Below are 102,393 nucleotides of genomic sequence, written 5' to 3' on the forward strand. Positions count from 1 at the left end.
AGCAGTGCTTACACACAGTCAAGGCCTTTTCTGCTCCTCACCCCACCCCACCAGCGAGGAGGCTGGGGGTGCACAAGGAGTTGGGAGGGGACAGGGCTGGGACAGCTGACCCCAACTGACCAATGGGATATCCCACAGGATATCCCATACCATATGACGTCATGCTCAGCATATAAAGCTGGGAGAAGAAGAAGGAAGGGGGGGACGTTCGGAGTGATGGCGTTTGTCTTCCCAAGTAACCGCTACGCGTGATGGAGCCCTGCTTTCCTGGAGATGGCTGAACATCTGCCTGCCCATGGGAAGCAGTGAATTAATTCCTTGGTTTGCTTTGCTTGCATGTGCGGTTTTTTCTTTCCCTATTAAACTGACTTTACCTCAACCCACGAGTTTTTTACCCTTCTGATTCTCTCCCCCATCCCACCGGGGGGGAGTGAGTGAGCGGCTGGGTGGGGCTTAGTTGCCAGCTGGGGTTAAACCACAACAATACCCTTGACCGAAACACAGTACCTGCACAAAAATACTGTTATGCTCCCAACTCTACTAAGAATGCAAGACAAAAATGTTAGTGTCAGGTAACATTTTCAAAGGAAGTGAAATCCGCTCTCTGCTTTACAGGATGATCAACCACATATTGTTACAGCTCTAGGTCTCCTTCAAAATACTTTAACAGAGAACTCAAAATACTCTTGGTAGTTTCTCTGTAATCGAAGGCCAAGCAAACTCTGCAAAATTATTTTTTCCCTCCTGAGTCTCGAATCACAACTTCGTTTCTGTTATTTATACTTGACTTATGAGAAACCCAATTTTACACTTAAAGCATCAACTTCACATACTGTTTAAAATATAACTTATTTGACAATCACTGGAATGCCATCTCTATTCCAAAGCACTCATGGATTGTCACAGCTGAGCCTGGGGTTTTTTTTTTTGCCTAGAGGCAGTGCTTGTAGTGGAAAAAGCAAGTCCTTTGCATCATACATCTGAAATGCTTCATTCAACTTCTGCACTTGTATTTCTTCCAGCTTTCTCTGAGAGAATAAAGAAGAAATCTTCAAAATTGATGACAACAAAAACATGTTCCTCTAGTGGAAAATTACCAAGAAGTTTGCAGGAAGATAAACTGTTCAAAACCATTCCAATTTGAACAGCAATTAACAGCATTTCCTCTATTACCATACTATCACAAAGTGTTAAGTGCAAAGTTATTTGTGTATAATGCAAGTAGTTCAATCATTAATATAATTTACTTAATAAACATGGCAAGTAAAATTTGTAGTGGAATGTGTAGTATTCTTAACTTAAATAGTAATTGTAACAGAAGTAATCTGAAACATAGAAAAACATTAATATTAAAAGGTTATATTCTTCCATATAGAACATAGCTAAACTTACTAAATTCTTTATTAAATAAAGCAGTAAGTTAGGTAAGATCCTAGAATAAATCAGAATTTCTCATGGTAAAGTTAAGATGCAAGTTGTCAGGATTCGTCAATAACAACTATGAATTTTGGAGAGGTGGCACAAAGACACACTTTAATCAGTATTTCTCACCTGCGGCTGCTCAGGCTGCACTTTGAAATACTTTTCTTCTAGTGGCAGTAATGGGGACTGGCACTCTCAGTAGGACATCAAACTATGCCTTCAGCGTATGGCAGGGCAGGCAATTCTGTATAGTGGGAGATGCTTTTTACTCTAATAGCATATCTTACCAACAGAGATTCATTATGTGAGCTTTCCCCTTTTAAAGAAAGAGAAGGACGTACATTGGACTTCAAATGAGAATTCTCAGCTGCTAAAGAAAAAGTTACTAGTAATATTTTAGTTAAATCAAGATTCAGATAACTTGACACCATAAAATACTTTTTGTTGGTTGGTTGGGGTTTTTTTGTTTTGTTTTGGGTTTTTTTGGGGTTTGAGTTTTTTGGGGTTTTTTTTTTTGGTTTTGTTTCTGTTTTTTTTTTTTTTTTTTTTTTTTAAACAGAAGCATTCAACTAAAAGGAGAAAAAGCTTTATTTATGTGCCTGGTTTCCACATAAAAAGACTATTAGAATTCATTTTAGAAGGAAAATAGGTGCTTTTTCTAATCAATGCTAATTGAATCCGTTACGCTGAATAATGAAGAAAACTTTTGTATGATGACAAGGTAAACATCTCAGAAGAAAAATTACTTCAGAAAGACTAAGGATAAAAATATAGCCTTCTAAAAAAAGCAATGATGAAGTTTAATATTCTTTACCTAAAAGTTGAAGCTCAGTTCAAAAATTTGGACTTGCACAAATAATTTTGATTACCACTCACAGTGGTAACCAGTCACGTTTACCTTGGAGGTTACTGAAACTGCCTGTGAAAGTATAAATTGTGCCATTGTTGGCATAAGCTGAATCATTGTGGAGTAACTTAAGGGATTATGTTTTAAGCAAACATGGAGAATTTTGCATGTACCTACACACAAAACAGCGATGTGCTACGCTGAGACACCCAAGACAGCCCTGCGATGACAGCTCTGTATCCTTACTTGTTACCCAAGTCATCTTAGGAAGAACCGCAGTGGTCGACTGTGCCACATTCTCGCCGTAGCCTAGATAACAGAGGACAGGTAATTGCGTTTGTTCAAATGGCCTGCGTCACTTGTTATAAAGTAACTTACCCTGACATCATCTGTTTCTGGAGTTCAGTGCGTCCGAAGTCAAACTCATCGAGCAGCATATCAGCAGTCCTACATATCTTTGCAAACATCTATAAACATATTAAACCCCATGAACTACCCATACAGATTATTCTTAGATACCGCTTCTCCCGTAACAAATGCAAGCAATGTTCCTGTTGTATGTGGTCATTATAAGCCTACACTTCTTGACAGGAAAAAAAGAAAAAAAAAAAAAAGACAGTTTTCGATGGTAGGTGGAAAAAGAAACCAAATCTCTTAGAAACCATGAAGCCCATCTTCATTACCGCAGGATCAACTCTTTTTCCCACCGAGTATCGGTTCTGACAGTCTGTGTAAAGGCAGCCATTTCTCAGGTAGGCACGTTATAAGCTATTCGGAGCTCTAAGTTATTTGAAAGTGTCAAAATGGAAAAATAACTAAGTTAGTGGAGATCAGAGCAAGACTGCAATATGATGCTCCCCAAAAAGGTGTCCAAAAGGACAGCAGTATATTTTACACTAGACTGATGGACAGTGCTGGCAAAAATACCTTTCTCAAAGGAGAGAAGCAAAGGCAGCCGTTGTGAACATACACAAGAAAAAAAAACAAATACAAGCCACACAGACACATTCTGTATAAGTAACAACTTTATTGTAACTTGATGTGCTGAAACGCAAAAATATTTTCAGCAACAAGGTACAAAAAGTATTTCACCATTAACATCAGCTGATAAAAAAAGGCTGGATGGTTTGATACAACTGTTTACATATCTGAATTCTCTTAATCATTTCCACCCCAAAACAGGTCTAAGTCATTTCACTGGTTTAATTTCTAAAATAGGACTCACTGATCTTAAGCCTTCAAAAAACAGGTTACAAATACGGTGAAGTTCCTTGCCAAACACTTGAAATAGTGAATTCCCTTTACAAACGTAGTCCATTTACTGTAAGCAGAAGCCAAGTTATCAGACTAAGTCAGTGTCTTGCTAGCTAAGGAGCTAAGCTCTGCACTAAATATACTATCAACACCAGACGAAGAGGACAGTTAACATTCCATTTGTCAATTACAAAAAAATAAATCAGTTAAGCTTAGGAATTTTAACCGACTGTTAAATTCAACAAAATTCAACAATATTTCAGGTAGCAATACCTCACAATTGCAATTCACTGTCTTTTATGAAACACAGTTTCAAATACTGCACATCGCTTTATTCTCCCAAGGGAGAAACCTTTCCATGAGGATTTAAAAGGAACATAATCTCCGTGTAGGTCTTCTACTGACCTTCTGTGCAAAGGTGAATTTTATACTAAATACTCAATGTTTAGAAAAACATCAGAACAAGAGAAACTTGTAAAAGTAACTTTGTGTCCATGATTATCACATTTTGACATACATTTATCTTGTAACAGCAAATATTTTCACATTTTCACAAAAATATACCATTACTCAACTTGTATCTGTAAAACATTCCACTTTTTTGTGTTCTTTCTACCTCAGTGAAACTGAATTTAGGAAGCAAGAATCAACATGCAACAGAGCTCAAATGGGTAATTTGTAACTTTTCTGTCTCAATTGTGTATCAAACAGCATTCTCCTTCACCTTTAAAAATACCTTTTAAAAAGATCTTGTATCCTGTTAAATCTTCCCTTCATTACAACAGTTTCCTAGAAAAGGCACAATGTGTTCATACTTCTGCATGCAGTAAATGGACTAGGAAATAAGGATTATTTATTGAAGCATCTTCCACCCAAAGCATCTCCTTAGGAGAGGTTCAAATGGAAAAAAAAAAAATATATATAATACATAACAGCATTTTAACAGCAAATTGAGTCCTTATTTTTAGAAAGTCATTCTTGACAAAAAACACCGCACAGTCATACACACACGCGCACGCACACACAGGACACATGCAGGGTTCTCCCCAGAAAAGTATGGAAGCGATGGTTCACATATGTCTGAGGGAGTAGTGTTGGCAAGCCAAAACATGGCACCTTCATACATTATGTTCCTAATCTGTATATAAAACTAAGAAAAAACCCCTAAGATTTCAGCCTGAAAAAACTGTCCATTGTATTAGATAGTTTTATATCTGCTGCACTTAGAACTGACAACTGAGGTTTTGAAGGGCAAGCTCTTGAGATGTGGGGAATAAAAACAAGCTACTGAATCCGAAGAAGGTTGTAATTACCAGCTATCCTGTTCCAGTGAGAACACTGCATGTAGTTAATTGAATAGAAGAGGTGAATAATTAGTGCACTCACTTAAGAATACAGCAACTGGTTTACCTTTTTCTTAAGAGCTGACAGAATTTGAAAACATACATAATAAATAAAGTCAAATCTGAATAGATCAATTATCACGGGGTTTTTTTTTCCTGTTAGTGTAATGTATGGTATACACTGCCTGACTTGAAAAGTGGACACTCTACGATGTAGATAGTATTACAGCACAGTGTCTGACATTTTTTGGTACAAAGTGTATTAAGCTTCTAAAAAAAAAAAGTCTTCATAAAAGTCCTTAAGCTTTCCATTAGATCACTGTATGTTGTTACTTTAGAACAAGCTGAACCGGACAATCATTATAGCATTAAATATTCAAGTCACTTTGTATGTTAGAGCTGCAAGTTTTACCAGTGATGAATATGAGGATATATAGTCTAACGCATTACGCAGTGCAGCAAAAACATCAGTATTTTGGAGGGAACAATTACCTTTATGTCTTATTGTGAAGAATGCTTATGAGACCTCATTTGAGATAAATATTTAAAAATTGATAAAAGGATAAATCTCTAAATATATAATTTGATGCCTTACGTACTATTAAAGTTTCTGATTTTACACTTTATCCATCATAAAGATTTAATTAGAAGGTAAGAAGAAAATGTATGTTTAGAGGTTATTTTATTCTTCAAAATTGGACTGGGCATTTTTTCCAATTTACCTTTGCTAATGGTTTACTAGATGCCAAAGTATAAAACTATATACTCTTTCCTCTAAAAATTTTGTTCAGAGCAATTCAGATGAATCTTAATGAAATGAGGATGGAGATAGATTTTAAGATAGTAAACAACCTGAAATTCTTCCTCTCTCCTCCCTGCATAACTTTTTTTCAATAGGCAAACTAGAACCCTTATGCAAAGATGTTTATAAATTACGTGAGATCTCCTCCCATTCCCCACTTCTAAACCCAAGTCTTCCCAAAAAAGAAATATAGCATATTATCACTATTACAGTAAACTCAATGCAATAACTCAGGAAACATTTAGAGTGTGCACTACTGCAGACTTTTCCTCCCAATTGTAAACAAAGCTATCAAACACTGAGGATGTTGATATTAAAGCTAAGGTTCATATAAGAAAGAACTGGCCCATGACAAGCAGTTTACAAATGTTTCATCCTTTTCACATTATGCAGAATTTCAATACCATCCACAATGCTAGTACAATAACTGAAATGCAAGACTGAGCAAGTCTCTGCTTGCAAATACCATCTGACATTTCAGGGAAATATTCCTCTCGATGTGTACATAACCTCCTTAGGTGTTAATGGAAGCTGTGCACGTATGTCAAGATGGGAAAAATCCCTTCAAAATTTTACCATTCACATGCCTTTTTCAAATAAGCGAAAATATTCTGTTACTTAAATATGAAAGCTTGCAATAGCCACCTTCAATTGAGTCTTAAAAAGACATGTCTTTCTTTTCTAACAAAACTAAATCCCATGTGGCTGTGGGCATCTTAAAATGTATCTAAAAAGTTAAGCCACAATTACCTGTACCTCATTAATTCATCAAAAGCAAAATATATATGTACCACACAACATACAAAAGTTACACATTAAAAGTGCATATTCAGAATCCATTTGGCCCATTTCTTCAATTTACATTTGGTCATTCTATGCATCCTTTACTTTTCCATGTAACCATACATGTGGGATATATTTTTTCCATATACAATACTATTCTGTTTTCACATTGAACTTTTTACCTCTCGTTCAGTTCTGCATTAAATGTAAACTAATGATGGACCGTAAAGAAACACAAGCAAGAGGTTTATTCTGTGTTTCTTTTTACCATTTGGACAGCTTTGACACACACACAGTAAGCATTACAAACTGTAATGAAAATACATTTTTGGGCCAAACCATTGCATATTTGCCCCCACAATGAAAAATAAATTATGTTCAAAGCAGTATATTGCCATAAATAGCCTGTAGGCATTTGCTGAAGGTAAACAGGCTCTCCCTATATTTAGCACTTGTTTAGGGTACATTATGTGCCTCTGGTTCAAGCGCTTTTAATGAGAGGCTAGTTAAAACCTTCCAGTTAGCACAGGACCAAACTATAATCATTTTTTTCTTCTGAAAATAATGGAAGATCCCTTTCAAAAATTAATCTTCAGTTATCAACTTTACTGCATTATGGAGCTAGTGCAATCCTGCAGAGCCTAGTCAAAAAGACAAGGCACATTAAAAAATAATAATAAAAAATCAAGATACATTAGACTATATGGACTAGAGAGTCATTGAAGATAATTTAAGGCCTTTCAGTGAATTAGAGTAATCAGTCTAATTTAAAGCTGAGGATTAAACCATAAATTATCCATCTGAAAAGCAAACAATAGGCTTTTTCAGCTTCTGTTCTGTGGACAAGGATAACAAAAATTCTTGTTATGGTTTGTGAAAACACCTCTGGACATGGAGGAGTAGAGTCAATTCAATTTCTCTAAAGTTCATGGAAGATTTCATGACTGTTTTAGCCGTTTGCGTGGAATGCCAAACTGTGGACACTGTGCAGATGCTAGTGCGCGAAAGGCCTCTGCTACTAAGTGAGGGTGGGAGTGGATCATGGACTTCCAGCCTGCTGTTTCCATTATGTCTGTTGCTTGGCTGAAAACAGAAGTATTAAGAATAGTCACACAATTTTACAAACCAAATGCACAAATGCACAGTGGAGAAGAGCAGGCAAGGCAGAACTACTGCAGGAGAGCAGTTGAGCATTATGAGACAAATTTTATGAATGCCAGTAACGATGCCATTGGAAAGCAGCAGCAAGTTGTAATTCAGGTATATTAATATCATCACATGTAGGTTCTACTCAGTACCAGCAAGACTCAGCTAGAGAACTGTGTCCAATACTGGGCACCATGTAAGATAACCACCTTGAAATTGCTCAGAAAAACAATAAAAATGATGAGAGGAAAACTAGAAGAAAATGAGGTCTAGTGTAGAGAAGAAATGCAAGGGAAGACATGATAATCTCATTACATAGAAGGGCATGCTCAATTTAGGGAGAGAGAAGGATGACAAGACGAATCAGCTGAAACTGCAACAAAAATTATGTCGTTCATATACTAGAAAAAGCCATGAAGATAGATTAGCTGGCTGACTACAGAACCCTTTACTGGGAGCTCACAGCTTGAGTACCAGTGGAGCATACTTGTGAATATTCACTCTTTCTTCAGAACAAGATCATGGACTACATTCAGAATGGCTTTCAATGGCCACTGTCGATTTTTAACTAATACAGAAGCAACAACAGATTTCAGCAAGTATCACATTGAATCCAGGAGATTAAAACCAACGTATTTACTCAATGTATATATTTACTTTTTTGTGAAATAATATAAAACAAAAGCATAAAATTCACTCTGCACATGAAGAATATTACACTGGTTGGGATGCATGCCGCATTGACACAGGATAAATTTGTAATTTGGAACCAACAACTTAGGCATCAATCCCAAGTTTCCTTTGCCCTGCATTTTCAAAAGCCTTTCATAAGCACCCTCATACTGTTTCAGAAACACTGTCAAGCATAAAGTTAGCAGCTGACCTCTACACTATAGGATCTCTCAAAAACCTTTTGCAGATTTCTAATGCAAGCCTTTAATCTTCTGCTCCGAGTCAGTAAAGGTAGGTGCCTTGAGAAACAATACCAAAGTTCAGACTCCCTGGTGCCCAGAGTCAGTAAATTAAGCCAGGCCCTCTCACATTATTTCCCTGATTTATTGTAGATGCTTTAGCTGAAGCAAAGATGACCAGCATCTTTACCGGCAGTTATCCAAGACAGAAGTCAGCTCAGTAAGTTCCAAATCACTTGAGAAGGAACACATCAACTAGTTTACGTTGTTATGTATTCTGACTTTATTAGTTTTTCTACAGGTATTTTACTATTTCCCTTCTACCATCCCCTTCCATTTCCACATCAGGCTCAATCATTAGGCTGTGAAGACTTTTTTTTTTTAAAAAAGGAGAAACACTAATTTTAAAGTAACTGGTACAACACAGCTTTTAACTTCTCTGGAGATTCTGACAGTAAGAAATAAGTGCTCTGCTGTCCTTTTACTGTTTCAGCCTACCACTGGCTATTCTGAAGCTGGCTGTCTTCTATTCCAAGTATATGCTGCAATCAGTCCTACAGCCTGAGCCACATCTTCTCAACCTACTTCCAGTGTAGGCATGAGCACATACAGAGTCAGCCAGATCAGAGGGACCTGACTGACTAGTTGTGTGGCCTCAAGAGTACTAGTGCTGGCACGTGGGAAGGTGCACAAACATGTCGCCGAAGGCAAAAAGAGCAACTGCCCTCCTTTCTTTGGAAATACTGCAGGGTCAGGCAACACTGCAGGCTCAGATTGACCTAAGCAAGTCTTGAAACCACACTGGGGTTGCTACTCCTCCAGGCACAAAGCTGGTTAGTCAAGAGAATGGTTTCCTTTCTCTTGTGGTGGCTGCTGCCACCATCTCACAGCACTGATATGTCCCTAGGAGAGGAATGAAAACCAGCTATTGTTACGATCTCACACTGGAGGGCAGTTAACTCTCCCTATCATTGACAGGGGAAGTCACATCATAACTGGGGTAGCATTTGCTGAATCCTACTTTACTTACAGTCAGTGACTGGCCTCAGTAGTGTGGAAATGAAGCAACAGTTCTTAAGATCTGCAGTCTATTTAGCAGTGTTTGTACAGAACATCGTGAGGCAGGGAAACTTACTTGCTATTCCAGTTTTTCCCATCTTTACACCCAAGTTGTCTAAGAACACTGCACCTGTAAGAAAGAACTGTGTTACTATTGAAAAGGTACACAAAGCATAAATATAAATATATTTAGGGTCTCATAAATATTACTTGCCTGTTAATAAAGTCTATTGCTTGTGCTTTTAACTGTTCAGCGCTGTGCAAATCTGCGAGGATAAGAATGTCAGCAACATTTTCTACCGAGAGGTTACTACAGAGTGCTTCCTCACACATGACCTTCAGCCGTTCCAGTGCATACTGATAAAAGAAAAAACTACACTAATCATTCTTCAAACTCATTCTTTCTATCGTTATCTCTACAGTTTTTAAGACAGTTCCAGTCATGAAAATGCTTGGTGCCTCCCAAGCCTAAGATCAAACCGCTTCCAAACAGGTAATTCAAAATTCAGTATGTTGCATTGAAGAGTCCTCAAATGGCAAGACATGCATTAGGTTTGACACAAACTGATCAAATGCTTTACTGGAAGAACTTTTATTAAAATAAAAATAACTCATTCAGAAGTTTTCAGTTTCCTTCAAGTTTGGTAAGGGAGGAAGAGCAAGGAACAGACACGGGCTCTTTATCAAAGTCATCATTAGACAGGTTTACACCTCAAAGCAAGGGGCAAGAAATTATACAATGGAAAATTTCATGAAACTGTCCAAGGGAAAATACATCAGCCTCTTTGAAACTAGCTTGTTCCAAGTTTACCCCCACCCCCATCTCTGAATGTCTTAATTTCTTCCATACCTTTGACACAGCCTACCAGAAAACTGATGTAAAATAATTACATTCCCATATTATATATTGCATGAATAAACTGTGCTTCTTTTTTGAAGGATGTCATAGTCTGAACAGGTTTCATTCAGCTGTATACATTTCTACTGAGATCTTACCCATCCCATTTAGTTTAGCACCCTTCAGATACAGTTTTCAAGTCTCAAAAGAATTTTAGATGTATAAGTGGCATATATTCAAGTTGCCACTCATACATTCATATTAGCAACTGTTCTATACAATGAAAAAATGCCACTGAAGAAAAGTCAAATTATTGGGCTAACTTCTAGGCTTCTAGACCTATGCATTTTTACTTCCATTTTATTACTATACTACCCCTCAGGATACCTCTATTTATAGTAAATAAATATCAATTATAACAAATCTGTACCTACCAGGTAATACAGCAGTGTAATGCCTTTGATAATATGCAGAACACTCATTTTTAGATTATTTCACATTCAGAAGGAACAGCAGAAAGTTTCTAGCAGTTTTTAACTGTTACAAAAAGCTATAGGGACCGCCTAGCTCACCATTTTTATTTTCTGCTATTGCAGGCAATCTTACAGCTGTACCTTATAATATTCTCTACATTTATCAATTATGCCCTAAATAAAAGCCAGCATTCATAAAATAACACCATTTCACCTTCCCGCTTGGGTGCGCTGAAACTTGACAAAACACAATCAGTTTTGGAAGATGAGATGCTGGCAAGGAGAGGTGAAAAGAGTAAGAGTGGTAAGTCACCAAAGCCAGGGCAGTGCCAGGTCAAGAGATCTTAAAAAACAGAACACATTAAAGTTGCCAGAAAAAAAGTTATAATTGTTTCTTGAAATTAACTACTGGGATGACTTTTATTATCTTAAATGACTTGTATTAGGATTGATTACAAGAACAGGCAGTTTTCACCACTAATGCTTTTTACGGATATGATTGCACAACCAATTCAGAAATTGCTAAGGTAGTTTAAGGAATTGCCATACTCTCAGCTGAGAGTGAAAAAGTTTCAGATTACACACACTAAAGTGAGTATTTTCTGGATTCTAAACTACTTATGGCTCCTCAGGGAAAGACAACTGTGTGTCCTTTGAGGATAGCTAACTAAAATTTCAACTCAAGCTGTAAAGCAGTGAAAAAAACCAAGGTATTGGGTCAAGTTTTTAAAAAGTTAGTAAACTCTAAATTATGATATGAAAGGGAATAATCTCACCTCAATTGCTGAGCTGTTATAAATCCCCTCATCTCAGAAATCATAGTGGAAAAAGTATTTCACAGAGCAACAATTTAAAGAGAATTTAAAGAACTTAAAGATCCCAATACAGAAGAGATGAATGATTAGAACTATTATGTTTGTAGGGAAAAAAAAGATGGAAGTTCTGAAGTAGCAGTACTTTAGGGAGTACAGTTAATTCAAACACTTGTATAAATCCTCTTCAAGAATACAAAACTCTAGGATACATTTTATTCAAGACTGATTTTCCAAATCATATTAATGGACCCCAATTTCTAAAAAAATTTGGAGAGTAAATATAATTAATATCTGAAACACTTCTAGTCAAGAAAGATTTATCAGCCTTCTACTGCTAAAAAAGTCTATTCTTTCCCATCTTTCTTCATTTCTGATGAGATCTGTTTCTCATATCTAAAAAAAAAATCGAAATATGTATCAATCTGGAAAAAAAAGATTTTTTTTTTTTTAGAAGAACATTCCACAAGCAAACATCAGGTTTGAGAACTTAGAAGACAATTACTTACTTTGTCTGCAGCTGCCAACAAATTGTCAGCCATTTTTTCAAGGTTTGGTGCTTTTCCTGTGTAAATGAATCTCATCATTTCTTTAAAAACTTCAGGGTCTACATCGTTTATTTCTACACGATTCTGGTAAAGAAGAAGAATCAATAAAAGCCTCTGGAATTTAGCTACAACTTTAAAGTGAACATATCAAATATCATCTGCATGCATGCTACAAGTTTTCATTTGCCATCCATCATACAAAATCCTTACAGATTTAAGTTAATATTCAACAATATTAAGCGGAAAGTAATCAAAATCAGTAGCTCTTAAAGTCAGTTAGAAATCAGTTGGAAAAGCTTAGGCAATAAAAAATAATTGCAACTTTTTTCTACAAATGTCTAACTGGACTCTATTGCACAGGCTGTACATAAAAATCAAGGCACAGTTTCAGGAATATTTAAAAGTGCTGCTGAGTTTCCAACCCTACAATGATGTGCTTGGAATATCAGAAGTCAGAACAAAATGACCCATTTTTGGCTCGACTAAAATTGAGTCAACACAGCCTACGTTTTGTTTTCAGAATCCAAAAAGCAAACAAAGCAAATCTAACTGACATCACATAGCTAAAGGCCTTCCTAATAAATCTGTGGTATTGCGTGCTTCACCCCATCCTCTAATAGTATCCCCTATAAGCAACTAACAAAGTAGGAAATTACGTCAAAGATGTAGAAGCAAGCACCGGACTTTTGAATGGGGTACAAAAACCCCAGGCTATGAGCACAGGAGATGTACATGTTCTGGTTTCCTACCTACTGAACCACATACAGTATTTAGAAGTAGGGCTGCACTGGAGATTTATTGCTAAAATGAAGGCGAAGGCCCCCATCATGGCACGTTACTGAAGCTGGGACATGCCTGGGTTTCTTTCAGACCAGAAATCCCAACAAAATGCTTCCGATATTCTAATTCTACCTGTGAAAGTTTCCAGATTGAAGAAGTGCAGGGAAGAAAAACACCATGTTTATGAAACTCAACTGTACTACAGCACCATATTCATCTGATCTATTCGTTCTCACAAGTGGCACCATTGCAGCCTCCAAGACTAAGTGATGATCGTCTATTACAACCCTTCAGTGAGCTGATCAGTTCCTTGCCTTTTCATGGATACTGCCCACAACCAACCCATTTTAGATATTCTTCTTCATGAAGGACACGAACAGCTCGTCACTGTGGGAGATATCAAGTGCATGAGAGCAGAAGCAGCTCTCTGTGCTGATTAAGTAACTATCCATCCAAAACACTTATACAGGTCAAGTGCCTGCAGCGACTGTGAATGAAAAGGGAGTGCTCCACTGCCTCAGGGCTTAATTTGAGTCATAATTCACCTGTTGTTTCTTTGTGTCCTAGCTACCATACAAAATGTTTTAATACACTATAGCAAAACCTTAGTGAAGCCAATCGGCTTATGTGAAGGTATAAACTAAAGCAAAATGGGGCAGAGATTACTAGGTCAATTACATCAGTAGCTAATGTTAAAAAAAAAAAACTGATGGAGGGCAGATACAAGTGCTTGAAAGGACAAATCCTCCAGAACCTCTCCACAGTCAGCCCTATCTGCTCATTCTATACAAAGAAACTCCTGCAGAATTCACCGGGAAAGCGTTCAGGAGCAGTACCTTCTCCACTCATGCAGCATCATGCAGTACTCATCTTCCTCAACTTGCAATACTTCAAGTTTTCTGTAACTTTCCCTTTTTCACAAGGTACAAATATTTACACGTAAAGTTTTCAGTAAGGCTTACCTTTTTGCTTTCCTCCATTTCATGTTCAAACATTGCATTAAAAACTGGAGATCGTGCTGTGGCAAGAAAAGTAAATATTAAATATAATCAAATTTTAAACTTTTAGCAATTTTAATTACAAAATAATAGCAATACAAAAGTAGAAAGTACCTGCAAGGACAGATTTATGAGCTTTGAATTCTTGTCCTCCTACATAAAAACTGCAATCTGTAAATCTTGTTGTTTCCCAGAGATTCCCTAAATCTTCTGCTAGTCGACATTCAGGTACCTTCAAAGTGTTTGTATTAGACTGTCCTGATATATTTACTGAGTCTTGGACCACGCTTACCTAACAGAAAATCACAGCAAGACAACTCCTTCATAACTGAAAGCCAATAATAATTAAATTACAGTTCCTATTGCTAGAATTTCAGCAATTCCAAAGCAAAGCAAAAAACAGTGGTGTTTCTGGCATTAGGCCAGAACCGTAAACCAATGCTTTACAGTTTACTTTTAAGTAACATAAAACAAATAGGGCTTTACTTAGAGACTCTATATTGTGTATTTATCCAACCAAAACAAAAAAAAAGAGCACAATACCACATGCCATCTAACAAATGCCAAAGTAAATAAGTCAAGGACAGATACGGTCCTTGGGATACCAGTGGGATCAAAAAAAGTTAATGCTATTTCAGAAATAAATTAACAATTCAACACTCTTCAGACATTTAAGTAAAATATATACAATATAAAATCCTAAACAGATCATCAGCTTCACAAGGTCACAGAAAAGTTTCATAGGAATAATCCACAGAAATTTTGAATAGTATGATATTCCGAATTTTAATTACAGTAAGTTCATACTTAAACCTGCAATGTGATAATGCAAACCAAGTGCAAGTAACATAGCTCCTTCATTATTTCATTTTACTGTATCCAGCTTAGGCAGGAATCACAAGCAATTTTCTTCCAAACAAGATTAAAAGCCATTATTTTAGAAATACAAGTCAATGAAATATAAGATGCAGTAGGTAAGTAACTTCCAATAATGAAATGCATGCTCGCAGGATGCAATTTTTGTACAGAACTAGTTAAGAAAACTGTGAAATATGTGCATCTGCAGTGAACATATTGCCATTATTCCCCATGTTTAAGTCTTTCATATAAGAAGTAAGGACAGTAGCATTCTTACTTGCTTTTTTCCAGATATCTTTATATACTAAGTCCTTTTAATCAGTATGTTGGGAAAACAGAAGAGCTCAGCAGGTTTTACATCTGTGTTTGAAAGCACACGCCTCAATAAACCCTTCGTAAAGAAGAAGAGAGCCATACTACAAGATCTTGATCACTGCACCTCCCAAATACAGAAAATTAGGATTATATATTAAGAGAAAATACTGATACTGTTAAGATCAGTGCTTTGTTTGATTTCCAGAGGCACAGCATCTGGAATAAATCTGACATAAAGCAAAAATAGCACAGCTAAGCTTCACAGAAAGTAGGAGCACTGCAAACCGAACTCCAGACTAGAAGAGGAGGATGATCCAATTAAGACAGCAGCTTGGGGATTTGAATCATTGCCTAATTCCCTGTTTCAGCCCATACCCCCTCGTGATTATAAGAAATTCCTTCATATTCTTCCACCTTTTAAAAGGAAAAGAAAAAGCACTGCAAAATTCCACTTTCACAGTAAGACTATACATTTATAACACTGAAAGATCTATAGAGCTATTGTGTATTCTATTTCACAGTTTTCATACAGACAGAGTGATTTCAGAAGATATTTATACATGCAAACGGAGCTTTAGCTTAGCAAAGCTAGTGTTCTGTTGCCAAAGGAGAGTTCTGCTTCTCCAGAGATTTGACTCAAAGTTCATGATCCAAGTTGTCTGCACAGCATCCTCTTGCTATAGACAGTGCCTAGGAAGGCCATCTACACGTTCTTTATGCATACTTAAACCGTTCTCTGATGTTCCAAGCTTCTGCTATTTTAGAATGGTTTTTAATATATATTGATAGTTGTGCAACACAGTTTGCGACGACCCGTCCTTTTAAGATATATCCTGAGCAAAATTTTAATTCAAGTCTCCTACATCTGAATGGCCTGGCATGTATTGTCTATAGGTTGTAACAACTTCTAAAGATCCTAAACACAAACACTTACAGGGGTCTGATATTTCATATCTCATTTGTCCAGGTGGTATGCTTAACGTCAAGTGCATTCTTTTTTTAAATTTAAATCAAGCTGAAATCCAATTAAGTCAATCCCACATAACTATTGAAAACTCATGTTAGGTAAAAGTGACTGTTTTATGACTATCTCAACACCTGATACCAAGTGCTTACCTCAGGCACCTTAGAGTTGTGTTTATAAAAACCACTCGCAAGAGTGAAGACATTGCTTCACTAAACTGCAGGATGATGAGGAGATGCTATAACTAATATCGAACAACCTATTTTAAAGAGTAGTAGCAATCCAGCTGGGATTTCCAGGTACTCCACAAGCTCCGACCTACTTTACTTCTTAAGAAGCTATCCAACGTGCAGCTTTTGCATGGCATGCATACTTTAGGGGCACAGCTCCTATTTGCATTGCATACTCTCATGTGTAAGGGTATATAAACTAGGACTTGAACAAGTTCTCTGTGTGATGACAGTTAACATGGATAGTGTATATCATTTTCTTGGCTTTGAATCTGTGGTGGTCTAATAGTAAAGATGAGGTAAGTGATACTCTAGACTACTCTCTCAACCTAAGCTAGGCAAGAGATCTGTGAAAGCACTCACTAGGAAAAACACCTCTGCAGAAAATTTACTATTCTATTAGCAAATGAAAATACTTGCAAGGCTTCAGTAATTTCAGATTATATAGAAAGTGAGAACCGAGTGAAACAGTATAAAAAATAAAATTATGAGGTTGTATTTAATCAATAGGTCATTTGTCGGTGGCAACACCAGACTTTGCAAAGTATTTAACTTAACAACCTTTCAGTTCCCAATCCAAGGACATATCCAACTGATCTTAAGAATATTCAGCAACATAGAAGGAGTATCTTTGCTGCCAAGGAAGACCAAATAATCCTTCTGCAACCCAACAGGGAGAAAAGAAAAGCCAACCTGCACAGTTGGTACTCAGTGACCTTTACTAAACACCTGCTATGTCTGGTAAGGTTTATCAAACCAAGTGCAATATAGTTTTAAGAAGTGGTAAGTCAGTCTTCCAACTAGGATACAAATATGAAGGCAAATACAGAAATTAGAACTTACAGTTAAGTTTTAAAAGAACAAAAACTTTAAACTTGTCTGTAGAAACAGGTCCTTCAAACAACACCTGTTATTTCTAATGACAGCTGAAGAGCTAGAAGAACACATCTGAATAAACAAATTTTAAAAATATTTGGATTTCCAATTTTTTGCTTTAGCCTGAAACAAGCCAGAAGTTATTTTAACATGCTCGCTGTGCACAACTGAGTGTTGTACCTCCTTCAGCATTTATTAATCAGGGTAGGTCAAACACTTCACAAAAGCCACTCATATTAAAACATCGAGAAGTTTTGTAGGGAACAGTTATATTTAAAGATGAGCATCAAAATCAAAATAACAGTATTTATCTCTGGAAAATTCAGTATTTGCTCAACTTTTTTTTTTTTTAAAGAAATTTTATCTCTAAAATTAGATAGTGACCTATTTCCAAAACCAAACACTATTTTTAAGAGCTGTTAATTTAAATCAAAGTATTCATTACCAGGAAAACTTAAAATGAGAAAATACTCAAAAGTATCTTTACAGAACCATAAAACACTTGTTACATTTGCTTTTATCACCCAAATAATTGCATTCATAACAAATTTATCATGCAGCTAATTTAACTTGTCTAAGTGAAAATAAGATGCGCTATATTTGCAATATCTAATCTCAGGGGCCACATTTCAATTATTCTTCCTACACAGCATAATGATGTATAATTAAATTGTAATCTTGCCAAGACAATTTTACACATTTCCTGTAAAAATACACAGATCAAAGCAAACTTATTAGCAGTTAGAGCATCTATCATCCTCCTAAGCCACTAATCACTTTATGGCAGCAAAGATAACTGGCCAATGTATATTTAACATACACTGTCCTTATATTGCAACTTTCTCTAGTTTCCATTTTTAACATGGAGTAAGCATTTTACTACATTTTAATATGACAATTTAGGTTACCAACATAACTGATGTTATAAAAGTGACCCATAATACACCATGAAGTTAAATTTATACCACAGCCCTCAATATTAATTCTCAGTATTAAGCAGTACTTCTACAGGATACTTACATGTTGTTTTCTGAACAAGCGCAACAATTACTACAAAAATAAAGTGTTTAATTTACTTGAAAGACCTGACCATTGGTTAAAGCCATCAATTATGGTATTACAGAATACAGATTCTGACAATTAGTTGATTTTTTTTTTATAATGCGAACCAGCATGCAGACATTTCCTTTTGCTTATCCAATGAAAAACAATCCTATAATTCCAAACACAACTTCTTAAAATAAAAGTGACCTCAGTAAAATACTACTGCTATAGACAGCACATATCAGTTACCTTTTGCACAAATAATTCTACAGTCGATTCTAATGTAATCCAGGCAGATTCATGGAGAAGACCAACAGTTTACAAGTGATAATTCAGACTCATTCTACACTTCAGTGTACTTGTATTAAAAAACAAAATACAATGCAGACAAAGCAAGTAAATGTGTATCTTACCATATTTATAGTTTACAGAAGACAACTTTTATAGCATATTACTGTTTAAATCAACATAAACCTCTATTTATTAGAGCAGAAAATATTTTATTTAAAAGCTTGCCACTTAAACTATACCCACCTCACAAAATAATGTAAGCTTGTCATCGGGTAGAAGACCATTAGCTTCATCTAGTAAAAAATCTCTTCGGATAAATTTCTTAAAACCCCAGTCCTTGCCTTGCACAAATCGATACGCTCTTTGGCTTTCTGATAAAAAGTTATGTACAAATAAAGCAAGTTAATTAAATAATAACAAATAATAACACATAAAAATTCTATATTAAGGCTAAGTGTTAATCCAAAAATGAATCAATTTAACACATTTGGATCATAGGTGTCACATTTTTAGGAAACCCACAACTGATTAAAACTTTTTTTAATGTTGTAATAGTGTTATTTTATAAAACACTTGATAGCATTTAGTAGAGCACAATTTGCAATTCAAACCATATCATCTCCTTAGATGTTATCTTAGGCACCATCCAGCAAGAGAGGAGTTTTTCAGTTAATGTTTAAGAATGCCAATGTGTCAAAACAGAAACTGTTCACAGGGAAGTACCATTACAATGAATTTGTCATCACAAATGCATTCTGACAACACTTCTGCAGTTGTCATAATCTGTTTTGACTTCTTCCTGAAATGAAAAATCTTGTTTCACAGGTTGAAATTATTTTGAAATATAGTAAAAGCATTAAAAAAGCAAAACAAAAATACAAGCTTTCAAGTAACAAACTATTTCTTTGGTCATAAAAAGATACTATTTATATTTACCTTTTAGCCATAGCTATGAGAGTTATTTTTTTTAATCCATCAGGTTTGTTAATTATATATATAGATAGCATTCTTCTACAACATCCAAAATAAAGACATCAGGAAAGTGACTTCTCTACACTACAGTTAACCTGGTAGCTTTTACTGTTATCAGCAAGAATCAGTGTTAATCCTCTGAAATTAAGTTATCAGTAGCAATTTAAGTACACAAAACTATAAAGCATCATAAAAGTGTAAATGTATTTTTTTTCTTTCCAATAAAGTTAAAATGTTAGTTCGTTACCTATTTTATACACAGCTTCATCACTTGAAGCAGCAGTCTATGCATGAATTATCAATTTACAAAGGACATCTACAGTCAGGCATCATTTTACTGTATAAATAAAAACAGAACATCTCCAGAAGCAGATGGTAAATGGCTGGAAAGTCCAAGAAATAAGATTTCTGTTGGTAATTTTCCAAAAATAAAAGATGTTTATAATTCCTGTAGTGTCAAATACAGGATAGCTACTATTGCAGAAACTGAAGACACATCTACTCATAGGATTTTTGGGTTTTAGCACCTTGTGATTTTTAGCATTTAAAGTACCACTTGGCACATAATCTTCAGATTCTCAAAATCCTTCCATCCTACGTTGCGTGTCCCTCATTTAGCACAGCATTACGAAGAAAGCTCTCATACATATTCTGGGAAATCAGCATAACTGTGTTCCTCTCTGAAATGCTCGAAAACTCATGTACACAGCATGGGGAAGAAAGAGAATGAATTAGAGATCTGTGCGCAGTCTTGGCCTCACAGAGACGTGGTGGGATAGCTCACGCGACTGGCGTGCTGCAGTGGACAGGCAGAGGCTCTTTAGGGAGGCCAGGCAAGGGAACTGCCCTTTACGTGAGAACCGCAGGAAGGCGTGGAGCTCTGCCTTGCGATGGATGATGCGCCAGCTGAGAGTTTATGGGTCGGGATTAGAGAGCAGGCCAATGTGAGCAGTGTTGTGCTCAGTGTCTGCTACGAACCTACTGATCAGGAAGAAACAGGTGACTGGTGATTGGTGTCCTGGTGGGCAACAAATGAACAAGGCAAAGAAGAACCAGCAGCATCTAATTAAAGACGAGAACGGGTTGCCCAAATAAGTTTGGAGTCTCCATCCTTGCAGATATTCAAAGCACAACAGGTCCCAAGCAAACTCCTCTAGTTGACCCTGCTTTCAGCAGGGGGTTTGGACTAGACAACCTGCAGAGGTCCCTTGCACCCTCAACAATTCTGTGATTCCATGTTTATCTCAAAATATTTTTTGATGCAAACACTGCAGTTTCATTTAGTTACATACACCGATCCACTACTGGACTGGAAGACTGTCTCAAGCCAAAAGCCATGATCCACCAAACGTATAAAAGCGTAGCTTTGTTCATATGAGCTCCAGAACCAGGAGGCATGCAGGGATTGAAGCAACCAACTCCATCAGTGGAAGAGGATAAATAGAGCGAAATACATACATTTACTTTCCTTCCAAAAAGTCCAACCATTTAATTTTTAGATTTGAACTCAGTTTTGTGGATTTACTTTAAAGAATACAAGGGAGCCTAGCTACATAAGGAGAAAGTAGCATGAACTTTGGCTACGAGTACTGGAGAACTATAGATTTTTCCAAGAAATTCAGAACTTGCAACAGAACAGATCCTGCAAGATCTCTTAAGTCCTGGAGTAGGAGGAGGGAAGAAAAGTAGACAGATCTTTCATATACAGGACTAGCAACAGCACAAACTCAGTGCAGACCAGCATTAAATTACACATTTTCATGAGAATTCCAGCTTTCCCAAAAAGTGCTTCCAGTGAAGGTTGTGCTTCTAAGTTTGAAACTAAAAGTCATAGATTTTTCATATCAAGAGGGCAATTAAATCAAATCACCAATTATTTCAAACTCTTCTAATTCCTTGGGTACATGGCTCATGTTTTTAAACTGATTACAGTGTAAATCTGATGAAATAGACCACAACATTGTAAAGGAGTGTCTAAAAAACAACCATGCATGTTTCTCCTAATTAACAATGGAAATCAAGCACGTGCTTCCACTGTAGCTAGAAATGAGCAAATACACCTCTACTAACAGGAAGCAAGAATAATCTGCTGGAAAAGCTAAGTTACAAGAATCCAGAGTGACGGCAGTTTGTAATGCGCTGTAATTTATACTGCTCAGGATAGAATTAACATAGCTCAGTGACCAGAAATGTGTGAAACATGAACAAGATTTTTAATTAAGTTTCTAAAAGGATATTAAAAAAAGATATTCTAAAGTTTATCTCAATATTAAATTCTGTTCTCAACTGAAAAAAATTACAACACTGATTTTCTTTGTGATGTTCTTACAAATCCACATGCAATACATTAAGATTCCCTTACCCATTGCTTTTGTTTCTTCTCTTTTAGCATTCAGCAGGGAAAATTTGAATTTTGCTCTGACTTCACTTTTTGGACAACTGACTAAAAGCAAATATAATGACAGGTAGTCTTTGCTTTCATCGTCTAATCCCTTTGGATTCACTCTCAGGCACCTGAAAGAAATGCAGGAATTGTACATTTTTAAATTGTACCCAAAATAAATTCAGAAATATTTTTATAATATAAGTATACAATGATACATGCTACCAAAAGAAATATTTCCCTTATGACTGTTGAAACTTTGAAATTAGAACCAATCCAAACCTATAATAAAACTTAAAGAAATGTCCGAGTTTTAATATTTATTTGCAGTTTAACTTTGCAACTTTTGTGAGTGAGGAAAAAAAAAAAACCCAAAACAAAAAAACAAAGCAGTTGCTAGAATAAAGACCTTACCACTTCATTTTGTCATTTGGCCCTGATGAAAAGGTAGAACTCTTTAAAACTTCACCCATTTCTTCTCGGCAAAAACTGAAGTTATTAATGGTCCACATGTAGGAAAATTTTACTACTTTAACCTGAACAAAAGATGTAGAAAATGTCAATAAAATTTAACTTGCATATCAAGCATTAACTATGAGAACTAGTTAGACTGTCGGCACAACTCAGTATTTTTAGGTTGTTTTGTTTTTTTTTTTAAATTATGACTAGAAGATAAAGCCATTGGAATTTATGTAGATTACCTGTGTGTAACACCAGCTTTCAGCCACAGGTCCACTGGACATCTCCCCAGGAGGAGGTGGGGTGGGAACCCTTGACATTGCCACTTATTGCAGGTTTATAGTATCAAGATAGCAATCCAAACTTCAGTAATTCTCCTAAAAAAAGTAATTCATATATTTTGTTCACCCTTTTTAAGTGTGAAGAAAAAAAAAAATCTTGATATCCATATTACTGTGCTTACTAAACAATGCATCTGAAAATTAGACTTGAAAAGAGGACAATGGCTTTGGTGTTTAGACGAGCTAGGTGTCACACACTAATGACCACTTATACTCAACAGCTGCAGGCTGAATCCTCATGCAATACTTTTATATAAAAGCAAGTGCCTATGCATCATACAATAACACTAACAACATTATTTCAACATCACCTTTGCAAATTACCACCTTGATCACTCCAGTCATGTTCTAACTTTCTTCAGGATCTTCTCCTTTGATTTGGAGAATAACTAGGGCCCTCTGAGCACTCAGTTATTAGTACCAATGCGTTAGTCGTCCACACAGGCATAATTCAGTCCCAAAAGAGCACCTAGCCACCTAGGAGTGGAATAGGTTCAAACAATCCTGGGATTTCTCAAGGGAGGGTAAGAAACTAAACTTGCATTTAAAGTAGTATTTTCTTCACATGGTTGTCTTGTATCTTTACTACCCACAGATTCAACTGAAGAACTACAATCACCACAACCATGTGCTTGTTCCCTATCGAAGCACAAAGCTGAAAAACAGTTTAAGTCAACTCACCAACTCTGAAGAATTTTCTAATAGCAAATAAAGCAATTTTGTTATGGATTATCACCTAACAGAGCACTGCAATTTCTCCTGCCCATCAGAAATTGAGTCACATGCCCAGATTCATCACATCTGGCTACAGACACGTAATTAGTCAGCTTACTCGCACTAGCCTTTGTACATAGCTAATGAACGAAGGCGGGCCTGTCAGAGGGTAGCTCTGGGTTACTGGGCTGACTCTCATTTAGGTAGGGTTTGCTGTCATCTTTAGATAGGTTCCTGCCAGAAGCACAGCTTCTCACTTAAGCAGCTCCAATAAGTTGCTAAAAAGAAGTGAAAGGAACCCTGACCAAACCAGATGAAAGTCACAATTGTTTCTGCCACACAACAGTTTCTTAGTACAGAAAGCTTCTTTAAACATACCCTGCTATCGCTAAAGCAACATCAGAAGTCTACAATCTTCTTGCAAGGTTTGAGTGCTTCATCATATAGGTCTTTTTACTTGTGACAGAACAGCATTAATTGTCTTACTGAAAAGATGGGATTGCACACCACTAGTCATGTTGGAACTCTTCCTCCAGGGACGGGCAACACACTTAGAAACAAGTTTTCCGCAAACATTGGTAAGACGACACTGCAAGACCACATACAATTCAGTCACGATGTGAGCAAGTTTATTATTCCTACGGGAAGAAGAATTCGCTGTGAATCGCTATGATCCTCAGTGGATTCTTTCCCTCCTGCCTTTCTGGTACCTTTTCTCACTCACTTGCGATTTCAATTAGCTCTTCTACATTAAAGCCTGCTGACATGGGAATCGCTCTGAATCACAAATGTATAAAACCTTGAAAACAAAACAAATTCTCGGTTTTTATAGGATGAGGAAGCAGATGCTATATAATCAGATCCCTTAACAGATCTCTACTAACAGATCTACTATGACAAGATGAAAAAAATCATTGAACGGCTCTCCTGCAAGATATGGATCATTGAGACATTCCAGTGTAATCACAAACACAATTCTGCTGTCTCTCATAAGTGACTTTTCTTTCCAAATAAAACTTGTATTTATTTATTTATGACAATTTTCAGTACTTAATTAGTACTTTCCATAAATGAAAACTAGTAACAAACAGCCACCCTAAATTTAAGATAATTGAACTTGTTTGCCCTATATTTTTTTTAAGCAGGAATCATATGTATTGCGGAAGCCGTGTTTACATAGATTTTGTTACCAGGTTTACAATTTGTTTTGATCCTCTGTACGGAACCACCCAGAGTAAAATTCCTGGGAGGGACACGTGTGAACACCCCTCTTTCATAAAGCAAGTATTAGTAGTTATATTACCATTATTTCTGGTAGCACATCCTATTCAATGGTAACAGCTTCAGCTGTTAGCCAAATACATGATGGATTTTATATAGGACCATATCCTGAAAGTTAGAAAGTTCCTGTTAGAACAGCTTACCTCAGCCTTACTGAACCTGTTTGCTCTTCTTCAATTCTCCAAAGCTAAAACCAAGAAGAAATACAGGCCATTCCTTATTTTGTCATTTGCATGAGATGCACAGGGCTGTCTCATCTCTGATCTGTTCCTCAATTATTTCAGTCCATTAGACCAGTCAGCTCCTAATAACCACGAAGGAGCAGCAGATCCGAGCCAAGTTTGCTCTGAAGGGGTCTCTAAATTGAAAAAGGCTGAAAATAACTGCTGTATAGTATCCTCTTTAGAAAGTGTCCAGTGACCTTATACCAGCTACCAGTACTTATCTGCCCCCTCCTGTCTCACAGCTAGATCAGCTTGATTCACTGAGAATTTAACTCTAAACAAAGGTGGTTATTTTCAATTATTTTCAGGTTGGTCTGCTGCCTTGTCTCTGTACCTGTTCTACCCAGGGCATTCGTACTTCAGAGGCTGCTTCCATCTGCTGCATGGCATTTATTATTTATTTCAGGTTCTCACAGAAGCCATGATTTTCCATAAGTACGCTTTTCAGATCCTTCTGAATAGCTTCAGCTTTTTGTAAAGTTTCTCATTATAGCATTAGGACCAGACAACTGATTTTCCTGAGCTCCTGATACGTCTCTGAGGAACAGATTTGCACCTCACTTTTTTTGGCACTAATTTACTACGCCAATCAAATTTTTAGATTGAGAAAACTGGGAGAAAGCAAGAACTTTGCACAGTTTGATATCATACTGGGAGCCTGTGTTCCTTGAGGAGCAATCTTTTTTATTTTTTAATATGCCTGGACACATAATTTTTAAAAAAGTAAAATCATCCAACAGCAAACTGAACAATGGAGAACAAATAAACAGAGCATCAGATGCTCTGTTAAGATGTACCAAAAGACTGCCAGAGAACAGCAGCAAACAGTGTAGCAGCACTGCTGATCTGCCCCTCACTTTACTTCATCCATTAATCAGGATTTGGGTGGGGACATGGGGATATTTACCCAACCTACAAGGTGAAAGAACACAAGCTTCAAAGATGTTATCGTGGGGCGTAGAAGTGTTTGGGGAAGGAAGGACTTTTTCAGTCCCCAGGCTGACACCCAGACGGAGTGGGCCACCACATGCACTACCTGCTTCATGCGGCCACCGATGGTTACCACGGCAAAGTGGACCTTGCACGGGCAGACTGAAGGCAAGAAGAAAGATGCACCTACACACTCCCCCTTTGTTCTACGTACTGTACTCTGCTTGGGGAGAAGACTAAATACTACTTTGAAGAAAGTGTTTATGAACCATTGATGAACCACTGTCATAAGCTCCAACAAGAAGGTTTTTCAAGTACCAAACCCTCATCACAGCCTATTAGATCAAATGGTTGGGAACAGACAGAGCCGCAGCTCAGAAAACCAGTCGGAGAATGACTGAGCAGAATTAAATCAATGAAGTGCAGGAAGACAGGCCTGTTATCTGCAGGATGGAACAACTTAGAGGGACAATTTTCATGCTAGAACCTGCATTTACTCCTCTGCAGGCTATCATGAACAAAGCATCAGAGGTGACAGGACATTATCAGGTAATACCTCCGAGAGTTTTCAGGCAATGCCGTGCCTGTCTGGACATGGCTTAACAAACCAGTCAGTGTGGCCATTTTGCCAGGCAGGAGTCTCTGAGGAAACATGCACTGGGAACACTAAAACAAGTTTTAATGGATGAGCACAAAAGAAGTTTCTAGCTTCCAAAATGGAAATTAGAGATGTATTTTTGAAGTGTGTCAAGTACCTTTGTTGTTTATTTGGGATTTTTAATGAAGTGATAAACCCATACCGAATGCGGTGCAGAAGTTGGTGTGATTTTATGCTGAGAGTTTGCTTTCATTGTCTTACTTCAAAAGAGGAAAGAAAAGCTCAAAGGTATTTTACTTAACCTGTACTCCCAAACCCCAAACATGATGGGCTTATCACTTTTTACTGGTCTCTTAAGGTAGGTATTGGTTTCAGCTGCTAATCACTCTGCCAAATAGACTAGTCTCTGTTAAATCAGGACCTTCACAGAGCTGAGTACTACTTGCAGAGCAGTAGTGGGCAAGTAGGTAGAGATAACACAAAAAAAAAGTGATTTTGCAACGCACATTTTATTTAGGAATCGACTGAAGTACTTTCTTATTCAAACAAATACTTGTGTTAAACTTCAAGCCATCTGAAGTTGATTATCTCTAATTACCAGTACATAGAGTGTAAAGAAAGCATGGGCTACCCTCCATAAAACATATTTACACTAAATTCCATCAACAGCTTTTCCTAACTTTTAAGAGATCTTAAGATTCAAAGCTACTTCATATACCAATACAACATGAATTTAATCAGACAAACATATCATCTTGTTTCCCTTCCCAGAAATTGCATATTTGTCAATATTATTCTAAATAAAGTTACTTTTCAACCTCTTAGAGCTAGACAAGAACACATTCACAGTCTCTTACATCTTGCATTGGAATCATCTCAACAACTTTTTCACTGAAAAAATGACTAGCTCATTAAGAAAGTACCACATGCATATATACACACAAAGGAATTCTCTATTCCTCCAATAATAAACCCACAAAACACTTCATAAACCTATCTGAAGAATTGCCCTACGTGTTAACGTGATCTTTTGCCAGCTCTCATGTCTAAGAGTGGAAGCTCAGTATAACAACTATATCCTAACAGTTCTTTCAGCATAACAACGGTGCAGCAGGTGCGTACAAGCAGGTGTGCATGTTCACCAGAGACCACAGCAACGTTTTATCTTTGTATTTCAATAAGGTATTACAGTCAACAAACCACTGGCAGGAATAGCTAGATAAACTGCCTTCTGCAGGGTATGCAACACACCCCGAAAGTCAAATCCAGCCTGCCAGAACCTAACCCACAGATCAGCTCACCAAGCAAATCAGTGACGCCGTCCTGCTCCCTCAGAAGCGAGAAGGAAAGCGCTTTGAGAACAGATGATCAGATCCTGCTGACCCTCTTCTCTCTGCTATCCCTTCTTTCCAGGGCTTCAGCCTCCAGGATCAAAGCGTTTCCCTCCCAGCCTGTCCGTATTTTGGCACATCATAGGACTTCCAACATCTCATCATACGATATAACTCACCATGAGTGAGTCTGGCACAGTGTGGGCTTATTCTCGAGCCCTGTCCAGAAACAGTAACAAAGCAGCAGGTAACAGCGATGTGGCAGTGCGCTTCCAAACCAGGACGGCACAGAGTCCCCACAATGCCCCTGGAAGAGGCTATGGAGCCCCTCCTGCCTGAAACATCAAACATCGCTACCCAACAAACTACTTCAAGCATTTAACAGCTAAAGTAAAAATTAAAGTAACTCACTGTCTAAGAGTGACTGGTAACAACACCATTTAGCAGTCTCTAAGGAAAGCCTAATAAATGACCATACCAACAAATCCCACGTGCATGTATTGCACATTCCATTTGAATGGTGATGGCCTTTTCCTGAACAGGGCTGAACATTTCAAGAAATGCAAAGCTGTTACGAATTAACTTTTTTCCCCTTTGAAAATATTGATATTTCATCACTGGCTGAAATAAAAGATCATCTTCTGAAGGTTAACTGGCAAATAACGCCCTGTTCCTCTAACTTTTTATTCCTAGTAAATCCATAATTCAGAAACCAAATATAGTTTGTCTAATTGTACAGCCAAAACTTCGGGTTTTTAAAAAAATCTAAAGTGAATAAGCCTTCAATTTCAATAAGCCTTATTTCAATAAAATCAGCTTCCAAAAACCCGTTCAAAATAAACATGCTTTAGCTACAGAGATACTGATTTCATTTCCCCTCATTAAACGATCACCAGTGAATAAAGTATTATATAGTAGTATATGTTATAAGTCATATAGGTAGTATTACATATAATATAATACATACATCAGTTATATACTTTGTTATTCAAGAAATCCATTTTGTTTTTTAAATTACTGAGGAGGCAAATTCTTGGGCAAAATATTGAATTGCTTTAAGGTTCGCTATCTTACCAGTTCTTGGGTGAGAAAGAACACATATATGAAGCTAAAGATGGACAAAACAAACCAACCAGATCAAAAAGATTAAGTCTGAACCGAAAGACATTTTAAGGTCCAAGACTAAGTTACCCTTGCACCCCTCCACCTGAAGCAATGCTCCAGTTGACTTGTGCCGTTCTAGGTAGCATCAACTTCTGAAGGCCAAACTGTTTAAGAGCCAAGAAAGCCATGCCCCTTTCTCCTTGGTCACAGAAGGACTAGTGTAACAGCCACCCATCACCTGGGTGATGCTTACCTAGTAGCATGAAAATCCTGTGGCTGATTAAACTGGCTTGAATGCTGCTCAAATCCACACAGGAGACATTATCTTTCTCTCCAAGTCTCAGAGATTTAAAAAATATCCAGTTGAAGGAGAAATTTACCATTTTTTTCTGTTTAAGAGTTTGTCTGGTAAGCCGATTATGCTTTCAAAAATTCATAACACATTACCAGTAGAAAAAAAGTCTGAATTTTGTAAAAGATAGGAATGTTTGTTAATTAGCAGGATTTGCATCTCTTCACAATTGATCTTTTTGAAGGAATTGCTGCGCATTTCCTATATAGCTAACTATTAAACTAAATTTTCTGCTGGATGATACACAACACAATAACAGACATTTGAAAGGTCTATTAAGCGCAGGCAGTTTTCCAATTTGTTCAGTATCATCATTTGCTTCTCTAAAAACAGACTCAAGATATACCTAGAAAATTTAAATACAGTGTTTAGTATTTGTTGAATTTAATCCCTATCACTGCAACATTTGAGTGAACAGTATTACTAACACTTAAACAATTGCAGTCATATATCGACCCCACTAAGTTAGAAAAACTGTAAGTTGAGGATATACTACATTTTACATTATTCGTAGTACTTCTAACGTACAAAATGTTTCCTTTTCAGGGCAAGGGGAAGTGAATAGCAGTTGAGCTACGCTCAGGAAAACCCTATGACACTTACTAAAGAAGTGAGAGGTCTATAATAGTTAAAAGGAAGGTGTTTTGTTTTGTTTTTTTAACATATTAAAAAATGCATATCTAAGAATATGTTTGCTTTGGAACCACACAATAGCAACCAAGTTTACACAAACCTAAACCAGCTTTGGAGCTTAAATCACAAGCCCTGGCTGCTCCTACATGCTTCAAGCTTAAGATCTTACCCTTGCCATCCACCAGCTCCGCTGGAAGCTACTGCCCAGCCAGAAGAAACACACACACTTCAGCACCCACACCACGGGCCGATTCATAACCCTCTCCACAGTTCTCCAGTGAGAAAAAAATACTACCCCGGACTGGACCATGACAGCGGAGAAACTACATATACATTCCCTGCCACCCCTGCTCCAGAGACAGTAAACTCCAGCAGAGATAGGGCAGGCAGCTGGGGTCGGAGACATCTTAAAATAGCCGCAACTAAGACTCCAGAATTTAAAAGCACATCCTCGAGGTGGTTCCAGCAGGAGAGCCCCAGCAAGGAAAACCCAGCACGTGTGAAATGCCCAACTTTCCAGGAGGATGGTGGTGTAGCTATAGCTGATAACACTGAAGTCAGCAGCTCAAAATTAGCAAGATTATACTATTAGTTGTAAAAACTGTAAAGCTGTACATGTAATTTTCAGGCTTTTCTCTGAATTTTCTTTCCTATCTTAAGCCTTTGAAAAATAAAGTTGAATTTTACCTCAGCTGAGAGAAAACCTAGTGCCCAGCAGAGCTTGAACTGTAACTGTCTAGTTTACATCATCCAAGCTTATTAATAAAAATCCCTCAGCATTAGCCTTGCATTATTGTTCTGTAATATAAGAAACCCATTGCACTCCTTTATTGGATAACCTAGACCATTCCCTACAGGAGTCATCTACGCGTTTCCCTGGAGAAGAAATGCAAGATTATTTCTTACAGCATATTTCAATTTCATTGCCCAGTCTAGTTTTATGGGACTCAAAAGATGGGTATTTCTACCACGATTCCTCTGGGGAAGCTATTCTATTCGAATAATCTATTGCTATTGGTTCTTTTTCCTGGTATACAGCCAAAGTGATCTTTTTCCCTCCTTAGTTTCACTCCATTACTCTTACTCAAACAAATCATTGGCATGTGAAAGTATATTAAATGAAGACATTTTTTCCCTAAATACTTCAGTTACACACAATCAAGAGTTCATCAAATTGAAAACGCGAATCTTGACTTTTATTTTTGCACGTGAAACAAATATCCGTATTAGCCAACAGAAAGTTGACTTCAATTTTAACAAAAAATATCTTTCTCCAGTAGATTCACAGTTAGTTTGGGGTGTTTTGTTTTCCTTCTCTCTTCTTTTCAAATTCATGGGATTTGTGAAAAGCACCAGACTATACTCAAGACAGGTGCTTTCATTTGCTGCAGAGAAGTTGTACAGAGCAACAGCAGCATAATGCTCTCCTCATTAACCTCTGCAGATTGTTGTCACCTGGAAAGTTCACACTGAAATAGTACAACTGCTTTCAGCAGCCAGAAGTTCATAGTCACAGATGTTATTCATTTGTTGCCTTACTACCCATCACAGCAAACAGTGGACAAATTTGTGGACACAGCTGCACATTCATGGAAACGTTGAGAGGTACAGCCCACCTCAGGCCTGTTCTATGCCTCTTACCAAACCAGTCACAAAGAGTAGTATTACACTTATGCAAAAAACAACTGATACTTACATGCTAGGAAACAGAAAAAAAAACCTACACATGATTTCCAAACCCCAAAACTCAACTCTGCCGGAGGACCAAACTGCACTTGATGCTAGTTCTCCCAAACGGACTTGAAATTAAACTAATTTCAATGGACTCGGTATTAAGTTTCATCCACAACAGTTGATTAAGCAACATCCTAGGAAAGACAGGTAGGTCAGGAAGTAGAGCTGCAAACTCACTCGCTTTGGTGAATATGAAGTGGGAATCTCTGAAAGCGTAACTATATGAAGACCTGGTAAAAGCAATCAAGACAAGCAAAACTTGACATCTCAGTTTTGGACTGCAACTAAACAGGTTCACACACACAGAGGTCAAAAAGAAAATCCTAAAAGTTCAGTCTAATACAGACTGGTTTATAGAATCATAGCATTGTTTAGGTTGGAAAAGACCTTTAAGATGGATCAAGTCCAACTTGTGAAGTTCAAAGACAAGTACACAATTTCTCCTGTTCTACTGTTTCAAAAACATCCAGGTATTAGTTTTGCTTATACTTTTGGATTTAAGAACAATTCCAAAATAATCTGCTTAAGCTCCATTTTTCCACAACAAAAGTGATTCAAACCTTTGCAGTTTCCTACAAGTTTTCCCCCTTAGAGCAGAGTCTTACTTGCTGAAGACAGAAGAAAATTTTCATAGTATCTCTTAACACTCTAGACAGACAAGCTGAGCAAACTCAGCAGCCATAAGCTTTTAAAATTATTGTTTCGAAAGAGTAAGTCCAGAGACCAAAAGTAGTATTCACATTTTCTCCTCACAAAGGTTGTTTCTTTAAAATTAGTTTGAGTGTTAAAAGATTTCTGTAGCTTTCAATTTCCATGGAACCATTTGATGCCTCTCAAGAAAAGACTACTCGGCAACAACCACTTCTTGCTTTGCAACATCAAGCCCCGCTGCTTCGCCAGCAGCTGAGACTGCAGAACTCCCTGCTCCCATTTGCAACCTCGGACTGCTTACGCAGGGTGAGAGGGAAAGGGAGCAGGGGATGGTGCAGTTTACTCCACATCAGGCTCCTCTGCTACAGGTCTTTCTCCAAAAGGCTAACATGTCATCTGCTCACTTGACAAAACCTGTGCAAACTCTTTAAGGGTTAAATCGAGGCTTGATAATCTTAATATGACTAATCATAGCATTTAATTCTGGTTACAAAGTTTACCACATACAAATTTTCAGCAGGCTACTACCTATGTAAGCTTTTCTTCCACCTCTACTTATGCTTTCTTCCCCCCCCCCCCCCCCTTTTTTTTTTTTAACAGAACAACCACACTTTAGGAGAACATTATTGATAACAGGCATCTTTTGCCATAAGCAAGACAGGAACTCCCCTAATCAGAAGCCTCTTATGGCATATAAGAGTATTAATTCAAGTCTTCCAAATGTATTTACTGTATTTTTTTTCCCCTCTGATCAACCACTTGCCCAGTGTATTTTGCAAAACTTGCAAAAATGTATTTATGCAAACTTCCTCAGTGTAAGAAGTTTCAGTTTCTTATAAACTGTATCACCCATTGCAACACAAATATTCTTCTGCTGCCATTTTTAATTTTAAAAGTTTTTGCTATATGCACATAAGTAACAAGCTAAATCTACCTTGACATATTCTGCAGGGAGATAAAAAAAACAAAACTAGATTTCATACATTCTATTCCTCTGAAACCACCATATGCCAAATGCAGTGTCAGACCTAAGAGTAAGATCGTACCAACTTCAACAGTCAGTATAGCAATGTATTATATTAATCTACAACTACCCAAAGAAGCTAGAGATTTCAGACAGTTTGTTTCCTAGTATGACATTTCCAAAACTGAAATAGTATGACTCAGGTCTTTAAATGAGTTCATACAGACCGTAAGCAGAACTTTCCAAATGCATGAAAAAACACCTAAAAATAGGTACAAACCCAGATGTATGCAAATAATTGCTTCAATTAACGTCGCACAGATCACAAGCACAACACATTAGTTGAAATGACTGTGTTTTGTCCACTGTTACAAGAACAGTTATTCAATTCGGTACGTAAATATCAGCATGACCACTGGTACATACGATGTTCATAAAAAGGAGTTAAACATTATCATTATATATTGCTCCATCCCAGAAGCTGAAGCAAGCTATATTAAGCACTTGTTATCTAAATTCATTACAAAACAGTTCTGATTTTATCTTCAAGAGTTTCGATTACAAACAAGTGACTTTGAAATTAAACTCAGTTAACAAGGAATCCATCTGTTTTAAAATTTAAGAAAAATTGCCATCAAAGAGTGCTGTTTTGTTGCTGAGGTAACGTCTACAGATTAAGTAATTCAGAGCCCTATTGTGTTAAATGCTGCAGAGAGTAAACAAGTGCCCCCTCTAAAGAATTTTAAGAAATTATTAGCTAACTAATCTGAATCTAACCTGAATACGTTATGCACTCAAAGCAACAAGTGACTTGTATTTAGATTTTATTTCAACTTAAACCAGTGATTTTTTACTTAAACTCCGTATATTGAAAATGGCTGTCCTTCACAGGCTACAGGCCATGCTGATGGAGAAAACAGATCCATCAATTAGAAACTGAATATGAATAAAGCAAGCCAGGAAAATTAAAACTTTTGGAAGAAGTAGTTTTCCAAAGAAAAAGTCAACATGGAACAGAGAACTAGAAAGTATGACACCAGAGGAGAAAGTTATACCAGCTATTCCTCAGGCCAGAATGAGTTCTGCACCTACACTTAATTTCAGTTGTTCAGGAAGCAACAGCTGATGCAACTAACCTCAAACCCTTTTAGAGACACCCAAGTATAATTAATTTTCCAAATGTATAACACATAAGAAAATAAGCCATTTGAAAGAAGTCAAGTGCAAGTCATCGCTCCCCCCGCCCCCCATTCCCTTCATCTCCATTCGTAACCCTACTTATGAATTGATTTTGCAAGTGTCTTGACCAACTGGTAAGTGAGCTCTTGGGAGGGGATAAACATTAAAGGAACAATCAGGAAGGAGGCCGAGAGAAAGCTTGGCTCCCAAGTTTCACCCAGTGATCCTCTCCACGGCACAACAGAGGCAGGTACCACAGCAAGAGGTTCCCACCCCGTGAACTTTGGAAGTTTCCCAACTGCTGGAGACATTTACTCCATGAGCACAGCTCTGCCTACGCCAAGAGCTACTCTGTTGCATTCTCCCTGGCACACAATTGCTTTGCCTTCCTATAAAGCAGCCAGTTAAACTACACGTCAAACGATAATTCACCTTTGAACTACTTAAGAAGTCAAGTCACAATATAGTGCAAAGAGCAAATGTAACACCAAGGAAGGTGGATGGAACTGACACAGACTGTTCGCTACTCAACTGCTGAAGTACCACTAATTAACGGCTAAGCAGCTGTCTATTCTAAAGCAATCCTACAGCAAGAGTACAATCCAACTACAGCTTCAAATAACGCTGATCAGCTAAGCGAGCTGAGATCTAAAGTTGGTTTTTTTGAGACAATTGTTTTTAATTAAACATTCACAGACACACAAGTAGTAAATTACTATCTTGCAAGTGCTCACAAAACCCACCAGCTTCATTCCATATATTTAGCAATGAAATCAAGGGAGAGCACACTAGACATTTTGAATGCTTAAAAGAAGAAAAGGTTACAAGTATGTACAGCAGCCTTTTTTATAGAGGTGAGAAGTCAAGACAGAAGTTCTTCTCTCCGTTCAACTAGCATTCAACTTTACGTGAAGTTCACTTTGAAATCACTTAGTCCATCTTTAATCTCTGAACAAGCACCATGGAAAAGAAACTAGCTTTTTTCTAAACTAAAGCAACTGTCAAATTCTGGAAATAACGCATTACAATTGTTTTATGTCACCTATTTTTGATGATTTCGACTGAAAGAAATGGACAAGTAAGCAATCAAAAGTGGCAAGTGTAATATTTTTTACAAAAATCAAATGATAAACGGCTTTTGGGAAATACCAGGCATTATCAAGGATAAGTAATCTAATTCAGGGAATTTGTACATATGAGCTCTCTAGATTATTCCATGCCAATGAGTTTCTGAATCAGCTGAAAGAGTATCTCACTTTCCACTACACTTCCTAAATGCTATATGCAAACACTGATCACAAGAACATTGACAGATATATGCATGCTTGCAAAGTGATTCCTTGTAAAGAACATAAAAAACCCTTTATAGTTGACAAGAATAATTTTAAACCAGGTTACCAAAAACCACATCGGAAAGCTATTAAACTTGGGTAAAAAGGAATCAAGAGAGTTGAGGGTTTTTTCTGTTTAAGCTCGCTCCAATACTGAACATGTACTCCTGCCAAAATTCAGCCCCATCACACAAGTTGAACAGCTAAAACATTACCAAAAAAATGAAACGTTTATGCAACACCATACACACTCTATAACATAGTATATGCACTACTTAAGAAACCCACTGAACTAGGGCAAGTGACCATCTTCTCTCAGTAACAACTACTACAACATCTAAATTGCCACTATTAAAATACCTCCACCCCTCACACAGTTGCAACAATTCTCCCCTAAGCACCAAGCACAAACTGAAGGAGAGATTTCCTACTTCCTTTTGAAGGGACAGTTCCAACAGGAGTCCTTTTGATACGGGTGGGACAAGAAGAAACAGAAACAAAGTGCCATAAGTACATAAACTGGAAAGTTTCTCAAGGAATCAAAGCAAAGAAGAAGTCTCTTGTGAATATACGTGCATTTTGCAGAGGGAGGAGAGGGAACCAAGAGCTAAGGTATGAAAGCCTCTTGGAGAGGACATCTCTGACGTGATGGAGCAGGCATTAGACAACCACTGAGGCAAGGGCCTTCTATTTTATCCGAAAAACGTGGGGCCCGGGACACACATGACAAAACACAGAGCCTGTTTGGCTACCCAACTGTTCTTCGTCCTCAGTTTGATGACCTCTGCAGAGTCAGGAGAGGGCTGTGTGTCCCTCCAACTTCACTATGCTGATAGACTTCCGAAACCACGTAATTCACACAAGTTAATATATCATCAGTACATTGTTTTGCTGCCCTATCATTAGTTGACTATGTGACATATTAGCTGATTTGATGGAGATGGTTAAGGAAGCACTAACTGTGACTCTTCAGAAGGCAAACTGTTTTAACATAAGTAGTGAGGGAAGACCCAAAAAAAAAAGTGGGAAGGGAACGATGCTGACGCTTTTGAAAGCATTAATGTTTTGATCCCAGGCACCGTATTTTGAAGATCAGAGGATTTTACAATTACAAGTATCAGGTTACTGCTTTTAATGAGCGTAACAATCTCATTTAGATTTCCTTACTCTTAACCATGCTTTGCCAAAGCAAAAGGGGAGCATTTTGTAGACTGCTTTTTACAAAGAGACAGAAATGCCTATAAGGAGCATATGAGCCTGTCACAAAAAACTGTCAGAAAAAAATACCACAAACATCCACCTGTCATCAACAGAAAGAAAAAACCAAAACAAAGTGGGATGGGGTAGCTTTGTAATGCACAACACACAGAAGCTTACTTCTGAGCACATCCCAGAACCTCGAAACAAATTCAACATGACAAATTTCTAACTACAATAATTTCTACAAGGCATAAGATGTAAAGAGAAAAAAGTGAACAGTTAAGGTAGAGATGCAAAGAGACTGTATATAAAAGAGTGGGAAAACCACAATGCAGTCAGAAAATCAAGGAAGAATGAATAAAAGGAGAAGTCAATGAGATCTACGTGCAAGTCGTAAGTACGCTACCCATTAATGCCGCAGCTATTTCTTTTCCACTTTAAGTTGTGCTGTTAACAACAACTGGTTTCATTATCTCTCCTGCGTATTTATGTTTAGGTGCTTTCAAAGGCACAAAAATTAACAGATAAACACAACATATAGAAAAAAGAAAAAAAAGTAGTTTTATAATATGTGATTTCAACTGAACATCCAAGAACTGTAAGCAGTATGCATTGACAGTTAAAATCAGTGATTAGGCCAGAAAAAACCTGGTGGCTTTTCAAATTCATTTTATATTTGTCTGTAGCATATACAAGTTTTTAATAGCAACAAGTAGCTCACAACGCCTATGCAAGTTCAGAATGTAATTCTTTATTTTCACTGACAGTTTAAAAGCAGACTGCAAAGTACCGAAGCTAGAAGTTTGGCAGAAAGCTGTTTCAAGGCAATGTAACACCAAGAATATTTCTGGATATTTAAAATCTCAGGTTTCCAGAAAAGAGCTAAAAGTAGTTCCTGGTGATGTACTAAACCCTGCCATGTTTGCAGCTTCATATACAAAAGGCATATTGTTTAAAAATTATTTTCCCTTTCCTGAGCAAATATCCACTTACGGAGTGGGGGGGAAAATACTATGCAGTAGACACACACTGGAAATCCTTCCCAAACATTTATGTTTGTCCTAGTCACACATCTCAGAAGACCCAGATAGAGAAGCCAGGTAAAATACTTTCAGAAGTCACCGTGACTGCTAAGTGTCCCTCTAAGAAGGGATTTTTATTTCCAGAAATAATAAAGTTTTTAGTAAAAACAGAAAAAGGAACAAAACTTTTTTTTTTTAAAAACAGTTAAAGAAAATGCCTTGGCAGTCACACAAATGGCTCAGCTTCAGCAGCACTGAAGCACTTTGTGGTACGAATTCCTCTAACCATATGGGATATCTATCAAAATAATGCATTCTGCAGAACTGATAAGAATAAGGAATGACCCAGCTTGACTCTCACAGATTGTTCTTCCTGGCAGGAGGTTAGAAACAATCCTTTTTGTTCAAATACTATTTTTAAAACTCTTAACACCATTTTAGGAAAAAAAGTTAAGAATATCTTCAAAAAGCAAAGCTACATTTTAAAATAAGCTGTTGATTTTAGTTTTTTGCAGTTAAAAAAAAATTGCGAACTCATCAATAGTGCTCATGTTGTTTTTTTTGTTTTGCCTTTTTCCATTCTTCACGCTCCTTCTCAACCACTACTGCCCTCAAACAGTCTTAATATGATGCAAATTTCACCGGACCCCAGTGAATTTCAGTAATGACATCATCAGGTGAAAACCAGTGTTAGTCAACCCCACTTCCTGACCACGTATAAAATGGTGCACGCAGCACAGATGAATCAAGCATGAGCTTTTCAGCATTATTCACTTGCTGCTACAGCCTCCCCGAAAGTTTGCCACGGCCCCAAGAAGGGAGCCAAAACCCCAGGGTTTTTTTTGCTACAAGCCGAGAACTTCCCAGAACAAACTGTCACGTCGCAGTTGAGGAAAACACGAGCACAGGCGGCACATAAAATGCGAAGGACTGTTTCGCAGGAATGCCTTCCGCAGCCGTGCAGCTGAAAGCACTCATGCCAGGGCCTGCAGGAGCCCATTACGAAGCGCGTCCTGCCCAAGGTATGGATTACATACGTGCAACAACATCAGTCACAAGCCTCTTCGGCGGGCGGGTGCCGGGCCAGCACCGGCTCCGAGGGCGAGGAGGCTTCGCCTGAGCAAAGGCGAGGCGCGGAGCGGGCGCGGCAGCGGCCCTCCCGCCAGCAGCGCGGCCCGCCGCCTGCAGCCGGCTTCCCCGCCGCCCGAGGGAAGGGCCCCGCAGGCCGCTGCCCCGGGCAGGGGGACCCGGGCCCGCCCCGCCCCGCCAGCACGGGCGACGGGCAGGGGAGAGCGCAACAAAGGCCTCCCCCCCCCGACACACACACACCCCGCCGGCCGGCAGCGGCCCCCCCCGGCCCGGGGCGGTACGTACCGGAGCGCGGCGCTGGCTGGGCGGCGCGGCGGGTCTCATACTGCCGGGGCGGGGGAAGGTGTGACGGTCACCGGTGCCCGGCGGGAGGCGGAAGCGGCGAGGCCGGGCGGTGGCGGAGCCGCATCGCTGCCGGCGCCGAGACCCGCTGCTGCCGCCCCTCCCCCGCGCTCGGCACCTCGCGGCTCCCGTACGGCCCCGCCGCCGCTCCTGCCGCCGCCGCACTTCCGGGCAGGGAGGGGTCACGCCGCCTCGCGCAGCGCCGCTTCCATCCGGGCCCTCGCGCGCGGCCCCGCCCCGTCCCCCGCGGCGCTCGGGGCGGGGCGCGAGGCCGGCCGTTGGGCGAGGGCGGGGCGCGAGGCCGGCCGCTGGGCGGGGGCGGGCGGGGCCCGGGCGGCTGAGGGGGTGAGGCGATGGCGGGGACGCGGGGGTGGGCGCCCGCCGCCCCGTCGCTGGTTGGGGACCGGGGCGGGGGGAAGAGGGCTGGGGGCAGGCGCGTGGTGTCCGGAGGAGGCGGCGGAGCGGCTCTGGGAGGGCTCCGGGTGAGGAAGGGGCCAGGCGGTGCCGGGGCGGGGAGCCAGGGTTTGCTGTCTGAGCTTTCGGTGGGGTCGGGCGGCAGTAGCTTCCCTGAAGAAAGTGCCTGGTCGTCACCCCCGCTTACCGACTGGTTCACGCTGCGGGGCGGACTTGGGGCTTCTGAGGACTCCTTTTTTATTTTCTGGTTTTTTTTCAGATGAAGTTAACCTGAAAATGACACTCGTGAGCTCCATCTGCTACCAGGTATTAGGACCTGACAGGAACCAGCCCTGCGTAACTGCTCCCCCACGTACAGTGCTGATGTTGGGTTCTCAGCATCTTACCTGATGCACAGATCTTCTCTACGCTCCTCGCTGGCACAGGCGTGAGCTTCGAGGCCTTCACTGAACAGCTCCCTGACTGGGGCACTTCTCTTCCCTCCCACATGTGTTCACCACCCAACAGTTTTTGAGAGTTGTCGGTCAGATCTGTTTGCTTTAGCCCAGGTGGAATGAATTTCTCTAAACCGTTGACGTATCTTCCTAGTTGCTGCTGAAAATAAATGATGTTAAAATTGTAAATTCCATATACAGTACTGCAAACTTCTTTGTGGAGGGTTGGAAATAAGCAACTTGTTTTGTTTTGTTTTTCTAAGGGCCAGGGCTTTAAGGAAAGTGTTGTCTATGGAGACAATTAAGACTCAGTGACACCTTAATTGCCTCCCTTGAGAATGAGTGCTAAGAATACATATACACAGCATTGTGCTGTGTTAGGATACCCAAGCTAGCAAGGTCACAAAATCAATACAACTGCATTAGTGAGGCACAGTGCCCTGGATAATTCATCCTGCAGAGAGAAAGGGCCATACTGCTTTTTGTATTACTAGTTCACTCAGAACTATTTCAGGAACTTGTCCAACATTGCACTGTATTTTCAGATGGCTCAGCGTTTTTCCTTTGTGTGGAGTGTTTTTCATACCAGTCCTTGTATGAAATAGCTTTACGGCCACAGGCAGGACTTACTCTATTTAGCTGAACAGGATGCTTGGAGGAGGACCAGGCTGTTAGGTTTATATGGCCCATTACTTAGAAGAAAAGGCAGTGTGTCTTTGTCACTTGTATGATGCACGAGTATAACACAGACTATCGGGACTCTTGGTATTGCGAACTGAGTAGTTCAGTGGTTGGAGATGCTGTTCCAAATGGCAAGTGAAAAATACCCACTTTTTCACAAGGCAGAATTCAGTCTCTGCTACTGGAAATCAGGGGTGCGCTCCTAACGGAAGAGTCTGTAATGGGAATCTTACCATTCACAAAGAATAACTTAGCATATAGGAAAAGCAGTGAGCCAAGTGAATCTTTGTATATCGTAACTAACTACCATCTCCCTTAAATCCCGTTCTAGAGAAAATCTGCAAAGATCGATCATTAACAGAAGTTGTGAAAAAGACATGCATATTTGTCAGCAGACAAAAGGTGAGATTACAGCTCATGCATCCCTTGGGCTGAAAAGTTCTTTGTGTGTGTGGGCAAATGCCAGAAGGGCGTGTAAATGGTTGCCAAGCAAAGCAACTAGCACTTTCCAGATCTGGAGTCCCCAGTTGGTTTTAACAGAAGTTTAATTTATTTTCCTGTACTTTTCATCCACTGCTCAGTCCTATTCCCTGCTATTCCCCTTTAGATTCCCATTTTCGTACCCCAAGTTTGTTTCTCCTCTCATCGCTAAATTAAAGTGCACCATATAGGTTCACATTAAGGTGAAATACTGTCACGTCAGGATGCATCAGTATTATTTGCATTATGGCAGTACTTAGTGGGTCAATTGAGATAAGTGGCCCTTTATGCCAGACATTTTACAAAACGAGACAAACACAGTTTGTAATCTAATTAGACAGGACAGAAAATGGTAGAGAAAAACAAGACAGGGTAAAATGATTAAGCACACTTACAGAACAAAGATTCTGCCAGAGACCAGCGGGAGGACCAAACTTTGCTGGGTCCAGACTGAATGCCCTCGATCGTACTTTCTCAAACCAGGCAGGAGGCCCCACAGGAATATGCGCTTACAAGATACACTACTTTCTGGCAGAAACTTGGGGGTATTTACACTTTTCAAAGCTTTTCAGGGAAAGATGCTATGTTACTTTATTGTCTAAAAAGAGATTAAAGCCAAAAGAAGAAAAACATATTTGGCTGATATGCAGTAGGAATCTTTCCTGTTCTTTCCTGTTTATGCTGTGTATAAACAAACATTAATTTTAGCAGAGACTTGAACTTGGGACTTCCAATCTTTGCTTGAGCTCAGCAGCTGTTCTGTGTGAGCTTCCTTTTCTTCTTTCATTAAAAACAAATAAATAAACACTTAACAGATTTTCATGCAAAATGTGAAATGTGAAAACATTTGAGTTTTCTAACTTTCACAAGACAGGCAAATGTTTCCCACACAGTTTTAGTCAGCTTTGCAACACATTTTAGTTCAAGAGAAGCTTATATGTTAATAGCGTTAAAAAAGAATTACTAAATAGAATTTGCTTTGTATTGTCATGTTCCTTTCCCTCGGGTTCTCCTTCTGTGTTCTGTTTATTGTTACATCTTAAAATAGGTAGTAAGAACTTCAGAGCAGATATCATACCTTCCTATGGATCTTTCTTTAATGCATAGTGGCAGAAAACTCACTGGAGACTGGTTGCAGCACTACATGACATTAATTTTTCTGCAGAATGGCCTGCTGCAAATTGCTGACCATCTTTGGTTAGTTCCTCCTCAGTGTTCTCTAACACGTTATCACCAGTTCCTTGTCCAAAAATTTCCCAGATTCCTCTCAGTCATCCACCTCTACAAATGGTCCACTTTTTTCCTTAATTTTCCTTCATGCACATATAAGTTGTTGAGTTCATTCATATTTGCTAGAACTCCACAACTGTGTGCTGTGTCCCAGGTTCTTTCTACTTTACTCTCCCTTCACTGCCATTGCAGTGTCATTGAGGATCACAAATAAGACGGCAAACAGTGTCAATAAGACACATACCTGACAGCTACTACTGCTTCCAAGTTCATGTTCCCTGCTGCGATCATGACATGTTTACAGGTCTTTCAAATTAAACAACCCTTTCCCCCCCCACGCACATGTGTACAATGAGATTTTTTTTCGTAATGAGAAGTGATAGGCAGTCCAAATAGAGGAATCAATACTGCTGGCTGTGTATACAATTCAAAACAAGAACTACAACAGCCATTGTGCTTTGTTCAGATTTCTTTAGAAATATAGTTTCCCAGGCTGTAACTTGGAGACTAAATACATTCCTGGATGTGGTAAAATTTTTATAATAGTCTCTAGTAGGAAAGATGGGGTTTTTTGGTGAATTTAATAGATTCTTTTCAGATCATGCTCAAGGGGATGAGAAAGCCTCTGTTAAGTTCTTTGCAAATCAGCATTCCTCTCCTCTCCCAAAGAAACGTAAAATCAAACCCTATATTTTTAAATGTAATGCCAAATCTTTCCTCCTCTACTCCCTTCTGCTGTCCAAAAAGCAATGAAACACAAAGGGGTATACTCTTCCACAGACTTTTTGTTTCAGAGAGTGTGGAAACTTCTTTTTATATCAGAAAGCAACAATAAAGAGCAAGTTTTGCTTCGTGGCTTATACTCATAAATTTGATAATGAAGCCAAATGCATAGTCTTTTCCTCATTTCAATAAAATGCCCTTAAAAGCCACTTTCATAGAGGGAAGAACAAGCATGAAGTTCTGAATTTGATGAGGGCCCCAAACATCATCATTTATAAATTCAGATAAAAACAGCATCTGAACGTAATTCAGCTGGCGCAGAGAGCATACAAATAGATTCACAGAAGAATCAATAGATTCTTCACTGAACGAAGATCAAGTTGCTAAGGCACATTTAGAGGGGAGAAACCACACCTTAATTCAGAATGTAAGGAAGACAAGTTGTTTTGAACTTTATTACCCTTTTCATTTTTGAGATTTCTGTGGTGTTGCCTCTTGAAATGGCCTCCTGCTTCCTAGCCAATAAACAAAATCCTTAATTGTACTGCTCAAAAGAGTAATTTTCAACATCAATGTTCCCCAAATTCTCTTGGGTTTCATGACAGGGCTTGGCTCGGTTGTCTCTATGCATAGAAAAACCCAATATTCCTTCTAACGTAGCATTTTATAGGACTGAGCTCTTCTATCATATTTTGCAAACCTAACATCTTTAGCATGGAGCACTAAATATATAACTTTTAATAATGACTAAAGTAAACCAACACTGTCGTTTCAGTAAATGCCTATTTTTACACTTGCCAAATACACGGGACCAGTAACTGGGTATTTACTGATTTTTGCACAATTGGTATAATTTACCCATGGATTTATGAGGTATACATGCAATTGCCTTTTTTTTTCAATTCTGCATATTTCACCAAAAAAACTCTTGTATTTTTCTTATTTTCTTTTTTTTCCCTATTGTGCAAATTTTTGTAGGAAATAATACATATGGAAAAAATGGATTTGGGGAGAAACATTAAATTGAAAGCTCATGCTTTCATGTTTTATACCTAAGTTAACCTGTTATTTATTCAGAAGGTTAATTAACCCCTAAATGAAACATGGTTTTACTGTGTATCAAACAGCATTTTTGTTTGACCATAAATTACTTTTTTTTTTTATTTTTTTTTCTGAGAAATGCAAGCATTCTACTGGCTGTTTTCACCATCCTCCAAAATCATAATTTACACAACTTTATCACCACCATTAGCTATAATTGATCTGGTGTCTAAAGTTTGAGTAGTAAAAATGTAAGGGTGCAGCTATCCTCCAAATAAAGTTAATTTAAAAGTGTGCTGGACCATGTACACTAGATAATAAGCAATACTTACATATATATGTATATAATATGTGTATAATAGTACTCAAAATAACATAACCTGTGCAGTAAGTATGAGTTTCTATTGGAAAATCTTCTAAGCAGAATGGTTCCTGAGTTTTGCTGAAAAGATACGGGTTCACTGAATTTAATCTCTAAGAAATATTAGAGATTTGTTTAATAAGTGATTCACTGTTCATTATGAATAGAAGTAACGATATATAGCGTATCCTGAATACCAGAAAAAAGACAAAAATCAAACCCTTTTCAGGATTATTGGAAGGATACCAATACAAATGCTAAATACCAAGCTGAGAACACAGAACAGCCCCATGATGATTTCGAATAGAGTTATGATTGATATTTGAAATTTTGACGTAGCCAACTTTTTCACTTCAAGACAATACAGGGGTTTCTTATCTATTTTTATTTATTTTGGCATCTATTTAGATTTAACACCTTTTTATATATCAGTGTGTGCTTTAAGTACTGTAGTTCTCATTAGCACAGATTTTGCACTGTTGATGTTTTCATCTAGTTCATTTCTCCTTGCTGGCAAGCATTTTGTGTCTCAAGACATATTATGATTCATAAGCTGAATAGCTTCTTTTGCTCTGGGATTTGAGAGACCATCATGGAAGTATCCTATTCCTAGATTAAAAGCTCAGATGAATAATGTAGTATGACTAGAGTGTATCACTCGGTGATGAAGATATTCTGTCTGTGTAGACAGCTTAAAACTGCTGGTCAGGAAAAGGTAGATTAAGGCAGATAATGGTCTTCTGAGTCAGATTTTCTCTGGCGTAAGAAATATATAGTGATAAAACAGTGTTAGAATGATTTTGCAATACTGTAATTGGAGGCAAACTTCGTTTGAGATTTTAGCTTTCAACTGCTTTTCCAAATTTACATAACACATGCTAATTGGTGAAGAAAATTATACAGTAAACTCTTATGCACATTATGCTTAGACAAGGTCAAAATCCCACTTTTATCAAAAGGTGAAAGTAGCTTCTCTTAAAACAGTCTATTGACACTATTGATTTGGAAAGATGTGAGGTTTCCGGTAATTATAGATCATGATACAGCATATTTGCATACAGGTTTCATTCTGTATCTATTTATTAAAAAAGAATTTTCCATAGTTTTCCCATACATACATTAAAAGCCCAATTTTCTTGCAACTCGAGTTGAGTTGCTTAATTTCTTTTGACGCTTTCTTGTTTTATACTTTGACTACTTTACATTAAATACTTGAAGTTTAGAATCTGATCTGTTTTATGCCTGAGTATCTCTATGGATTTCAACAGAATTATCCATAGGGGTATAGAAACTGGTTCAGTAATGGTCATATCCAAAAAGCAGGAATTCACTGTGGAACAATGGCAACATATTGTATGTAAATTCAGAAAATATAAATAATAGTTCCCTAGTGAGTCCTGGTGAAAAAGACCAGATAGCTACCAGACCGGACAGATATCTTGCACTTCAGTTGTTGCATAATTAAGAACTGCAATGTTATATGTCCTTTGAATTTTAGTATTTCAAGGTGTTTTTACAAGCGTATAAGGTAGTTAATTAAAAAGAAAAGTTAAATATGTTCTCCCGGATAACTACCTTGAATTGCCTTTAAGTGCCAACAAAAACTTGAAGATGAAGTGTGTTATCTCAAAGTCATTGGCAATCATGGTTGAAACTCTAAAAAAAGTCTTCTAAGAACACAGTCAAGCATCAGATTTGTCATCTAAAATACCTGTTTGGTCCTGCAAGTTTTAAGATAACAGAAGACGACAGCAGCATCTCCTCAAAATGAAGAGATTCAAAGGAAACCATGATCTCATAAACATAGAATAACTTGAGGCTATCCAAGGTTCTCTGAATCATATCTCCCTAATGATAATTTTAAGGTCACTGCTGAATACGGTCAGTTTATTTTGAGAGGCAAGAAACAATACTTGGCAAGAAAGAAACAGAGATCAATTGGCACAATACATAACTTTAGTTCAGTTAGTCAAAGTGCCTTTGAAATACTTTTGATTTGTAGCTTTGGTATTCTGTTGTTCTAGAAATCTGTTCTAATTTTTCATCCAGTACTCTGTGAAGGAGTCTATGAATTCCATAACGTCTGGATAGAGAATGATTTAGTTTTAGTACTTTGATCAGTCTTTGTTGACAAAGCTTCATCAACCACTACTGAGATTAATTTTTTCTACATACTAACATCAGTGTGGCTTCTCTGAAACCTCTTTTGAGCACCTGCACGCAAGTGGTTAGTTTGCATCAACAGAGGAAAAAAACCAAAACAAAAAGCTCAAAACGCACTGGAGGAACACCGCCCATCTACAATTTAAAAGAGAACATGTCTCTTTTATGAAAGAAACCTATGCTGAAAAGGGTTTATGGTGGCATGTTTTGATTAATACAAAGAAACCTATAAAAGTAGATGTTTTCCAAGGTGTTAATTCTGGTCCTGAGAAAAGAACTTGTCTATCCAAGTTAGGAAAAGAAGAAATAAATTAGCCTGCAGAATGCAGGCTACAGAATTTCATTAGGTAATTCTCATGACAAGCCTAGTAACATTTCACCAAAATCATGTATTGATAATAAGTGCATCAGTTTTTATTTCAAAGATTTTATGCAAGGAAAAGACCTTTCACATATGTTAATACCTTGGAGTTACAGGCTAACTCAAAGCCTAGAACAGTGGAGGAAATTTTGTGTTGGTATGAAATCTTTGTCAGAACAGCTGCATAGAAAGTGAGGAAAATAAATCTCTGTCTATAGAAATAACTTCCATAGATGTATATGAGAAAGCAGAAAGCCTAAAGAAAACCTAAAGCTAATGACACAAAACTATACATGTACACATGTGCAAATAAAGAACATTTTTAGGCAGTGAAGGCAAACCATTGATATAGGAGGAAGTTCAATATCAAGAGAAATTTGAGCTGGTGCCAGAATTAATACTGTCATGCTTTTTAATATGTTTTAAATAAAGGTTTGTCCGCACTGTTTTAAGAAATGTGTACGTATCCATCTGCAAAAAGCTAGGTCTCTAGGAAGCAGTTCTATTGTAAAGAATCTACTCCTGCCTTTAATGGAAATAGGTAAGTTCTTGCCTTCTGGTGCGGAACAGAAGGATCCACACCCTCTGAATACTTCCAACTACTAGTTTTCTAGATGTGTGGTCCTATCTAAACTCACTGTATGGCATCCCTAGCTTCTACCCATGTGAGCTCAGAACTGCCTTCCTTCAGTCCAAAGAAGAACTGTTAACACTAAGCCCTGAAGTTAACAGAGACCTGTGCTTTTACTCCATGAGTACTATTTGCTTCAGATAAATTGACTTTCAAAATGTCTGACATGAAAGCTTATTCTAGGCAAACTTTAAATAACCATCCAAGATATGATGAAGATAAATAATTTCGAAGACTTGTTTTCATTAGCGAATCTGAGCTAACAGCATGATCTCTTTTCCAGTGAAGGGAAAGAATTCCCTTGTGCTTGCCAACTGTTTATTTCAGTTAATATTACCTTTCACTTGCTTCTAGTTCCTTGACTACTCATGTGCATAGAGATGCATAGGTCTTACCTCACCACTGTGTGCACCTTGTCTCAAATGCTTTCACCCAAGCTTGGGAATTTGGCTCTTCTACCTAAATGAACAATCACAAGAGGAACTTAAAAAACAACTAGTTCATGGGAGTTGCCTCATCAGGCAAATATATTTGCTTATGGAAAATGTGGATGGTGACGTTGTGTTTCTGTTGGCTTATTTAAAAAGATAAGTCTATCTATTTTTCTTTGAAATAAATAGAAAACAGTTTTACATTCAGTTAGCCACTTTATCAGAGTATTTCAGTTATTGAATAGTCAATATTACTTGTTCTTTCTGTGCACTGAATAATAGAGTCCAGATATGCAACAGGACTTTCAGAAAACATATACAAGGAGAGTGGAGGTTTGTGCAAACACATTTCTACAGATAAGGGATGCCTCTGAGGACTTGACCCCAGGACTTCAGAGCATAGAACTGCCAGAACGGTTCCTGGGAGCAGTTAGGGACAATGCTGAAAGAGAAAAATCTGTGCTGCCAATAGTACAACATTTTAGTTTATAACAAAGTTGCAGTTATATAGTACAGCATGCTGGTTAATAAAGCCTTAATTAGATCTTTTTAGACCCAGGCAACCTTAGAAGTGTAGAGCCTGTTTGTGTGCTATTGCTGACCGTTGTGTCTTACCTGAAAGAAAGCAAATTAAGAATGGTGTTATTGCTAGCCATGAAGATAAGGCTTAAGCTGAGCAGCAATAATGGCTGAAAATCTGCAGCATTCAAAGCTTTTCCAATTCATATGCTATAAGGAGTCTTTCAAACAAGTAATAAATTGGGTGGCACTTAGATGAGAAGTACAAGTTGCAAGAGAGAAGAGCGTAGATGAGACAGCACAAATCTATATGCACGTGACTTAGACATTTGCCACAGTTCTAGGATTTCTGCAAGTAGTATATAAAGAACAATTTGATTGTAAAGCTTGAGCTGTTACTATTCAGCACTCCCGAGATGAAATCTGATGTCATTGAGCAGATTCATGACACCCACAAAATGGCAGGAAATGCAGTTAACAAGACAAAAATGCAACACCTACAGACAGGCCATCTGGTCACCTGGATATCCAGGCCAAAAAGAACCTGCATGATATCCGAAACAAGAATTAAATCTTACCATAAACTGACCTGACCATGAAAACGATAATGAAAAAATGAAGATAAAATTGGGGGTTTCTTTTTTCTTTTTTTCTTTTTTCTTTCTGTACTTTCCCATTGGGAAGCAAGGACATAAAATCATTGACGCTGTTACTAGGAATAACTCCTGAAATACTGGAATGGGTAGTGAGTGTCTGATGAGAACTGTGACCTAAGACAGAATAAGGCTGTAGAGTGAAAAGGATCAAAACATTAATAGCCATTAGTGCAGAACAAATACAAAAAGTTCAAGGTAAAGGAACTGGGAAGCAGAATAGACAGACACTATCTGAGAAAGCAGGCATTGCGGTTCAATGCAGAGAAAACAGACAAAAGGCAGGAAGTAAAATGCTTAGCCTAAAATACTACCGAGAGTTGTATAGGCAAAAAAAGTATCCCAGTGTTTCTTCCCTAAGGGAAATGAAAGTTGAAACACGTGTGAGCACATATAGAGACTACCAAGAAAGAACACAATGGTGTGACAAGACTGTCTCCAAGGTTCTCCATATGCACACTTACTATCCAGAAAAAGCTGACTGCTATTTTTGCCAGTCTGCTGTAAGACCAATAACAACTTGGATTCTGGCTGACTGGCAGAGCTGCAATCTTATTCCAGCATCACTGATAAGCAGCTGCTATGTGACCATGAGAAGAGTACTTCAGCGTTGCGAGGCCAGTGGACTGGCTATCAAAAAAATTCCTCACAAGATGATATATTGTTGCCTGAATTTTTTAACAACTGGCACAGAAATACCCTACCTTCCAAGAAAACTGCTTCCCAAAATAGCTGAGTAAATCTCAGATGAGCCATCAGCTTGACCCACCATAGATATTTCACTTTTTTCTAAAATCAAGTTACATGATTTCATCTTTTTTTTCTTTTTTTTTTTTTTATTTTAAAGTGGCTTCTAAAATGTTTCCTAATGAAAAGCCAAAACTAAACAATTGTATAACATAGATACAGAATGTTTCTACTATTCAAAAATGTGTTAACATCTCTCATTACCTGCCATTTTTTTAGACATACCTCGGCAAAATTTGACTTGAAATCACAAATAACTTTGGTTCTGTTCAGTATTTTGGCAAATAAATAAGCATTTGGTCAAGGGAATCAAGGAACCTGTGCCATAATAATGAAAAAATGTGCCTTGATAGTGAGTAGCGGGCAGAATTCACTGCTCTGGAATAAGGAACTGATTCCACTTTCCACATGAGAGACAGGACAAAGCCTGAGTTTACAAAGCTGTCTAGGAGAACCAGAGAGTTTTCAAGTCCTCTGTTTTTGAATGTTTATGAAAACAAAGCTCTCTGTGAATTACTGTGTTAGTTTCACACTTCACATTTTTACAAACCCCAGTCTCTCTTCTAAGAAAATCTCACAAGTGACACAATTATAAAAGTAGACTGACAAACATTAAAACTGACAGGATATAAAATGTTCTCAGTTCAGTAGCTTGGATATAAACTAAAAGCTAAGAAGACAGCACATGTTTCTGCACTTGAAAAACTTCCCCCAGAATCTTCTTTCAGGGACAGCTTGAAAAGACAAATTGTACTGGAGTTTTTCAATCTGTCACAGTAGAGGACAGCTTCTGAGCTGTAGAGAGATGCCTTCAAATGAATCATATATCATTTTATCTGAGAATTTATAAACCTTTCTATTTCAGTTGGGTTTTTTTCTCTCTCTTTGAATATCAGAAATACTCCATCCACCTCTAATCCAAGTACATACTACCAAAGCAATTATATTAATCCAAACCAAGTGTTGGAATACTTCATTACTTGAATTTTGTATATTCTTTTATACTAGTTCTCTCTTCAAAATTAAAATGTCAATGTAGAGTAAAGTGAGGAAGCATCCATGCTTTAATGGGAACTCCAGATGATAGCCCATACTGTATGAAGCTGGCATCCAGGCTCAGTGGATCTCATTAGAAAAAAAATACAGTACAGGTGAGAGGTTATTGTCTCTCTCACGAGAAGAGAGAATATGTATAAGACCCTACTCAACAGGTTAGTTTTAAGGCTAATGAAAAACTCTATCAACCTCTGACTTAAAATATGTGGATTTAACCTGGGAGTTTTTCCTGTTTATGAGAAATCTGCATCAGTGCACAAGAACTGATAGAATCTCATCATGCTCTGACACAATGCATATAAAATTGAAAAAGAACAGCTGTCATGGGTGATAGCCTTTACAGTGTGGCAAAGTTCTTAAAAATGACCATTTTACAACTCATTTTCTTCTTGTTGTGATTCCTTTTATCAGGAACTATGCTAACTGCAGGTTTTATTTTCTTTTCCTTGAGGAAGGTTCATATATATTATTTTTCAGTTAAGCATTTTGATTAACTGAATCCCTAAGGCTTTCTGTGAAGTAAGTGAATAACGATATCCATGTTTTATAAATGGGGAAGCTGAAGAACAGAGAAGGAAAGTGACGCTTATGGTGAGTGGTACTGTCAGTGGCAAGGCTGGGAATAGAAGCCAGAGATCTTTACTGCCAGTTCCGCTCTAATCGATGGAGACCACCTGTTCCACAGGTGACATCCCCACATCCCTACGCAGAGCTACACAAAAACAACTTCAGCAGAGCAAAATCAAGCATTCACAAGATATGACATGACAAACTAAGGATGCTTATGTAACTTCCAGTTCCAGTCTATAGGCGCCTGTTCTAGTCTATATCTTTCCTACCACCCTATTTTCCCCCTACTCCAGTCAATGCTGAGCATCATCTTTTTCCACAGATACTGAGTACTGTATCATTGCCTGATTCCAGTTCAGCTGCATGAGCCTATCCTATCCCAGAGCACTACAGCCCATTCAGACTAGCTGTAATAAGAAAGTCTGAATAGATTTGTTTAAAAGCACTGGCTGGTGCAGGGTCCCATCATAACCCTTCCCTACTATTCCTTTTTTTTCAGTAACTTACTTTTATTTTTAAAGTCACTATCCTTGTGGTTTTGCACAGATAGTACGATAAGCAATGCATTAAGTCACTTTTAGCAGTTTCATGCAATTTTATTGCAAAATAGTAGAAGGTGATACTTTGGCAGTGTTTTGGAGAAAATAAAAAAAAATGCAGGTCTTAATTCTGTTTCTTTTGAATTTTCAAAAATTAGAAGAGCGTTCAGGAAATGGACACATATAGAATTCAGCAAATTATCAAAAATATTCGAAGAAATTGTTATTAAAGTGAGAGGGTAGAAAGCCTGTAATGCCTTAAGGGAAGGGAAATGTGTAGTGGATTTGTTGTGATGGTACGTAACACAACACCTTTCCTTTGGGATGATGATCTGATGACGTGGTAAATTAGGATTTTGAACTCCTAATGCCAGATCAGAAAAAAGTCTTGCAAACCACTCTCTTGCATAAACTGCATTTGCTAGTTAAGATGCTGTCTGTCTTCACGTCGTAGTAGAAAACCTCATAAGCATTATCATTGGTCTGGATAATTCAACAGAAGTGCAGTTTGCGTCCATGGCTGATGTGGATGAGATTTATATGGCAAAGTGATTTGATGCTGTACAGGTCTGGTGTTAGTGTTTATGGAGTCACGGCTTGAGTCAGAACAGTAATGACCAATCTGGAAAGAATCCCAGTGGCATCACTTCTTTTACCATGGTAAAAGTCTCATCCAGGCATGGTTCTGCTTCCATTCCCTTTTTGGCTCATTTCTTTGACCTGGCTGTCTGTTCCCAGTTGTTGGTCTGTTCTTGCTTCTCTGTTCTCAGTCTCATTCTCAATGGACATGCTATGCTTGTTCGTTCTGCCTCCAGTATAAGACCGTTCCCTCTCAAAACCTGTGTGCCAATAAGATCCTTATTCAAGGTGACAGGAAAATTCAAATTCCTTACATTGGTGATAGGCAAACAAGAAGTCAGTAAATTGCTAGGGACATTCTCTGATTGTGTTTAAAGTTTTAGTTAGAAGAGCTACTTCCTGAGCTCTTACCCCATCTGCTCTTGGACAGACCTAGGTGTTTCTTTTAAAAATATACTCTTGCAAACTTTACACCAGACGGCAAGCAGAGCTTGCTGACCCCTTACCAGCATGTTGGGTTGAGGAACCCCACGTAGCAGCTTCTGTTACTGTTTGGGGGTGGGAGGTGAGCTAGGTTGTGCAGAAAAGCTGCATGAAATGAGCTAAGGCATTCAATAACAAGTTTCAGCCCAGAGTAAGATTTTTATGCCTGTAATAGAAACTGTAAGGGAAATTCAAACAGGCTATTAATTGTAGCAATGCCAATATATTAAGATGAATAAGATTTTCTGAAGGCAAATACTAAGCAATTTCAGTTCCTTTTACTTGCTTCATTAGAACTGAATTCTTCATAGATGCATTTTCAATAAACGTGTGTGCTGATTTAAAAGCTCCCTGTATTGGAGTCATTCACCTCTGCCAAGGCTCAGAAAGCACTATGTTCCTAATGCCGCCAGGTTTATACTGCTGTTACATGCTCCACTATGCCTTTGGCTTTCTGTAATCTTCATCTGACCTGTGGTAAATCCATGATGACTGTTCTCACCCTCAAGGAAATGAAGTGAGATTAAGGCTTCTAAGGATATAAAGTTTTGAAAATGAATCTCATAGTCCTGAAGCCTCTTAGCTGTTTTAAAAAATGGTACAGGTCCACTGGTTATGATATTTTGTTCAGTTGGCAAAACTTTTTTGAGGAAATGCTGAAACTTCTCCTTTGAGAAGGGCAGTTTCAGTTGTTCTTGGTCAATGAAGGTTTCCCTGAAATCCTGCCTGAAATTTCAAACACAGAGAGAGAATCAATCCAGTATTATCCGTGGCATGGTAGTTCTGTCACACAGCAAGAGAAGAAAGCTGGCTTAAGTCTGTTCCCTGCCTGGTTCAGATCAAGGATTTGAATCTCGGTTGAAACTCTTTTGTCGTAGCACTCACTTCCCCAGGTCCAATATTTTTTAATATTTACGTGAACTAGAACAGTTCTTAGGAAAGACACTGAAAAAAGGAAATGAGGGTTGACTTTTAACTTTAAAAAATTCTTTGAGTGAAATCTCTTTTACCCAGATCTCATTCTGAAGTAGACTGCGTGAAGTTCACAATACACACACATAAATATGTTAGCCAGAAATCAAGGCAAAAACCAGAGAAGGCTTAACCTAAAGTGATAGTCCTAAACAGATTTACAAAGGACACACAGCAGAATTCTAGACTGAATTAAGAACTGTGTCTATGAAAGCGATTCTTGTCATTGGAAGAAGAGAACAATTTTGTTTCCACGAAGAATCATTCTCATTGGGTTCTTTCTAGTTGTGCATGAGGTAATAAGGTTGTTTTATTCCATTACTGTTTCTCCTGTGTTCTTCCTATATGCCAAGCCTCTGCCTATGCTGCTGTAAACAGAAATTTTTGTTACATTACTGTAGAAGTGCTTGCCATTGTATATCTGGCTGCTTAGGTGTATTTGGGGAACAGGCGTCTCTGCCAGAAACAAATGAGTAAAAAAAAAAAATATCAGCATAAATGGTTCCCTAGTTTTCCTGAATATTCATATTCTCGTGGGAAGTATTTCCACAGACTTCCTTTAAAGGAATGAAGTGCTTGGAAAACCTAGAGGGACAAAAAAACATTTCCTCTGACTAAGCATCCCTAAATTGTTAAACACCATTTTCAGAATATACAAAAATACCAGCCACTGCATTTGACTTGTTCCATAAAGTATTGTTTTTCTGCCAACTTGTTCTTTCCTTAGCTTCTCTAAAAAACGTATTTCCATTCTGAGGTCAACTGCAGAAAAATTAAGGAATCCCATCAATGGAATAAAAAGAAATATCAACTTTATAACAGATGAAATGAGACTATCACAAAAGAAAGAAAACCATTTCTCTTTCGTGTTTGTCAGTGTTTCATTGTATATTGTTATTAAGGTGACTCCAGAACAGTGCTTATTTCTGTCTGTCCAGGAGCATATGCAAGACAGTAACTTCTCACTATTTCCAGCTGCTAGGTACCCACCACACCACATTTAGCACTTTGAGTTCCAGTGTCAAGAGATCCAAAGACTGAAAAAAAACCCTGTGCTTTATAGCTACCGGGCTACCAGAATCAGTGAAGCTATTCCAATATATACAAGCTGAGAATCTGGCCTGTAAGAGGCAGTGGTGTCCATCAGTACGAGAGCACTGTTAGGAGGCATTTATACTGGCACCAGATACGCTCCCTCTGCTTTGTTTCTTGCTCGTTTTCTCTGCACTGAAATCATGGAGCTTTTTTCTTAACTGCTATTCATTACAGTCCTCTCCTGGAAAAATACCAGTAATTTAAAGGTTAATAGAATGCTGATGTCACTGTAATTAGAGCAGAGGAAAAACATTTCTGTAATTAGTGTTAATGCTTTCTTGCTGTTCAACCAATAAGATATGGCCCCCAGTCTGAGATGGAAGGTGGGTGTAGGGATCTGTGTGAGCGAGAACTTGTGACAGGGTGATCAGACTAGTGCAGAAACGATGTCTGAGTCACTTTGGAGCATGTTGGAAATTGGTCGTTAAGCAACCCACCTGGGAAAAATAGAAGCCAAAATGTCAAGGATGAGCACGTCATAAAAATGTAGTTTATGGAACTGGCTAGCCTGAAAAAATTCAAGACATGCAGTTAATCAAAATTCAGTTTTTGATTTTCACTACATTGCATTACAAATAAGCCCATTACTTTAGGAGGTTTACATTTTCAAAAATAGATAGTGATACTGCAGAGCTGTCCATACAAAGGAGCCTGCGATAGTGACCCCCGGGACAGGGCTGGAAGTCGGTTGCACCCGGATCATTATTCCTAAAGCGGTTGGTTGGTGCTGTGCCTGGTCACACGCACCAGCAGCTTCCCATGGAGGGAGTTAGTGCCTTGAAGTGCACATGAGGTCTCCGTTCAGCCTCACTAGGTGGGAAGTGGCGTTTCAGAGCTCAGTGGATTAGCTGTGAGCAAATGGAGTAGCTGAGCTTGGGAGGTTTTCTGTTCTGCCGATGGGAGACCTCTGCCTGAATGGCTGGAAAAGACCTGCAGCTGCGCTACCCTGAAGTGCCCCGGAGTGGAAATAGAAATCTCTCCCATTGATTATTATTACATCCAGATAATGGGTCCAGCTATCTTTATGCGACCTGGCCAATAGCATTTTATCAATAGGAACAATCCTCACTACCTAGCAGGGTGCCCTTATTGAATGAGGGGACATAAGGCCATATCCTGGCTGCCCTGTGCTCTGCAGGTTGGTGGCCTCCCTGGCAGTGCTGAGGGAACACAGCCTGTGTCAGATCGACCTCCGCTGCCTTGCTTTCAGTGCCTAGATTCACTCTTGGTTTAAACTAAGATATCAGGCTATGTGTAAAGTCAGAGGTTTTGCTGTGAGAGGGAGAATGCAGCTGTGTGATAAAGTGTTCCCAACTACAACTGTATTTGATATATGAACGTATCTCAAATCCCTTATTACCCGTAATGACTATATCTTTCTTAGCTGCGCTGTTAGTTCAGCATGTTTTCATTTCTTTCTTTGAAAGAAGGAAAGATTCGGTTTAAAAACCTATTAAGTTATAAATCTTGCCATTTTGACTTAAGATTCTTAGATTTCTGAGCTCCCACTGTACATTTCACTCTCTGTAGTTTGTCCTGTATGGCTGACCTTGATTTTGATGGAGATTTCTATATTTTGAAGAATTCATATTTTTGGATAACTTTTTATACAGATCTTACTGATCAGTCATACTGTTTTAGTCTAGTGCACTTACTTCCTTTCTGGATTATAGGTGCTTCTAGTTAGTCAATTATGCTTAAGCAGTCTCTAAGCTGGGCCTAAACACTTTCATTCACCTACATTTGCCTTTTGGAACTTTTAAAGGCTGCCTTCATCTTATAAGTTTATTTCTTCTATTCTGCTAGTTTCTAACACGGCTTTTTGAGGATCATCATCTTAATTATAGGTTGTGGTCAGCAAGAAGTACTGGATGAGGCATGTGCTCCTTGAACTCTGGCTTTCTTGGCTCTGTCTGTAGTATTTGTATAAAGCCATAATGTGGACTTCCGTTTATTAGTGTATAGCAAAATTTTCACAGGGCAGTATAATCTTGCAATGTATAGAAATACTTTTTTGCTATTTTTTAAATTAAATTTATAGTTATTGAGATTTCTGTAATGTTGAAAGAGCATAAAAAGAGAATAATTTCTGCATCATAGAAGTTGTTTCAAGAAATATCAAGAAATTGCTTTCCATGTCTTCCAAATGGCTGGTTTATATGCAAGCACCTGAAGTCACCCACTTCTGGGTGACTGATCCCCTTGATTTCCTTCAGCGTTGAATATATTTTTTCTTCATGCACAAACAAGCCATTTATTTTTTCTATAAGTATGTGTATATGTATTTAATGGACAGAAGTTCAAAATTGGTGTTTTTTTACCAGAAAAAGTGTTTGTTTGCACACACCTAAGGACTTAAGAAAAAAAACTACCTACAAATAAGTCATCATACGAGTTTTGCTAACTGTAATGGAGTTGCATTTGCACAATTACTGATGAAATTCTATGCTCTAATGGATCCAGAAGTCATCAGGCTACCACTGAGCAAGCTTGTGCAGTGATAGGGCAGAGTGCAGTATTGTGAAGACATACTAACTTCCTTCTTTAAAGCAATGTAACACCACTAGCATGGCACTGTGCTTAGGCTAATTAGCTCTGTCCCGCAGAGCTAGCTCATTCAGCAGTAGCTCAGGTATCTCTGTGTCCTGTAGTATTGTACAGTGCATGCCCTAAGAAACTAATCAATGAAGAGTAGAAAAGAAGAATAAATTTTGCTATTGCTATTTTTACTATCAAATATTTCCCAGATTCCCTTTGGCAGACCGGTTGTTACTCACCTCATAGCTTGCATGTGTCACAGTAGATGTGGATTTTTAAAAAAGAATTTGTTTCAGTTCAGAGCTGGCATCCCCTGGAGGAGCTTGGGATGAGAGAAGCAGCAAGTGCAGGTGAAGGTCAGAAACACTGGAGAGGAGTTGGATGATGTGATAATAGACAGGAGCAGATAACAGTAAAAGTTTCATTGCAAAAGGAACAACCATGCTAGATTAGGAGGAAGATAAGTAGGCCTTTGAAACTTCAAATCTTCTCCTTTCCAATTTAACATATGAAAGTGAATTATATCTGAATGCTTATAGGGATCTAAAACTGAAAAATAGCCGAGGTTCTTTTCTGACTTTTTTCCAATGTTCCAGTAGCTCAGTTTTCACTTTGAAACACAAGTGGCAAGCAAAACTCTCATAATGTGATCTGTACGTGTCAGAAAGACACGTCCTCCAGAGATTATTATTACAACAGCAAGTACTCCTTTCTTGTATCATCACTGCAGTGATCAGGACTCTTGTACAGACTCAGAGTGTTGTACCAAACTGCTCCTAAGTGATTTTAATGATTTGGAATTGCAAATAAGTTATAGTTTAGCTGTACTAAGTCAAATGGAATACTGAAACTGTGTCCTTGAGTATATATTTCTGTACTACTTTTAAGTAGACTAAACTGTTTGATTTTTCCTGGTGTCATGTCTGTAGTCTGCATTAAATTGTGATCATGGTTAAAAATCTGAGAGACCTGAGATCCTCATGGTCTCAGGCTTAGTACAGGCCTTTTTCATAACCAAACTGATTAAGAAGAATTGTAACATCTGAGGACTTAACTTAAGTTTATTATCTCTAATTCTTTTTAATCTGTTTTAACTGAGTGTGATATGGAGTGTGGACCAAATAGGTTAGACATTTAAAAAAAACCCCAGAAATTGGAGGAGTTGTAGGATCTTTTATAGATCCTTGACAATTCAGGTAATTACTGCATGGGAGAATGAAGGATATCCTTTTTATCTGAACAAAACTTGTATTTTCAGAAACCAGGAATCCTGCCCTTCAGTTAACTGTAATTGCTGTAATTCAGTGCAAATATTAAATTAGTCACTTCAGTAAAGTGAAAGGATCACTGTTCAAAAGGTAGTCTCATCCCCTCACTTTTAGGTTCAGTTTCCAGCTCCAGCTTTTTCTAGCTGTCACTTTTGTTTAGACTTCATCAGGCTAAATTGAAACTCATCATAGGCATGCAATGTGGCAACTCTGCTTGACCAGAAATTACTCTCCACTCCCTCCTCTCATAGGACTAGGTCCTAACACTGTGCTCATTCAGCCAGACTTTTTGTCTGGTCAACAGGGTGACTAATGGTCCTGACCTTAGTATTTTTTTCTGTCTCAAGGTCAAGGCATAACATGGCAGCCAGGTGAGTCAAATATGGCTATACCAAAGACTGGAACTGTCATGTTAGACAATCAGCAGTATTTCCATTGCTATAAAACTTAAGAAAGCAGTGGCCACGCAGAGATCCTCCTGGCGGAGAGCATTTTCAGTGGAGCTGTGGCTTACTCAGACTCATGGAAAGGGGTTGGCTTCTTCAAGCTCCAGCTGAGCAACCCTTAGACATGGAGAATGCTTATTTAGATTGTGGATGGACCTCCAGAGAAAGGTTATGATCTTTGTGAAGGCCGTCTCTCTACAAGTAAGAATGGTAGCAAGCTGCCTGACCAACAGTAGCAGTTATCAACCGAATAAATTCCCTGCCTTCTCCAGGGGTACCCATCCATACTTCTGAGGGATAGTTTGACAGTGAGTTGGAACTATGGTATTGATGTCTAAGAGCTCTTATGCCTTGTTGAATCTTTCTTTAACACGTATTTTTCCTTTTCTTATTTCTGTTGTCCTCTGCTTCTTGTTCCCCTTTTTCCCTTAACCCCAGATTTGTGAAGACACGGTGACAATATGCAGCTAATGGTTCTTTCTCAAGTCCTTGAAAACAATGCGTACATATCTTGTTCTCTTTATGAGGTGTTTCATTTTAATTTGATACAGTATGGAAAACAGTGGGTGATGTACAGAATCCATACTGACTGACATAAACTTCTTAAAGGAAAATCTGATATGGATTTAATGCACATGTTGATGGAAAACAGCATTTCATTTTCTCAAATTTGCAGCTAATGGCATGGAGCTCTCAAGGACATTTAAAACAATGAGATAGTTTTGTAAAAGAAATTGCAGAAGTTAAATCACCAAATACCTTTAAAACCAATAAGTGTTCATTATTGCTCCTCCTCTGAACCTGTGAATAACATTTTTATTCATTTTTAAATGCCCATACTGCAAAATTATTTCAGCAGCTTCATGATCAGTTTTTTATCTAGCAGCAAGAGGGATAATTTGCCCATACAAGCTTTGCAGTTTCATGGTGAGTAAGAATAGTAATAAGATAATAGTTTTGCTACTGCAATTAAAGGTGAAAATTATTTCTTTTAATTGGCAAATATTTTCAGTGGATACTGGGCATAAACTTACAGACAGCTATATAATCACTTCAAGAATCTACACTAATTTTCAAAGGTCAAAGTACTAGCATAAAGAAGGAAAATGAGATGTAATGTACTTACATTACAATCTGTGATACCTACTTTCATAAGATTGCTATCAACAGCTCCGGTATTGTAATGAGAATTGTCAAAATAGGCAAAAAAATTCTGTACCTTTTATTATAATCTGAAATTTATCTTCATAAATATTTTTACGTGCATATTTGTTAAATGCAATAGTCACTCCAGCTGAAATTATTTTCTCCTTTACTTTTTCCCATATGTCTAAGCACCTAAGGAAAAATGTGTTTTCATTTGTTTCTGTGCAACAATAGTTGCACAGTATTTTTCATGCCAGAAACTCCCAAAGCTCTTAGTAATTTTTAATTATTAAAATAAAACAGGAACGTGGTACAAAGGAGAGGAAAATGTAGCAAAAAACATGGGATAAAAACCTGTTAATAATGTTTCTGCTATGAAGTGATGCCTTCTGTGCCTTTAGACTCGCACTACTGAGGGAGCTGGCGGAGGAGCTTGCCAAGCCACTCTCCATCATTTACCAGCAGTCCTGGTTAACAGGGGAGGTCCCGGACGACTGGAAGCTTGCCAATGTGACGCCCATCTACAAGAAGGGCCGGAAGGAGGATTCAGGGAACTACAGGCTGGCCAGCCTGACCTCGGTGCCGGGGAAGATTATGGAGCGATTCGTCTTGAGGGTGCTCACAAGCCATGTGCAGGACAACCAGGGGATCAGGCCCAGCCAGCACGGGTTCATGGAAGGCAGGTCCTGCTTGACCAACCTGATCTCCTTCTATGAGCAGGTGACCTGCCTCGTGGATGAGGGAAAGGCAGTGGATGTGGTCTGCCTGGACTTCAGTAAAGCCTTTGACACTGTCTCCCACAGCATTCTCCTAGAGAAGCTGGCGGCTCACGGTCTAGACAGGTGCACTCTTCGCTGGGTAAAAAACTGGCTGGACGGCCGAGCCCAGAGAGTTGTGGTCAACGGAGTTAAATCCAGTTGGCGGCCGGTCACGAGCGGTGTTCCCCAGGGCTCAGTTTTGGGGCCGGTCCTGTTCAATATCTTTACCAATGATCTGGACGAGGGGATCGAGTGCTCCCTCAGTAAGTTTGCAGATGACACCAAGTTGGGCGGGAGTGTTGATCTGCTGGAGGGTAGGAAGGCTCTGCAGAGGGACCTGGACAGGCTGGATCGATGGGCTGAGGCCAACTGTATGAGGTTCAACAAGGCCAAGTGCCGGGTCCTGCACTTCGGCCACAACAACCCCAGGCAACGCTACAGGCTTGGGGAAGAGTGGCTGGAAAGCTGCCCAGAGGAAAAGGACCTGGGGGTGCTGGTTGACAGCCGGCTGAACATGAGCCAGCAGTGTGCCCAGGTGGCCAAGAAGGCCAACGGCATCCTGGTCTGTATCAGAAATAGTGTGGCCAGCAGGAGCAGGGAGGTGATGGTGCCCCTGTACTCGGCACTGGTGAGGCCGCACCTCGAATACTGTGTTCACTTTTGGGCCCCTCACTATAAGAAGGACATGGAGGTGCTGGAGCATGGCCAGAGGAGGGCAACGAAGCTGGTGAAGGGCCTGGAGCACAAGTCTGATGAGGAGCGGCTGAGGGAACTGGGGTTGTTTAGCCTGGAGAAGAGGAGGCTGAGGGGAGACCTCATCGCGCTCTACAACCACCTGAAAGGAGGATGTAGTGTGGTGGGTCTTGTCTTCTCCCAAGTAACTAGCGATAGGACGAGAGGAGATGGCTTCAAGTTGCGCCAAGGGAGGTTTAGATTGGACATTAGGAGAAATTTCTTTACTGAAAGAGTGGTCAGGCCTTGGAACAGGCTGCCCAGGGAAGTGGTTGAGTCACCATCCCTGGAAGTATTTAAAAGACGTGTAGATGAGGCGCTTAGGGACGTGGTTTAGTGGGTATGGTGGTGTTGGGTTGACGGTTGGACTCAATGATCTTAGAGGTCTTTTCCAACCTTAATGATTCTGTGATTCTATGATTCTATTTCCCTTGCCAAATGACTGCTCTGTGTGCATGTGCTGGCTTTTGCCTCTTTAGATAGAAAATACTACTCTGGTAGTATTAATAGTGCAGCCAAATGGTTTAATCGCAGGAAGGGACGAGAAGTTGTCTTGTAATTGGATAAGAGTATCTTCCCTGGCTGAAAGTTTAGCTTGTGACCATTTATAACCTTTCTATTTTCTGCTGAAAGCTGAATTCTTGTTCTTTACATGGAGAATGCTGCTTTCTGTTAACATTGCCCTATAATTGAGAGGAGGGGTTGATTGTTGAGTGTGTGATTATGGATCAATATTAGGCCTCTAAATTTCACGGGGATACATTCACTTCTATCAAATTCTTTACTGAAAATATCAAATGTGTTCAGTATATCTATAGATCCCTTGACGTGACTTAGCTGACTAACAGTGATCCATAGACCACAGTTTGTGAACCCCTACCCGAAACCATAAAACTACATGAAATGCAAACATTAGAAGGAATTTCTGTTACAGCTGTACTATGTTGTTCAGTACTGTAGTATCATGCTGATTCTTGATACCAGTTTAAGAGAATTTTCTTATCTATAAAATAGTAGTAGAAATGGTAAGTAAAACCACTGTACTTGGCATAAGTATTTTACTCCACAGCATGACTGTTCCACTGATAAAAAAAGTAAAGAGCTATTTCATATTTTTTTGGGCACCAGTGAATATTTGTTTCCACACTTTTCACTGCAGGGAAATGTTTCTTACCTACTGTATATGAACTTGTATGTGATTATAACAAAATACTTTTGAATTTATATTACTAGTGTGCTTAATTATTATATAACCAAGGTTCAGTATATGTCATGAAATCACAGCCTCTTTCTCTCCTCACTTTAGTACAGCTAAGAAGGAGCAACTAAGCTGAGTAAATAAATGTGTATTTCACAAGAAACTGCAGCAACCTGAAATACCCTCTGCTCACAATCTTATAACTGAAATACGTTTTTATTCAGTGAGGTTGTATTAGAAGCACAGCTTGAGTCTGTATCATACTGAAGACTCCTTGTTGGTAGAGATACATAGCTGTTGTGTAAATATTCTTCAGTTTTAAGACAGGGAGGAACGTATAAACCCAGGATCAAATCCCATTAAATGGCTTCATGTTGTTATTTAAGGCATGAGGACTGTAGCTAGTTACAGATTTTGATGGATGCAGTGCATAATTTGTATTTTGCCTACAGCACAACATGAAGTAAGAGAGCTTTTTGCAGGACCTCAGTATTGTACACATGAAACTGGCTGATCCTTTATTTTATGACATTTTATGACAGCAACTCTGTCATTACTTTTCCTATGCAAAATTGTACAGTTTCCCCCAAATGAGTTTTAACTTGAATTGAAACAGCTTCTCAGGTACAGATTTGCTTTAACCACCACTTTCATTCTCTCCTTGTGTATGTGGTGGGCTGTGGGTTTTTTCAATGGCAGTTGGCTACCTCTGTCACTAGGCATTTAACCTTTTTTTTGAAAATAAATATGTGAGAAGGCCTTTCGTGAGCTAGCAGAGCTTGCTTTCAAAACTCAGTGAGTTCCCAGTCGTACAAGCCCTCTGCAAGATTAATTCAAGTCAATAGGGGATTTAAAAGTGAAAGGGGAGAAAAATCAGGTCAGCAAGAAATATGAATAGAATGATTAAATCAGTGGGAAATGCTGTGGTAAAAGACAGAGGATTCCAATTCCAGTTATTATAGATTGGGAGGCTGAGATGCTTAATAGCAAGGAAGGAAAGTATTGCTTGAGAATTGGATTGAATTGGCAGAGTACATCCAATCAGTCTCCCTCTAACAGAATGGTTGAATATGTAATATAACATGATAAAAGTGTTTGGTCTCTCTGCTTTTTAATAGGACTACTGTGAATGAAGCTCCAGAGGAAAAGATCATTTGTGTTTTCTCTCACCAAAGGGATGAAGTATCTAAGCATGCATTTGATACTGTGTGTTTTTGTGGTTTCTATTTTAAAATAACGCTGACAAAATCTGCGTGGACCTAGTTCATCATGTCCTACTCAGGAATGTCAAGATTAAGTCCTGATCTGATGGTTAGTGCCAGAGTCCATGTCACCACTTATACACTGGTATCAATATCTTCCAGATGATGGTTTGCTGTCTTTTAAGTCCTAGCTTTTACAATAGGAAAAACACTCCCAGCTGCACTGAAAATGGATACAGACAGGAGGGAGTGCTATTTAGGTATTCTACAGGAAGAGTTAAAGTTGAAATGAAAATCCTAGCTTGTCTTAAAACCTATTTGTAAGAGAAGTATCCAGTCTTGCTAAAGTGTTCTGTCATGTGGGTTTTAGATCATGAGAGGTAGATGTTCCCTGGGTTTTATCATCTCCAGATGAGATAAATATTTTAGGCCTTGTTCCAGACATGCACAAAATTACAAACACAATGGAACCCCAAACTTCATTGGGGAATCTGGTCACTACTTCAGTATAAATATTCAACAGTAGGAGATGAGACAAACTTTCTCGCTATGGCATTATGTGTGCACCCAGCATGATGGCATTTTAATTCTGTTCTTAAATGGAACAGTACTGTCACCCTGTAGAAACTAGAGAGTAAAACGTCTATGCCAACCTGCACAATCCCCACGCTACATGGAGGAAAAACTATCTGAAGTAACTGAGGGCACAGAAGCAACAGAGAATGCCTGGATTAAAGTTTGATGACAAAGGTACACATCCTCTGAAGATCTGACTGGTGTCACTGTCATCTGACACTTGAGAGTGCTGTTCAACGGGGTGTGAATCGATGACATGCTGTTTACTCCTCCTCATGCTAACTCCCTGTGTGGGCATGATTTGTGTATAGATATATATATAAGTGGACTCAGCTATCATCACTGCATGGTAAGTGAGTGTAGAGCAGCCGGAGATGCAGAAATTTGCAGGCCAGCTTATTGTACGCTAACTTCCTTATGTAGAGAGATGCTCCTCTAGTCAAATTAAAGCCACTATAATTATAAGCGTCCATGGAAATGTTTCATGCAGTTAAATAAACCGGAGTAAAACATGTTAACTTTCCCATTTGTCCCTCTGTAGGTGAGCCCTAAATATCTTTACCATTTTTTCTAACAGCCTTCACAAATCCTTCATGTGTCCAGCTTCCTGATGTCAGAACAGGACTGGGATCTGCAACCCACATCAAAGTTAACTTGTGGGATTTTTCTTTGCTTTGCTTTTCATAGTTATGGATGCTAAGCTTCGATAATGTGCTTAGCACTGTAAGAGGCAGTAAAAATGATGCTTCCTGGCCCAAGGAGTGCACAATCTAACAATAGACAGAGAGTGCAAACTGTGCTGGGAGACCTGGGGAAGGTACTTCTTGGAGAAATGTTTCTTTTTTTAAATAATGGTTAGGTGTCTGACAACATTTACATTAACATTGGTTAGTATTCATGGCTTCAGGAAAGATGAGAGTTTAGGGAAGGGATTTGGCTTCTGCAGATTTTATTCTACCACATGCAGAGCAATCACATCACTCGGCCATTGATGCTATAGTCATATAGGTTCCTTTCTTACTTTTTTTTTTCATGTGGTATTTGAGCTTGCTTGTGATCTGTGCTTCTTACATTTTGCACACTGACTAACAGGCAGAGGAGTTTATGTCCTGCCAAATGTGTAATTAGTACAGTACTCTAGGCACTTCATTGCATACTAAGGAAGTTTTGCTGGCCTTACATTGATGTCAGATATTGCTGTACCGAAAAATCATCTCCGAGAAAATAAGCTTCTTTAGTCTATGGTTTTTAGTAAGTCCTTCAAAGTAAAATTGATATATTTGGGCTCTTACTTCCTCTTTCTTAGTTATGTGGATATGTGTAGGATTAAAACTTCTTTCTCTATTAGTGATGATCTCTCTTCCAGTTAAATAAGTATCTTTATTTTTTGAAGGGACAATTCTATTAGTAGCAAAAGGTGTCTGAAGTCAAAAATGAAAAACTTTCAAGCGCAGTAACAGTGCAAATTGATAAGCTGTTTTGGGGCTGATCTTGGGACAGAATACACGTGAGGAAATAATTTCTCATGTGCTTAACTTTTATTGGCAATAGATTTAAAAGCATGGTATCTCAAATCTGGGTCATGCAGTAAAAGTGAAAAAAATTGACACAAAGCCCAAATGAAGTCAATGAAATTCCCACATTAGGAACTGGAATAGGCCTAAAGAGAAAACAAGAGGATCTTTGGGGTAAAGCTGATGATTACAACATACTTCCCTTTGCTCTAATTCTTTTGCCCTGGTTGAGCTTTTGTTTCAGGTACAGATTCTGTGCTTGCCTGTATTTTAGCCTTGATTCTAGAGCTGAAAGCTCATTGTTTCCCATTGCACACGTGAAAAATCAGTTCTCACACACAGTAACTGTTTTTTTATTTTGATTACTCTAAAGAAAATGGATCTCCCATTTAGAGTAGTGATGCAGTCTTTTACTAAACCTGATGGGATACATTCAGTCCAGGCTCTAACAAAGGAATGTATTGTTGTTGTTTATGTGGCAAATTAGAAGAGCTTTACCCAGATGGCAGCAATTACTGTAATCATGATTTGTCATAATTAGTTTGAGAATATTAATTATCAATTTCTCCTCAGTGTATATACTCTGAAATAGGCAGTAGCCACCAATAATGACCGATTTCTCATTGGTTTGTATTACCATTCTTTCCTATGTTCCTATGTTACTGCCATTGCCTTAGGCTTCACCTGCACTGGGTGGCTTTAACCGGTAACATTCTCGCTCTTTTGCAAGAGCTGCTGTAACTCATCTGCTCTGGGTTCAGAGAGTCCTCACAGAGACTGGTTTTACCTGCAGATGTTATGCAGTGTTGTAAATGAGTGTTTTGTTGTCTCCTCTACAACGGTTGAGTGGGAGTTCATTTACAGTGCACTGTGGGCTGCCTCTCTGGGAAATCCTTAGCATCAATTCAGTTGGTCCTCTGCACCCCATCAAACTTTGTTTCACAAACTTGGTGTTCGTTTTAAACTTGTGTATCGGCTTCTCTTTAAAAGAGGAAAGTAGTGCCTGTAGTTTTTTCCTAGTACTCCAAACCACACTTGTGATTTCTGACTTGTTTTTCAGCAGAAATGGCAATTCCTGGGAGGCTATGTTTCTAGCTACTTAGCTCTAGAAGCAGACAATTGAATTTAATTAAAGATGAGTGTGTTCTTACAATGTGACATGCAGGCTTTGCCCAGCACCACTGGCAGCACACCCGTTGCCACAGCTCCACACCTGCCTGGTCTGAGACAGGGCGGACTGCAGGTCAGAGCACCTTTTTTGACCAGATCATGGCTCCAACGACAACAAGTCTCAGCTTGATGCGTTTCATCTCAGTGTGCCTGTGAGTATCTCAGCAGAGGTTTGCAGGCTTTGACTTGTCAATTGCTAAAGCTATCCCTCCGTTGTCAGGCAGCACAGACTACTCGACAGATCTGAGCTGGCTGCGTTTGTTCCATGGGTTGCACATTGCTGTACACGTTCGAGCCAGACACTAGCAGCCCATTTTCATGAGCGGGTGGCAAAGCTTTGTCAACAGAGGCCAAAGAGAAAATACTAATATAATGTGGGAACAGAGCTGGTGGCTCAGCTGTACTAAAATGAATCACCAATTCAAGTTCAGTCCTTCATTTTCAAGCTGGCAGAGGCTATGAGTGCTGATAAGGCAACATACTCAGCTGGTGCAAACGTGCCTCATTTCGCTGTATCTCAGCTGCTCTCCAGTGTGAGGTACATCCCACTTCCCGTGACTGGATTGATGATTCAGTATGAGAGTTTTGTGGCTTATGATGAAAGGGGAAGTCCAAGGCTGTGAGAAAAAGAGGAGGAATCTTCATTTTTGGAGCGGGGCAGGGAGGACAGATTTTGAGATGTGGTAATAGAAAATAGAGGGATAAAACACACTTTGCTGTGACAAAATGTTGCTCTTCACTGCTCTTCATTTGTGAGCTTTCATTTGAGAAGAAATTCAGAGATGGGATTGGGCAAAGGGCTTACGTATAGGTTGTGTTTTTACGAAATATATGCTGTTGTTGACAAAGCTTTTTATTTCATCTGATAAAACTAAACAAATTTCAGGCTGTAATAAGCCAAATTCAGCATAAGAACAGGTTGCTGCAGCTGCTAAAACTTGGCCATGTATATCCACAGGGTCAAGAGCTAGTGTTTTAAAAAATGCATATTATGTGATTTTCTTTTATCTTGAAAATTGACAGCATAATAAAGATATCAAGCATTTTTCTAAAGTAATTGTTAAAGTTTAAATCTCACAGTGACAGTTAGGTATTCCTTAATTAGCTAGAGAAACATATATGTCTTTATGTACTGACTCTTTAAAGCATTTTGTTACAGTTTGACAATCGTTTTGGGATACTGGGTATCGGGGTTTACACTTCAGCCTTCATGGTCACGCCAAAAAAGAAACCGGCAGGAGGTTAGAGAGCTTACAGTGTTCAAGTGCAGGCAGAAGCAACAGCTGAGAGTTGTTTCTTGCAGTGAACATTTTATTTTCCTTCATTCAGAGATCATAAAATGGCATAGCAGATAAAACGTGTATAAATTATTAAGTTAGAGGCTGTGGTGTGGGTCAGTCTGAAACATATGTACATAAAAGGCATAGTTGGTGGTAGCAGTAATCGGTTTTTCCTCTCTGATTCTGGTGATCCTTACAAGCTTGCCTGGGCATTTGGTGGGAGAGAAAAGAGCTCTGTTGGTGTGGAACCGCTAGAAGCATGTCTCAGAGCTTTCCAGATCACCTAGAGCTGTAGTTGCTAACTGGTTGTTATCTTCTCCTCTCTCTTGTCTTTGATTTGCATCCTCTGCCTGTCCCTGCCAAAACACCAACCTCACAATCTCAGTTTGCTTGCAAAGCTACTAAGGTTTTGCTTGTTACTCCACCCCAGAATGGTTGCAGTGAAGCAAAGTGGTCAGTGCAAGTTGTTATCTGGTTGTGCTTTGTTTTAACCTGTTCACATTAGAGAAGATTCAAATAATCCAGTAAAGCTTCCAGCAGACCACCACTCATAGGTTAAAAAATCATGTTTAAATGATTCATAAGCTATTGCCATGTTGTATGGTTTTCAGCAACAAGTAGGTAGAACTGTTAGCATGGCCACATATGCTATTGGGCAGCTGTTCTCTGAAATTTTTGGAGGCTGACTGTGCAGATGGACCCAGAGAAAATGGAAGAGCTTCTGTGCCCAGAGGAGCAGCCAAACTTTTAATGTCCGAAACCTCTCCGTCCCCACCATTAAATTTCTATAGTGATTTCCAGAATCCAAAATTGAACACTCAGACTCTCTGCTGCATAACTGCCTCCATTGAAAATCCACTTGATGCTGCGAAGTGTGTGCTGTGCACCTGAAAGACACATGTTAACCTGCAAGTTATAAGATTTGCCTTTTTAAAAGCAGTTGCCATTATCAGGAGAAATGAAGGGTGCTGGTTTTACAGCATTAAGCTATCCTGCTGTATGGAGGGAAAGAAACATGGCATGAATCTGTGAAAAGCTGGAAAGTTTACAAAGAAATGATCCCACAGCTTCTAGCAACAGCAGCTGTGCTGTGACATGTAGACTGATGTACCAGTTGTCTGATCAATAGGTTTTACTTCTAGGACTATTATTTCTTGGCAGCCAACCTAATGTAATTACGTATGTTTTCCTGCAACAAGCAAACACTTTATGTGGTTGAGGAAACAGCTGCAGTACATTGAAGAGCTCATTTGCATAAATATGGAAGTTTAGTCACAGAATTACAAAATTACGTATTGTGTAGGGTTACATGTTAATGGCAAGGATTATAAATACCTATAATGCCCTTTTATTTAAAATGAATTAATATTTAGCCGTTTTGAACCTTGAAAGACAGTTTGTCATCTGACTATTTAAAAGTGTGACTGTTTAGTCTAAAAATAACTTTGAATATGACTCTGAACCGGAGATCTTTGCATCTTTCCTTATTTTCTGTTTTGAGCCGCTCTTCAGAGCTGGAGAGGCATGGGGAAACCTTCAGAAGGGATTGGCAAGCCAGATAAAATTTGCCTCCTTTCTTTCAAACTTAAACTAGGCTCCTTGTTTTTAAATTTATAGATAAGTTTCTGAAGCAACCTAGTAAAACTTCCCATGTATGAATTGCATAACACAGAAACTAAATACCAGGTTGCAAGTAATCTGCAGGCTGTTAATACATTACCAGGGATATTTACTGAGGAGTTACACGAACTGCTTCCCGAAAAGACCTAGTGACAGCACAAGAGTTTGTGCAGATGTGTGTCAAAAAGAACAGATTTGGTGGAGCAAAACTTAAAAGGTTTGTTTCAGTCCCTCATCTGCTTCACTTTGTGACCATGGAAGTGCTTGTGCCCTACAAGAGAGATGGTAATGCAAACCAGAAAAGGAAGGCTAAAAATGTGGAGGATGTGGGGACAGCATCAGCCTATACTGCCCTACATTTGATGTGGAATTACAGCATCACACTGGGACAGTTGAGTTCCTGCCCCGTGCAGGGGCAGCTTGGCAGGAACTCCTCATGAAGAGGTTGCAACTTAAGTGATCTTTATCCCAATGTTTTAAAAGGAACTTGGCACCAATTCTGGGTTACCATAAGAGAAGGACGCTGTGGGGACAGAAGCCTTTCAGAACAGAGCACCATAGGCTGCTGTGGCTGACAATCGCGAGATCAGCCCTCTGTGCTTATGCATCCAGAGCCCTGTGTGTTCACAGTGCAGTCAGCCCAGTACAATGCTGACATAGTGAAATGGGTACAATTGAAGTTTTTGGTGCTGTCCCACCCAAATGTGTTGTTTTGATTTCTTGGGTGGTTTTATGCAGATTTGATTGACATGGTTGGTTTCAGCGGACAGATTCAGTTGTGCAATTTGTTCAGCTCTTCATGAAGTAAGAACAGAAGAATGCTCCAAGTGTCATGACAGCATGAGATGAGCTCTAAATCATCTACTCATGATATTTCAAAATACGTTGCCACATTTTCCTCCAGTTGTTCATTCTGCCCATCTGCTGGATGCTACATTTCTTGCCGGCAACAGAAAAATCAGCCTTAGTGCCCGGAGGTGATGGGGTTTTTTCTGAGTTGGTTTTTGCTGACAGTTTTGACTTGTATCTAGACTTGGCACTGAAGCAGCTCAGGAACACGAACATGATCTGTTGAATGATACCGCAGTTCTGAGAGCTTGCTGATCTCAAAGAGGAAGCCCTAATTCTGCCACTGCCTCTTGGTTTCATCCTTTTCCTTCCACCAGCTTTCGGGAACAGATCTAACATTAACCAGAAAGAAAATTACCAGTGTTTTTGCCAAAGCAGCATGGGTTCAGTGGCTGGAGAGCACAGTGAGAAGCAGAGGAAGAAGGAGGAAGAGGGAGGGTACCAGCCCTCCTGTGGGTGAGTTGTCAAACTAGCCTATTCAGGTTACTGGTTCTGCAACATGACCCCACTGCCACCTCCAGCAAGAAGGTGATTACCCAAATCTAGAGGAAGGAATTGTCTAAAGCTTTCAGAGCCATCTTTAGCTTTCCTAACAGCAGATTGTTGTAGCTATTGAATGATTAGTTTGCATTGGCGCTTTGGGCCTTGAGGAGATAAACTCTTACCAGTCAGCTAATACATTCTCATTACCTTGGGAAGAAGGCATTGGACCTTGTAGGAGTACATGCTCCGTTTTGAGCAGGGCAAAATGGATCACAGGGATTCTGCTTCTGCGGGGAAAAAACAGTAGAGAGAAAACAGTATGCTTTGGGGGCTGAGGCTGTTAGTCTGTGTTTCTGCACTAGCTAGCACAGCGGATGTGTGCCTGAGCATGCTGTGGTCAAGAGGAGGCAGACACAGATGAGCTCTGCCTGCCATCTGAAGTGCTGGGATACAAGCTGCTTTGACTGGAAGGTGTCTAGATATGTTAGGGTGGATATGCAAGACTTTGAGAAAACTGAGTCTAATTTCTTTGTGTGGATGCCCGTAAAGTGGCTGATGAGCCCATTCCATGTGGAGTGTTTGAGAAGCTTGTAAGTAAGTGTAATACGTAGTCACCATAAAAGGCGATGTGAGAATGTGGTGATGAGACCCGACTGAAGGGAGAGACTGGAAGGAGCTCAGATGGTACTTCATGTGAGCTGCCGATTGCCCTGAAAGGGCAGGGTGCATGAGTATATGTTTGGTGGTAAAGCACTCTTATAATGAAAGCTCCCATTTTCTGTTTCAGAACAGCTGAAGAGACTGTTCTGGCTTTGTGCCTGAACCTGAACAAATCATGGTGATAGGCTGACAAAAAACTGAATACTTTCTTGGGTCAGTTTGTGTGTTTTCATTTGAGAATTGTAAACGTTTGATCACACAACCTGCTTTTCTTCTGACACTGCAAATAAAGGGATTACAATTGTGTAATCCCACTGAAGTAAATGAGGTTTTAATACTGAGATTTAATGGGAGTAGAGTCAGGCTTCTAGAGAAATCCAAAGGGAGACTAAAATGCTACCAGTGGTGGAAAAGATAGTTGGATGAGGCCAATTTTTCTGCTGAGGGAGAATGTGAGAGGCTGAACGGTATAGGAAGTGCTGATAGGAAGACTAGTCATCAGGGCAATAAAGAAAATTTTTGAATATAACGCTTACTGACCATGAATCTTGAGCAGTGAAGATATTTCACAGTCATTTTTCCAGGTTTAGATTGGAAGTTAGAATTATTGCGTAGTTACCAAAGTCTTGTATTTATCAGCAAAATGATTTATATGTATTTTAAAAGCCTTTTAAACACATACTTAGGGAAAATCTTTCTTTGGAGGCAAAACTGGCTTAGGACATTCATGGAATGCCTGTCCTCTCTAATTTCCTTCTCTGAGCACAGAAACTACACAGTTGCAACAACATAATGAAAGGTGAAGGAATGCATGGGGTTGCAGGGATTAGGAACTTTTTAAACTGGCTTTGCTACTGAGAAAGTGTAAGGGTGCAGATCCACATCAGCTTAAGTTCATCGGTTCTGGGGCATGCCCTCCCACCCATATATTCCTTACTGCTTTCTTTGTGTCAGCAGTGATGCACAGGAAGCTGATTCATCTAAAATTTCCCGTGGAAAAAAAAAGAGCTTAAGATGCAATGGAGATGCTCCCTTATTAGCATGCAAGTATGTGATGAGCAAACTTGTTTCCTCAAAACACTGTTGATACCTCTGAAACTGCAGTCTGATGAGACAATCAATGGAGCTTCTGACCATTTCCTTGGATCCAACCTGACCCTTTCTCATAATGTGAATTACTGATCCAGTGTGAACTTGTTCTGCTGGTACAAATTTCTTAAAGAAAATATGACCGGTTAACTCTCCACTGGCAGGCTTCAGGCTAGATCAGATGTCACCTCTCTTTCCCCACACTGCGTGAAGCTGGTCCAAAAGCCTAAAACTTACAAATGCTGTCGTGTATCAGTTTGGCAGATGTAGACCCATGTGCAACATGCGATCCAGGGCAGACTCATCCTGGTGGGTAGTGAGGGAGGGCACAGAGCTGGTGCTAATTTATGGTGGAAGAAAGGCACTAACTGCTGTTCGCATGGCAGAAGGCCTCTTCCTCCACTCGCTGTGTCAGCATGCAGCATATACCAGCAGCAGGAGTTTCTCTGCTGGCACTGCTGCTTGCTTTGCACAGGAGCTTTTCCAGGCAGGCTGCAAGTGCCAGGGGCCTGGCTCAGCTGTAGCCAGGTGCCAATGCATCATGAGGCCATGGCTAGACAATCACTGCAAAAACAGAGGTTGCAGTCGAGGGTTACAGCTTCTCTGCTTTAAAAGTGCTGTCTGCATGGCTCAAACTGATTAAAGATGCCTGCTCTCAACTTACTGTATTCACACTGCTCATAGAGCCATGTTGGGGAGGGGAAAGTGTGTTAGAGGGTTTGTGTCTGTGTAAATTTATGTCTTTATCATTGGCACGAAGCATGTACAAAGCTTCCTGATCCTTATATGCCTGCCTTGATGCTTAGATGCCTTCAGGACTTGATAAAATTTCAGAGTGAAAAGGTTTCCTTGAACTTTGTTGTCGTCTTCTTGGATGCTGAACTGGGAGCAATGCTTCTGTGAACGACCTGCTTGCATCTCTCAGTGTGATTTTCAGGTTTGAGGAGGGTTAGTGGATGCTGAAAGTTCCTGGTTTAGAATCGCAAACTACTGAGATGAGTTGGAAACCTGCAGAAGGGTCCAGGTTTGGTTTTGGGCTGAAGCAGATAGGCTGGAACCTATAATAAGCTAAAAAGAACTATTCTAGGAAAGTAAGAGACCAATAAAAAGATGTGGAATTAAAGAAAAGAGAAAAGTCATAAATATGAGAAATGTGAGTTGAAATTGTATGTATGGAAGCATATGAAATGGCATTACTTAACATAACACCAATAAGTTAGTGTAGACAAATCAAATGTACATATAATGAGGAAAGATGAGTGAAGTAGTAGCGATTCTCTTGTTGGCTCTGTATATGTATTCAAAGAGCATTAATCTATTCAATATGCCTCCTGGGTACTCTTACAGCCCTTACAAGCTGCAGGAAAGTGTATCTGCTTCAGAAGAGGATGCTTGTGCTTTCCAGATGATCTTGCTGAGACGAATAAACAAATAGGGCTGGGAGTATGGAAATGATAGGTTGGTAGGGTCTTTCTGGAATTTAAACAAGTGTATTACTCAGTATGGAAAGACTGTCTGACAATTGATGGAACCCTGCGGACTTACTATAAAGACTGTATATATATGAAAGAATGAGAGATGTAAGCATGTGAGAACTGAAGCTGAAAAGGCACGCCAGTTAAAAGTGAGACTGGAAATGCAACAGGATTGTGTCTTGTTCTCCAAGTTGTTTGAAATTCTCAAGCATAAGCTTCTTAACACTTGCTGGAAGAAGACATGCTAAAGATTACCAGCCTGAAGGTATTAGGGTATGCAAGGCATTAGGAATGGTAATTACCATGACTTCATACATAAATAATCATTTAATAACACAGCTGATTTCTGGAGCCTTAACAGTGTGCTGTCAGTGTAAAAAATAATACAAAAAGAAAATTCTTGAAGCAGGAAATACCTTCAATCTAAGAACCTATAAAGGAAGGAAGCTTTGAAAAACAAAAAAGCAAACATTATCAGGTGTTGTGGTTTAACCCCAGCCAGCAACTAAGCCCCACACCGCTGCTCACTCACTCCCCCCCCGTGGGATGCGGGAGAGAATCAGAAGGGTAAAAGTGAGAAAGCTCGTGAGTTGAGATAAAGACAGTTTAATAGGTAAAACAAAAGCCGCACACGCAAGCAAAGCAAAACAAGGAATTTGTTCACTACTTCCCATCGGCAGGCAGGTGTTCAGCCATCTCCAGGAAAGCAGGGCTCCAGGGAAGACAAATGCCATCACTCCAATTGTCCCCCCCTTCCTTCTTCTTCCCCCAGCTTTATATGCTGAGCATGACGCCATATGGTATGGAATATCCCTTTGGTCAGTTGGAGTCAGCTGGCCCGGCCGTGTCCCCTCCCAACTCCTTGTGCCCCCCCAGCCTCCTCGCTGGTGGGGTGGGGTGAGGAGCAGAAAAGGCCTTGACTGTGTGTAAGCCCTGCTCAGCAATAATGAAAACATCCCTGTGTTATCAACACTGTTTCCAGCACAAATCCAAACATAGCCCCATACCAGCTACTGTGAAGAAAATTAACTCTATCCCAGCCCAAACCAGCACATCATGTTCCATAAAAAGGCGGTGAAGTTGAGCAAGAGATGCTGAATAAGAACCTGTAAGCAGGTTTCCAGATTTTGCCAGTGTGAAATGCTGATGGTAATCTCCTAAACAGAGCAGGCCAAGGTTTTGATGATACTGGAAAATATCAGCTCCCATTAGACCAGTACATTTTTGGTCCCTTTTCAGGTCAGCTGATTCCTAATTAGGTCCTGAAATATGAATGTAAAATACTAATTTTAGACATATTTGTATTTGAAAAGTGGGACTTTATCCATACAATTACTTAAAATGCCTGTTTTGTTATCTTGTTTATTACTCTGAAATCTCATCAATTTTCTGGTTAGCATCAATTCTGGCAGTGTTTCGAGAGCCAAGTATAGACACAACATCTCTGTGGTTTAGGATGTGTAATAACTGGTAATTCACGGTGCAGTTTCACAATAATTATTCATAGCTTTAGCATTTGCAACTTGATAGCCTATTTTAACAATATTGTTAAAAAGGTTCTCAAATAAACAATTCTGTAACTAAGCAATCATAATGAATTTACATAATGTGTGATAAGTACATTTAATTTTTAATTTAAATGTAACTCCAGAGTACCTCTGAAATCATTAATGGAAAGACAATGAAAAGTCATGAATGCTATTAACTGTGAGTAGGAGACTATTTTTAGTCTCTGTTTCCCACTATCACAGAAGATTTGCATTTAAAAAAAATTGTTTCTGAGAATGGGTCCTAGATCCTTGGTGCAGATTTCTACAAAAAATATTAAAAATTTAAAAATATTTCTGTATTTTTAAAGGGGCAGTGTGTATCCAGTTAAGACAAGAATTTCATGGAAAACTTTAACTCTTGATTTGTTTTTTTCACCTCTGCAAGCTAAATATCAACAAAATTGATTTAGTACTTCTGAAATGAATGAATGATCTATTATTGACATAAGTAGTCTCACTCATTGATTAAAAAAATGTAGATTTTGCTTTTTAATATCTAAATTTTCTCAGTTACATAGGATGCAGTTGATAGAAGAGTTAAAAAATGGAGTATTGAGTAAAACAGAATTTTACACGCCTGCACTAAAATTTTTCATCTTTTCTCACCCAACATTTAAGAAGTGTCTTTTCTGAGGGCAGTACTAAGCTAGAAATGAGTTATTCAAAGGTGTGGGTTTGTTTGTGGGGAGAGTTGCTTTTGTTTTTTAAACAAGACAAGGTATGCATAAACACATTCTCACACTACCCTGTGAGCAGTTGCAATTAAATGAATTAAGTTAGTTAGATATAGAATTATGTAACTTGGGCTAAATCTAGTAATAATAATTTCAGAATTATTTCAGAACCTTTTGCTGTCTTTTGACTCTTACTTATTATTGAGAGGCCACCAGGAGGATTGGTGACTATTCTGTTTGATTCGTTTTGTTTCAGAGCTCAAATCATTAATGTCTGCTTAACATTGTACATGAATTTCCCTGAGTTTCCTTGCAGGATAGTAAGCTTTTCGAAGAGCATACATCGTACTATTGTTCTGTAGGAGTCTTTTTTTTTTCTGAGGACACTATTTTGTATGTTAAAATGTAACTTCTTTGTAGTTTCCATTGCTCACTGAATTTTCCAATTAGTGTCCACACCAGCTGAAACCTGTGAGAATTCTCTGTGAATTACAATGTCATGTTGAACTGCAGCAGTTATGAAGGTGCTGTGTCAGAAGATACGAAGCACTTTTCCCAAGTATGTATTTGCAATTGCATTTATTTTAAAACTTGAAATAAAACTTGAAATTGAAGTTTTCTTAGAGTTTTTTTCTAATCTGTGTTTTTCAATCTCCTCTCTTTTTATTTGAGGATCAATAATATATATTATGTCCAGAGGGTACATTTGTTTGTGTTACTGAACATCTTATGAGCCATCGTTTCCAAGCTGGTGGACTGCAAAGCCAAGCTGAGTAGATTCTCTAGTTTTCTTTTTAAATGTCACTGACTTCATTTCAGATTTGTTTTTTTTTTCTAGTATCTTGACAGCTAGTTTTCTCTTTGCAAGTGCCTCTTCATTCATTTAATATTTCAGTATAGCTTATAATTTTCCACATAACAATTGAAGGGCTATACTCCTTTCACTCCTTCCAGATAGAGAAATCCTGTAATATGATTTGGGGTATTAGAAGGTAGGCTGTTGAAATAAATGACTGAAGGGGCTGGATGACTTTGCATGTGATCAGTGGCTTATGAGTGACTCCAAAAATTATTACATCTGATCATTACTTCAACTCCCACTGGCTTGATGGACACGGGGTCAGATTCTGCATAAAGGAGCAGGATGAAGTCTCTGCACTCCTTCAGGATGTCAGGACTACCATTGTAATCGTCCAGTAGAAAGTGGGCAGTTGGATAGTCCTCATAGTCCTCAATACCCAAATGACAGCTGGAAGACCTTGAGGTGAGGAAGACTCAGCTCTGTCTGATCGCATGTAAGCCTTCCACTCCAGAATAACTGACACACCTAAAAGGAGGACGGAGGGTTCCCTAAAGGGAGCCATCAGCAATAAGTTTCTGGTCTTTCTGCAGTCTAGTTTAGATGAGTCACACCAAACAGTTCCCAAAGCAGATACTGAATTCAGATGTCTCACCTTTCTCTTCATGGTCATGCAAGTGGTCTTTGTCCTCTATGGTTTCCTCAGGTTGAGGTTTGCATTTGATTTCCAGAGGCTGTTCCTCTGGGTTGGACATGGCTTTTGTTAACCCATTAGCTTATTCTACCCTGATTCAGGGATTGTATACTTCTTTTCATCCCATTATGTTCTGAGTCATGCCGAAATCTTCATCCTGTGCTTCACTGGGGCAGCAATAGATCAGAGGCAACCTACAAGTAGCAGATAGCAGCAGAGGGAGTTCCAGCTCCCTTTAGAAAAGCACAGGCAGCCTCGCCCTTCTTCAATAGTGCTTCACAAGACAAGAACTCTTTAAAAGGTGTTTGAGGATGGTTACTACTGAATCCATCACTGCTATCATTTAATCAGTTTCCAAAGTCATGAATGAGACTACTTATGTCAATATTAGATCATTCATTCATTTCAGAAGTACTAAATCAATTTTGTTGGTATTTAGCTTGCAGAGGTGAAAAAGCTAAATCAGCCTTCAAATTCGTAACTACAGAGTGTTAATTGGGATTCTAACTAGGATTTTTTGTTTTATCTTGTATTAGTAATTTATTATGGGGAAAAATTAATAGCATTCTTGACTCCAATCCAAATTCTTCTCAATTAGAGATGGCCATATGATTTGACACAGCTGGGAGAGGAAGGGAAGAGGGTTAAGATCTTCTAGATCTGTTTTAAAAGGTCCTGTCCTCTGCTGTTTGCATGGGCCTGTTGTAACCATGGAGGGCAGAAAACTTCAACACTGGGTGAAGTGGGAATGAAAGGCTTGTGGCAGTGAGAAGTTCTTGCAATACTAATAAAAAGCTAAACTGATTCTTGTATTGAAAATAGTAAAAGAGTCAATACACTAACCCTGACTTTTATCCTTTCCATCCTGGATAATGGATCCTTTTTGAGAAATATCTTAGCCTTGAATCCTGCTTAACTTAAACTGTGAGCCATATTAATCCTGTCTAAAACACCACTCAAGACAGCTGGATTTTGTTGGGGGGTGGGGGAAGAGAGAGTTGCCTTCTCTGAAGACATGTTCTTAGTACAAACTGCTGTTTGAGTGAAGCAAGTGGGGCTGAATAGATCCCACTTTAAAGGCAAGTCTAGTTATCAATTTCCTGTAGACTACTTCCTTAGCCTGAGAGTACTCTTGTATTCTTTCCTTCCACCCTGAAATCATAATAACAGTTCTACACCTGGTATAGAACTCAGTTGTTAATTACCAGAGGCTGGAAAACCACTTGTCTTTATAGAGTGACCGCTAAAATAGTTGATACACTCTTTTTCCTCTAGCATCTGAACTTGAATGCGTATGGTATTCAATGACAGCAGACTTTGACTCTGGAGTTCAATCCAGTGTTTGATTCAGTTAGGTCTTGGACTATAGTGTAAACAAAGTTTAATCTTTAATTTTTAAATTGAGTTTGTGTTTAAAAGGCTGAAAATCACAATTAAATTATTGCGATAGGCTTATCCAGTAAAATGTTTTCTAATATTTAAACATCATATTTGCTATATGTATAATATTTATCTATTTCTGAACTTGAAAGCCCAAATAGTTCTATTCCTTGTAAGTTCAGAAACTATTTGAGATACTGTAGTGGCATTTTGCCTTTTTCTTAGCTTTACGTAGCAGCAATTGATGAGAAAACGTTGAAAATCAGAAGAGCAAAAATGATTTTGTCACCAATCAGCAGTATTTCAATTTAAGGTGATGTTTGTGGCTTATAATATACTTCCACTATGACTTGTGATTGATGGAGGCTGTTTTAATAGACAAAAGAAGGGAAACTAAGAGATACAGCAATTTTATCCAGTGATTTTTTTAAAGAATATTTGGAAAAATATATTGAAGCAAACAGGATTAACTCTGCACTGAAATAATTTCTGTGGAAGTGAGGTAAAACTATTTTAGGATAGTTTAAAGAATTTAAAAGAATTCATGGTCTTGCAGCAATGTTAAAAATACAGCTAGTTTCATATTCCTATTTGGCAAGATTTTGACCTCGGTGTTTTAATCAGATGCAGAAACTTTTCTGTAACCTTGGATCTGAAACAGTTTTCTTTTAAATGTATGTTGCAGTGTAACAACCCAAGAGTATGTGAGGAGGGAGCAAGGTAAGCAAGAAATTTATTTCATGGAATAGTCATAGAATAATTAGGTACATAGAAAATTTACTATTGATTTGAGCAGGTCTGGCTTTGGACACAGGTAAAGTAGAGAGCTGCCTGGGGCAGAAAATCACAGCTTTAAGCTGGGGAGATGGATTTTGCTGGAGGCCTGACTTGGGTTGGCTCAACAGTGGTAGAAGGATAGGTCCTCTGGGCACACTCCTCCCTGCTAGCTCTGGATACCAAAAATGAATGACCTTTTTGGTCCCAAAATCAGGCAGTCCATGTGCTATCATGCTAAGATCTGCATCCCTCTGCAGTAGTATCCTCTCTTGGAGGGAGGCTGAGGAGGAAAGGAGCCCTGGAGCAGGAATATTCACTCCTTTTCTTGTGCTTTTCTAAGAATCCCTGGGAAAAAAATGCTTCACAAAGACTAGCTTCTTGATTGTTTTTGAACCTACCCACAGCCCACTGACTTAGAGAAGTTACAAACTGGGAAACAACCTTTTTCCAAAACAAATTGCATATGCTACCACTTGTCTTGTCTCTCTCTTTTTATAGTCAGATCACGAGTGCTAGTAAGAACCTGAAAAGAATGCCCATTCTTCAGAATTGTTCAGTCTTAAGGAAACCCTTCCTTGATACTATACAGAAAATTTACCAAAGATAATTAACATAAGATTTGAGAATACAAAAATCTTGGTACCTATTAGTGAAAAGCCTATCTGCAATGGCTTAGGATAGGGATTTTAAGCCTGGATCTGTTTTGTTGCAGATCTCAGTTTTTATAGTACGCTTGCACAGAGAACTTGTTCCAATAGGTCATTCTCTCTGTTAATGTCTCTAGTTCTGTTGTACAAGTCTTCGCAATTCAAAATTGTGGGTTTTTTGTAGGTGAGGAATGAAATAAGTTCACATCAAAGCTGTTCTTTCATCTGTCTATTTTGACTCTCAAAGGTGAGTCAGAGGACACCCACACATATACTTAAATCAGATCCACTGTTGTGAATGAATTTGGACCATCCATTAGAGATAAAGACTCCGTAAAGGAGGCTGACAAACTAGCCAGGCATCTGATTAGGCACAGAATAATTTCAATGGCTAATCAAACGAATGAATCCTTACTTGATTACATTTCAGTTTTGTATCAGCTAATCATGAAACCAGAAAATACACTAATAGATGCTGGTTTCTTATAGCACCTGTTCACAGGTACAATTGCTGTAATTTGGGAAGAAGAAGGGAGGGGGCAGCACTAATTTCCTAATCAAGAGCTGAGACAAGTAGCAAGCTCTACTATTCCTAATGCAATAGGTCGTTTTTCTCTAGAGGAAAACCAGAACTTTTCTAGGACTTGGAGATAAGTCAGCAGTGGGATGCGGGGATCACACCCCCACATCTCACAGTGTGTGTTTTTTTACACATATATGTTGTTCCTCAGGAAACCTTTTATATCACATGATGAAAAGAGACCTTCTTGGGACATTCTTAAGAAAGTGAGACAATATGACCTTTCTCCCACCCCTCAGATCTCTTTCCGTACTCACTGCCCAGCAGATATTAGCAGGGGCAAGAAAGGCCCCTGCAGAAAAACAGAAAAGGTTTGTAGTGTGTGTGTTTGCACATGTCCATGTTCTTTTGGTACTCCTGGTGTCTCAGGAGCTTTGGTCTTGGATATAAAGATCACAAGTTATCATATGTGTGAGAAACTTCTGAATGTCCTCCATCAAGGTCTCTGGCTTAAGATATAATAAAAATCCTTAGGAACCATTGCAGTGCTTGGAGAAAATCCCATTGTTCTATATGATAGTACAGAAAGCAGCAGTCCCTGTCCCAGAGAGCCTGCTGTGTAAAACTGTGTACGTTTTCTTTTCATATAAAAAGGTAACAAAGGGAAAATATTGGAGGAAGAAGGTGAGATGAAGAACATTGGGTTCTGCTTTTAATATAGCCTGGAACTGACAGTTCTTTGTTGTATGCAGATAAGCGTTTTGGTATGTTATGAACAGGATTTCACATCTACTTTTACAATGGATCCCACAAAGCAAAATAATTCTTGAAGTTTTTATTTGCTACACTGCCTCTGGTAAAGTATCTCATGAGAAACAGACTGAAATAAAAGCTGGGCCCTAATTCCTGAAAAGTAGGTCCTACCCTTAAAGGAAGCTAGCCTGCTGCTGCTGAATAGCCTAAGAATTCCACTAGTGTCAGGAGAGCTACACTGAGTTTGGGCTAGAATGCATTAAGCTGAAACTATTGCTAACAGAGCACAGTACTTACAGGAATGGCTTTAAAACATCTGCCAATCAATACTGTCCAGTTCTTTGAAGAACTCTTAGTTTAATGCTGCTTACCTACACAGTATCTCTGAAGTCTAAGTAGAGAAAATAGAGAGACCAAGGGCAGCTGGATTAGCAGTATTAAGCCACGGTCAATCTACTGCATGCATTTTAATAGCTTTTGCAAAAGTGGAGCACTAGATTCTCTGCTGTGTAAATCAGTATAGATCCACTGAAATTGCCAGAACTGTGCTGATTTATACAGGCTGAGAACTGTCCCCAAGACTTCCAGCAACAGCTGTTTTAAATGGTTGGGTTTGAGCTGTCTTTTGAAATACTAAGCCGCCAGATAGATTGCATTTAAATTATCAGTGCTGATCAATATATGAGATATATCATAAATCTTTCCTAAACACCACTCAGCTGAATTTCCCTTATTGGCTTAAAACATATTCATCCTGAATCTTCTTTAACTTTTCATACAAACTCATAAGTTGTAGGAAAATAAAGTCTTTGAAAAGGCAAACATAGATAAACACTTCATTAAAAAGGTATGGTGTTACCATTTGTCATTTCATTGCTGATATAAAATCTGTGTCTAAAAATAATTAAGAAAACAAAAAAACCCGCACCATCTGAAGGGCTTAAAGTTATTTGAGGGTAAACACTGAGTTGCTAGAATCACATCTGGTGTCGTGTTTAGGATTTTTTTCTATCTCTGGACTTAAAAGAAGGGAATGAAGGGCCCATCCTGCCGAGAACTGAATACTTTTTCACAGGTGCTAAGCAAACGTCTGACCCCTTTCAGAGGCATTAAAGATTTCCTGGTACCTCACCTGGAAACAGCAGAGGTGTTTCTCAGGATCTCTACATTGTATGAGCAGAACAATAGTTGTGTTCACCATCATAAGCAGTTTTTTTATTCGTGACGTGAGTTAGAGGTTAAGAAAATATGGTAGTTTTTTACTATGAAAACAGTAATGTTGTTCTGGAGGAATTTCAGAGGTCTAGGAAGGAAAATGTTTCTTTCCATGCTGTCATAACTCATAGTCTTCCCTTCATATTCCTGGCCTACTTACATCTTCATTTTGATCTTTTGCCTCTTTTCTCGCCTGTGTACCTGAGGGCACTATCTTCTGTGCTGTGCAGATCACTGCTTCTCACAGGCATGCATCCTGAATGCCATACTTCTTTACTGCTCTTCTCCCTGTCCTTTTATCTCTGGATGTCTCTTGTCATGATGCTCTGACCATTGTGCTAGTACTAATCATTCAATTTCTTCCAGAACTCCCTCATCCTTCGTCAATACCAGGAATATTTTCTCAGACGCGGTTTTGAGATCATTGCTGTCACTCTGTTTCAATTCATCTCCATTTCTTTCATGATGAACTGAAGAAATAATTTTTGAGCTTGTTTTCCTAGAGATTCTTGAAAAAGCAGAGGAAGGAAAGGAGTAAGGTAACTAATAAATACTGGTTGAGTTTGTTTACCTTCTCTCCCCTTCATCTTCTTGTACATTAACAGAGAAACGGGAAGCAACAGGAGAAGGGAATGATCGCTAGTTACAGATTCAGAAGGATATGATGTCCATGAGCACCCTCAGTTGCATACTTGCTCCATGCAGAGAAAATAATCCACTGGCATGCTGACTGAATAATTTGTTTTACACAGTACCTAGCAAATGGCGGTCATGGACCAGAACCCCCTGTGCTAGCTGCTCTGTTAACAAAAGAAAAAAAATTTAGAAGATGGTCACCACTACCAGAGCTTACATCCAAAGTATAAGAGAGGAGACAACAGATGGAGATGGACAGATGGTGAAGTGCAAAGAAACTACTAAACAGTTGATAAGCATGAAGGCAAACGGTATCAGCATACCAGCTGCCTAACATTTGTCCATTAGAGATGTCAAGCCAAGGGAATGGTATAAGAATGGTTTTGAAGGATAATGGGATAGCTCTGTGGATGATTGGGGAAAAACCATCCCAAGTGAGGATGGCAGCAGGGAATAGTTTATCTGGAAACCCTGCTAACAGACAAGGGAAGCAGGCAAGAATTGTCATTTCCAGTGAGAGGTATGCTATGAAGGGCAGGAAAATGAGAACAAGTAACTTACATTTAATGTGACCAAGAAGTGGGACCTGTGAAGGGACAAAAAAGAGAGGGGTAGCAGGGTCAGAGCAAGAAGCGTGAAGACTTATTATGTAGATACAAATGAGGTAAGACTTACACATGCAAGACCAAAAAAAAAAAAAAATTCAAATAATTGCTGAAAGCTGTAAGTCTGCATGATTTTTAGCATGTTATTAGAAAGAAAAGGCAATTTCACAGTTCTTGTATAGAAAGAATCAGCAAGGCTTTGACACATCTTAGGCTCCCCTTTTCAGTGTTTGAGTGACAGGCAGAAAACATCACAAGGGTCAAGAAAAAGAGTAGCAGGGTCACATCTAGTGGAGTAAGGAGGCTAACAGCCACATTTTAGTTATCCTTAGTGTAACATAATAGCTAAACATTTGTAAGGAGATGTCAGGGAGAAAGGCCAAGATACTGTTACAGACTGGTAGAGACAAGTACAAACTGGAGAGGTGGATATCTGTGCTTCGTGGATGGCAGTTCATATAAAGAGATCATTTGAATTTTGCTCACAGATATAATTACCGAGAGAGAAGGAAAAAGGGACCAAGGCTGGGTGTTAGGGAAACCCTTTGAAGAAGCTGGAGTCCCAAGAAGAACGACCCTTTAAAGGTCAGGCTGAGTGAACAGAAGGCAGTGGTGGATGTTGGTGGAGAGCAAGATTTCATGAAATGTGGTAACTTACATTGTAGTTGGCTAAAAAGTCAGGAAACTCCCTTGATGGTTAAATGACTCCACTGGGAGAACTTGGCCTTACACAGATGATGTGGGTGGTTTTTTGTTGTTTTTTTTATTCTCCATGGTATTTTTCTCTTTTTATGAGAGACTGCATAGCGGTTAGTCCCATTTAACTGCAGCTGCTCACCCTTCTCAGAGGTGTTTTGAGAGCAGAATAGATTAAGGATTTAAACACAGGTGATAACATCATTGCTTGGAATGAGCAGAAATGTAATATTTATAACACAAGCATATTGGCCTTTGGGTGGATAAGTGGTTCATAAAATTCAGTGCAGCATAATGTGAAGTAATGTAGCCAATTACTGAAAGAATAAGCATGAAGACTGCAGTCTAAATAGGAACACAACATGGAATTCATATTAAGAAAAGACCCTAGAAGGACTGCAGATAATAGAGTAAACCATTAGCACCATTTCCTGGTAACAATAACAAAAATGAAAAAGAGCAAACAAGTTTCTGAAATATAGCTCTGGCAGTGTGGCGTATAAAGCTGCAGAAATTATTCTGGCATGCTACTAGTCTCATTAGAAAAGAGTGCTCAGTTTTAGCCACTTCATTACAGAAAGACATTGAAAAGGTGCGGCAGGGGGCAATCCAAGATGATTTAGTAACCAAGACATGATTTATGAAGAATGTTTGGACATATTTCTCCTCTGAGCTAAGGAAAGGGAGATTAAAGGAGGATTCTTATGCAAGTATGCAAGATCCTGAACAAATGGAAATGGATCAATGCTAAAATACGGTTTTTATGGTCATACGCAAACTTAAAATGAGAGATCTTGGATTAACGTTAGGGAAGAAAATACAAGCAGATTTTCAAACAGGAGGAGACAGAGCTTTATGCAAATGATGGAAATGGAAATAACTTTATATCAGCTCACCTGAGAAATATTTGAGGAACTGACTATAAATGTGTAGAAGGGATTATTAAAATTCTTCATCTTATTTTTTAAAGGGATAAATCATGAATCAAGTATTAGTTCTTAAATTTGCTACATACTGATGAAGAAACCCCCATACAATACAGATACAAACAGACCTCAGCCAGCTGAACACTTATGATTGCAATTTCCTGGAGCCAGAGTTTTGCTCTCAGCTACCTAAAAAAAAAGTTGGCCTGTCTCTCAAAGGAGACAACAGTATATAAAATCTACAACAAAATATCAGGTTCTAAATTCATTACAGCCGTAAGTGTTGCCAGTGTAAGCACCTGGATTTCTTTGCATGGATTGCTCTTTTAAAAATAAATCAGGTTAGAGCTTTTCTTTTGAGATCTAATAGGGAAAATTGTCCAGAATACTGAACCTGAAGACCAGAATAAATTTAAATATACATGGCATTTCTGATCACCTAGATGTCATTTCTTCAGTTTAGTCCCCCAGATAATACTGTACTGGTCGGCTTGTACAAATACCTTCAGCTGACTAGAGGTATTAGATTTTGTTTGTTCCCAGACCTGCACTTTGCTCAGATTACTTTCTTTATTGATTTACAGTGAGTCTGAGCATCCTCCCGCAACAAGAAGGGGAGGGAGTCTTTATGCATGGACACCTTTTCCATAGAGAAGAATGATGCAGCTCCATCGATACTGCTGCTCTACTTCCCCTGGTCCAGCTCTGAGCTTTTTTTTCTGTTTAAGTGAATTTGGTGGTGGAAAGAGGAAGGTGGTCTGAAAAGGAGAGTGGTAGAGTACCACCTCAGGGTTTCTAATGGAACCAGTACAGTCAGGCTTCCCTATATTCCTTCAGCAAATGGGATGGTTGAATCTCTTTCCTTCTGGCCGAAGGTACTGCTAGATAAATACAGTGACACACTAGTGACATACCGATCCTACCATGACTGATGACAGAAAAGCCGGTAGTATGAATAAGTGTTAGGAGAAATGATAGAAGAATATTTTGAGTAAAATGTGTAACGGGAATTGAATATTTTTTAAAGGACAGTTTTTAGCAGAAGAACGTTAAGGTATTTTAGATCTTAATTTAATCAGTTGGTATCAAAGGTCTATGCACAGATGGTTTTCATCCATCAAAGTAAATTTAGGGTGAATGTAAGAAAATCAAAAGTATCACTCCGTAGTGGATTCACGTGAGAGAAGCCCACACTAATTCTGTTAACTCTTGTTGATGTGATATATCCCATTCACTTCAATGGGACAGATAAGCCTCACGAATAAAGGTCTGCAGGAATTATCCCAACAGACTTCCTTAAATGCTTTCAAGCTTTTCCCCTCAAGTTGATGAAAGTTTTGTTTGAATTACTGACTGCATTATTTAGCCTGTGAGTTTAGATGCAGCTAAAGAAACAGATTTTAGCACTTGTGATAGAATTGTGGTGAAATGTGCAGTTACTATTCAGCCCCTGGACATTAAAACATTGGACTGTGCTGTATGCACTCAGCATTTTTCACAGATAATTGTGGTGACAGTGAATTTGCATGGGAATGCTTGGAATGCTTGCATAGGAGTCTTCACAGCAGTCTCATAGACTTGGAACCTGTTGCCATTTATTTTATTGGTAATGGGGCAGACAATTTTTTCTGAAAACGAGGGGGTTGTTAAAGATTAAGAGTGATATTAAGGTGCCCTATTAAAAAAAGCAAAGAGGTAATCTCTATTTGTAGAAGAAAAATGTTGGGTAGGTGTTTGCAGCTTTATGTCTTTTTTTTGGTCTGGTTGTCTGGATTTGGACAGTAATGTCTGCGGAACAGGAACAGATCAACTACCAGGAGGGAATTCTTCAATCACATCCACAAAGGTGTGACTTTAAATGAAACTACAGGTGTCTAAATATTTTTGTAGCATATATTCTAGTGCATGGAAGCACCACCATAAATATTTAATTTTTTAAAAACCAAAAGCCCCCTTTACTACTGTCGGTAGCTGTGGAGACTAAAGTCTTTTACAGATGCGTACTTGCAAGTGAAATACAGTATTTCAGCATTTGGCTTCCACTCAGCCCTGAAGGGCTGCCTTACTATCTTCTCTTCTTTGTCCACGCTGCCAAGAATTGGACCATTTACACTGATGCTTTTGTTTACTTGAAGTGGTTGTATTTCCCAGCCAAGTGTTGTCAACAAGCAGAGAAGTTAGGCTCCTGCTATTTAGTGAAGCTCCCTTACTTCCTTGGCAGGCATTTCGTCTGGAGCTAGCTCCAACGAGCAAATCCCACCTTCTCTGTGTGTGTGATCCCAAAGATCTACCAGTGAATCAGGTGCTGCCTGTTGTGCCCGAGGCTTATGCCGACCAGGCAACTGCTGTTTGCATTCCCCTTGGGATTGGGATCTTGACGTAGACTTTCAGTTCTCAGCACAAATTCTTTGTGACGCTGGGCAAGGCGAGTGAACTTTTCAGTGTGATTTTCAATCAAATGCATTTAGTGACAACTACTAACATCACATGCTTTTTCTTAAGAACATTTTTTGTTCACAGATTTATGAAAAAAAAGTCTTTGATGTTTTGGGAGGTTTTGTTACAAAATAGCTGTGGTATGCTGTGTACTCTTAACATTATGACATTTTTATATTCTCCATGTCCTTTAGCAGCTTTATGCAGGATATGGGCGGCTGCTTAATGAGATGTGAAATATACACTAAAACTATTTTTTTCCATGCAGTAAGATAATAAGATGTTACATTACTCACAGGTCCAATTTTAAATTTAAATATAACTTCATTTAATTTTACTTTGCAATCAGGTAAATTAATGAGAGAGAATCAAAACAATATGCTGTAATTACATTTGGAAATTGTTCCTTCTGTCCTTCAAGAATGTTCTTTCTGTTTAAGATATTGAAATTTGGTGTCTAAATATAAAGTGCAGTAACATCTGGTACTAATTGCTGGTTTAAATAATATAGACAGATCTTCAGGCATTTCATGCTTTTGAAAGGAGGCTTTTAATAGGATGTTCTGAGTCAAAGGTTATAAAAAATTTCATGCCACTAAAAATAGCTAATATTCCACTTGTGTCCTAGATCTAAATGATCTTTTACATAAAAGATTTTGTTTACTAAAGTATAGTTGTTTTAACTTACTTTATTTGCAAAGAAGAACCAGTTTTTATGCCTTTTATATCTGCTGTTCCTTGGTACACATGAACATAGTGCAGGAGAATGTTACAACAGTTTATTTCTAGGTGCAAAAAATGTTACTTCATCCTCAAGACCTCTGATTTTCAGCACAGACCCTTGTGCATCCAAAATTATGTATTTGAAGTCTTCTATTTGCTTGCACTTTGTCAATTATTTTCCCAACAAAAGAAGTCAGTTAGACAAATAGATTGACACCAACGCTAAAGTGACTTTGGTGACTAGCAAATGAGCCGAGGTCCAAAAATTATTCCTGCAAACTGTTTGATGTATTCATAAAACCAAAAGATATATTTGAGGAAAATAATCAGTGGTCCTATTGCTTCTCAGTTTTGTGTATTTTCTGACTGAAATGCCTTCATATGTTTTGGAATAAACTGTGTAAAAAGAACTTTGTGAGAGTGGTTCACCCCTTCTGTGGCTGGTTGCCTGTGTGGAAAGCACATGTGAAATGTTCCTGGGTCGCAACAGAGTTATACGTCTAGTGCAGCGACTTGTGCAGGCTTGCCATTCTCAATTGGCCAGGATCCTCAGAGACCACAGGCAAGATGAAAGGAAACTTCGACAGACACCCATTTTGTGTGGATGGTTGTCAGGGCCCTGAGGGCACTCATAGGCCTTAATGGTCTCTCTCTCCTGGGGTCTCATCCCTGGCCCTGCCCCTGGACCCAGCGGCTCCATTTAAGCTCAGTCCTTGCCTGAGCTATGGTTCAAGTGTGTCTGTTTCCAGACCTGCCTTCTGGATCGACCTTGGACCCACACTACAGGCAGCTTGTCTCATGGATGGATGCCTCAGATGTACATTATAGCTTGTCTCCAGCCTTGTCTTTGGCCCTTTGGACTTTGGACCCATGTTGTAGCCTTGTCTCCAGTCCTATCTCTGGCCCTGTCTCCTTTCATCCCTGACAGGGCTTCCTGGGTGGACCCTGGACCTGGTTTATCGTTTGCCTTGTCTGGGGTTGTTCATAGACCCTATTACCAGCTCCTGGCTCTGACACCATGGTCAGACCCTGTAGGACTCCGTCCCTGTAGGACAGTTGTAGCAAGAAGTGTGTCACTGATAACCACTTATGACTATGAGAACAGCAATCTTCAACAGCAGGAAGGGTTCAGCTAACCCTGTGTCTTGTTAGCTATCACTGATAGTTGATGTTAATGAAAGAATATAGCAAATAAGTGACACTAAGGTGACACTACGTTCTGCAGGTTTGTGATCAGTGATAACTTCCTCTGTCAGCAGACACTAATTTTGTCCATCTATCCTCTCCCACTCTAGGAATCTATCTAATCCATTTTTTAGTATGGAGGTTCACAGCTTTATTTTATTGTGGGAGGTAGCATCTTTGGTTGTCCCAGTCTGATACCTGCTGCTTTCATCTGTTGTTCCCTAGATCTTACACTGGAGGACACATGCAACAACCGTTCCCTTCTCAGCTCAAACTGCTCTGTTTGTCTCCTCAATCTTCTGGAGCAGAGCCTAGTGGGTCTGACTCTTTTCTTTCACACTGGATTTATGCTACCTAATCATACTGACTGCAAAGGTGCTTCAGATTTGGATTTTAATCCAGAAAAGAATTTAAGCATATGCAAAAAATGTTAGGAACTCCCCCAAATTTGAGAATTCTCAAAATTGAATTAATCCCATGTATATAAGTACTTTCCCCCCTTTTAGTATGGGAAGGCGTGGCTGAAAAAGTGGGTTTATGTTTTGCTGTGAAGGGGTTGAGTTTCGTGATCATTCTGACCTTTTCAAGGAGTGAGTTAGCTTGCTTCTAATCTGCTCAGCCACCTGTATATAAGCTCTGTATATAAGAGCTACGAATTCAACCTCATAGAGCCCACACGACCTACAAATGATTCATTGTCCCAGTCAGTAACATTTATTAGTATTCTTGAAAGAATCTCCTCCCTTCCCATCCCATTGACTCCAGGCCACCTTCATGCAAGCCTGCACTTCATTTATTGTCAGAAATTCTGAGAAACAAATCTAAACAAAACAAGTTATGACCTGATCTCTCGCTGGTCTGTTCCATACTTTTTCCACTTAGGCACAGGGATGAATTTGAAAACTAGAGGGAATCATGAAATGCAGTAGTAGTGCCTCATGCACCAAAAAGTCATAAACTGATTAAAGGCAGAAAATATTTCAGCCCTGATAAGGAAATAAATGCACTGATCCAGATGCTACGTGCACTTTGGCTCATTGGCCTTAGACACTGTGAGATTTTCCACTCTCTATTATGGAAAATTCTTCCGAGCCTCTCTGGCAGTAGCTCAGATCAAGTATAATTTTTCTTTTCATAGCCAAAATGTACCATCTGACATCTACACATTGGACATTCAAGAGAGAAGCTTGTACTATCCAGCATGAAAATACTGATATGAGGCATCAGTTGTGATAAAAAATAATAGCTCAGCATCCCACACAGTGGAGGGGAATACCGTCAGCTTTCCAACAGCAAATCTCTCTCTTAGAAACTAGCCAACTCTCACTAATTAGTTCTGTGCTGTACTGATAGCTACATGATCACTCTGAATCAAGCAAGAGCAGCAGACATTAAATCATCTATACCTACAGTCAAACATCTGCAGTCAAACGATGCCTTAGGCCTGCTGTCCAACCGCTTTTAGAGGAGCCTTGCACCAGTAAGGAGCAGTCAGATCAGTTACAGTGGACCCTCTTTCATGCTTTCTCTTTTAGTTCAGAAGTAGAGACAAGTCTTATCTGCTTATGGGATCTTTTCTGTGTTTTACCACAGTTAAGTAGGAGCAGAGTAAGGGAGGATATAAATTTGGGATGAAAACTTAAGCTCTGAACTCAGGGAGAGCTTAAGAGATCAAAAGCTAAAAAAGCCCTGGCCCCAGAGCACTGAAACACCAAGGGCGCCAACATTTTGGAGGTTGGAATTTTTAAAGAGATCTACCTGTGGCCAGTCCATGAAAAATCTGACCAATTTTCCCAAATCTTGGGTGATTGAATCTAAGGCAGGGTTGTCCTTTTGTTTTGTTAGGTTTGATGAAACTTTCCTGAGACAGTCTATCATGAACGAAGCTTGCACTTTTTCAATGGCACAGCAAGTTTGTTCCCTTACAAAGGCCTAGGCGTATGTGACAGTTCTTGTTAGACAGCTGCAGGTGTGCTGAATTTGAAATATATAAACTTGTAAACATATAAACATATAACTCAAGCAGTTCTTAAATAAATCCTCTGTGTCGGGGTTGCCTGGAATGCCGTTCAGGAAACGTCTTGTATTTTCCTGTTGCCTGGAAGAGGGGCTTGCAGGTGGTTATAGATTTGTAATCATATCTGTGGATCCACCAGTTGTACTGGCGTTGGTGCTGATTATTAAGAAATCTCTGTCGGAATCTGTAATTGTGCTGAACTTCATTACAGCAGCAGAGAAACTACAATACACAAGATAAGAGCTTGTGAGGGAATGAGAAGAATTTGCATGTCTTATGTAGCCACTATTAACCAACAGTTGGTTTCTATAAAAAATTTCCAAACGCTGTTACTTACCAGTCTAAGCACCTTAGGAGGACTGCAATTATAGTGAAGATCCTTTTCATCTTCAGGCTTCAGAGTAAAACCTGGATCATCAGAGGAGTTAGAAAAAAACCTCCTTCTTTTGCTTCCACTCATCGTTTAATAAGACGCTAAAAGGTGTATGATAGTTTTACATCTCCCTTTAAAATGTAGAACTCTAGTCAGAAGCAGGACTGAGAGATACAAGGATAAATGCTCTGTTCCAGTAGCGTGGGCCATTTCTCTGCTGTGGTCATCTAAATTCAGAAAGATGTGATGGCTCCTTTTTAGGAGATATGAAATCATTATGCTTTCTGCCTTGCTAAATTTCACAGGGAAGCTGGTAAATGATATATTTACCTTCTGTTATTTCTAGTAAGATAAAAGATTACTTTGAAAAAGAAAAGAAAAAAAAATTACAGGTAGCAATTAATAACTAAGCATCACTTCAGTTTTTAACTCCTCAGCCACCTATTCCTATGTTTGTTTTTAATAAATTTTATTTTGAAATCTAATTGTTTAGACAGTAGTACTCCCATGATTATTATTAGTTATTTAACAATCATTCACACCCTGTTTTATTTTTAATGCTTGTTGTGTTATGCTCTGTTGATACTATATTGTTTCAATTGTGTTTTTTTCTACTTCTGCACAGGGAGTATAGATTATTGTACTGCTTCATTGGATCCTGGAAAGGTCTGTCTTTTACGATTGCTGAAAATCGGTATACAGAGTAGAAAATGGCACTGCATATTTCAAAACAGTAATTTCAGTCACTGAGGCTATGGTAATGAATGTTGGTGGTTTGAATACTCTGCTAAAGATAACAACACTGCTGCAGGATACACAAATCATCACGTATTCCCATGTAGTGGCAGGAAGGAAGCAGCCACTGTTTTTATCTTTTTTTTTCTTTTCTGTTTGTTTGAGAAAAGTAAGGAGAATCCTGATCTTAAGGGCCGTATTGGTTTAGATCCTTGACACCAGCAAAATTAAGTTCTTTAACCCCATTAAAGCCACTGAAATCTAAACTCATGCACAACTTGAGTGCATAAATATTTTCTTGGATTGGTGACTTTATGAATAAATGATTTTGGAAGCCAATTGGATATGCTTAAATTTACACTCAGTTGTCCATTTTCTTCTTGCTACCTTGCGCTTTCTGTGCTATTGTTTTATGTTCTTCGTATGACCCACTCTAATTTTCTTGATATCCAAGCCTCTGTGAAGACCTAGACATCATTCAGGGAGGTATTTCAGCACAATTTTAAGTTCATTCTTTCAACATACATTTAAGCCCCAGCGTAATTTTTAGCAAATGCTTCCATCTTATTGAACTCAGTGCAGCTTTAAGCACACAGTTAAGTTAAGCAGTATTGGTTAATGTTTTCTTGAGCTGGGGATTTAGGTTGTGGGTACATGTCTTCTGGGAGTAACTTTCGTCGTTTACCATTTCTGGTGCCTGGTGACACACCACTTCCTCTGCTAGTATTTACCACCACCCATCAGGTGGACATTCGTGTGCATTTTCTTGATCTAGTTTAAGTCCAAGGTACCCGACTTTGTAAGCAGTTTAAATGCTGGCTAATTCACTTGCTTTGATTGAAATTAAGGCAATAAAGCTTTTTAAAGTGTTTAAATGTACCTATTTGGGATGAGAAATTGCCTTATGTTGCCCAAATTAGAAGCTGATGAGGAATTTTCTTCCATTTTGTTAGACTGCGTTTCTACAACAGAAAGAATGCTCATCGCTTGAACATGTCACGCGTGTTTAAGCAAGAAGCTCAGAAGGTGATTACCTGTGACAGAGGGGTGATCGTGAGCAGTGTTGGTGAGGCTGGGATCAGTACAGCCTGCACAGCAGCATCTGGAAGGCAATATAAGATCATAACTTCAGAGTGTTCTGCCTTACAAAGAGTAATAAAATACCTTAATATTGACTAATCGAGACAGTTGGTGTTTTTGGAGCTGAGTGGGTCTGTATTTTGTATTTTCAAGAGGCTGGGGGACTGCTGATTGCTAGATTTCTGTCTGGTTGATTTCTGGAGAGCTGTGCTAGGTGCAGGCCCAAGAAGTGGCCTTTGCAAGCTTCTCTGCAAACTGAAGGCATGTTTGGATCTAGGGATTTCAATATAATTAAGATTTGAGCACCATGTGAGTTTCTTGCTGTGAGGAGCTTTATTCAGCTTCTTTGATTAGGTCAAGATTTAAATACTGCTTTTCATGTTATTTCGTATATTTGACCTTCCACAACTTGTGTTCCAAAGAAATGTCTTTCAAAATATATCTTTCAAGTGTAGTAACGTTTGTATCAAATTCATCTGAAGTTTCTGTTGCCCTGGAAGCTGACTAAAATGTGGGTCAAGTCTGACATCAAGTGGTCAGATGCACTCCATTCCCAATGGGACTATTAACATAGTGCTGCTCCTGGTGTCTTAGAAGAAGAAGAACCTCCCCCTCCACTTTTTCTCTCCATGTTTTTTCTTCTGTTAACATGATTTCTCAGTGCTCTTCCTATTTCGGCTACCACCAAGGTCATGGAGTATCATTGCTGACGGACACATGAAGAATCATATTAGTCTTGCATTAGATATTGCAGCTGCTGAATCTGTGGGAATCGTGTAGAATAAATGGAATGATGGGATCGTGTAAATAAAGTCTTCTTGACATGGCAGTGCAGATAAGACCATTACACACTCTGCTTTGTTTCCCCAATATATTCTAACAAGACCTATGTCTTTTTAAAAACACTGCTAGCTCTTGAGACACCAAATCCACCATCTCTGCAGATTTTGAGGCTTATCAATAACTGCAAGAGCACTTAGCACTCACACGTTGCTTCCTGTTGTTAAAACACATTGCAAACACTAGTTCCATTAATTCTCATCGTTCCACTATGAAGAAACTTGCTAAAATTATTCATTTTGTGATATAGGAGAGAGAGACCAGAGAGAATTTAAATCTCTGACCTGAGAGCTTAAGTTTTCCTAGGTGCCTGTCTCAGATTCAGTCCTCTGGCATACTGATATGCTACCTTCATGTTTTAATCGTTTTTGTACCCATATTGACTCAGGAGCAGCTCAGGAATATAAGGTTCATGTTCAGTTCCCGGTGCTCCCTTCCTCCAGGGTGAGGAGTTATCCTTCAGCGGCCAGAGGGACTTTTTTAATCTCTCTTCTCAGTGATTGGCAGGCTTAGTTTGGCCTGTTCAAACAACAACAAATTACAGGTCATAAGTTGTACAATATAAAATTTTTATCTGCACAATTGATTCATTTTTCACTGGAACATTAGTGTGTTTCTATACCTTCTGCATAAAACAAACAGTACAAAGGTCAGCATTTTTGCGTACCTTGTAACTGAGTCAGCAATGCAAATATTAATTTTCAATTTCTCCCATAAATGCCTCAGCTTGATAAGATAAGCCATCATGTTTGTGCCTCTGGGCCTCTCAACTACCTATTAGCAGGTAGGCACCATTTAAATTCATCTCAGAGGTGAAGTTGTTCACTTCAGTGTCTTTCCTTCTGGTGCAAATTTGGCTTTTTAGTCAGGAGCAGTAGTTTCACAAAGACTTTAAGCTGGCATAAACCAGTAGTGCTGCCAAAAAATACAGCCCTTCCTCTAGTTCAGCATGGCTGTTTTTGCAGCTCCACAGTGAACTGGATTGGGGAATTGTTAACAGGAAAAAAAAACCTCAAAAAACACAAGCAAAAAAACCCACCAAGATTTCTGCACATCTAATTCATAATCTCAACCACTTTCCAGAGGTCTGTTGTAATCTAATTCAATGCTTAATGGTGGTTTTATCCTCTGTGAGCAGAGCTCCCTGTTTGAACTGTGTTTCTTATGATAAAAAATAGGGGTTTTTGTGTGAGGTAAATGTTCACGGTTCATGTTCCCAGTATGTTACCTGTCTGGGCAGCCCAGATCGTTGAGGAGGATGGGTATGTGGTGTCTTTGGTTTAAAAGTCCTATAGACGGCTTACCTGGGAATAGTTCAGAAATAAAGTGAGCTATATGATTGAGCTCCGTGTTTAAAAAACAGTGCTGTAGCTTTTTTTTTTAACATGCTCTGTCTTAATGTATTTGGATGTGTTTCGGTTGCCATCAATCTAATTTTGAGTTCATTATCTTTAGTCTTCTATAATTTCACTGCCTAAAATTGTGGTGAATCTACTAAATGTTAAATGCATGCTTGTACATATATTTTCATGGATGGCTCATAGTAAAAAATAATTACTACAATAATTATCATAATTTAGAATTTTTTCTGTTTAAATAGTTGGTGTGTGATTTGTACTAAATGGTGCTATCACTGAAGTTGCAGATCACGCTATGAGTAGTCCCAACACTGGTCTTAGGATCCATAGCGCAAGATCCGTACAACACTAAGAAGATGGCAGCCTTTGCCCCAAGGGGCTGGTGTTTTAAAAGAGATGGGGAGGATGGAGGATTCAAGCAAATGACCGCAGAAGACAGACTTCGAAATAACTCCTTCAACATTTTTTCAGATCATTTTCCAAGTTATAAGCCATAGCGGGCATGAAATGTCATGGCTGCAAATTCAGTTCTGGGTAAAAATAGGTTCAGAGTAAACCTCCTTTCTTTTACATCTCTATTATGGCCGTCTATTTCTAATACAATATTTCTACTGAGTCATGCAATATGCATTTTAACCAGATACAGAATTTTTCTGTTGAGTAAAGCTTAGCCACTGCAGAAACTGTACTGAATGGTACTGGGGAGCATTTTAAAAGGACATTTTTGCAAGGCACCTATTGATGCTAGACTGATGGGTGCACTGAGGTTCACCATAAAAAATAAATTTGGTGGCCAAATGGCAGAGCTATGGCAAGCTACATCTTCTGAGCTTTGAAAGGAATTTTGGCCAGAGTTCACAATTGTAGTTTATTGCAGCTCATACAAAATATACAGTAATTTTAGACAAATCTGGCCATTTTTATGTTGAACAGACTATTCAGCATAAGTGTGTGCATTTTTAGCAAAACAAATCATTCTCTTGTTTAAAAACAAAAACAAAACACTACATATGTTGCAGAACTATACTTGCCATTCTTTATTTTAAAGTCATACACAAATGGCTTGTTCTGCTCTGATTAGCTTATTAGTTAATGTTGGATCTGAAAGGCAGTTTTGGGGCATTGTCTGTCAACTTAGTAGAAATTAGGACAGTGAGTGCCTTCAATAGTCTTTGTTCATTAAACCATATCTCTGCAGATGTTCAGTGTTTTAATATTTCTTAAGCTGTTCTGAAGCATTCTCATTTTTTCAGCTAATGAGAAATGTGTGACTTTGTACATTGTTCACGGAGTCATTTATTAAAGATGCAAAAGAGGTAGGCTTTTTACTCAAAGACTGACACCTTTCCTCTGAATATATTATACCCGTAAGTGCTAATACACACTTACAAGCCCTCTAAGAGTAAGATGAGTGAGTTTAAATGATCTATAGAAATTTTTACTCTCAGGAGAGCCTTGTGAGCATGTTCTTGCAAACCAAGAAATCATTAGTCCCACGGGGAATTCAGCTGTAACTGACTGTGCTTTTTGTGTGAAGAAGGGTTCATATGCGAGTTCCCACTGCCAACTTTTGGCTTAAATTACTGTAGGTGTTTACCCAAGTTAATATATCCTGTATCTGCAGACAACTAATGAAAGGGCAGGTTATGTTTCTTGGTTTAAACCTCTGATATCTTTGAGTCAGAACTCTTAACTGACTGGCAAACTGCATGCTGTTGCAAGTGAAAAGCTTTCTCTCAGTGGTGAAGTCAACAGATAGTTCTGACTGATATTGTGCTCTCGTCACTAGCAGAAATGCTGTATTTATTTAGAAATTAAAGCAAAGACAGTTGTACATACTCGAAATGCAGTTTGGAGTAATGGGCCTGGCTGGGGATGACAAATGAGAGCTCTAATTGATTAGCTAGGGAAATGTACTTTATCTGCTTCTCTTTGGTGAGCTTTCTGTTGAATTGATCAACAAGGTGCTAGTGCTACTCCTTAAGACTAATTTCTTCTTCAAATCGTGCACATCATTAGTCAACAGGATGGATGGAAAGGTGGTGAGGTAGTTGTTTGTGCTTCTAAATAGATATTCATTATGCATGTAACTGAGTTTTGTTAGGATTCTTGATCTCCTTCTAACTCCAGTTTGTGTTTTTTATTTTAGCAATTTCCAATTTGGTTAGAAATTTGCATATGCATAGGTAGTGCTGTTCTTTCTGGATAATCTAATGTGCAAATGTATATGAAATTCAGAAGTTCGCTTTCATCAGCCTTCTCCATTTTGACCCAGTCTTATCTTGAAAGTACAGATAATAACCAACAAGAAAGAGAAAAAAATATAATAGCTTTGAAATATGTAGAATTAGCTGTTTATAAAAGGAAAGGTCATGTTTTATCTTGCTGCATGTTATCATGTATTCTCTGTACTTACATATAACAATGTATTGCAGTGAAAATTAAGATAACACTACAATGTGTAAAAATATTAGTTGGTAGTAATATAACTGGCTACTGGTACAATATGCTCTTTATGGAAACATAAAATAGACATAGGTTGATAGTACAAAGAAAAGGATAGTTGCAGTAGTTCAGTATATTAAAAATGATAGCATATCAGATATGGCAATTACACTAGCCATCAATCTTCAATAGTTTGTGAAGAATACTGCTAAAATGCAGTGAAGCTTTATAAGATTTGTGATCACAGAGTGTAAAATATAACAGATGCTACAATATTTAGATGCCTGCTGGCATTTACTTTTACCCTACACAGCTCATTTCAGTTATATGAAAATTTTATGTGCTCTGTAACCTCACTGAAATAGAAACATATTTATAAAGAAACCACAATGGAACAGAGCATTTTCAATATATACACTACTTGATCTGTTTAATAAGATAAAAAAGAGAGAAAATGGCCAGTTAGATTAAATTACTTAGTTTATTATTAAATTACTATTAATACAGAAGCTTTGATACACGTGATGCCTTCTAATCTGGACTCTCTGCCGGATATGTATCACTCAGAACTGGTTGGAGAGTCCATGCAGCCATTGTTCAGCCCATGTTGAAGTCTTATGGGGGTGATCACTGGAAGTCAAAACTAATGAAATGAGATAGGAAAAGAAAGTTCTTGTAGTTTGCTATTCCTTTCAGCTGGGAAGCACGACGGACAGCTTGCTTTGTGAAATGTGAATCTTACGTAAGAGCTGCCAAGGTTGCTGCAATCTCTTGCGAGTCTGAAGATTACTGGAGGACTGTGAAATCGGGGCCTAGATATACTTGCTAATTAATACTGTCTTTTGGAAGGATGCCCAGAAGCACCTCTCGGTATCAAGCTGTGTAAGTTGCCATGCTTCTGCCTTTTTAGACAACTGTGTTTCATTGCATCACATCTCTACGTTATTTACCTTTTCCTAGCTTCCCCTGAGGCTACTGTATTACAAACATTTAATAGCTGAGCATGTCTGATCTAATTCTGGTAATCACTGAACTTGTTGTACTAAAAAATAAATGAATTAAGGTCAAAGACATCCTCTCTAACTTGAGAAGTGCTCCCAAGGCTTGACCTTGTAGATGTCTGACACAGTATTTGATCAGGAGGAAAAATTCACTCAACCCAGACTTCCAAAGGGACACCAAGACTTGTAAAAGCATTTGAACTGGCAGTTTGTCCATATGGCATTTGGCTTTGTTCCTTTTCAGTTTTAGGTTTCATGAACTGGTTTCCCATGTGGTAACCTGGCAAGTCTACAAGTGTTGGACCTGTAGGAAACCAAAAGGCTCTGGCTGTTTTTCAGGGAGGGATTAAAACGCAAACCTGTTCAAAAAGCCACAGTAACTCTTGCTCTTGTGTAAGTTACTCCTTTTTATCAATAATATTTTGATATTATCAAGAGGAGTCTGGCTCTTACTGAGTTAGTGTCCAAAATTTTTCTTAATCAAAAAATTTGACCTTTCACCAGCACCACTTATAACATTTAGACCATTTGTATTTTATCTTTCGCAGCAGCTTACTGTTTATGGTTCCTGTTTACGAATCAGATCCCTTGACACACCAAATGTTTTGTGGAACCAAAACATTTTTTTTTCCTCTACTAGCCCATAAGTTGTAATACAGCAGAAAGCATGTCACTTCGAGTGAGTTGCCTGGAAACAAGGTATACTTGGGCCTTGGAGGATATTTCTGCTGTG

The 102,393-nt window shown here is 38.8% G+C and overlaps 1 protein-coding gene and 1 long non-coding RNA gene across 7 annotated transcripts; one reads left to right on the forward strand and one right to left on the reverse strand.

Annotated features, from left to right (window-relative positions):
• Positions 1–417: 417 nt before the first annotated feature.
• On the reverse strand, positions 418–39,609 carry SPOPL (speckle type BTB/POZ protein like). 6 transcript variants are annotated; one of them, XR_012674046.1, is made up of 12 exons: positions 39,372–39,609; positions 22,651–22,785; positions 22,364–22,485; positions 21,929–22,080; positions 18,838–18,965; positions 14,131–14,308; positions 13,981–14,036; positions 12,200–12,322; positions 9,782–9,924; positions 9,644–9,697; positions 1,552–2,578; positions 418–1,028 (listed from the first exon to the last, which is right to left on the reverse strand). XR_012674046.1 is itself a non-coding variant. In XM_075152720.1 (11 exons), the coding sequence occupies exons 2-11, from the start codon at positions 22,726–22,728 to the stop codon at positions 2,533–2,535; spliced, it is 1,080 nt and encodes a 359-aa protein (XP_075008821.1). In that variant the 5' UTR covers positions 22,729–22,785; positions 39,372–39,609; the 3' UTR covers positions 1,401–2,532. The 6 variants fall into 6 exon arrangements, 3 of the variants coding, with proteins under 3 accessions (XP_075008821.1, XP_075008819.1, XP_075008822.1); XR_012674048.1 differs by lacking the exon at positions 418–1,028 and having other exon boundaries at positions 1,412–1,666; positions 2,447–2,578; XR_012674047.1 differs by lacking the exon at positions 418–1,028 and having other exon boundaries at positions 1,412–1,666; positions 2,443–2,578.
• LOC142083386 (uncharacterized) lies at positions 38,851–40,465 on the forward strand. Its single transcript, XR_012674049.1, has 2 exons — positions 38,851–39,019; positions 40,102–40,465. It is a non-coding gene; the product is annotated as an uncharacterized LOC142083386 (long non-coding RNA).
• The last annotated feature ends 61,928 nt before the right edge of the window (positions 40,466–102,393 follow it).

Source organism: Calonectris borealis, chromosome 6 (genome assembly GCF_964195595.1).
Source record: "Calonectris borealis chromosome 6, bCalBor7.hap1.2, whole genome shotgun sequence".
Lineage (NCBI taxonomy): Eukaryota > Metazoa > Chordata > Aves > Procellariiformes > Procellariidae > Calonectris > Calonectris borealis.

What these genes read in the sequence shown, in the direction of transcription:
- SPOPL (XM_075152718.1), bottom strand. Translation starts at nt 22,728, where the DNA reads ATGTCAAGGGTTCCCACCCCACCTCCTCCTGGGGAGATGTCCAGTGGA. An exon ending in CCAAATGACAAAATGAAGTG is followed by an intron (nt 22,081 to 22,363) that starts GTAAGGTCTTTA and finishes CATTTCTTTCAG; the next exon opens with GTGCCTGAGAGTGAATCCAA. An exon ending in TCATAAATCTGTCCTTGCAG is followed by an intron (nt 14,037 to 14,130) that starts GTACTTTCTACT and finishes TTCTTGCCACAG; the next exon opens with CACGATCTCCAGTTTTTAAT.